Below are 144,179 nucleotides of genomic sequence, written 5' to 3'. Positions count from 1 at the left end.
AGTTAGAACGATGCTGAGGAATATATAAGAAAAGACACTCATACAAGGGAGTGAGGGATGTGTTTTGAGCTGGCAAGTCATCCATTTTGAGCAGATTATATTCTTCCACTTATTTTTTAACAAAAATTTTTGATCACCTGCTATTTTCTGTGATAATATATAAATACTTCTATTATACTGAAAGGGAAGGACAAGATATTCCTTATCCCAACTCCAATAGGCCAGATACTTAACTTTTCTGTGTCTCAGTTTCCTCATCTGCAAAAAAAAAAAAAAAAAAGGGTATAATGTCACTGGATTATTGGTAATAAAGGAATTTGGAAACTGGCTGAGTGGTATGAAAATATGAGCTGTTATGGTGAGATAGCTTTTTTAGCAGCATAGGAGATAATGGAGCTATAGGAAAATCCTTTATGTTTAAGATATTAACAAGGTGCACTTGGTATGTTAAGAACAGGTAAAGGCAATGCAGAAGACATGCTTTGTATACAATACAATATTTTCCTTTTGTAGATATTACAACATAACAAAATCTTAAAGTTCAAATAGGAGTTGGAAACTTGGTGACATAAATTTACTTCATTAATATTCCCTAGGTAGATTTTCAGTTCAATCATCTATTCCTGAAATAAATTATAGGATTCTACTGCAGGCTATGATAAAGTAGTTTTATTCCATGATCATTCCCATGGAACAAAGTAGTTTAACCAGAAGCAGAAATATAATTAGAATAAAATGATCTGGTCTTTGACACAGGACCTCGAAAATTTTAAGGTACTGACTATTCTGGTAAATACAGAAAAATATTTTTAATTAAGTGTTATGTGCCAGGCACTATGATAAATTTTAGAAATACCAAGTAAAAGCAAGAAAGACAATTTCTGTCCTAGAGAAAAATACGTATTTTCTAATGAAGGAAAGGATATATGGGAAGTTTGAGAAGACAGGGAGTGAAGATAAGCAGATGGTCTAATGATGTGGAAATGGCCAAAAAATGTAGATGAAGAAAAGGTGAAAGTTCATCCCACAGAGGCAAGCCAGTGAGTGATTGAATCTAAATTTCTTGCAGAATGGGCAGAAGGATGGTGGAAGAAGTGCAGGGATTGTGGTATAAAGATGGATAGTTATACTCTTTCATCAGATGGAAAGAAATCAAGTAAGCATCTAGTTAACAAGAATTTGGACAGGGATGAAAGAAGGGGTAGAATGGGGAGTTGATCTCACAAGTGTCGGAATACCCCAGTATGGGGTTACTACCAATTCAGATCATCAACTGGTCTTCAATCTATAGTTTTAGAGAGTTGTTTGGGATGCTATTACTCATCCAGAGCCACTCAGCTTGTATGGTTAGAATTGGGACTTATTTTTTTTTTCTGACTCTGCATCTATTAATAGGGCCATACTTCCTCTTTTATCAAGAGAACAAATGTACTCCAGGGTGTAGCTCCATCCTCAGATCTACCTGTAATCCCCTTCTTCCTTATCTCCAGTTTTTTTTTTTTAACTTTCTTCCAGTCTTAGTTAGAAACCCACCTTCTTCAAATTTTGTCTGATTTTACTATTTCTTTCCCCTGAGATTATTTACCTCTTATATATTCTTTGGTATACATAATAGTTCCCATTTTGTTGTTTCCCCCACAAGACTGGGGAAGCCTCTTGAGGGAAGGATCTATTTTTGACTTTCTTTGAATCCCCAGTGCATAGTATAGTTATTTAATAAATACTTGCTGACTTGTATTCTCTGAATCTCTGAAATATCAATTTCATTATTCTATGGGGATTGATAAATATACTAAGACTTTTATCTCCCTTAACTACCCATCTCACCATCTGCACGTTGGTATCCTAAAATTCTTAGTAGAGCCTTGTATCCTCAAGTTCAAAGTCTGCCCTCCCCCATCCCATTTTAAAAATTTCTCTACAATGGACTTATTTCTGCCAGCCCTAGATACAAATTGTAGTACTTTGACCTATCCACTATTATTTCTCGCTCTGGATAAAGAGAATTTCCTTGTTTTCCAGATAAAGAAAGTTTAAATCCAAGATGATTAAGACTCCTCTTTCTCTGAGTCCCTAAGACACAATCAGGACACAAGTTTCCTAAAATGCAATTTGGTGTTCTTCTGAATCTACTATACATTTTCCTTTCACCAAAGCAATAAAGTCAGTAGTTAATATCTAATCCCTACTGAAATCAATTTTAAGTCTGAGAATGAATAAATGCCTATTATACATTCTGGGGTATATGGGGTATTTTCAGAAAGACTGGCACTTCTGGTGTTAGGGTTTACTAAACCCTTTTCAGGATTGTTTATCCACATTTGGTGTCTACCTGACATTGAGCTTTTACCCATGATTCCAAGAAGCTGTACCTTATGTAGCAGCCACACCATTGTACAACTGTCTCCACAGATGGGCTAAACTGAGTTAAGGGTAACCAACAGGGCCCAAACCTGTCAGTGAGATGGAGAGATATCTTTCCTATGCATGGGAAGACTTTCCCCAACATAATGAGTGAATAAGAATAATTTGTTCCAATGGCTATGAAGGTGGTTGAAGCAGGTGCTGTGACGTGCTTTGAGCTTGGTCGGGAATCAAGATGCCAAGCTTATCCAGGCCATCCAGAGTCATTTTCATTTGTTTTAATTTTTATCTCTAGATTCTTTGGCATGGAGCAGGAGAATTCCCTTAGTCTCAGCTTATTTATATTCAAAATGAAGGAAATGGACTAAACAATTTTCATAAATCCTTCTAACTATTTTGTCCTGCCAGGGGACCCCAATGACTAACTCTAGAAGAGAGAGTGAGACTGAAATTTTATGCAACTCACTCAAATCCAACTCATACACACTGGTCCTCTTCAAAAATGAAAGACAAACAACATTCTCAATGTTCTGCTATTGTTAATGCACATCATGAAGCTTATATCCCACAAAGAAGTAATACTTTGGTAAGGAATGTTATAGGGATGGTGGGGATAGATTCACATATGCTTCCTAGGAACAAGAACTTGTTTTGATCATGGTTCCAGCTACAGGTTTATTGGCTCTGCAGTCAGTTGATGGTGTTAAGCAGTTGGACAGGATGATAGAGGGAATTCAAGGATGGTTGGGTCCTGCCTACCATAGAGAACAGTCACAAATTAGCATGGTGATGCCTCATAAAGAAAGGTGGAGTATCAGAATTCCTTATTTGTTTCCTGAGTTATTATAGGTTCTTGAAAAAAAAGGTCAGACATTTGACTTAGTAATATAGATCCAAGGCAGCGGTCTGATATGTATATGTGTGTGTGTGTCGTGTGTGGCTAGAAGCCACAACTAGTGATGATTCTCTAGACTTGTAATCACATGCATAATATCTATGTCTCCTGCTTAGTGTGCCAAGATTCCTCAGGACAAAAAATAATAATGTACTTCAAGGAAAAAAATTACAAAAATGCCAGAAGTCCAGCCCTGATTATTAGCTACAAGGTAGGTAAATGAATATATATATGGATGTAGAGAGTACATTTCCCATTCTGCATGTCAGGGCCAGAAGCAGACATCTTATGGATTATTAGTCTATCATTTAATTCCCTCATAACCTAGGGTTGAGTCTACCTTTTCAGGTTGATTTCATATTTCATGTACTTTGCAGTTTGGTCTGTTTTTCTCCATCCATGGCACTCCATCTCCGGTCTCTATATACAAAAGCATGGATTATCCTCCACTCTTCCACCCCTCCATCCCTCTCTTCCACATACAATATACTCCCTGATCACCTTTGCCTTTGTGAATCCTGACTTTCTTTCATACTTATTTCAAATGCAAGAAGCCTTTCCTGATTCCTGTCCCACAAAAAGATTATCTAGAGCAAAAGTATCAGACAATGCCTTGGCTGAACTAGATTAAAATGAAATTGGGAAATATTTAACAAAATGAATATAGATGCAATAGAATGTAGAAAATGTTTAATATATGGTTTCCTAAGTCAATATCCAGTATTATTTATTGGTCTTGTTTCTATTTAGATTTGATTCCATTGGTCTGTTATGATTATTGAAAGGTTTTAGTGGTGTCTGACTTTTTGTGATCACATTGGTCTAAAGAATTTCTATTGAGAGGTTTTAATGGTATTGTCTGACTTTTTGTGTGTGCTTTGCATATATGTTTGTGTGGATATGGTATACATGCCATAGATTTTTTTTCTCTCCTGTTTTAATTTAAGCTGCTTGAGGGGAGGGTCTGCTCCATTCGGGTTGCTGTGTCTTCCCTCTCCTCCCAGCACAATTCCTCTCATACAATAAGCGCTTAATAAATGCTAAATGTTTGACTATATCACTGTCAATATTGACCATATTGGCAATGTCAATGGAGCATGTTAGTTAGGAATATTACAGGGACTGTGAGAGGTAAATTTAAATGCTCTTTCTGGAGACAAAGACAGAGTTGATTCCATCATGATTCCAGACAGTGAACCATAAGAAGTATTTCAAAGAACAATGTATTATCAGAATCATAGAAGACTTCAAAGATTGTCTAATTTCTAGTTCAAACAATACTTATTCAAAAACACTACTCACAACATACCTTGCAAGTAGAATAAAAGCTCTCCAAGAGCTAGAATTGCTTTTTATTTTTTACTTTATATCCTTAGTGTCTTGTCTATAGTGGGCATTTAGTAAATGTGATTGAGTTGAATTGAAGTTGTTAACCCACCCTTTGCTTGTTGAACTCAAGTGAGAGTGTACCTACCCATAGCTCCTCAAACAGGATGTTTCACTTTGGAACCATTCAATTTCTTATGACTCCTAGGGAGCCCTGAATTTACCTCCTTACAATTTTCTGTCTTTGCTTCTAGCCATATTATCTATAGCTAAGCAGAAGAAATTTAATCTCTCTTCCACATGATTGCCCTTTCTAATATTTGAAGAGAGGATACATGTTCCAAAAGTTTTCTCATTTTCAGATTCAATATTTTAGTTTTACAATATTATGGAAAGAAAAGCAGATTTCAAGTCAAAAGTCCTAAATGCAATTCTAGTCTGTGTATCCTTAAACAAGTATCTGGGTCTCAATTCCTCTTCTATAAAGTTAGGCTGCTGTTTCTCAGTCATGTCTGACTTTTTGTGACCCTGGACAAGACCAAACTGTCCATGAGATTTTCTTGGCAAAAATACTGGAATAGTTTGCAATTTCCTTCTCCAGGAAACCATGTAGGTTTAATATATGGTATGCAACGAGCAAGTGCTTGAGGCTGAATTTGTACTAAGGTCTTCATGATTCCAGGCCCCAGCATTATTCACTGAGTCATCTATTAGGTTATCTAGAGCAAAAGTATCAGACAATACCTTGGCTGAACTAGATTAAAATGAAATTGGGAAATATTTAACAAAATGAATATAGATGCAATAGAACGTAGAAAATGTTTAATATATGGTTTCCTAAGTCAATATCCAGTATTATTTATTGGTCTTGTTTCTATTTAGATTTGATACCATTGGTCTGTTATGATTATTGAGAGGTTTTAGTGGTGTCTGACTTTTTGTGAACACATTGGTCTAAAGAATTTCTATTGAGAGGTTTTAGTGGTGTCTGACTTTTTGTCAACACATTGGTCTGTATCACTCTAATTCTATGATGACATGAATATTCCTCCTATGGCCTGAGATCAAGACTCTTCACCAACCTGAATATTCCTTGGTCTCTATTCTTTTGGTCTTGGACTTCCTGATTTCTAGACATGTTTCCCAGAGGTAAGCATAATACTTCAGATATGGTCTGACAAGAGCATAATAGAACTAAGAGAGTATCACTATTTGGAGCATGCATATGGCTATTCTTAGCTATTTTTAGAACTTTTTATTAGTTTGGTTGACTACTCTGCCACTCTGGATCTTTACAATTCTTCAACTAAGAGTCTATCTTTTAATTCCAAAACCAAAAATGGATTAATGCCAGGCACAGAGATTCTCAAGAAATATTTGATACTACAAAGACCATACCAAAAAATAGCACCATCCATTTACCTATATGTCTGAGACACTGTGGTTATCATCTGATTCTGTAGCAGAATCAAGAAAAACCACATTACTCTTTGTAAAATATTACAGCTATGTGATTATGGACCACATAGCTGGTAAGGAGTGTGTTGTAAAAAAATGGCATAATCTATCTGAGAAATATCAACCACATTTGAAAAACACATAATAAATACTCCAATGGCCATCAATGCTATTTTATTTTTTATGCTGTTTCTTCAGAAAGTACTACTATTTCCACTAAGAGTTAATGTCAGATAAACATTATGTCATGGAAATTAGAGATGCAGAATATTTCTTAAACCATCTTGTCCATTCCATTGCCAATGCAAGATTGCTCCCTCTGGTACATTAAGTGACTGGTCTGGTCTAATTTTAAATGACAAAAGGGAATGGGTTTTGAGCACCTTCCCCCTCTAGGAGACTCCTCTCCATTTCAATGCAACTAATAGACTGTTAGGAGATTTATTCTGATAGCATGAAGTTTCGTTCCAATATTATTGTCTCACCAACTAGACTCATAGAACATCAGCTTATAAGGGACCTCAGAGATCATGTGGCCCATACCCATCATTTGATAGATGAGAAAAGCTATATGCACAGACAGAAATCTATTAGCCCAAGTTCACACATAGAGCTAACAACAGACTTGGGGCTGGAACAGAGGTGTCCTGATTCTCAGATCTGCACTATTTGTTGCTTTTCTCTTGCTTATTTTTGTCTTACTTAAGAGTCACTAGCAAGTGTCTCTCTGACTCTCTCTCTCTCTCTGTCTGTCTGTCTGTCTCTGTCTCTGTCTGTCTCTAGCTCTCTCTCTTTTCTCCCTCCCTCTCTTTTCTCCCTCCCTCCTTCTCTCTCTCTCTCTCTCTCTCTCTCTCTCTCTCTCTCTCTCTCTCTCTCTCTCTCTCTCTCTCTCTCTCTCTCTCTCTCTCCCCCCTCAAAGAAGTCAGTGCTTGTTTCTATGCATTATTTTTGTTTTTCTAAAGAAATCTGTTTTCTTTAATATAGAGAGTACTAACTCTTTTTTTGCAGGAAAGGAGGTAAAATTTTTCTTATCCGATTTACCCTTGTTTTCACATAAGAAAAAAATTTTAAGAAAAAAAAAAAACTGTTCAAAAATCACAAAGACAGTATGCACTAAGCTGCCACAATTTGATTCCCTTATTTCTCAGTCCCAATGAGGGAAGGGAACTAGGGGCAGACTAGAAGTGGTCTCAGGGGTTAATTCAGGGACAAATGTGAGTTCTAATGCACTGGTGAAATTTATCCACCCAGTAGTACTAAGTCTTTATCTTTTCAGCTCTCTGTGGTTCATTCTTCCCTCTTGCCTATCCCCTTCCCCCTGCCTGCCCTGCTCAGGTCAGCCACTCTAAGGAACAATTTATAAACTTACAGCTCATATTGTGGTTGCAGTTCCAGAATTGACATGAAATTAAATCAGTCTTGAGTGCAGTAGGATACAAAAGCTACCTTCCGAGTTTACTGAGCCCTTCAAGACTCCTAATAAATCTTGCAAAGGTAGCATTCCACCATTGGCTGTGTATGTTTCTTCCCTCACAAAAGGACCTTGAAATGGAAACAGTGGGGTGCTCTTTAAAGTCATATTTCATACGGGGGAAAGAAAGACATACGGAAGCAAGTCTCTTAAGTGCCTTCTCAAACTCTGAGGGGAGTATGTGACAGAATAACATTAAATGGCCGTTTCCCTTAATCCTCAGCATTCCTAATTACTGCGGCCTGAAAATCTTGAAAATCTTCTTGAAAAGCTCCCTTCAGATTCAGATAGAAAGGCAAATCTTTCTGAAAACTTGCATTGAAGAATAAGTACCTGTTCTTTAAGGGTAACTCTCTTACTGCTATTGAAATTAAAGTCTAATCAATATTGTTGCTATTAATTAAGAGATTAGGATGAAACAAAGAAATGTAATAGGATGATTTTTTTTCTGATGCATACTCAATAGTCCCTTAGAAAATCTCTTTTTAATGTCATTTTCTTTTTATTAGTGTTATTATTATTTTTGATGAACACAGGAGCCTTCAATCCTCTGCCTTCAATCTTGAGTCAAGGCTCTTCTGTGGTTGGTCTTCAGATTAAGCTCCATAAGAGGAACATGTGAAGATTCTATTGTGTTTTATCCTGCCATCAGTGTTATTGGAAAGCTTTTCAGGGCAGCTCAAGTGAGTGAAAATGATTTGCTTGGGATGAATGTAGCCACCAGTGCATTACTTTGCGTAATCTAAACAGAGTCTCAGGCACACTTCATCTATCATGCCTTGAAGCTGAGAGATTGAGTTAATGCTCCCCAACAAATATTATGTTTCTCAGGCAGCCCTAGTGCTGTCTTCCACATTTCCTGATCTACTCTGATTAGATATATAAACAATTTCAGTAAAACATAGCCTGAAATTTGCTGTTAAAAATATGAGATAAGGCTTCCATAAAGATTCATCAGCACCCCAGTGTTTTCTAAACTTGACCAAGAGCACTCAGGAATTAGAGATTCTTTCTTGATGTAGTTAAGATGAATCAGTGGGCAAATTGCTATAATTTATAATAGGTGAACATTCTCTATTTCAGTCCTCCAAAACTGATCACATTGGAACTGATCACACATAGAAACAGGATAAAATAATTAGATGTGATAGTAAAATGGTCTTGAATTAATGGTCATCTGCAATGTCACATGATCATGATTAGAAAGCTAATTGACAGTTGAGAATCACTCAATCATAGCCAAAACTGAAGAAAGATTAGGCTTAAGTAGGGAAATATAGAATGTCCAAAAGAACTATCCTCTTAGAAAATCAAAATTTAAGCCCCAGGAACTTTATAGTCAGGAGTGAACACCTGCCTCCAGGCTTTGCTCTTCACCCCTTAGATTTCTACAGTCAAATCCATCACATAAAACACCTTGTCTCCTGACTGGCTCTCAGAAGACTTGGTTCAGCTTGTTTCTGACTGCTGTTGGACAGAGGGAGCCCCACAGAAGACCACTCAGACTCACCTGCATCCCTCAATAGACCTCTCTTCAGTCATGGATTATTTACCTGGACTTTCTCTTCAATACATAAATTTCTACCTTCTTACATTCTATTCTTTGCCTTAAAACTCATAACTCTATTTTTACCTTTAATATGATCTCTACTTCTTCCACTCTTTAATTCTCCACCAGGCTATCATCCGTGCCAATGGCATTATTTTCTTTCATTCCTAGTCTCAACCCCTTGGCAAACCATTCAACTCTATACCTTCTCCTATTCTCAAATCTCTTGGCCCATTATTATAGTCTTTCTTGTCTTACAAAACACTAGCACTGAATTACTTCCTTCTCCCTCCTTCAGTCCTATTTACATGCTGATATGATAAGAAAAGTCACAACATTGTTGACTGAGATCACAATTAATCTCTGTTTTCTAATTTCCACTGGGTTCTCACATAAAACCACAGAGGATCTTTGTTTTCTTCTCTCCTAGTTCTCCTCTGCTAGGTTTGTATTAATGTCCTATCCAATAACCATGGATATCCTCCATGGTTTTATCTTGGATATTTTTATCTTTTCACTCTTTGCAATCTCATTTAGTGATCTCATCAGTTTTTAAGAATACCATTACCATGAGAAGATCCCCATATTTAGATATCTGGTCCTCATTTTTCTCCTGAGCTATAGTCTCCAATTTCTGATTATCTTTTGGACAGTGATATAAATTTAATTGATGCTCATACACTTTTTTAAAAATAGCAAATGGAGGTGAATGTCTCTTGAGCCTTGTGATTACAAAACAGGATCATTCAGTGGCTAGAGTCTGATCTGATTGTTACTTTGCTGGAGTTTAACATGATCCTCTCAACACACCTCAATACTGAGTACTATACAGGGAGATCTAATGGTATGTGAATTCAGAAAGAACAAACACAGTCAGAGTTGTGTGTACCGGAGATAACACAATTTTAAAAAATTAAAAATATTTTAAATTTTCCTTTTAAAAATGTTTTATTCATTTTAACTTAAATATAAAAAGAAAAAAAAAGAACATTTCCATGTATACAGCACAACTAAAGAGAGGATTCATAGAAAACCATAAATTTCCATTTTAGATTGTTTGCTTTTAAAATAAAAGCTATATTATAAATGTTACACATAATTTTCAAAGCAATTCTGTTTTTCTGTGCTTCCTTCTAAGTTTTCTTTTGTTCTTTGCTGCACATTTTTCATTTTCTCCCTTTGACCCCATTCTACCCTAGATGAGGACACAATTAAACATACTACACACACATACACACGTGTATGTGTGTGTGTAATATGTTTGATTGTATTAGATAATTGTGTGAGTGAGTGTGTATGCACTATGTTAATGTGGTGTTCTCTTCTTTTTTATAATGTGATGGTTCTCTGGAAGCAGGTTTCTTGGGGAGGTTTTCTGGAGGCAGCCTTAGTTTCTGTTCTTAGTAATAAGCATCCCAAACACAGCCAGGGATTAAAGTACAGTCTTTATTCAAGTTCTGGCTCATAATAAGTTTACTTTTATTTAGAATTCTTTCTCTGGTGGTAGATGGCATCTTTCTTCATAGGTTCTTTGTAATTTATTTCAGTTTTAATGATACTCAAGATTTATTAGTCAAAGTCATTCTTTGGACAATATTTGTGTTTCTAAATACATTTCACTTTTCATTATTTCATTTATTTGAGCTCCTGGAGATGATTCTAACTGGTTCCAGACTCAGTGCTCTATATGCTACAGCACCTAGTTAACCATCAGTAACTTTTAATTCTTATGTCACTTTTTTATTTCTTTAAAATTTTTATCCATATGATCAATACATATGCCAAGATTATCTTTCACAAAAAAAAGACAAGAAATCTTTTATAAAGGATTTTGTATCCCTCCCTCACAAAAAAAAAAAAAAAAGCAAAACTTCAGTAATAATTGATGGAAACATGTATTAGAGGGTTTATGAACCTTTTTTGCATCATGGATTCCTTGGAAATTCAGTGAAATCCAAGAAACCCCTTTTCACATCAATGTTTTTAAGTCCATAAAATTAAATAGTGGAATTGCAAATGAAAACAATTTATCAAAATATGCTTAATGATCTTTTTAAAAAGACATGTTTCAATATCTTAGCTTAGAAACCCCTCTTGCAGAGGATACAAAAATGTTCTATGTTTAATATCTGTTCATAATCTTTAAAGTTTTTGACTGGATAAAGAAAAATACAACTTTCTTCCAAATAGATATTTGCCTTTCTTATGTCAAAATCATACAAAAGTCTTGATAGATATAATCACAGAAATAACTTTTGGTAGCATTGATTATTAGTATCAAGTGAAATATAAAATAGGGAGATGTTTGTTTCCTAAATTTGTCCATTTCTATCTTGAAGGATGCTGTAGAGAATTCAGATGAAAAAGTTATGGTAAATGAAAGGTATTTCTCTTTACAATCAATATTGCATGAATTACCATAAGATCCAGAATACTATTAATTCTCATCAATGAGATCTATGATTATCAAAACAGAAGTTAACCTAACAATTCATAAAGGAAAAACAAAATTCCAACTATCCTCAGCTATTGCATTTATCATTCAAGTTTAAATGTCCTGAGGTATTAAAGGAAATGTTTGTATTTTTTCTTGTTATATCTTTGTAAAAGCTAGTCCTTTTATTAAGTAGTTAATTGGAATCGGTCTTTTCGGAGCCTTAAAACTGGATAAGCAAAATATGTGAAAAGATGAGACAACAGTAGAAAAGAAAGACATCTATCCCATTCGATTCCAGGTACTAGAAAATCCTTGAGGTTGGTTGGAAATGTAACAGATCTAGCCTTAGGATAATGGGGATCAGTATATTCACTGTAATATTATTATCTTTGATCTTAGATTGATGGAATTCAAATAGACATTGTCCATGAACAAGATGTTGTTTCACTATTGTCATTTTCGATGGGAAAGTATTCATCTTCTTATAGCTTCATTGAACTAATGAGCTCTGGTTTGTTAAAATTGTACAGGCTTCATTTAGACAATTTTTAGGTTTGTCAATATCAATTTTATAGTATAAAAGATATGTTAAGAACAGCATTGCATAATTGTTGATAACTTTTAATGTAGTCTTCCTGTTAAATGTAGACTTCAAGATTCCCATCTGTTAACACTCTGTGAAATCTTAAGTTGCATTTGTGTTATAAAATGTTAAGAAATAATATTTTAACAATATCTTAGTCTAAAATCTCTAGTTACTCCTAAATGAAAAATCTTATCAGTCTCCTTTGAATAGAAAGATTAATCCCAGTCTGAATTCCTTGGTTTCATTCTTATTGAAAGATTCTTCTTCTTGTAGAAGAAAATTGATTTATTAAAGGGATCTCCTTTTCATGAAATTAAAAGACTCTTTTTTATTTGAGAGACTGAACTGAGGGGAAAAGTCTTTATTTCTTTGTGAATATTTGACAAAATTGAAAAAGATTTATATAAAGGGAGAATTTACAGAACAAATGTCCTTTATTAAACCAAAGGAAATACTCCTAAAATTATCATGGTCCAAATCAAGAGAAAATTTTTTTTAAACAAGTTACTTAACTAAACCTTTTTAAACTTTATTTTTCTAGGAAGATAAATAATTGCCTAGCCTGTGCCCATGATATTAGCACCTCTATAGAGTTCTGCATGGCAACTCAGAAGCCCTAAATTAAATTTTATTCCCTAATTTATCTTGCTGAAAAAATTATCTCCTGTTTTTGAAAACTAAAAAGAAATGTAAGACAACCTTCTCAGCTTTCTGGAGAATGCCAGGCACTGCAATAAGGAATGGGGATACAAAAAAGACCAAAGATAGTCTTTGTTCTCAAGGAGCTCATTATTTAGAGAAGGAAATAATGTTTAAACAATTATGTACAAATAAGTTATGTAGAGAATAAGTAAGAAATAATCTCAAGGGTAGACACTGGAATTAAGAGAGATTGAAAAAGACTTCTTATAGAAGGTGGATTCTGAGGTGGGATTTGAAAACAAAACAAAACAAAACAAAACAAAACAAAACAAAACAAAACAAACAAATAAACAAACAAAAACAGGGAAGTCATGAGGCCAAGATGAAGAAGGAGAGTGGAAGAAATTTTCTATTTGAATCTGTCCCTATGCAGCAATGCATAAAGTTAATAATATGACTAATATTTGTTCTCTGATAGTCTTATTTCAGAAGAACAAAATATTGTTTGATTTATTTAATTGATTGATTTTATTAAATTTGTTTATTTATTTTTATTTAAGTGTCAGCCTTGTCTTCACTATCACTATGTTCCTACTTGAAGAAAATTGTTTCTTCAATTTTATCTTCCTAGTCAAAATAAAACTTTTTAACCTAAAGAATCCTTTTATTTTTCTCTTCAGTTTTCTTTCTTTTTTGATTAATAAATATTAAGAATCTTTTAGCTATCAAGAAGGCTAAAAGTTTTCATAAAATGTAAGAGCTATTCAGTGTTTTCTCTTTTTTATTTTTTTGTGTTAGTGTTTTTCCAGAAATGAAATTCCTTTTGAAGGAAGGTTAGATTTTGATAAGATCTGGAAGAGGGTAAAAAACCTTTGTGAAAGGTAAATCTTGGACTTTGGTGGGAATAAATGCAGGCTCATTCTAATAGAATGGTTTGTATTGTCAGCACTGAGGGAATATAAAAGTTTAAAAAACTCAGGAAGGGGAAGAATGAGGATAATCTTGAATGCCTGGCTAGAGTTGGATCATTATTTTTTAAACACTAGAAAACTATGGAAGTTTTCAAGATCTAGAAAATCCCATAATGGAAATAGTGTATTAGGAAAGTCAACATGACAGAGAAATCAATGAGGAAATTGTAGTAATAACATGTATCACATAATGAGGATTTGGAAAGGGCCCTGGCAATGAGAATAAAATGATTGGGAAAGCATAAATATTACATAAGAAAAATCATCAGAAGATAGTGACTATGTAGGGGAGGTAAGGAAGAAAACAAGTGATGACTTTTCAGTTTGGATGACTGAATGTTAGAACATTAAAAGAATGTTTAGTCAGGAAACAATTCTATGGGGAAATTGATGAGTTTCCTTTGCATTAGAATGAAGTAATGGTAGTCTTATATACCTCTGTTATTCAGGCACCATATTGTGTCAGTCTCTCTGAGACATTGACGAAGTGTAATTTATCCAAAGGCTTTCTGAAGGATGAAAGAGATTATGATAATCTGAAGTACCTATAGGAAATTTTACAATAAATTTGGCATCTTTAGTCTAGAAAAGCATGAGAGAGACATGATAGCTATTTCAGATATTTAAAGTGTTGCCATAAGGAAAAGGTATCAGATTCATTTATACGCTAAAAGATTTAAAGAAGAGGCAGAACTTACAAATTTTAACTCAACATAAGAAAATGTTTAATAGTAAAATAGACTTGTTGAGGAAATAGTAACTGCCTTATTATTGAAGGAATTCAAGAGGAGATTGAAAGATAGTGTCTCAAAGATATTATATTCTTGTAGGTATCCCTGTGTCTTGTAAAATTTTGAATAAAATTACTTCTAAGGTACCTTCCATATCTAGAGTTCTAATTTATAACAAGGAATACTTTTACTTTACTTTGGGATAGATTTTGCATGCAAATGCAAAACTAAACCACTTATGTGTTAAATGTAACACAAGAAATTTTCCACTCCTAAACATCAATGAAATACTATTTATTAATCCCAATCACAAGCCTGAAGTGAGTTTTCCAGAAGCTTTTTTTCCCCTGAGAAAATGATTTCAGTGCAACCCATGCATCCTAGCACAAAATTTATATTAAAGTCAGAACTGAGATTACATTTTTAAAAGTCCCTTTTAGTAAAAGACCTAAATGCCAACTGGAAAACATAAGAAGATTGACCAATTACACAAATCTTTAAGTTGTCTAAAGTTTGATATAAGCCTTTTGCTAAATCATCAAATCCTATCACACAGGTGGGCCACTTTTACAATTTTCTCTCTTCTCAAATTTGCCATCTCAGAGGGCACTTGCATAGTCTAAAGGCCCACTTTCTCTCCTTTTAGAAGTACAATTGTTTCAGACTGCTAAAACAGTGAGACTTGAGGGTCATGGTCTTTAGAATCTGGTTGAAACTTAAGGATCATTGAAGTGTCTCTTTATTCAAGTTCCATTTCTTAACAGTCAATGAAGCATTTCCAGAAATGGAAAATGAACCATGCTTGAATAAAAATGGAAAATGTATGCCAATTCTGAGGGAAAACATAGTTAGGGCTTTATTAACTAAGTGAATTTTATCAATGAAGTACCCACAAGCATTCCTTCCTATGAAGCTGGAGTCCAATGGTATTGCCATAGAAGTCTGCCCTTTCTACCCTGAGCAAGTTCCCAAAGAATTTTCATATGATTGAGTAATATAAAAAGAACAGGAAAAAAATGATTGAAAATGATTTGGGGGACATACCTACAAAGTATTTCCATTATGTCAGGCTGCCAGAGATTGGGCCAGGAACAATCTGATTTGTTTAAGATGCTCTGGGTGATTTCTCCTAAATACTTTGCCATAATTGATCAACATCTACTTTGCAACCTCTTCCCTACTTTACTAGTCTTTTTATGTAGAACAGATACATTAGACATCACCAGATCTTTTCATTCTCTGACAGAGCCAAGTCCTACTTAGTCCAATGGTTTTGGCTCCTATAGGAAAGCCTTAAGCATGAAAGTGGAGCTCAATGTCTTTTTGATGTTAATGAACCAGGTGTGAGAAAAGTAGCCAACTATGAATGTGGTTTTAAGTGGGGCCAATCAGCTTCCTCATGCTAAAATATTTCTAGTAACAACTACTTTATTCACTCAGGGTTAATTTTGGATTAAATTCACAACCCCCCACTTAAATTCAAATGTAATAATCATAAGTGACCTAACTTGAAATAATACATCAGATTAGCTAGCCAGATACCATAACAGAGCCTTAAAGAAATGAAACATCAAACAATATCACAAAGGCAAGTTCTAATGGAATGTACAAAGAAAGAGATGGTCCAAATAAGTGGGTAACATAGAGAAGGCCTGAGAACCATAGATATCTAGAAATATGAATGAAAAAGAGGACTCAAATGGATAAAAGGAAACAAATATAAATTTAAAGATCTAAGAATGGAAAGAATGAGGCAGACATACATGAACAATCTAGACATCCCATCCTTTAATTGAAATTTAAACTCCCCAAAATTAGGGGAGGATGAGACTGGGTTAGAATGGGCATTGTTTTCATTACATTCTTATTATGTACTTGAAATTTAATGGAACCAAAGGTTCAATAGGTAAAGAATAGTTTTCTTGCCCTTTAATCATATTCTAATTTGGAGAAAGGACAATAAGACTGCCAATGCACCCTTTATTTCACAGATCCCAGAGGGTGACATAAGGCCACCTTATCAGATGATGAACATAAAACAGTGTTGTAATCCCTGCCTACATGAATCTTAAAACTATTTGCAGAAGAACATTATATACAATAAATACCTACATTAATTATAAAGCACATATGAAAAAAAGATGCTCTCTATATCCAGAGAAAGAACTGATAATAAAAGTATGTATAGAATAATTTTCTATTATACATATACATGTTTGTATAAATAAATATAAATATAATTTTGCATTATACCCACATACATACACACATCCCTAATTGTGCCTATTTGTAGCCATCTCTAAAGAAGGAGAAGAAATAAAAGAAATTTACATAATAATTTTGTTGTATATTTGAAAGGAATAGCAAGTTTTGCATGGTATATTTGTGATTTCTTGTACAATCATCTTGGAATCTAAATCAGTAAGACCCAAAATAGAGCAAGAAAAATTTAGATCAATTAATGAATGTTGATGCAAAAATAGTGAATAAAATATTATCAAAGAGATTAAAACAACTTATCACCAGGATGATACGCTTTGATCAGGTGGAATTTTTGCCAGAAATGCAGGGATGGTTTAATATCAGAACAACTATCAGCATAATTGATTTTATAAATAAATAAGTTAACACAAATCATAAGGTTATCTGAATAGATACAGAAAAAATAGATGCACTAAATATAACATTCATCCTATTAAAAAAAAACACTAAAGCATATAAAACAATCAGCAAACATTATATGTAATGGGGATAAGGTAGAATTCCCAGTAAGATTGCCAATTATCACCATTACTATTCAATATTGTACTAAAAGTATTAGCTTTGATAATAAGAGAAGAAAAAGAAACTGAAGAAAAATTGAAAGTAGGTAATGAGGAAACAAAGCTATCACTCTTTGCAGATGATATAATGGTATATTTAAAGAATCATCTACCTGCCAAGACAGACTCAGGAATTATTGGAAAACAATTACAAAGGATTTTTACACTAGTAAATTTAGATTTAAACAATTGGAAGAATATCAAGTACTCATGGGCAGTCTAAATTAATATAATAAAAACTACATTTCTACTTAAATTAATATTCTTATTCACCAATCAAACTGCCAAGAAATTACTTTATAGAGCTAGAAAAAAATAATAGCAGCATTCATCTAGAACAACAAAAGATCAAGAATTTCAAGGAAATAAGTGGGAAAAATGCAAACAAAGCTGGCCTAACTGTACCAGACCTAAAACCAAATTATAGGTGGCAATCAGCAAAACTATTTGATACTGGTTAAGAAATAGAATAGTGCATCAATGAAAAAGATTAGGTTCACAAGACACAATAGTCAATTACTATGATAATATAATATTTGATAAACCCAAAGACTCTAGCTTCTGGGATAAGAATTCACTATTTGACAAAAGTTTCTGGAAAAATTATAAAGTAGTATACCATAATTAGGCATTGACTAACATTTAATACCCTATACCAAGATAAGAGAGGGAATAGAGGAGAGAGAGGGAAAAAAAATGGAATACAAGGTATTGCAAAGGTAAATGTTGAAAACTGTTTTTACTTAGAAAAATAAAATAGTATTTTAAAGCTAAAATAAAAAGATCTGGAAGAAAGCATAATTGACAGAGATAACATTTAATAAATCAAATTGGTGAGTTGTTCTACAGTAACTTTTAGTGAAGAGCATTTTTTTAATACTCCAGTGCCTAATGTTATAGCCTCTAGTTCCTAATGGAAATCCAGATCTCTGAATCTCCTAAATTCACAAATCACCAGGGCATTCTTTTTTTTTTCTTATATTCATTCTCTTAATATTGGGAAAGAACAAATACAAAAAGCATGAGAAGTACCGTGTGTTCATGAAAACACCTTGATCAGATTGGGCAATGTCACCAATTAGTTATTATTCTTTCCACTCAGCATGTCTTATAAGTCCATGGTTGTATACCACTAGAAAGGAAAAGAAACTTAAGACATTATTCAATGATCCTTTTTATTCACATTCATTTCTGGCTTGATATCTCTTAAGCCACACATTGTTTTGGATATGTATCCAATTAACTTTTTTTTTTATTATCATATAACTATTCCCTAATCATGCATAGTTAGAAACAAGCTCTTAAAATTCCATATTTTGAAACAGAACCAGATAGGGAATATCTTGTAAATGACCCTCCAGGAAGAGCAAATCTGAGTCTGCTTTAAAGACTGGGTCTTTGTTGGTTAGTTCATTTTCCATACAAATTAGGAATACAAAAATATGTCAAATATTGTTTCTGTCACCAAGGAAAATACAGTACAATTAAGGAAACAAGAGCTTGACTCAAAAGATAACTAAAAGGGTAGAGCCATGATAATGGAGGAAAAGTCAAGGACTCACCTGAGCATTCCAGAATTTACCTCTAAACAGTTTTAAATAATGCTTCAAAATTAATTTTAGAGCAGCATAACTCACAAAAGGATGGAATGAAATAATTTCTAACTCAACTTTGGAGGCTGACAGGGAAGAGCTGTTGCCTTGAATGAGAATGAAGTTTAGGTTGTGCTAGTATAGGTCATGCCTTTGTAAACTAAGAGTAAGTCTTGGGGACAATTGATAGCAGCTTTCAGAGTTCTCAGCCCACAGATGGTAAGGGGGTTGGACAACTGGTCATAAGAAGATTAAATGGGTCCCTTAATGGCATTAGCTACACAACTCTGATGAATTATCCATACTTAAATCCAGGTCATATCTTGGAGTGCAGTCCTAGGGCTTGGAGAAGCTATAGGACACCAGAGTTTGTAGCAACAAGCAGGTAGGAACCCTGATCACAGTTTCAGGGTGGAAAAGAATGCGTGTGGTCACTCACAGATCAGAGCACAGTCCAGGAGAGTAGTAAATACACATCTCCTTATAGCACAGCTACCTTGGAAGAATTTAAAACTTGCAGACTTTCAAAACATAGCTCTAAAAATAGCTGTACCAAAAAAAACTTTGAATGTTGGGGCAGCGATCCCTTCACCCAAGGAACAGAGCCCAACATTACATATAAGACTGAAAGTAAAAAATAAATAAATAAAAATAGGATGGGAAAAATAAACAAAGAAAAAATAACTTGATTATAAGAAGTTAATATAGTGACAGGGAAGATCAAAACAAAATCTGAAAAGAACAAAGTCAAAATTGCAATACCAGAATCCTAAAGAAGAACAGGAATTGATCTCAGTCTTCCTCCTTAACCCTCTCCCTGCTCCAAAAAAAGAATTTGTGGAAGAGCTCAAAGTGGATTTTTAAAATCAAATAATAAAGTTAGAAGAAAATTAAATTAGGGTGACCCAAGAAAATCATGAAAAAGGAGTCAATAACTTGGAAAGAAGACTCAAAAATCACTGAAGAAAATACTTCTTTAAAAATTAAAATTGGATTAGTGGAAGCTAATTGTAGAGGGCTGAAACTATTGGGTTGGTGCATTGAGGTCGGCACTGCTGAATGCTTGAGGCTAATTTCTGATTGGACGATACTCTATGGGCATGTCCTTGGAAAATGGTCCTTTCCACTATCCATACTGGCTCAATGATTGGTGTATAGAGGATTGTAGGAGGGACTAGGGTGTGGAGGAAGACGAGTGAGGGATACACTCTCGGAGGTAGAGAAGAGGAATGGCAGACACGGAGATTCTGCTTCCATCCTCTTCAACCCTGAGTCTAAGACCAAGAATAAACATGGATTTTTGCTTATCCTGACTGGCTGATTCTGGGGTGTCCTGGGTGCTAGCGTGGTCATTACAGCTAATGACTATATGAGATATAATAAAATAATAAAACAATATCAACAGGAAGAAAAAATAGAAAATGTAAAATATTTCAATGAAAAAACAATTGACTTGGAAAATAGATCAAAGGGATATGATTTAAGAATTATTGAGCTACATAAAAGCCTTAATCAAAAAAAAAAAAAAGAGTTTAGGTATCATCTTTCAAGAAATTATTAAGGAAAACTACCTCAATATTTTATAATCAAAGGGTAAAATAGAAATAGGAAGAATCCAACAAATTTTACCTCAGAAATATATAGTCATCCATTAGTCAGTGCCATTACTGGGTCTGTATATTGAAGAAATCATAAAGAAGGGAAAAGGACCTACAAGTGTAAAAATGTTTGTAGCAGCTCTTTTTGCGGCAGCAAAGAACTAGAAAATGAGTAGATGCCCATGATTGGGGAATGACTGGATAAATTGTGGTATATGAAGGTAATGGAATATTATTCTTCTATAAAAATGATAAACAAACTGTTTTAGAAAGGCCTGATAAGATTTACATGAATTGATGCCTAGAGAAATAAGCAGAAGCAGAAATTCATTGCATATAATAAAAGCAAGAATTGTGCGATGATCAATTATGAAACACTTGGTTCTCAGTGGTTCAATGATCCAAAGCAGTCCCAATAAACTTTGGACAGGATATGCCATCTACATCCAGAAAAAGAACTAAGGAGACAATGCAATTTTTTTTTTTACTTTTTTTTTTTTTAACTCTCTCCCATGATATTTCTCTTTTACTCTGATTTTTCTCTCCCAACATTATTCATAAAGTAATATGTATTAAAAATAAATAAATATACTAGAAAAATATATAACCAAATTTTAGAGCTCACAAATAAAGGAGAAAATACTATATGCAGCAGAAAGAAACAATTTAAATGTCATGGAACCACAGTCAAGATAACACAAAATTTGGTAGTTTCTATCTTAAAGGATCAAAGACCTTAAAATTTTATTTTCTGAGGACAAAGTAGCTACAACCACCAACAATCACCTAGCAAGTAAAATTGAGTTATAATCTTTCAGGGGAGAAAATGGATATTTAATGAAACAGAAGACTTTAAATCATTGCTTATGAAAAGACTAGAGCTGAAAAAAAAAAAGATTTTCAAATACAAAAATCAAGAGAAGCTTAAAATGGTAAGCAGAAAAGAGAAATCATGAGGGAATCAATAAAATTAATCTGTTTACATTTATATGCACACAGATAATGCTTGTAACTCCTAAGAACTCTCTCGTTATTAGGGCAGTAAGAAAATATAAATAGAGGTATGCATGCAAGTTGAATATGATGGGATGATATCTTAAAAATAAAATTAAGTGGTAAGGAAAAGGAATGTACTAAGAGAAGGAGAGAGGTAGAATGGGGCAAATTATTTCATATTAAAAAAAAGTACAAAAGAGCTTTTACATTGGAGGGAAATATGGGAAAGGTAAAGAGAAGCATTTGAACCTTATTCCCATCAGAATTGGCTCTAAGAGAGAGTAACATTCATACTCACTTGAGTATAGAAATCTACCTTACTTGCATGAGAAATAATTAATTTGGTCCCCTACTCTATTACAACCAGTATCAAACAATTTGGAAAAAAAACACAGTAATATTATATATATATTTATCTCCAGAGCTATGAGCTGCGGATTTTAAATTCACTTGCATTATTATAGGAAGTTAACTAAAGGACCCTCCAACCTTCTTTTTCCTTGTCATGGTGACCAAGTCTGGGTGACAGAGGTGACCCAACTACATGAACCTCCCCAATATATTTTTGTATCTCTAGACCAATCTTTTTGTCCAACAGGAGCAGGTGACTATATTTTTACCACCTTCTGATCACTTAGGTCACTGACTGTGATAGCTTCTATCATCTCATCCTGGCTCATGTAAGGAGAAGCCCATTTTTCTTATGACCACCTAGTTGGTAGAGATATTCCCTGCTTCATCCATCCTGTGACCTTGCTGACGTGCTATTTTGCTTATTTTAGCTCATGCATCAGGTGTTAATTGATGGAATTATTTTGTATTTGGTATAGATGTTCTTGAATGTTTAGATATCTAAACCTATAAAAATAAGGTCCTGGAAGAAAGAAGCATCTCAGATTATGAGAAAAATCTGAGCTCTACTTAATTAGACGGGAGCATGGACCCTTTAATGAAGTATTATTGGCTCAAAGTTCTGCCTCATCTCTTTCATTGTAAGTAAGAAGATTTTAATCCCCACATACTACAAGAAAATAGAAGGGGAATGGGGTTAAGAGAAGGAAGGGGATGGTGCTGATAGAAGGAAGTTCAGTGTGAGGGAGGTAATAATCAGAAAAAAAACACTTTTTTTAAAAATAGTTTTTTCTTGACAGAACATATGCACGGGTAATTTTTCAACATTGACCCTTGCAATCATTTCTGCTCCAACTTTTCCCTTTCTTCGCTCCATCCCCTCCCCTAGATGGCAGGCAGTCTTATACATGTTAAACATGTTAAAGTATATCTAAAATACAATATATGTGTACATATTTATATAGTTCTCTTGTTGCATGAGAATAGAATTTAGAAAGGTAAAAATAACCTGGAAAGAAAAACAAAAATGCAAGCAGTCCACACTCATTTCCCAGTGTTCTTTCGCTGGGTGTAGCCGGTTCTGTTCATCACTGATCAATTGGATCTGAATTGGACCCTCTCATTGCCAAAGATAGCCACTTCCATCAGAGTTGATCCTCATATAGTATTGTTGTTGAAGTATATAATGATCTCCTGGTTCTGCTCATTTCACTTAGTATCAGTTAATGTAAGTTTCTCCAAGCCTCTCTATATTCAAACTTGTGGTAATTTCTTACAGAACAATAATATTCCATAACATCCAAATGCCACAATTTACCCAACCATTTTCCAATTGATGGGCATCCATTCATTTTCCACCTTCTAGCCACTACAAAAAGGACTGCCATAAACATTTTTCACACATACAAGTCCTTTCCCTTCTTTAAGATCTCTTTGGGATATAAGCCCAGTAGAAACACTTCTGGATCAAAGAGTATGCACAATCTGATAACTTTTTGAGCATAATTCCAGATTGCTCTCCAGAATGGTTGGATTCGTTCACAACTCCACCAACAATGCATCAGCGTCCCAGTTTTCCCGCATCCCCTCCAACATTCATCATTATTTTTTCCTGTCATCTTAGCCAATCTGACAGGTGTGTAGTGGTATCTCAGAATGATCTTAATTTGCATTTCTCTAATCAATAATGATTTGGAACATTCTTTCATATGAGTAGAAATAGTTTCAATTTCATCATCTGAAAATTGTCTGTTCATATTCTTTGACCATTTATCAATTAGAGAATAGCTTTTTTTTTTTTTTATAAATTAGAGTCAATTCTTTAAATATTTTGGAAATAAAACTTTTATCAGAATCTTTAACTGTATGTAATGGGCTGAGGCTTGAATTGATGCACTGAGGTCCCAAGCACATGAGGCTAAATAGTAATTGGACCATACTCTATATATGCTTAGAGAAAGAATCCTGCCCCCCACTCTTTGTGCAAGTCCTGATGTATTGTATAGGAAATGATGATTTTGATGGGTGGAGGCAGGGGAGTGGAAAGGGAAGCAGAAGGAGAGACTGCTGGCTGGCATCTTGACATAGCTGCTCGCATTGCTATCGCGAAGGCCCTTCATCTCCGATCCCCCTCTGCTAGCTGGCTTCCTGTCACAGCTGCCCATATTCCTATCACAATCCTTCTTGCCCATATTGCTATAGCAATCCCCCCTTCACCTCTACTGAGAATAAAGATAGAAGATTTTTCCCTTAACCTGAATTCCTGACGCCGGCTGATTTTAAATACGCAGTCATCACAACTGTAAAAATGTTTTCCTAGTTTATTGGGAAGCAAAACACTTTTGAGGTTGGACTGTGTGAAAAGAGAGAAAGTATTGGATAAATGGGAGGAAATAGATAGAGGGAGATATACAATTAGTAATCATAACAATTATTTTATATTTCTGAATACACATTGAAGCATACTTCTTAAAAACTGCTTTTATTGTTTTTTTTAATGTTTTCTTTTATATGACTAATATGGAAATATTTTTTCTGTGACTGCATGTATATAACCTATTACAAATTGCTTGGCATCTCAAGAGGGTTGAAGGAAAGGAGGGATGGAAAAAATTTGGAATTCAAAATTATTTTTAAAATAATGTTACATTTGTTTTTGTATGTAATTCAGGGGAAATAAAATATTAAGTATATTTATTTTTAAAACGATAACTACCAGTCTTTGTCATTCTACAAAGCACTAAAGAAAGATTTCTTTCTTTCAAGCTTCAAAAATGTACGACCATAAGAGTTCCTTTATATAAAATTTTGCCTGCATTATTTCATTTTACCCTTACAATAACCCTGAAAGAGAAGGTGCTATTATTATACACTTCTATTTCATAGAAAGGACTTAGAATGTTTAAATGATTTGCCCCAAATCCCATAGCTGGCAAATATCTGATGCAGGATTCAATTCCATTCAGTTTCTTATTTTAATTAATGCCACCAAGAGCTATATATGCTTTAAAAAGCTTTTTAAGAAACATAATCTTAAATACTTTAACAAATAGATTAATTAAGAAAAAAATTGGAATTCTCTTGCCTATTTATAGGAATTTCCAAGAGTACCTTCTATAGGCCATTGATGTTGTGGTGCTGAATCACAGTAAATAAAATAAAATAATTTGGGAATTTTTAGAAGTTTCTAAGAACAGAAGTCAGATGGTCTTTCCTACTGAATAAGTTTCAGAATAGCTATGTCTTTTAGAAAGGTTTTCTATGAAATAAGGGGCAGAGAGATAGAGGACTTTTTGCTTTTAATCTAGATGTCTGAAAATGGAATGAAAGAAGTAATATCTGGTATCTAAGGGACATTTTTTATATTAAAACTGAGAATAGGTCAAAATTGCTTTTTACTTTGAAATTGAATATTTGAATGCCAATGTATTTTCCAAAGAAAGGTTGTCTTTTACTGCCACCTACTGTTATTCAGATAGTGGAACTTTTCAGAATTACAGAATATAAAATCCATATATTGTATTTCTCATTCTCTAGAAACAAAATGTCAAAACTCTTTCCATGGTTTTTATAAATATAGATCGAGGAAAAAGAAAAGTAATTAAGACTAAGCATGTCTTTCGAATATCTTGTCTTTGCCTAAAATTCCTGCATGCCTCAAATCAGGTTACTACCTTTCTATTATTTTCACCCCAAATCCCAAGTCTCCAGGCTTTTCTTCTACCTTTAGTTATCTACTTCTAATCATTGGTCACTTACCCATCAGTATGTAGGGCAAATATCATTTCTCAGACTATTGATTCACACATTGTCTTATTTCTTCCTCATAATGTGATCTTTCAGAGGTTTCAGTTATATTAGATCCTGGGCTGACTAGAAAAAAAGAATAACAGCTGCAAAAGTTATATAGTAGCTAAATAAAAAACATAGTAAAAAATAAGTGAAAAGTAACAATTTGTTCTAAGGGAAAAAATATCTATTGCTTTAAAATAAATCAATCCTGACACAAACATTTTATGATAAAGGTACCCTTACTGACTTCAGTGTCGATCCCCAAATCTTATGACTGACCTCAGTCACTGACCTCTTACCACTACAATGGATTAGGGAGTTTATTTTTTTTAAAAAAAGAGTTAGGGTAGCTAGGTGACACAATGGAAAAGCAATTGCTGTGGATGCAGGAGGACCTGAGTTCAAATCCAACATCATATGTTTGACACTTTTTGTATGCCTTTGGACAAGTCATTTAATACTGATTGCCTCAAAATAAATATATAAACTGAAAAGAATCAAAACTAATACAGAATCCTGCAAAAGTGATGTAAAAAAGCTAACAAATACTTGTTGACATTATTTTCAGTATAAATTGGGAAGGAATATGAGTGGATACACAGTAATTTTCAATGAGTTCTACTCAGTATGGTCTAAGTAACTCATCCCAGAGAACTGTGGAATGGAGTTACTTAGGCCATCCTTTTGATAGTGCAGCAGTATGTGTGATCTTTGAAAAAAAAATGAAGAATCTGTAGAAAGTGAATCCTTCTATTCAGAGACTAGCTGGTGAGTATAAATTCAATTCCCTATAAAAGCTTAGAATGTTATAGTCAGGGACAATTTGGTAACCTTTAGAAGGTAAAGCATGTAATTAGTAGGAATCATCTTGACATAATCAAGAATAGATTATTACAGATGAAATTCATTTCTTTTCTTTTCTTTTTGAGAGCAACATCTGGTAGATCAGAGAAGTACCAAAGCTTGATTATGTCTAGATTCCAACCCAGCATTTGGCAAATCCAGTCATAGTATATTTGTGAATAGTTAAATGTTGAATGAATAGTTCATTGGATTAGTTGTTGTAGTTCTTTCTTTGTTTTCAAAGAAGACCAATAGTATCATGAGGTGATGTCTTGGATTGTGCATGAATTGGATTTAAATGAAGCATAGTTGTACAAAGTCTTCAGTCTCTCTCTTATTTAAGTCATCAAAGACCAATGGCAAGACAAAATTCAGAATGACTTACAGTGACCTGGGATGTAATGTATGACCTTAGCATTTTTGATGTCTAAGCACCAAGCAGTTCACAGCACTTGTTTCAAGCTGCTATCATGGCTGTTGGAACATATTGTTCTCTTCCTTCCATTGTATCAGGGGAAGTCTTCACATGCTTAGGGTAAAGATCCCCTCATGCACTGATAGGTTTGAGAACTGTTGGTTACCCTCAACCTGATTTAACCCATATTTATGTAAGGACAGCAAAATGGACAACAGAAGTAGGGGAGAAATGATTGAGTGATCAGATTCCAAAGAGTATTGTTAATCTAGAGAGCGGTCTCTAAGAATCTCTCCCTTGTTTGATTTAATGTATTTTTATCTATCACTTGGATAAAGTCATTTAAAAATGCTAAACTTTAGAGTTTTACTCAGAAGAAGTAGCTTCTTTACAACTTGTATAAAACATATCTTACTTGGGAAAGTTTGATCAAATCCAGTAAAATAAAGTATAATAAAAAAAATTCCAGAAGACTGCACAATTGCATTTTTAAAAATCAATTGACGAGAGGGAAGTCTGCCTAGTGGACAATTTAGATAAAAATGACCTGGGCTTTTTAGAAAAATTTAAGGTTAGTATGAATCAATAATATTATTTGGTATGATTCTTTCACTACAAAATTTGCATGTCTTTATGTATATACTTTACCTATCCTTAACATACATATGAATGTATAAGTGTATGTATACTTAAGAAGAAACTTTTGTTTTTAATCACAAAAATTTAAAAAATGCAATATTTTTCATGGGCACATTAGTCTTCTCAGATCTTAGTCACAGTGTCTTCTTTGTCAATTGATTAATATTGTTCTTGAGGATATGAATATTTGGAAGACTTACATACATATTTGGAAAACTATCATACATCATATGATTTAAGAAACAGCATGGTGTGGTAGAATAATCAGGGTAATTGGGTTCAAGTACCACCTCTGTATGTTTTCCTATGAGGATTTCTTTCATTTTTGCATTGACTGCATGACTAGTGAGGTCACATCCAACTCTCAAATTCTGTACTTCTTTGAAGTCATAGGTCTCCATATCTTCATTTCTGAAATGTAAAGGTTACTCTAGATATTCTTATAAGATGTGTGCCAAGTCCAAATTTATGGTCCCTTGATTAGACTTGATTTTTTTAGACCTTATAGAAATATTTAGGGATTATAGTTGAAAATTATAGCAAGGTAGATTTGGGGATTGATAGGGAAAATCTTCCTAAAGATTCAAGCAGCAATGAAACAGAATGGGTTGCTTAGGAAAATCATTACTTTCCTAATCACTGGAGGATTTTTAAAAGTTGAGAAAACTTTTATGGGTGGCATTGTAGTAAGAAAGATTTATGATTGACTTTTATGATAGGCTCCTCCAACTCTGCGCTTCTATTATCCTCTTTGTCATTAGGTAAAGAAGAAAGCTATTCCTTTGTCCCTCTTGAGATACATTCACATAAAAAAAATTACTATAGATCATCAGTATGCTATTATCTTGGATATCTCAACTCAACTTAAACCCTGGCTACTCAATCTACTTTTTTACTTATAACTAATTGGCCTTCTTATTCTGGCAATTCATATACTGTCTGTCTTTATATTCTATGTGCCATTTGCCTCTGTACTATCTATACCTTATTAAAGATTGACTGAAGCATTACTTCCAGCTTGCTGTCATTATAGTATTTCCTAAAGATTATCCAAAAATAAAAACAGACATGTTTACCTTGAACCAACAGGACCACTTTGTGTTTCTTTTTCCTTAGCTCATAAACAGGACTCATTGACATTGAAGCTTTTTCTGTTCCCCAGCTATAACTTTCATGGATGAGCATGGCACTATAAATCCACTGGTGGGCAGATGAACCTTGTACTCCTTTTTGGAAGGAACTTTGTTATCATTGTGTCATAACAAAGCAATGAATAACTTATCCCCAGTGTTGAGCACAATAACTGGAACATAACACATTCTTTATAGATGTTTATGGACTTTTTAAAGGCTAGGGCTCCTCCTGTTTTCTTTTCATGATATTTTATAACTAAATTTGTTCTTGTTCACCCTACTATTGAAACACCTCTCTTTTAGCTCAAAGATTCTTTTATATTCAGTTTTGTTGGAATCAAGATGACTTTGAAAGCATTGTTTTTCAATTACAATTTTTAGATTCAAGGTCTGTTTATTCAGCAACTTTTCCTTTCTCATCTGTGGGCTCCTTTATTAACATAATCCAAGTTTCTAGTCAGAATTCCTATTTGGAGGAGAGAGTGATGATTCATATATGACTGTTTGAGGAGAAAAAATGAGTCTTAATTATCCCCAGAAATTAGAAGATTTTAATGTAAAATTCTCCAAGTTTAGCACAGTCAAGATGACAAAGTAAAGGTTAGAACTGGCCCAATCTCTTCGGTTAGCCACTCCAAATTCCTTTAAATAATAACTCTAAATAAATTTTAGAACATCAGAATATTCAAAAAGATGCAGTAAAATATTTTCTAGAAAAAAACAACTTAAAAGGTCATCAGGAAAGGTCTATAGCAACAGGGTGGAAGTCCAACATGCAGTCCCAGTGCAGGCTGTACCAGCCCCAGCCTGAGCCCACTTCTGGTTCCATGCCAGCAAAGCAGGAACTGGCCCAGGGACCTCTAAATCAGCACCAGAACTGGAGGCTTCCAGACTCTCAGCCCAGACACCCAAGAAGGCTTAGAAAGTCAGCAGAAAAGTACTGGGATGACAGAGTGGGAGTTCAGTGCCTAATCCCAGCACAGGCCATGCTAGGGCAGGTCTGGTCTCAACTGCTGTGTCTGTGCTCCTGTCCTCAAAGGATCATCATCATCAAGCTCATTACCCATTGGCTTTCAGACAAAAAAAAATGTAAAGCTTATTTCCCAAGTAAGTTGTGATTTGTGTCAGTGGAGAGAGTACCTATATCAGTAAATTTATATATCTCTGAAGGATTGGTTGTCTAATCTTTGGTGGAAGTGGCACATCTTCTGTACTGTGGCTTTCATTGCTCACCTCAAGTAAATTTGCATAAAATAGAAGCTATAGAAATAGAAATGGGGGAACTGAGAGGTATGGAAAAGTTGGAAGCAACAAATATTAATAACAGTTAATATGAATGAAATGACAAGTAGAAATTAAAAGTAAGATTTCAAAGATTAATTATACAGTAGAAAAAAAGATAAAAGTAGGCAAGTCAGAAGAAGAAAGTAGTGGGAAAGGCGAATCTGTTTTTGAACAAACTCATAAATTGAAGATTGATAGAAGATCCAAGTTTCTGTGTAAATCATGTATTAGGAAACAGTATGTCTAAGAATTTTCCTCTAATTATTTTTTCATTCTCTACAGAGAGAGACTGAGTATCATGGTTACTCGCCTAGAAATTGTTCTTTAGGAAATAGATGTCCTTTTTTCAAGGACTAATTTCTTTCTTTTTTTTCCCCCTACTTTTATCCTTTTTCTTTTCTTTTCTTTTTTTAAAAACAGTAATGAGAGATAGCTGAGACCTATAGTTTTCTTAAAATAGTACTCTGTTGGCAGTTAAATGTACCTTTCTTGATAGCTTTGTTTCATTAACTCCTATAGTTAAGTCAAATCAGTTGTGTTATATCGATTATGTTTCCTATACCTCTACTCCCACTTCATTTCAGTAGTGAATTCTTAAGTCTTTGTCATAGCATAGCTGGTAGAACTGTAAGTAAATAATAATAGGATAACTGATGGGAGGGGAACAGTTGGGGACAAGGACCTTAAATATGTGTATAATTGCTTATCCTGAACATCTCCAGTCCCAAAGGAAAAAAAAAATTGCATTTAAGGAATTAGAGGATGAGGCTAACTGTTTTATCTTGGTTGAAAGCCTAAGGAAAAGATAATAAAGGTCCAAACACATCTATTTTGAACTTAATTGAAAATTTTAATGATTGTTCATTACATTCATTAACATTCATTACATATAAAGAAGACAATATGGATATAAAGATGATATAAGATAGTTTCTGACCTCAAAGATCTTATAGTCTGGGGATGAAATGGATGGAAAGTTGAGGGAGAAAAGAATTTGTATACAAAATATCTAGAACCCGGGTTCTAAAACAGTGCAGATGTTCAGACATTCAAGGATATGTGCTGATTGGTTTAAGTATGTTCCAGACATACAAGGTAATTTGCTGGACACTATATCCTTACAATAGCTCTTTTTGTACATTAGAAAATAATTCAGTTTACTGCATATAAGGCATTTGAAAAGAAAAGAATCCCTTCTAGTTGGAGAAATCCTGGGAAAGCACTATAAGAGAAATGTCATCTATACTGAGACTTGAATAATAGTGATAATCGAAACAAGCAGAGCTATAGAAGATGGAGATATGAGGAGAGTACCTTCACAGTATGGGAGAATGAGCTGAATGGAGACAGGAGACAACGAACCTGTAATCCAGTCTGGCTTCAGCATAGGGTGCTTGGAAGGAATTAGTAGGAAATGAGGCTTGAAAGAAAGACTAGAGATAGGTACCATCTTTATATATACTCTTGGCCCATTTTTTTCAGTCCCATATTTTTTTCCCTTTACTCTTTTATTTTGCTTATTCTTTTTTCTAACCCCCCCCAATATTTTTGTTTTAGAAAATACTTCATTTTCTTCTACACCTAATCCAAGGAGTCCTAGAATGCTAGAATCTTATAGCCAAAATAAATTTGAGGTGATAGAATTCAAATTCTTAGCTAAGGAAGCAATCCCCTATATAATATCTTCTTACTTGGCCATCTAGCTTAAATTTGATACTCAGTGAGAGGGCTCTCATTACTTTTAAAGACAGTGCTAATTACTTGAAAAATCTGTCCTAAATCTGTCTTCTGAGAGCTTTCACTCTTTATTCTTAACTCTATCCTCTCACAAGAAATGTCTTTACAATTTTAAAATTATAGTGTTCTTCTCCAGAATTTTTTTACCTAGATTCAACATCTCCATTTTCTTCAACCACCTCTATGATTTCCAGATCTTTTGGTCACCATTTTCAGCTAGCATTCTTGTTTTTCTCCTAAAATGATGTACCCAAATTGAATATGTAATTCTTCTATTAATTCAGGCCAATGTTTCATTAGCTTTTGTTGATATCATTCTGCATTTACTTGTAATTATTGAAAATCTTAAATAATTGTTGTTTCTTTATAGGGATTATTAAGTCACATCTTCCCATCTTATACTTATTTAACTGACTTTATGAAACTAAATGTAAGATTTTAGATTTATCCCCATTTAATTACATCTCCTTGTAATTATATTTTAACAATTTCAGTTATTCAAATTTTAGAATTGTAATACTGTCAACAGCATTAAATATTAAATATCCTTCCCAGCTCTGTCATTGGCAAGTTTGATAATCAGACATTTTATGCTTTCATTTACAAAAGTATCAAATAGGAAAAGACTAATATCAACATCCTATAATACATGACTAAAGATCTCCTTTTAGGCTGATTAAAACATTGATTTATAGCCTTTGCATTTATTTGATTAAACAACTATGTATCTCTTTAACTATAATCACTCCACATTTCTCTATCTTGGATACAAGGATACAATGAAACTTTCAAATATTTTAGAGGAATCAAGATGGTTTCTGTTCTTGTCATTCCCTTAATTTCTGAGTCTACTTTCTCCTCCCCTTCCTTCTTATCAGTCTACTTTGGTGGAACATTTTTTATAACTAGCGTTTCCTTTCTCATTTCTTAACTATTGAAATTATATCTTCATTTAAAGCTTTTGTTGTGCCTCATTTCCCTCTTAATGTCCTGGCCCAGTTTCTCTAATTATCCTATTCAGTTATTCTACCTCAGGTTATAACCATTCCCTCTTAATGTTTGATAGGATAAAGGTCTTATATCTTAGACGTTAGGCTATACTTATTCTCTCTTAATGTTTGATAGGATAACGGTCGTTATCCATTTTAGACATCATTAGCATATCAGGAGCCTTTCTAGTACCTCCCTCCATTATGTCATCCTAGGTGCTTGCCTCCATTATGTCATCCTCATCCTAGGTTCCTCCCCCCATTAGGTCATCCCCATCCAGGTACCTCCCCCATTAAGTCATCAGTCTTGTAACCCTATAAAAGAATCTTGTATCTGACATTCAGAGCTGGATTCTTGGAGAGGATAGTCTCATTCAGCCCTGAGACCAAACCATGGATCCATTTGGTCCCAGTAAAACTCTCCATTTAATAAATTATTAAATACTATCTGATCTCTATCTTGCTCAGTTTCCCCGGCATTATACTTTCAAGGCTAACTAATATAAAGTTTTAGAAAAAATTTGATTTAGAATAAGATAATATGTTCTTGAATCTCAATCTTGATAATCATTAACTGCATATCCATAGATAAGTTGTTCAATTTCTTACTTCCATTTTCTAATATGTAAAATGAGAGGGTTGGATTTGATAGTCTCTAAGGTATTTTCCAGCTCTAAAAGTTGTCACTTTCAAATACATCCAATCATTCTGGAGAGCAATTTGAAACTATGCTCAAAAAGTTATCAAACTGTGCATACCCTTTGATCCAGCAGTGTTACTACTAGGCTTATATCCCAAAGAGTCATAAAGAAGGGAAAGGGACCTGTATGTGCACGAATGTTTGTGGCAGCTTTCTTTGTAGTGGCCAGAAACTGGAAACTGAGTAGATGCCCATCAATTGGAGAATGGCTGATTAAATTGTGGCATATGAATATTATGGAATATTATTGTTCGGTAAGAAATGACTAACAGGATGATTTCAGAAAGGCCTGGAGAGACTTACACGAACTGATGCTGAGTGAAACGAGCAGGGCCAGGAGAACATTATATACTTCAACAACAATACTATATGATGATCAATTCTGATGGATCTGGCCATCCTCAGCAATGAGATGAACCAAATCAGTTCCAATGGAGCAGTAATGAAGTGAACCAGCTACACCTAGCAAAAGAACTCTGGGAGATGACTAAGAACCATTACATTGAACTGCCAATCCCTATATTTTTGCCTGCCTGCATTTTGGGTTTCCTTCATAGTCTAATTGTACAATATTTCAGAGTTTGATTCTTTTTGTACAGCAAAATAATGGTTTGGTCATGTATACTTATTTTGTATTTAATTTATACTTTAATATATTTAACATCTACTGGTCATCCTGCCATCTAGGGGAGGGAGTGGGGGAAGGAGGGGAAAAATTGGAACAAAAGGTTTGGCAATTGTCAATGCTGTAAAACTACCCATGCATATAACTTGTAAATAAAAAGCTATTTTAAAAAATTAAAAAGTTGTCACTTTCTCCATAAATTCTTCCTGATATCACAATTTAGAAATAGTCCCTCCTTTCCAAATTCTCTCCATCTGAAAACCCAATATTCACTCATCATATTCAAATAGATCTACACAACATATCTGTGATGTTGCCTTAGATGTGTCTACTCTAGATGTGATCAAGGAGACCAGGATACTAGAGAAGTATATGTGCTTATATGCCCTAGCTTCCTCTGTGGCCTTTCTCCTTTAGTGATTTGCCCTGATCTTGGGACTGACAGGAAGTCTGACTTTGGCAAACTTTTCCTTATCTTTATCTTTTAGATTACTGGGTCTATACTGTGGTCACCAGTATGACATTCCAGAATGAAGAATGTTTAGGTGAATCAGGCATGAAGCATGCCTTTTGGCCTGTTGTAGAGTCTGGGAGTTTCCAACCAAGGAACTCTGAGCTTCTCCTACCCCCAACCAAGGAACACCCCTCCAGCAAAGAGGCAAATTGATACTGAAGAGACTGGGAGCTCCAGTTTGATTATAAAGGTGCTTTAATAATCATCTGTGTTACATAGGGGCTGTCTGGGACAGCTGCCAGATGATTCAACGGATCCCTGTCATGCAATGTAGGGCAGCAGCCAGACTATTCAGTGAATTCCCCCAAATCCCCGAAAAAAGTTCATAGTATTTATAGAAATCAGACAAAGGGAGAAGGAGCTAAAGAAAGTCATTGTATACATTAGTTTGGTTAAAGTTTTATTTACTCCTCAGTATTAGGCCTGGTTCCAGAATCCAGATTCTAGGCCAGTGCAGATGTTCAGACACTCAAGATTATGTGCTGGTTGGTTTCAGTAAATTCCAGATACACAAGATAATTTGCTGGACACTGTATCTTTACAATAGCTTTCACTTCTGTAGAGAACCTACAAAACTGTGTAGGCTGCGGGGGCTAGACCCCTTTCCCAAATTAACCAATTAGAGACATCTTCAGGTACAATGAGAAAGCATTTATTTAGTCCCTGCAGGGGAGGCCCAAGCACACCTAGGAGCCATCTCAGCTCCCACCATGTGCTCATGAACCTGGCCAGTTTTCGGCTTGTCCAAGATTTAAAAAGCAAAAGACCTGTGTCTTTTCACTGGATAGACTAAAAGGATGTAACCATCCTTGACCAATGCTGTTCCTTGTGGTTCACTTCACTTCCTATGGATCACTTCACTTCTTTGAGGGTCTGACCTTTAGAGACCATGTGACTCCCTGCAACTCAGGGTTCAAGAGCTCATCTTCCAGTTCTGGGAAGAGGGATCATGTGACTTAGGCCTAGTCTCATAAACTAGGCTCATAAACTTGAGAAAACGTCATCCCATCAGTCCCATTCAGATCTCAAAAAGGACTCTGTGTTCCACCCCTGAAACCTTTGCTATGGTTTTCACCAATCAGGACCCCACATCTGTGGATAGAGATCAACAATCACTTTCATTTTCATTTGCCTTCTTTTTTCCTTTCTTTCTCTAAAGGGCCAGTCCATGCCTCAGAGTCTGCCTCCCTCCTTATCTTTGCTTTTAAAAGTCTGTTTATCTTTATGTGTTTAAACACATTCTGTATTTAAACAGTGTTTATCCTACCTCTCAAGATAATAAATGTGATAAAAGCTATTAAACTGTGTTGCTGCTGCAAAAAAAGACAGAAAACCAGTGGAGAACCTGGGAAGCAGAGAGAGAGATTAAAAGTTGTAGTGTTTTCTCAAAAGATGAACTTTGGCTCAGGGCTTGACTGAGGAAAGTTATTAAGCCTAGTTTATAACTTACTAGGATAGAGTGAATATTTTTACGAAGATCTTAACTCGTTAGGCTGGCACTGAGATGAACAGACATAATTTTTATTCCTATGGCCTAGTTTGAAAGAAAGACATTCTCCTACAGGGGGAAGAATAAAGGGAATGTTTGAAGGTATTTCAAAGAAGGTGGGAGACAGAGTGATGGAATGACAATTCAATAGCACTAGCATAACATCTAACAAACCACTAATTAGATATCTTATTACACAGTGGGTTATTAGCTTTTTGTCACTTTTATATCTCCAGCATCTAGCACAGTGCTTTATATATAGTAAGCAATTAATATTTATTGCTATTATTCGGTCATGTCTGACTCTTTGGGAATTTATTTTTTTTCTTGGCAAAGATATTGGAACAGTTTGCCATTTCCTTACTCAGCTCATTATACAGATAAGGAAAATAAGGGAAACAGGGCTGTGTCTAACACCAGATTTGCGCTCTATCCATTGTATCACTTACTTGCTCTAGTTAATATCTACCCCTTGTTCATTCTTTCAGGTGGTACCATGAAAATAAGAATTGCAGGAAATGCTGTATCTGAGCAGATTTTTTTTTATCAAGTTCCAAATGCTCATGATGTTGAACTTTAATGGACTTCTGCAAACAATGGACTTCGCCTGGGATGGTGAGGCAATGATAAATGGGAGACAGATCCAAGAAAGGATGGGAATCTAGCCAAAGAGGGGATTATAATCCAGACCATTCAAGCAAGGATCTAAATGAATGGTTTGGTAGCCAACTACAAACATTTTTAAATTTTAATTGAAATGTTGAAGAGAGATCCAGGATAAGGACATAGACTGTCTTTGCCTCTTTTTATATCCCAGCACTTAACACAGTGCTTGGCACATAATAGGCATTTCATACATGTTTATTGATTATTAATTGCTGATCAAGAAGTTATGGCTTCCAGTCAGTCAATAAAATTTGTTAAGCATCCACTTTGTGCCAGTGACTGTGCTAAGTACTGTGAATTTCTATTTTGGTACTTGGAAATATGTAATATTCTTCTCTAAAATATAATATTCTCTGTTGAGGTTTTCTTGGGGTCTCTGGAGGCAACCTTTGTTTCAGTTCAGTAATCACCCCAAGTGCAGCCAGGTGTTAAAGTCCAAATCCTTTATTGCCTCCTTCAAAATTTTGTCTCCTTCATATTTGGGGCTCCGCTAGTTTTCTGGAGGCCTTCCCATCTGGCCTTGGTTCAGAGAGCTTGAGCTCCCGCCTACCTTCTCTGGCTTCTGAATCTCCCTGACTTCCAAGGGTTTGTACTTCAGCCTCCAGCCACAACAAAGGTGGCATATGGAATGAAGCTGTCTCACCTCAGAGAACTTTTAGTGGGCTTGTCCTCTCTGGCCCTGAGAGCTTCTTGCTTATATGCTGAACACTGAGTACAAACCAATCATTATATCACTAGGAAACCATTATTTGTTGTAGGATTAAATCAATGCTAACCTAGATTTAACCATTGTCTCCTCAATTCCACTTAGTACCTTGTTTCAAGGCCAGTAACAGAAATAGACCTCATATTCAGAGGATTAGATCCAAAGAGACTTTGAGGATAATACAATGATTATTAACTTTATTTGTGGTTTATCCTCAGAGAATTAATATTTACGTTTGTTGTGCTAAGGCAAAGATACTGAATTGATTTGCCATTTTCTTCTCCAGTTCATTTTATAGATGAAGAAACTGAGGCAAACAGGATTAAGTGACTTTCCCAGGGTCATACAGCTAATAAGTATGTAAGGTCATATTTGAACTTGGGAATATGAGTCTTTTTAACTCTAGATCCGGCACTCTATCCACTCTGCCACCTGGATGCCTACATATATTTACATATTTGTTTCATTTGATTATCATAACAGCCTTATAAGTTAAATATTATTATCATTTCCATTTTCTAGATAAAAATACTGACATTGAGAAATTAAATTATTTGTTCAGAATCACACGAATAAATATCTGAGCAATTTTTTTTTTTTTTTTTTTACAAATCTTAAATTGATTGAATACCAAGGAACACTTGAACACTAGAGATAGTTTATTAGGATGATTTCTAGAACTGGAAATACAGCGCAACATGTAGAGAGGTTATTCTTTTCATGCAGAATAGAGTACTATTATATTGACGTATAAGCTCTGATGACCTCAGATGCATTGGTGGTAGGAAACTAAAATCAGGGATAGTACCTTAAAAAGATACAGTATCTTAAAAAGATACAGAGTAAACAAGAATAGCAAAAAAATCAGGGATCAATATAGTTCTTATGATTATGATCTACGAAGCAACTTATTATTCAGATAAGTATCCCAGAGTTATGCTTTTTGACATTTGAGCTCTAAAATAATATCCTTACATTTATGGCTATCTGTCTGTTTATCTATCTATAACCTTATCATTTGAGGGTTTTTTTTTCCTACAATGTCTAGAAAATTATTTTTTATTCAAATGATAAGAGAGATATTTCAAGTTGAAGATATTAGCAGAGATATATTTTTAAATATATACATATTTTCAATGAATGAAATATCAGGGAGATTAAAGAGAGTTGTTTAATTTTATATAAATTTTAAGGATATTTTATTCTATTTAAATTACTCGTGCCTTTAAAATCACAACTCTCTCTTCCTCTTCCCTCCTCTCCTTCAGAAATGGAAACTAGATATGAGAAAATGAACAAAACTCCAAATGAACCCAGTTAACAAGGGTAGCAAATTTAAGAGAAAGAATAAGGGTGATGCTAAAGACAATTTGTTTTTGCTTTCATTGCTTTTAGTACAGTGTGCCACTTGCTATTTTTCTCTAACTGTTGGTTTCTAAATCTTTGTTGATATGAAAAACTGCTATCTTCATCCTCAGCCTCAGATATAATCTCCATCTTCTGAATGATGAGTTTGATGAGCTCATGTTGCTTGTTTAGGAGAACACCAAGATCCTTCAGCCTACAGGGATACATACAATTTATTAATTCATTTTCTCTTTCATCATAATCACTCAGTTACAGTAAGACTTGGGACTCCTTCTCTCCTCTCAATCTAGCCAAAAGCTCATTTTCAAGTCATTCTTTCTAAGGTGTTTAATTTCAAAAGGCAAGGAATCTGAGAGAAAGGTAACATATATAATAACCTAGGGTGTCTGAGCTTTACTTATAAATTAGGAAAGATACACTAAACAAAAGTGAACTTTTCTTTTCTTTTTTTACTGAGGCAACTGGGGTTAAGTGACTTGCCCAGGGTCACACAACCAGGAAGTATTAAGTGTCTGAGGTCAGATTTGAACTCAGGTCCTTCTGATTTCAGGGCTGGGGCTCTATCCATTGCATCATCTAGCTACCCCCAAAAGCAAACTTTTCAAACAGAATGATTTCTGCCTTAATCTTTATATCCAATAGAGCAAGCTGGAAAGTTTGGTGCTTTCTCTGTGAATGATTCTTTCTCAAGCAGCAATTTTATCATTTGAATGTTGTCAGAAGACAGATTTATTGCACTTTGCCTCTATCTACGTGGTCTTTTACAATGAAGGAATACATAATGTTAATCAAGTCCTTCAAAAGATTTTTTTTTTTTTTTTGAAAATCACATCATTGTGCTATGAGCACCTAAATAAAATGCCTACAAAGACAACAATTTTTCCTAAACATTTCCAGAACTGATTTCTTATATTTAAATGCAGAAAGCTTTTGCATAGATGAGAGTCAAACATTGATGCCAAATACCCAGAAAAGCACTTTTTACTTCCCACTTAACCACTACTAATATCATTCAGTAAAATTCTCCTTGACACAAATCCACAATTATCAATGAAATTATCTGATACATAAGAAGCAAAAATAATACCTGTATTTCTGCTTCAAAACTTCAACTTCTAAAGTGTTATCAGAATAGTGCGTTTCTGGTTTTGTATATCGACCACAAAACCAGTACTGGAACATGTTCTGTGAGATAAAACGTGGCAATTAAACTGTCATATGATTAAAATGTTTATTTTTAAATCTTAGGTAATATAAATTAGTACCATCTTAGACATTAATTCTCTAAAAATTATCTTCCTATTATTCAGTAAAATGATATTAAATGACAAATTAACATGGGTATATGGTAATTTTTTTTAATGAAATTGTACCATAAATGAACAGCCACATTTTCTAGATCAGATTTAAATCACTGTCAGAGTGTTTGTTGCCGAGGAGTTTTCATTATAAAGTAGAGTAACATGAAAGCACACTGAGAATTAAAGGGGCAATAATCAAATAATAGGATGCACTATATATATATGAACAGAGTATGCCTGGTCCATTTTCTTTGAGTCTTCTATAAACTATTACATTAAATGAGATAAATGCATGTCTCTATGGACTGAAATAACAATAGGGAAAACTAAACAAGACCTTCACTAATTAAGGTCCTATCTGTACTTGCTATTTTTGTTGCTGTTTTTTTTTAATTTGTTTTCAAATCTGCTAATTATTGGAACTACATTGTTCTAAAACCATTTTTAGATGCCAATGCCATTTTTACTTTAACAAGGATGTTATATATAATATCTAATATTATACATTTTTGCATTAAGGCAGAGACTAAGCGATCTTTGACTAAACTCATAAGCTTTTAGCAACAAAGCTGGAATTGGAACTCAGATCTTATAGTTTCAGATCACTATTTATTCAGAAACAACACTTTCCTCTATATGATGCTGTACGTGTTATTGTTGATGAATAAATGTATGGAAATTTAACTTAAAAAAGATATTAATTTAAATACTAACATAGTAGGTTCTTTCTAACTATTTATAACAGTTATATCTGAATAAATGGGCTAGCTCAAAAAGTCATTTTGACCATGAATTAAAGCTTTTAATGTCTTCAACTACTCAACAACAATGCTCATTTTTATAGGGATATTGTGAAAATTAATACATTCAATCCTATTTTGTAGAAGAGAGTGAGAACTAAGTTTGGGGAAGACTCCTATAGATTTATTTAAATCACCTCTCCTTATCTACTTCCTATCATTGTCATGACTTGAGTTAAATGCACCACCCACCCAACAAAAATAATAATAATAATAATAAAAGATAATTACTTCCTTCCCACAGACTGGATTAGTCTCAAAGTCCAAAAAAGAAGTCCTGAAAGATAACACTATATAAATGCCAAGCACTATAAATGTATTATGATTGCATGCATTTACCATGAATCCAAAGTTCTTCCTCCTATTAGGATACACAATGATCGATTCGTGGTCCACTTTACTCAGGAACCAAAATGGCAGTTTTTTCTCTAAACTGGTATGAAGTTTCACCTTATATATACAGACACAGAAAAATATAATCATTAGCATAATTATTAATTCTTACACAGTTTAATAAAACTTAACTGGAATTCATTATGTTATCTTGTTACTAAAAAATCACTTAAGAACTTATTTTCCTCTTTTCCTTCACCTTTCCTTTTCTCTTGCTATTCTGTTTGGTATCAGCTCTAGATGCATCATTTACTTCATCCCATAGTACCCATCCATTAATGTAATTTATTGTGAAAGATTGGACAAATAATGGAGAATAAACAAAGGAGGGAAAAGTCAGTCTCCAATAAATTGGAGAATTAATTTATTTTCAGTGTTTTAAATATGACATCAATGTCAATAGGATCTGGCCATTTGTCCAGTTACTTTCCCCTCACCCTTGAATTACTTACTATCTGGCTTTTCCTTTTGCCCTGAATTAAAAGAACACAAGAACTCTCAATTATGAGTTGTCTTTCAATTAAAATATGAACTCCCTAAGAACAGAGAATGTTTTGATATAGCTTCAGCACTTAACAGAGTATTTTGTATATTGTAAGTATTTAAACGATGCTATTCCATTCTATCTAGTTTTGTACTTCCACCTGCTCTCTAGTGCACTCTCTGCAATAATCCACAGGACTTGCTCACTTATATGTTCCATCATCAAAATTCAACAAGACAAATGACTATCTTCCCATCAAGCGATCTGAACAAATTTCTCAATTATGACATCATTCACCCAAGTACACAACATTGGAACTATCCTTGACTACACTTTTTCTTTTTAATTATATAATGAGAAGTAGTTCGGCAGTAAAGAAGACCTGAATTAACCCCCTTTGATATATATTGACTTCATGAACTTGGGCAAGTCACTTAACCAATCAGGTAAGATTGTGCCAGCACATTATTAAGAAACAAAACAAAACAAAAAACAACTTGAGTTTTCTCATCTCAGAGTTTCTAATAACATTCACTGATATTTATACTTTATGGTTCACAAATGTGAGAATTAGATGAGGCTTCCATAGTTATGAAACTTAAATTAGAGAAATGAAACTTAATTCAGACACAAATTAGAAAAATGAAATTGAAACCTAAGAAATGGGATCTGAAGCTTAGGCTAAAAAGGAACAAGGAAATAAAATATATGAAGGGAAGCCATAAATTAGAGTAAGAAAAACATTAAAAGATGTAACCAGGGGTGGGGACTTAGAACAAGAAAGACATTATAAAATGTAATTAGAGGTGGACACTCACTTCCAAGTGGAAGGGAAGATGTAATTAAGGATCCACACTCACTTGAATGGACATTGTTGTCAGAGGTGAAGATGTAATGATGTAATTAGGGATGAAAACTCACTTAGGGAATTAGGAGCTCCAGTGAAGTTATAACCTCTTTAATACCTGGGCAATGGGGAATCAGGCAATGCATTTTGATGTGCTTTTGCACTTCAAGGGTATGCCTATAAGAGATACAGCTCTTGCAAGAATGTAAAAAAAAAAAACAAAACAAAAACCTAAAACTTTTTTTTCTTGAATTTTTCAGACTCAGTGGAGTTCTTAATAAGACATTTTGTTTCTTACATCAGACTACTGCACATAACTGTTTCATCTGATCTTCACAACAATACTGTGAGGTAGTTGCTGTCATTTTTGTTGAGTTGTTTCAGTCATGTCCAACTCTCTGTGAAACCATTTGGAGTTTTCTTGGCAAAGATACTGAAGTGGTTTGACATTTCCTTCTCCAAATAATTTTACAATTGAGAAAATTGAGGCAAATAGGGTTAAATCATTTGCCCAATATCCCATAGTTAATAAGAGCCTGGGACCAGATTTGAACTTATACCTTTTGACTCTGGGTCTAATCTTCTACTCATTGAACCTCATAACTGCCCAGGGTATTGTAATTATTCCCATTTTATAGAGGAGGAAACTAAGCCTAAGAGAAGTTATATGATTTCCTTGGGGTCATACTGCCAATAAGTGTTTCAGGCAGGATTTGAACTCAGAATCTTCCTGATTCTGAGTTGCTTGCTGTCTTTTATTCTCTATTTATTACTAAGTCAAATTTATTTGTTATATAGAACAAAATTCAGAAAGCATCTTCCTCACAATAAGTCTGAGGGGAAGAATATTCCCATTTAATGGGAATTTCCAGAGAACTTATTTGCCCAGTCATACATGATAATTTGCCATTACTAGGGAATAATATTTGTGCCTAGGCCTCTTAACTCTAAGTCTAGTACTCTTTACTATATAACATCTCAAATCAGTCCAAATAATAGCTGTTTTCTAGCAATTATTCCTTTGCAATGTCACACAGATTTAATTTCTATTCCAATTCCACTACCATCTTTGTTCAGTCAGTCAACAAACTATTGTTAAATATTATATGCCAGGCCCTGACTGGACTCATTTTGCCATGAGGCTTCAAAACAACAAGAATGAAACAATGTCTCTGCCATCAAATATGTCAAGTGTTAATGAAATAGATAATGTTGAAAAAATGTATCTATTAGACATAGTATAAGGGGAAAGTAATTGCACAGAGAAAGGCTTCCTGCAGAAGGCAGGACTGGAGCTAGAGAAAGAGAAGAAAGAGATAAAAATCATGCTGATTCTCCACTGTTGCTTTACTTTCCCCATCACTCCCCCCCAAAAAAAAATCTAATCATCTGAAATCTCATCTGCATGAAGAAAGACTCAGTTTTATATATTCTACACCTCTTCAATTAACCCATAGATGTTTCTAACCTTTTAATGGAGGGAACACAACTCTTTCTAAAACTTGCTTTTTAGGAGGCTCAAAAACTTCCCACCTTCAAACTGTCATAACTGTCCATCAGCAGTTCTAGTTGTTGTTCATTCCCATGTACCTTCTTTTTTTTTCCATCCTTTGATTCCCCTTCTTCCCCTCTCTTTTTCAGTTTCCTTTTGTGTGTGGTCTTTTTCCTATTAGACTATAAGCTCCTTGAGGGACTGTTGCTTTGTTTTGTTTTCTTATTTGTATCCCCAGGGCTTAGTACTATGCCTGAAAAGTAATAGATACTTAATAATTGTCTATTGAACGGAAGAGGGAAAGAGAGAACATTCCAAATATGGAAACAACAAAAGGTACTTTGCTGAGAAAAGGTGTATCCTGGGAGAGAAATAGCAAAAAGACCGGTGTTACTAGATGGACAGTATGTGGTGTGCAGTAAAGTGTGAAAAGACCAAAAAAGTACCAAGGGGCCATCATTGCCTAGGATCCCATTTTATTTCTAATTGACATTACTGTAAATATAATATTAGAGATTTCCCTGACTCTTCCCAGCCTCCTCCATATCAGCATGATTTTATAAAACATTATGACATTAACATTTCTTGTATAAAATTTCCATTATATTATTTTCTTTCCCAAGAACTCAAATACTCGCAATATTGTATAGTAAGTGAAATTTTAATCTCGTAATACAAGGCCTCTCATAATCTAGAATCAACTAAATATTCATGAATATGAACTTTTTACTTCAGCCAAGTAGTCTTACTATTCATCAAACATACAATTAACTTCTACTTTTCTGCTTTTGCTCATTTTATTACCCCTAACTATGTTTCTTTCTTTCTACCCTTTAAATTCTATTCAATCTTCAGTGTTCAGTCCAAGTCTCCTTTCATCTAAAAAAAAACCTTCTTTTTTTAAAAAAAAATAGTTATAACTTTTTATTGACAGAACCCATCTCTGGGTAATTTTTTTTACTACATTATCCCTTGCACTCACTTCTGTTCCGACTAAAAAACCTTCTCTTAATTTAGTAGAGTATCTCCCAAATTTGTCATTATTATATATTGTTCATTCACTTATTCTCTGCATTAGTCGTTTCTCTCCAATAAATTTCAAGATAACTGAGGATCCTTAGAGTATAATTTTTTTGTCTCTCTAATGACATCTACTATAATGTGAGACACAAGTACTTTACAGTTAATGAGAGAAGGCATTTAGTGAATTCTTTATTGTTTAACTCTCCCCTCAAATAGATTTTTGCAATTTAATATATAGCTACCTTATACACTCGAGTATAAGCCGAGTTTTTCTACCCAATTTTTGGGCAGAAAATCCCCTCCTCGGCTTATACTCGAGTCACTAGATAAAACATGTGTAAATATCCCTTTGAATGCCCCCTTGCTGTGTAGTATACAGCGTGAGTGGCGACTATGATACTACAGGGCCGGCCGTTGCTATGGTGATGCGGCTGTTCCTGTAGTATCACAGTCGGTAACTGGATTGTAGACTAATGCTGGCAACCGCTCTACATAACTACACCGGCACCTGCTCTCCTTCTCTGCGGGCACCGGTGTGCTACCTAAACTTTCTGATATAATAAATTTTCCCAGATTTTTGGGTTAAAATTAGGGGCTTCAGCTTATATTTGGGTCGGCTTATATGGTATATATATATAATATAGATATGTATATGTGTATGTCTGTTTTTGTATTTTTGCATATATTAATATGTATATATATATATATATGAGAGAAACACATACATACAAAGTATATACATATATACATATATATGTATATGCATCTATATATATTTTATTACATACATGGTTATGGTTTTGTCACATATGTTTTTGTTACATAGAATCTCTCTATCTCTTGCAAGTGGAAGTGGGGAGGCTGCTGACAACCCCAATCCCAATACTGATCAGTACAGAAATTTTAAACTATTCCATTTTCCTAATTTGGATCAGTTCAACCCTCCTTAGACAGCCTGATGGCTTTCCATACTCAGCATCATTAACTAGTTTTTAAACAAGTCAGGATCCTGCAAGGATCAAGTCTTTTATCCCTTTATCTCCTCAGAATATGTAATATATTGTTATATATTCACAGCAGATCTTGGAAGCTATCTTTTGAATAAATTAATGAAGGAAATAAAATTCTGAATGATTAGAGTCAAGAAAGTTAAGTGATCTCTGTTAGGGGCAATAAGATATTCTCTCTGAGATATGCCATGTAGCCTGTATTTATGGACCACGTCTAAGGAGCAGGATGACTCTCCAAAAGCCCCCACAACACTGAATCATTACATACTTGAAGAAGTTGCAAAGTGGCTTTACTGATGCAGATGGTGCTTGTGAATTGGGAATGAAATAAGTTGGAGGCAAGGGAGAAGAGGAGAGAGATCAGAGAACACAACTGCCTCTCAGTTTTCTTGTATCATTATCATTCTTTCACATGAAGGGATCTGTTCTGCTGGTCAGAATTAGATCCCCAGCAGTTACTAGCCAGTTGCTCCCATAACAGATCTCAGAACTTGTCAGACCACAAATATCCCCTCTATTATTTATGGTGTGGAACTCTGTAGATACAAATGATAATTATCCAATTTTCTAACAGATTTAAAACTCATTTTTGAGGGAAAAATTCATTCCATCCACTGCATTCTGAAAACCCAACCTACCTCTTTGTGAGAATGTTATAGCCCTCTGAGTGGGCAAAACCCGAATGCCAGAATATAAAGAATAAAAATCCTTCTTGAATTCACAAATTAGAACTGCAGCATTTTAGGTGACTGGCAAAAAAACTCTTGGATTGATGGAAATTTAATAGCTTTCAAAGGAAGGATGTCTTTTTAGGAGAAGGGGCTATTTTTTTTATATTTTTTGTGTTTCTACATCCTAGCACATGACACATTGTAAGTGCGAGATAGCTGCTTGTTGAAAAGAATTGAATATTTGACATACTAAACTAATTGTCCCACTAGGCTTTCTAAATTCCATCCTATGTGAATTTAGATAATCACAAAACAACATGTGTAGACCATATTATTTTAGCTCATAGGAGAAATGATTACATCAAATTAAACTTTTTGTTAAGCCACCAATTTTTATAAGAAAGGTAAATTTGAAAAAAACATTAGAGTCTTATGCAAAACCATATCCAATTATATTAAACAATGTTATCCATGTAAGAATATATATGAAACATTTTTTTAAATTCATTGCTAGGAGAATGTTCTTATCTCCAAATAAGCTAGGCTAACAAGATTATGAAATTCTGACTCTCTCTCTGTCTCTCTCTGTCTCCCCCCTCTCACTTTCCTCTGTCCTCTTTACCGAGATAACAAGTTAACAAGTTCAAAACCTCAGGACAAAGAGATAAATTTCATATTCACAATACAGCCCAAAACCCCTAGTGTCCACTAGTTAGTTTAGTTTAGTTTTGTTTTGTTTTCCTGCTCCACAATAAATATAATAAACAACTGAGTAGAAAGAAAAGCCACCTACTTAGTATAATACAGACTCCTGGATTCAATCATTGGCCTTGTTTCTTCCTCCATAATTATTATTATGGCCATATATTAAGAAGAGAAAAAATGGTAGGCGATCTCACCAATGAAAACATTCCTCCTAGTTTTATTTTGTCTATAGCAAACAGACTAGACAATATGAAAACATCCATCAAGATGTGATGGAGAAGTTCTTAGGGATAACCAAGTTAATTACTTAGAAAATATTTGTTAAATAACCGCTCAATAATAACTTTCCAGTAAATCATTTACTTCTCATACATAAATAATAATTCTAGGATTAGTCCCCATACTTTTATACACATCTGTTTACCTGCATGGCAATCCTTTTCAAAGAGGCATTCTTCTGTACCTCAGCAATGTCACCAACTGCCAAACCAATCTGCAATATATTACCAAATTATTATTAAATGTATAAGGTTAATTGGTTAACAATATCTCATTACTATTAATATTCTAGAGGTTTAGTTAAAAATGCACATATCTCTTTCTGAGCTAAAATATATAAAATTATAGATTGTGTTTTATTAAGACTATTAGCAACAAACAATATTTAGAATATACTAAATAATAATAATAAATATTGTACATATAATATTATATATAATAATAAATATTATAATAATAAATAATCTGATTCTCTGATTATAGACACAGTCTATTATTTGGGGCTCATATGTCCATTGTTAGGCAAAATCTACACTAAATTGGCATCTTTAAGATGCCAGCATCATTTTTACACTGCAATGGACCATCAATATAGGACTTCATTTCAAAAATAAATGAATGCCACATAGCATCATGAGGAGACCATGATATTTTGTAACACCAAAGAAGTGATGAGGTATTTCAATTCCAAAATAGCTTCAGAATAGTAATTCTCAGACTTAACAATAAAAGTTAGACAGTGTTGAAATGGATAAATGTGTAGAGGATAAAATCATTAAATTGATACTGTAAAGAATCATTGTCATGGGTGAATCAATAAAAAGAAACAGTCTTAGGGAGATGGGTTAGGCACTGGGATAAGTCATTTAAAGCTTATATCTTCAGAAAGAATGGAGTAAGAAGAAGTTGCTAACTTAATTCTTCAAAATTCAAATTTAATACTAAGAAGTTTGTCTACTCAGACTTCAGAATCCAACAAATTTAAGGAGGAAAGCAAACAATTATTTACTATACTTACTGTATTCTAGGCAATGTGCTGAGTACTTTATAAATATTATCTCATTTGATATTCATAATAATCTTGGGATTATTGAAGAAATTCAGGCAGACATGGATTAAATGACATGCTCAGTGTCACATAGCTAGTAAGTACCTGAACCTGTATTTGAACACATCTTTCAGACTCCAAGAATTACATGATATCTATTGCCCCAGCTAGCTGCTTCTGAGGCAAGAAACAAGTATAAAAGTAGCATTTTGGATAAATATTCATAAAATATTTTCATTTTGATATCCAATAGAATATCATTCTTAACTAAGAAAAGATAACAGAACAAAGGCATTGATTAGTCATGATTTTGATTGAAATACTAATAAATACTACAAAATCCTATGTAGATATTTCTCATTAAAACAACCCTTTCACTTTGTGTTTTAGAGTCAGAGGTCAGGGGTTAAAACATATAGTGAAATATTGGGGGAGGGAGATTCTCAACCATGGGACTATTAGAGTGAGTGAATTATGGAGGAAGGAACAAGATCATAAAAAACAATGAATTCAACCTTATTGATCACAAGTCTTCAATAACAAAAGAACTTTGTGAATACATATTGAATGAGTAAATATTACTTACAAGTAAATTCATCAGAACAATTGGAATGTATAGGGTGAAGACGACAAGGAATAAAAATGATAGAAGGGGATATGGCAAACGATCTTCAAGAAATGGCTCAAGGAATGACTCGTGGTAATTAATGTCTCCCAGCATCATGCTAAACGTCTGCATTATAGAGAGCACTGGGGTCTTGAATGTACTCTAGAGATAAAAAAAGAAGAAGAAGAAGAAGAAGGTAATAAAAAAGTTTACAAACAATATGTAAGTTCAACCTGCCCACAAAGCAAATTATGAAGAAAGGATATATATAAAAGAAATGATGGCATTGCAGCAACAGAAATACAACAAAGGAACACAAACAAACCCCACAAACATAAATGGTGAGCTCTTATTTGGAAATCAGAAATTTTGATTAAATTTCTTCAATTTATACATATTTAAATTATAATTCATTGATAAAAAAGAGCTAAAATGAATATCAAAGATGAGTAGATGATTCATGAATAGTTAAATACATACTTATTTTCATTATTTAGAATGTTAGCAATCATGGTGGATATCTTACTTGGAAACCCAGGAGAACATGGAAGCCAAGTCCAAAAGCCAAAATTAGGAAGAAAAATACAAAAGTAGTCTTCAGCAAGGTTTTAGTAATTTCTAACAACATTACAACATAGATCCCATAATTTTCAAATCTAGGAAAAAGCATAAGAAACAAAAAAAGTTTTAAATATTTTATTCATAATAATATATTTTGCTCTATTGGTTACTTTGATCTCTACACAGTACTTGGCATACAATATGCACTACACTTGTGCTCTTTAATTCATCTGTTTTTTTATCCAGAATCAGTTCATTTTTGCAACTTGTCAAACCTCAAGCTGGGTATCAGAGATCAGAAGGATGAAGTGCATTTAAAATGAAGGCAGTACTAGATTACCAGATTGAAAAGTTAAATGAATTACAGGTGGAAATATAGTGCTATGATGGTGGGGGACTTACATCTTCCACTTTCAGAACTAGATCAATCTAATCAAAAATAAATAAGAAAGAAGTCAAAAAAGTAAATAGAATTTTAGATAAATTGAGTAGGTTAGGTAAGAATCTAAAGAGAACTTAATAAAAATAGAAAAGAATACTTTTTCTCAAGCAGTTCATGATATCTTTACTAGTTGTATATCAAGACATAAAAAAATTATTCTTGAAAGCAGAAAAACAGAAATATTAAAGTATCCTTTTCAATTTATAATGCAATAAATGTATATTTAAAAGGGGATCACAAAAACATAAGTTAAATACCAATTGAAGATCAAGCAATCTAATCTTTAAAAATTCATGCTTTAAAGGATAAATCATAGATACAATCAAGTTCATTAAAGAAAATTCCAATAAAAGAACAACATTTTAATAGCTATCAGATTTAACAAAAGTAGAAATCAGAAGGAAATTTATATTTCTAAATGGTTGCATCAATAAAATAAAGAAATAACAGACCAATGAGTTGGATATGCAATTTTTAAAAATTAGAAAAGCAACAAACTAAAAACTCCCTTAAACAGTAAATTGGAAATCCTAAATATTAAAGGTAGGAGTAATAAAACTGAGTATAAAAAACATTGAATTAATAAAGATTTAAGATTTTGAGATAAGATTTCATTATTTGGTGAAATTTATATAGTTAAGAAAACTAGAAAATAGTATGGTAGAAATTGGACATGGAACATCTCTCATCATTTGCCAAATTAAAGTCAAAGTAGATGTGTGATTTAGATATGAAGAGAGAAATTACAAAAAAAAATAAAGAAAATGCAATTATATTGCAGACTTATGGGTAGGAGAATAAACGAGAGATAGAGAACAGAGTGAGGTATAAAACGGGCAATTTAAATTACATTAAATTAAAGAGATTTGGTAAAAACAAATAAAGCCAAGATCAGAATAGAAACAGAAAATTGGGGGAAAGGGATATTCATTGTCAATTTCTCAGATAAAGGGCTCATATGTCAAATGTATAAAGAACTATAAAATCTACAAGAATGGGTCATTTAACATTTTGATAAGTGGCCAAGGAATATGAATTGGCAGTTGTTAGATGATGAGATCAAAACTACAGATAATTATGTAAAAATGCTCTAAATAGCTATTGATTAAAGAAATGCAAATTAAAACAACCTTAAGATATCATTTGATACCTATTAGAACAGCTAAAATGATTAAAGGGAAAAGCAACAAATATTGGAAGGAGTATTAAAAAAAATTCATTATTAATGGAACTGTGAACTGATTCAATTATTTTGGAGAACTATCTATGCCTCCAGACCAAGCAATACCATTATGTTTTCTATTTCCCAAAATAATTAGGAAAAAAAAATCTGTATATCCAAAAATATCTATAGTAACTCTCTTTGTTGTGGCAATGAACTGGAAATTGGGAAAGAGGGAGGATGCCTATCATTTGGGGAATTACTGAACAAATTGTTGTATATGATCATGATGAAATAGAAATGATAAACTCATTAATTTTAGCAAAACAGGGATAGACTTACCTATCTTCCTGTTAAATATTGATTTAGTTTGGTTCTTGAACTGAAAAAATGAGTACTATTATTGCACTATAAAGAAAATAGATTTATATATTTTATTTCCAAAAGTTCTCAAAGAATTGTTAAAGGGAATTAGCTTGTATTCTAACATGAATACAGGAGTTACCTTGGAGAAGCATGTTATTATTTATCAAAAGTGCATGTATGTACACAATTACATACACACAAATATACATGTATCAGATATGTAATAGTATATCTGATGATAAATATTTATAAATAGCATATGTAAAATTTGATGCCTTTAAAATTATATGAAAATTAAATGTCACTAAATTCAAAATTCAATTTTATTTTATTGGGGTTTTTTAAGAGAAGGTAGAAACCAAATACATCAGCTTTACCTCTGCAAATACAACAAAAAATTCATCCAGAAACAGAAAACGGAAATTGCTCCACACTGCCATTGGAGGCAAGCTGGTATGCTGATAAATAAAGGTGACACAAAAATGATGCTAGTTGTGTAAATTGTCCATTCTATGAGATTGGAGTGATCCAAAAAGTAATTTATTTTCTAGGATTTAAAAGAAAGAGAAAATTTCTATTATATATGAACATGAAATAAAATTAATGACCATCTTGGAGAATGACAGTATCTTTCCTCTCCCTGGAGTAATTTATACCAATATTTTTCAGGATTTGTAAGATCATGGAGTTTAAAGCTGATTCATCAGATATTATCCAGTGCAATATTTTCTATTCACCACAAAAGGAAAATTAAGCATACAAAGGCTAACTTCTACAAAGTCCCCCAGTTAGTAATGGTTAGCTAGGTGGATAGGACAAGGGAAGCTATTGAGGAAGTCTCTTCTACAGAACTAGACTACTAGGACTCTTTCTATGGATCCATGTCATCTAGAGCAGACCTTTGTTTTTAGTTCTAGTTGGAAATACTATGAAAGTTCATTAAACATTATCCAGCTCATAATGATTGAAGAATTGTACAAATCTTCCTGAAAGGTATGTTCAGCTCAGAAAGTCCCCAAGAGGGATTATAATGTGAACTAAAATTTCATAGAATGTATGTATTTAATATAAACATGTTCAGGAAAAAAAGTGGATTTCTGAGTGAGCAGATTTTTAAAGCCTCACTTGACCTTCTCCAAGGGACTTACTTAACAGTTAGGATTGGTATCTTATTCTCAAGGTTTAAATGGAGGTTTAGGCCATGGTATCTTAACCAACCATTCTTTGACATGTTTTGAAATTTTCTCTTTTAAAATCTAGACTGCATATCACATTATGCCAGGTTTTCTTCTTTACTAAAGATTCAGGTTTGAATGGTAACTTCCTTTCATGAATACTTCCACTCTTGAAGAATTTAATTATCATTAAGGTAGATCAATAAAGTATAATAAAGTTTTTTTGAGCTCTAGCTGATGTGAAGACAATTGACAGTCCTATGACTACATCATGCCTTTGGGTCAGAATTGTGATCTGTTTCCTGATCTGTCATCTATTTCCCCCTTTGGTCCAAGTGATTATCTGTTCATATGACAATATGACTTCTATCTTACTCTCTGCAGATCTTCACTGAAACATTTTTAACCATGATTATCTCCTCTAATACAAAGATTTTCTCAAATATATCTCCTTAATATACAATGCTACCTACCTCAAATTACCTATTCTGTTCCTTTCAAAAAAATTAGCCCCTTCCAGGGCCTATCATGATCTTTCTTATTTCTTTCAATTGTTAGTGCTTTCCTCTGAATGTACTTTGTATTTCATTATTTGACTTTTTTTTCCCTGAAAGCATTCTGCTCATAATTTCCCAGAGAACAATAATATTCCATTAGAGAAACTTGTTTTGAAAATTGTTTTTTACAATCACTACTGCTAATTATATTTCCCCCTATTCACCCTGCCTCTCTCAAACTCTCAAAAGTGTTTTGCTACTGACCACTCCCTCCCCCATTATGCCCTCTCTTTTATCACCCTCCTCTACTTCCCATATTGCATTCCCCTCCTATTTTCTTACAGGATAAAATAGATTTCTATACCCCTATTGAGCATGTATGTTATTTCCTATTTGAGCCAGTTGTGACAAGAGTAAGGTTCACTCATTCACCCTCTCCATTGTAAAAGCATTTTCTTACTTCTTTTTTATGGCAAATAATTTGCACCATTCCATTTCTCCCTTTCTCTTTCTCCCAAAACATTCCTCTTTCATCCCTTAATTTCATCATTAAAAAAAAAGATATTATCCCTTCATATCTAACTCACACCCATATCTTTTGTCTATTTACGCACTACTAACTGCCATAATAATGAGATAAACTTTATTAAGTCCCTTATGATATTACTTTCCTAATTACCCCCCTTATACTTCTCTAGAGTCCTGTATTTGAAAATCAAATTTTCCATTCAGCTCTGGTCTTTTCATCACAAATGCTTGAAAATCCTCTGTTTCACTGAATGACCATCTTTTCTTCTATAGGATTGTACTGCAGTCCTTTAATGTAGAAGCTGGTAAATCTTGTTTTATCCTGCCTTGTGGCTCCACTATAGTTGAATTGTTTCTTTCTGGATATTTGTAATATTTACTTCTTGACCTAGGATTCTAGAATTTGGCTATAATATTACTGGGAGTTTTTGTTTTGGGATTTTTTTTTTCAGGAGGTGATTGGTGGATTCTTTCCATTTCTATTTTACCTTTTGGTTCTAGAATATCAGGACAATTTTCCTTGATAATTTCTTGAAAGATGACGTCCAGACTCATTTTTTTAAATCATAACTTTCAGGCAGACCAATAATTTTAAAATTATCTCTTCTAGAGCTATTTTCCAGGTAAACTGTTTTGCAATGAAATAGTTCACATTTTTTTCGATTTTAAATTTTTGGGGGGTTTTACTTTATTGTATCTTGATTTCTTATAAAGTCATTAGCTTACATTTGATCAATTCTATTTTTTAATAAATTATTTTCCTTGACAAGCTTTAGTACTTCCTTTTCCAATTGGTCAATTTTGCTTTTTAAGGCATTCATCTCTTCATTAGCTTTTTGTATTTCCTTTTGCATCTCTCTCAATTCTGTCACTAATTTTTCCTCTGTCTCTCTTACTTGATTTTCAAATTTTCTTTTTCGCTGTTCCATGACCTAAGCCCAATTCTTATTTTCCTTGGAGGCTTTGGCTATAGGAACTTTGACTTTGTTATCATCTTCTGAGTGTGTGTTTTCATCTTTCTTATCACCATAAAAACTTTCAATGGCCAGAAATAATTTTTTCCCCTGCTCATATACCTAGCCTATTATTCTGCTTTTAATTCTTTGTTAAAGTAGGGTTCTGTTTCCAGGGTGGAGAGTACACTGTCCCAAATTTCAGGAGTTTTGTGCAGCTGTTTTCAGAAATCCTTTTAGGCATCTGACCACAAGTACTCTTCTGCCCTGGAGCTGTTGGTGTGTTCCCACCCCACTGTAAGCTGTAAGATCTAGTGTGCTGGCCAGGACTGGGGCTCCCTGACCCAGGCTGCCCTGGCACTGCACACCAGACTCCCACCTCATTGCCACAAACCCTTTCTACTGAACTTCCAAGTACTTCCTGTTGTATCCAGGCTGAGAGGTCCAGAAGCCTCCAGCACTGCTACTGATTCAGAAGTCCTGCCTCCCTGATGCTGTGGTGTGGTGGGAACAGGAACTGGACCCAGGCCTGAGCTAGAATTGCCCACTGGGCTCCCACTTTGGTTCCACAGATCTTTTCTGTTGACCTCCCAAGTCCCCTTTGGTGTCTCTGGGATGAGAGATCCAAGTCACAAGTACTGCAGCTGAATCAGGCTGGGCCTGGGTCCAGGGCTATCCTGGATTCCCACCCTGCCATCACAGACCTTTTCTGCTAAGCTTTGAAGTTGCCTTCAGCTGGAAAATGTTCTGCTCTGTTTTTTTTGTTTTTTGTTTTTTTTTGGGGGGGGGTGTTCTGATGCTCTGATATTTTTTTAGAATCATTAATTAAAGAAATTTGGAGCAGTTTGAGGGAGAGGTTAGGCAAGTTCCTGCCTTTACTCCACCATCTTGCCTCTGTCTCTCAACACTCACTTATTTAGCATCTGCTGTGTGTCTAGCATTGTACAAAAGTGCTGAGGATTCAAAGAAAGACAAATATAGTGCCTGTCCTCCAGAAGCTCACAGTCTAAATGTCATTCTCTTACTCACTAACCTGTAGAGTTCTTTTTTTATCCAGAATCAAACACCTATGCCTATCATTCAAAGCTTTTCACAATCCAATTTCTTAACTTTCAAGTATTTTTATTTATACATTATCTTCCTTAAAACTTTATAACCCAGCCATATTGACTTGCTGTTTCTCATTTAGGACATCCCATCTCTTGTCCACATGTTTGTACTGTCTAGCCACTGAGTTTAGAATGCTCCCTCTCCTTAATTCCAAATGTCAGAATCCTTGGTTACCTTCAAATCTCAATTCAATTACAGTTTCCTACATTGTTTTCCCTGGGGCTCTGTCATTTATTAATATCCTCTCTCAGAATACTACATTTTATTAATTTTGTGTATATTTTGCATATATTTTGAAATACTGTTGTCTCTACTATAAGAATGTAAGCTTCTTGAAGCCAGGGATAGTTTCATTTTTGTCCTTTTAACTTCAATCCTTAGTATAGGGTTTGGAGCATAGTAAGTTTTTAATAAATGATCTTGTCAAATTGCCAAATATGACAATTGTTAGCAAGTTACTTTCTCAAAACCTTAGACAACTCTCTAAGACTATAAAATGTTTAGAACAGTTGTCAATCTGTATGAATAATTGATTTTTTTTTTACTGGATGTACACTATGTTATTAAAATTATAGGCTTGTATCACAAAGATGCTTATTGAATTGAATAGAATGTAGCTGAATTAGACTCTTTGTTTTAGGATTATTTCTACCTTTCTTGCAATGGATTCTTCAGGCATTTGTCTATAGATATATAAAGCCAGAGATTTTATAGCTTTCTCCTTTATAGTATATCTCCTTTAAGGCACAACAATTTGCAACTAAATAAGACCTGGAAATGAGTGCAAGATGACTAAATTGGATTACTCATTATAAAGATCTTAACAAAATTATTTTCTCAGTAATGACATATGAGTGTAACTCATGGAACATAACTATTTTGGAAAAATCAAAATAATAACTGGGACATAAAGATGCAGTGACCAGAAATGAAGATGGGAGAAAAAGAAATAATAAGTAGACTAGCTACACATTAAGTAGCCCAGAAATAATAATGATCTGGAGGAAAGCCTCAAATTCATTGGATGTTATCCTCTATTGAGGAAATGGGGGGGAGGAAGGAATGGAGAGATAAGAATGACATGACTCAGAAAGCCTGAAAGCATTTCTGTTTTGGTTTAGCTGCAAGACTGCCTACATACAAAAAAATTTTTTTTTTACTTTATCAAAGTCACCATTCAAAATTGTATCATGACTACTTTCTATCTTTCATGAAATCAGAACCAATTTGACTAGAATATAAGAAAATTAGTTCATAATGAGAAGAATATAGTGACAGAACTTGAGGCAAAAGAATGTTCAATGAAACCTTTTATATAGAGAATATAATCAATTTGTATTTGTTACTTGATAGATTGAATAGGCTTAGAATTCAAGATTCAAAAAAATATTCATAACCAAAAGTATTAATCAAAATAAATCAAAACAGATACAAGAAGAATCACTTAGGACGCATTAATAAGCAAGACAGACTTCTTACACAGGTTTAGATTCATAATGAATCAAAAACCACACAGAATTTCTTATGTCTTACCCAACACAGGAACTACCTGTAACACTCTTTCTGGCAATATTTTGATGTGTAAACTCTACATTCTAATTAAGGGAGTTGTGTCAGTTGTCTCTACTGAAATAAAATTTGCTATAATTCTTTCCATTTGACCAATTAATGTTCTTCATTTTGAAATAGTTGCAAATATGAAGATATGTAAAAAATTGATTACCTGTTGGAAGATTTGGATCATTTCTTTGCAAAATCCCAATATGCTTGACAGAAAAACTAAAATCATACAAACTTTTATGAGATATGAATTCTGAAATAGAAAAGTTTATACAAAATAAGTTAAAATGTCAATGTAAAAAAAACTGATAATTTAATGTATTTACATTTCCCTGATAAATTTTTATTTCTGATTTGGTTCCTTTTTATATTATTAAGTTCTGATTAAAACACATGAGGTCACTCTGAAGACAATATATGAATTTTATAGAAGTGAAAAAATTATATTTCCTTTATTCAGAGAATTATAGAAAAATATAATTAAACCTAAAAATAATACATTTACACATTGTAAGAACCATAACAGACAGGTAAACAAATCAAACAGCTTCAGATCCTATTCTGTTATTGTTCCTCCTGCCAAAGTAGATCACCAGACGCCATGCCTGAGAAGAAAGAGTGCTGGGCTTTCTGGTTTTTATTCTCTGACTAACTTTACTCTGGTTTTCATCCTTGCCCACTGCACTCAACTTTCCTTACATCTTTATTTGTTTGTTTCTGAGAAAGGTAATCAAATCACCACTCCATTGCGTCTGGAAAGGGTCCATTACTGGAATGTTCAATTGTAATGTTCATTATTTTTGGGATTACTCAGACAATGGGCCTTCCCTGGCTACTTTTGTTCTTTAGGTACTGTCTTCCTCCAAAAGCTCCTTTATTTCAGAGACTTTCTTAATTTTATATTTGCTTCTGGAAAGAGAATACTTAGTACTTAATAAATGATTTTTATCCAATCATTCATTCATTCTATAGACTGATGATGTACTTAATGTACTGCAGTGTCAGCTTAACTACTAGTAGTACCAACTCATATTAATATAATATGCTCACATTTATAAAATTCTTTATAAGTTAATAATCCTGTGAAGCAGATTTTTTTAAACTTAATAGTATTTTTTTCCAATTACAAGGTAAAGATAGTTTTCATAAGTATTATTACTTCATTTTGAAGAAAAGGAAACTGAGACTCAGGGAGATTAAGTGATTTGCCTAAGACCAATTAACTATTCTAATATTAAAGCTGGGCTTCAAATCTTTGTTTCTTTTGCTTTTCTTTTGAATGTAGTTCATCTTTCTTATTATTAATAAATGATAAAGTATTTATTAAATATTTACTATGTACCAGACACTGTACTAAATACTGGGGACATAAAAGAAGAAGCATTTTCAATCCTCAAAGGATCTATATTCTAGCAGGGAAACATAACACATATGGGGAAGTAATGACCAGATGTATATCCTTTGCTCAATGATAATATTGATTTGATTGCTATACCCAGAGCAAGATGTAGAAAGTGAGAGTGGAGTGAGAGAGAGCAGATAGATAATGAGATGAATTGGTTAGATGGTGTATACAGATAAACTGCAATCTAGTGTTTAGGATGAAGTTAAGAGAGTGCAATGAGGAGGGTAGTTCTCATTCAATTATCAATCTTCTGTTTAGAGTTTTAGATAAGACTCTTTGCTTAATAAATCAAATGGACCATCTTCTAATCATTCATTTTAAAGATACCATCAAAATTAAGTCAGAATGGAAATAAATTTAAAATAATACCTTAGTGTCTAAAGGTTCTGATCCATTGTCAGTTATATTGATGATACCTGTTGAATTGAAAGCCACACCTGGCTTTACATTAGAAATGAGAATTGTCATAGGAATAAGGCCAAGACAGTAAAATCCTAGGTTCATAATATGAGCTCTAAATCCATAAGCCATCCTAAAAAACAAAATGTATAAAACATAATTTATATAATTTAAATGAAAGTGTTTATTTTTCTTCTTTGTTGTAGAAAATTTTAAGATCTACATAAAAGAAAAGTTCATCTTTTTATCTACTTTATTATTACTAATTTATTATCTACTTATAGGTCCTTAAAATTAGAGAGATTTGTTTTATCTTAGATGATCTATGTGTAGGTTTACTTCAGACAGCCAAAGCAAGACTATCAAAATCTCCTATGAGTGACAAAGTAGTACATAAGAATTTGTCCAGTTTAGATTCCAAAATTTGATAATACAAAGGAATTATTTATTTTGGATGAAGCTTAACTATTTGAAATCAGATTTTAGCAGAGATGTCTAGAAATGTCAATAAGAATTAACTTATGCTTAGAAAATAAAATTCTTACCATTTCATGAGTAAATATTCTCTGCAAACAGGGTGGTTAAGAAGTTCTCTACGATTATGTTTTACCATTGCCTGCATAAAGTATATGGGAAAAGTAAGAAAATTAAAATATACTAAAATTTCAATATAAAAAGCTTAACTTTCTATAACTATGGCATGCAATATATAAAATCCAGCAGTAAAATAGCAATTTCAATAGTTTATAAATATACCACCTTGGAGGCATATTGCTGATTGTTAAATTTTCTCCTTTCTCTGCAGAAATTATAAACTGTGGGAAGGATCTGAGAGTTATATCTCCCAAAATATTACAAGCTTTCTAAGGGGAAGAATCCTTTCATTTTTTTATCTTATCTTCAAGGAGGTCTCTTTAGAGTAAGTACTTAAATCATTTTGTTGAATGGGATGTTGTTGGAACAGTGTGTGTGTCAGTGTGTGTGTGTGTGTGTATGTGTATGTGCGCGCGCACACACACACACACATACACACACATACACTGACACACACACACACACAGAATATCTCCATATCCCCAAAAGCTTAAAGTTCCAAGAAGAATTTTGGGAAACTTTTTACACTCATGTATATGTACACATGTGCATATGTGTGTATATTCCATATATATCATATCACATATATAAACCTATCTATATATATATGTATATCTTAACACTGAAGTTGATTTATACATGTAGGTAAAGCATGCATATTAAATTCAATGTTGAATTTGAGATGCTTCTGGAAAAGTTAGTTTGCAACAGCTAGTAGGAAGTTGAAAAGGTGGGATGGTAAAAAGAGCACTGAGACTGAATCAGGAAGACATAAGTTCAAATCTGTTTTCAGACACTTAGTAGCTGTGTGATCTTAGGCAAGTCACTTGACCCTAATCTGCTTCAGTTTCTTATTTGTAAAATGAGACATATTGGAGAAGGAAATTGTAAACCACTCCAATGTCTTTGCCGAGAAAACCATGGGGTCATGTAGATTTGGACATAACTCAAAGGCTGAAGAACAAGAAAAAAAAGAACTCCTCCTCCCCTAGTGTAGTATTCTATATACTAGCAAGAAGAGTAGTTCTTGTTCTTCTTGTTACTACTAGTATTACTAACTCCCACAACAACTATCACTATTATCACTACTACTACTCTTACAAAAACAATATTGCTGCTGCTGCTACTACTGCTGCTACTACTACTATTATCACTACTACCACATGGTAAGCAGTTTACAATTGTTACCTCATTTTTTCCTTATATAGACACTGGGAGGTAGATGCTATCATTATCCTCATTTTACAGATGAGAAAGGCGAGGCAAACATAGGATAAGTAAGCTTACTAGGGTCACATAGCTAACAAGTATCTGAGACCAGAATTGCCGTTAGGTCTTCCTGACCCCAGATCTAGTGCTTTATGTTCTGTGTCACCTAGCTCCATTATGCCTTCCACATTCTTTCTCAAGTTCTCTTCAACTGGGATTATTATGACCAGCATCACTTAAGCAATAGATCTAAAGCTCACTTTTGTAATGGGCCAGATTATTATATTCAACTTTATTTCAAATCAGATTATCTCATAAACACCTTATATGTGTAGAAAATTGGAAGCTTTGTAAACTATAAAACAGTGTAGTCATATGAGTTCCATTTATTAATATTTTTTCTAGATAGAATGTAATATTCTTCCCTAAAATGTAATGTTCTCTGGGAGCAGGTTTTCTTGGGGTCTCTGGAGGCAGCCTTAGTTTCAGTTCAGTAATCACAAGTATAGTCAGGGGTTAAAGTCCAAATCCTTTATTGTCTCTTTCCAAGTCTTGTCTCCTTGCCTGGGGCCCAGTTAGCTTTCTTAGAGACCTATCTCTCTCCTTGGTTCCGAGAGTTTAAGCTCCTGGTGCCAGTCCTTTGTGTTCTCTGCCTCTGCCAGCTTCTTGAGGTCCTCCTGAATGTGTCTTGGTTTCTGTGGGGGAGGCAGGAGGACTCCCACCACGGTCTCTTTCTTCCAGTTCTGAATCTGGCTGAGTTTGTCCGAACTTATATGCTTTTATCATAGGTGTGAATCTTGTGGAACTATATTAAGTACTAAGTACATGTACTGAACTAGAGCACCATGCTAAATAATCATCATCTCTATCAATTCCAATGACTTAGCACCTTGTTTCAAGTTCTGGCTCATAACAGTAGAGTGCTGTGCTTACGCTTCTAGAGGAGATTTCTGTGCTGTACTCACAAATGTATTTTTTTCCTCTGTCATTGTGCATAAGTTGGAGACCAGATAAATGTGCTGCCCAGTTGTCACTATGGTCCAGATACACTTGACCAAAATCATATATATTTGATGATTGATTACATTAGATTATTTACCATGCCATGTTAAAACAACTTTAACTTCATATTATTTTATGTATATATATACACATATATATACATATAATGTATATATACATATTTTTTCTGATACACATCATCAAATATCATCTGAATAAATCACTGGTTACATAAGGCTGGCTTTCCATTCATTAAGATCAAATATGCATGAGATATATGAAATTATCTTCCATATTATTTATTTAGAATGACAATCTTGGAAAATAAAAAATCAGCCAACAATACGCTGAATTCCTAATATGATTGGGTTTAGTACCACTTGGTACCACTGCATCCTTCTACACTAGACATGCTAGTTTCATTGTTTCCTTGACGCAGAGTAGAAAGGTACTGAATGATAATACTTAAGGCTAAAAAGAAATATAATGTGATGATGATATGTTGTGATATATATATATATATAATTCATATATCATACATACATATGTGTGTATGATATATGAATTTTATATATATATATATATATACATATATATATATATATATATATATATATATATAATATGTATTTATTTATTCAATGACATGCCAAACTACCAAATGATTGTTTTACAAAACTAGAAAAACAATAAAGAAAATTTATATGGATTAAAAAAAAAAGTCAAGAATCTCATGAGAAATAATGAAAAGACCAAATGAAACCTACAATGCCGTATCTCAAATTACAATACAAAGCTATTTAGTACTGGTTAAAATAGGTTAAGCATACAATATAGAGAAGCAAATGTATATAATGCACTGTCATTTTATAAACACAGATCCCAGCTACTGGAATTAGGCTCAATGGTTAAGAAAAACTGCTGAGAAGACTGGAAGTAAGGGAGAAGTTAAATTTAGAGCACCTCACACCTCACACCTTATACTAAGACAAGCTTCAAATAAATATATGACAGGTATAACTGTCACATCATAAACAAACTAGAGACTTGTCAAATCTGTGGATAGGAGAAATTTTCATAACCAAATAAAGATTGCAAAGGATCACAGAAAATAAAATGGATTATGTAAAATTTAAAAGTTTTTATGTAAAAAAACTATTAAAATTACAAGAAAAGAAAAATAAGTATGAAAAATATTTTGAGCAAATTTTTCCAAGAAAGTTCTCATTTTCAATGATCTTATTCAAAATTTTATGAAACAGTCATTTCCCAATGGCAGTTCTTGATGAAAAAACAATTCAAACCATTTATAATGATGTAAAACAATGCTCTACATCACCAGTTAGAAAAATTGACAAATTAAAATAGTTCTGAGATTTCATCCTTTACCTATCAATAAAAATGAAAAAAAAGGAAAATAAGAAATATTGGAAGGGTTGTGGGGAAATAGACACATTGATGCATTGTCAGTGGGCTCATAAAAGCAAAAAAATGCACAGTGGAAACAATTTATAACTATACACAAAAAGCTGTTATATAGTGTGTGTCCTTTGACCTAACTACACCACTATTAAGCTTATACCCGAATGAAGTCAAAAAAGGAGGAAAAGATTATTATATGCAAAAATATTTATAACAACTTTTTTGTAGTAGTCCAAAAATCAAAACTTTAAAGGTATGTCCATCATGTGATATGAATGAATAAATTGTTTATGAATGTGATGGAGTACAATTGCAATACAAAGTGAAGAAACAGAAGATTTCAAAAAGACATGGAAAGATATATGAACTGATCCAGAGTGAATTAAACAGAACCAGAAGTACAATTTATATTAAACATCAACATTATAAAAGCAAAGGATTTTGAGGACTTTTCTATACACATGAAGAGTGAAATGAGCAGAACTAGGGGAATAATTGATATAACAAGATAAAAACACCTTTGAAATTATGATCCATTGCGTAGCTGGGTGCAGTGAGTAGAGCCCTGACTCTCAAGTTGGGAAGACCTCAATTAAAATCCAACCTTAGATACTTACTTGCTGTAGGATCCTGGGCAAATCAATTTACCTGTCTGATGTGTTGTCCTTAACTGGAAAATGGGGATAATAATAACACCTATCTCACAGCATTATTATGAGGCTCAAATGAGACATTTTTAAAGTGCTTAGTCTAATGCTTAGCATTAATGCCAAGCATTAATAAATGCTTGTTTTTTTTCTCCTCCCATACAATATAATGATGATTCATGATTACAGAAGACCAATGATAAAGCATGTTGTTCATATTAGAGAGGTGATAGATCTAGATTCCAGTGCTCTTTCCCTTTGTTTGTAGCACACAAAATGAACATGAACATTTTTTTAAATTTATGACTTATTTTCAGTAAATGTTAGTGGCAGAAAATATGTCAAATTGGACCACATCTTGATAATGCTAAGATACTTTCTGACTCCTTCTAAGTAGTTGAAAGAAATTCTTAAGTGAATTTATCTTCCTTTTTAAACATGTTCCATAGCTGCTGCCTGTTCCAACAGGCTTCAAATTTCTCTCTTTGGCTTTAACAGGACTATCATTTAATTTTTAAAAATCTTGATTATAAATACCACTGATACCTTCTTGCCTTCTTTCTCCCTCTCTCACTTTTTCTTTTTCTCTGTCCATCCCTCCCTTCATTCCTTCAAGATCCCTAGGTTAAGAACCTTTGGTTAAATGGTTTCTAAAGTCCTTGCAATTATGACATAGTAAGATATTTTAAAAGTTGCATGTCCATACCAATGTAGCTAGGATAACAGAAAAATTATACTTACATTGAGTGCAGTCAGTGGACCATAAATTGTACTATTAATGTCTTCTTTCCTTCTGAAATCTAATGGAACTTGAAGATACTTAAATTTGTACTCAACCTATAGAACAAATATTAAAAGCAAAATAAATAAAGTATGACAGTAAAATTTCTTTCAATAATTAAATTTATTTAAACATGAAAATTCCATGTTAGCAATAAAAACTCATTATATTATTATTTTTATTCTTAATAAATAATTATCATGAAAAATGTCATCAGTTGTGGAGTGAAATGAGCAGGACCAGGAGATCATTATATACTTTGATAACAATGCTACATGATGATCAATTTTGATGGATGTAGCCCTCTTCAACAATGAGATGAAACAAATCACCTCCAATAGAACAGTAATGAATTGAACCAGCTACACCCAGCGAAAGAACTCAGAGAAATGAGTGTGAACCACCATTTAGAAAGCCCAATCCCTCTATATTTATCCACCTGCATTTTTTATTGCCTTCACAGGTTAATTATACACTATTTCAAAGTCCGATTCTTGTGTGCAGCAAAATAACTATATGGACATGTATACATATATTGTATTTAACATATACTTTAACATATTTAACATGTATTGGTCTACCTGCCATCTGGGGGAGGGGGTGGAGGGAAGGAGGGGGAAAAATTGGAACAAAAGGTTTTGCAACTGTAAATGCTGAAAAATTACCCATGCATATATCTTGTAAATAAAAAGCTATAATAAAAAAAATGTTATCAGTGTTGCCACCATACTCAGTCATAGAACTAAATAGAATTTCAGAAGGTAGCTAAATGCAATCATGTTTAGATAGAAACATATTTTCCTAAAAATAAATTTAAATACATCTGAGTGATACAAAACATCTAACATTTGAATGTTTGAATTTGAACCTGAAAAACAAATGAAAACTCTTAACAAACTAAAAAGTTAGTGATGTGTCAAAATTTAAAATAAAACATATTAATATTACATAAATGTTTAGATTTTTTTTTATTTAAACAGCATCTCCACCTTTAAATCCACTGGATTAATTATTAGATTAACATTCTTTGTTCCATGAATACAGGAATTTCATTCACAAAGCATATTGCAACCAGTCTAAAATTTAGTAGATAAGGCAGTATCCTATTGAGGCAACTGATTCTGGAGACAAAGAACCTGAGTTCAAATTTCAACCTTGATACATGCTACTCATGAAACCTGAAACCTATCTATTTCAATTTCCTCAGAACTAGGTGTCCTCTTCAGTCTCTCTCAGGTTGACATTTATTACTCTAGGACCAAATATTAGATAGTTTCAAAAGACATAAACAAGTGACTTGTCCCTGATTATTCAGCTACTAAGTATAAGAAGCATGATTTGAAATATGCCTTCTTACTTCAGATCCATTACACTATCTCCTATACCATGCTGTCTCTTTCTTGCACATCAGTTAAAAATAGATTTTTAAAAATGACTTACATGAAAATTTGAGCATGACCTTTCCTCTGAGGACTCCACAATACAGATATCTAAAAGAGTCTTTGACAGAGAAGAATAAGTTACAATTTAGTTTTATGTCCATTAGAATCACAAGGATAAATATGACAAAATGTCAGCATGCTTCTAAAATTATGGCATAAAAGAATACTATTTGTATTGTTTATCTGCTCATTTTAAACAATAATTATAATGAAAGAAATAATATGAAAATCAGGCATAAGATCTTAAACAAAAAATATTACTGCTACTAAAATTCCTACTAAAATTGCTCCTACTAAAAATTCTTCAACAAACTATCTCTTAATTACTCTGCATTCTTTTGGAAGACTTCTCCACTGTACTTTACAACTTTCTTTTGTGCACTGTCTTCAGTTAAGTTGCAAAGTCTCTGAGAGCAGAGTTTCTTTTTTATTTTTATCTCTATTGCTACCATTTAGTAGAATTCCTGGAATATAGTGAATGCTTAATAAATGTTTGTTGACTGAAAATATAACAATAGTATCATTTCTATGATAATGGAAGTTATAACTCTAAATATGTTAGTTGTTTCCTTATTTGATTTCCACAAATTACTATTGACTCATATTGAATTTTTAGATCACTAAAGTCACTACTCCCTCCAGATCTTTTTCAGAGAGATTACTTACTGTCAAATTGCTACTCTTTCATCTGTACTTGTTCATATATGCCATTTCAGTTTAAAGCCCTAACTTAGCATAATCTTTTTGTATGTTGACTAAAATCTACTAGATCTATTCCTTACATTTGTTATTTGCAAATTTCAATTGCTATATTTGCCTTTATTCAAACAAATAAAAGAACTTTAAAAAACATATCACCAAACATAAATCACAGATGCACTCCAGAGGAGACCTCCTTCCAAAGTAACAGTCATATCATTAATGACTGCTCTTTGTGTGCAGCTATTCATGCAATTTATCTATCAAAGTCATTTAACTGTAACTCACATATAGCCCCTTTCCCCCCATTCCTATTTATGGATAAGAATCAGATCTGGAATAACAATTCTTATTGGCTCTTCTATCTTTTCAAAGATGAAATTGTCATGAAAACATTTTTAAAATGATGTGCTACTGTGCTTCTGGTAGAAAGAAAGTTCTAGCCAAAGTCTTCTAGAATAACTACTCTATGCCCAAAGGTGCCACACTTGGGATTTGTGTCCTGAAAAGCATTTATTTCTGTTGAAGAAGTCTGTTATATTTTATATTTTTTGACAGTCACTTCTGTTTCTTCCTTCAATACTTAAGTAAATTCCTCAAGGATGCTTCTTCCCTTTAGTCGCTGAGTAGTCTTATTTGGGTATCTCTTCTTATTACACAATGTTTTATTGTCCAACCCCTTTTATCTCACACCAACAGTGACATTTTTGAGATCCGATTTTTCTCCTTACATTAGGATTTCCAGTTAACTTTACTTGTACCCTTTATCTTCTGTATTTGAATCCAAATGTCTAATTGACAAATAAAGAAATTAAGTCCTTGAGCTGTTGACTTCCTCAATGTCACACAGGTAGTAAAAAGTAAAACTAACACAAATGCCAGTCTATTGATGTGAGAGTCTGAGTTTTTTCTATTTCAATAAGCTGCATTTCAACCTACCCTACTTCTTTATCAATTCTTATTGCATACTATCTTTATATACTGAGAGAAGTGGGGAAGAGAATGAATCCTTTATATTCACTTGAAAGTAAGAATTATGTTTGGATAAAATTGTGTCATTAAGATGAAGCCAACTCTGCAGAACTTACATTCATGCATTCAGGAAGGTATTCTATTATTTCCAATATAGGACATGTATTGGTTAAAGAAATAGCATTGAATACAGCCAGACATTCATCCCATCTGTTGAAAAGGGAAAAGAAAGCAAATTAAATTATTTATCATTCTGCTTTAAAAAAAAAAACAGAAATACGAGAAGAAAACTTGAAATGATATACTTCAGTTCAACATGATTTATATTGCTGATTGCAGGAAAGAAAGGCTGAATAATAAAATTAGTATTTATATATATATTAGTAAATATAAAAATATATATTTATATTCAAGTCATTTAACAAATATTATCTCATTTTATCTCTATGACTTCCCTGAGAAGTAAATAAGTGCTATTATCCTCATTTTATTGATACAGAAACTAAGGAAAATGAAATTAAAGAATTGTCCAGGATCACACAACTACTGTCTGAGGCTCCTTCTCTCTCTCTCTCTCTCTCTCTCTCTCTCTTTTTTTTCTTTGTCTCTGTCTGTCTATCTCTTTTGCTCTCCCTGTTTCTGTTTCTGTCTCTCTTTCTCTAAATTTCAATTGGTATTACCATAATTTTCTGATGCATAATGACCACCCATGCTCCTAATAGCTGCCTGATGGACAAGACAGCAAATAAAGTTTGCTTGTTACTCTAATCCCATAACTTCCAGAGGATCAACGTGGTCCACCCAAATGGCACAGTGAATAAAATACTGAATCAGGTTCAGGACTTCAGCTTCAGCCTCAGACAATAGTTGTGTAATCCTGGACAAGTTCTTTAACTTCATTTTCCTTAGTTTCTGTATCAATAAAATGAGGATAATAATAGCACTTACTTACTTTTATTATCCTTATTGAAAAATACTGTTTCACTTTTGTCTTTGTAACCTCAGCACCCAGCATACTGATCCAATACATAGTAGTTGCTATTTGATTGAATAACATTCTATCCAATTTTTTTTTTTTTGGATTCTATCCAAACTGTCCTAATTTTTTATTCCCTTTCATCTCCATGTCTTTTGCATTGAAATACCATTTCCTCACTTGGAATTTCCATTCTTATTAGCTATAACTTTTAGAATTCTTTCAAGACTCAGCTGAAGATTTATCTCCTAAGTGAAAACTGTTTTGATTTACCCAATTGTTAATGCACTGCTCCCCACTTGGAAACTACTTTGTATATATTTCATATTTATTCATCTAGATACAAATAATTTTCTACCCTTCTCCAAAATAATGACAGCCCCTTAAGGATAAGGATGTTTTAATTTTCTTTGTAATCCAGCTCCTAAATTGTTGCGATATGGGAGCCACCTGCCAGTGGCTGCTGAAGGTCTAACTCAGACCTGTGGATGGATCTCTTCATGTGAGAGGATGATGATGATACAAGGAAACTGAGAGACAGTTGCATTCTCTGACCTCTCCATTGAGAGGCAGTTGTGTTGTCTGACCTCTCCTCCAATTTATTTCATTCCCAATCCACAAGGAACATCTGCAAAGGCTGTTTTGCAATCCCTTCAAATTTATGATTCACAGCTGTGGAAAATTGACCTGCTCCTTTATCTAGGCATGGTTCTTAACACTAAATAACTGTACACACTTAATAAATACTGAATGAATGAGTAGATGGATGAATAAATGGATGGAAACTATACCTTCAAGGAGAAGGCAAATCTAGGAAAGTGTTGGAAGAAAAAGTCCATTTTTTCTTAGAAATTAGGTGCATAATGATAGAAAAAATTTTTTAAAATATTCTTAACTTTTAGTTAAAATAATTAGCAGAAATCTTATACAATGGTAGTATTCTCTCCAAAAAGCACTGAACCACACTGATTAATATAGTAAAATTATCAACCAAATGACTCTTCCAGATATTTTTACATGTTTTGCTGGTCACTAGGATAGTAGTATCCTCAACCTTAATAGGGACATTAAGAAGGGGTAAGCATTTGAGTGGGGAAATTATTTCAGTTTTGGAAAATTTGAGTCTAAGATGTCTATAGGACATACTGCTTGAAATATCTCCCAAAAGAGATTTTTTGTTTTGTTTTGTTTTGTTTTTTGTTTGTAAATAGTGCCTGTGTGTCCCTATTGAATGAGTCTGAAACAGTATGTATCTGACCTTGAATGTACTTCAAAATACACAATTGTATGGTAATAATCGGGCATATAACAGAAGTAAATTCCATATAAATTATTTGGGCTAGCTAAAATGATACTGGGCAAAATCTACCATTATTTACAAACACACTTAAATACCAGTTTCTCCAATAATAGGATATGTTCTATTAAATCAAAATACTTTTAAAGCTAGAATAAACAATATTTATGTTAGGAAAAACCACATAAAAACATAAGTACCACAAAGACTCAAAATCTGTGTTGCATTAGTGTGGATCCTCATAAGACAATACCATTTTTTTTTCATTTTACATATTAGGAAATTGATGCCCAGCATGATTAAATGAATTGCCTAATGTCTCCCATGAAATGTCTTATATGTGAAATTTATATCCAGGTCTTCTGTATCTTTAAATCATGTTCTTTCAACTATACCATTGTATCCCAATTTACTTTATATTCATCAACAACAATCTTGTAACACCATCAGAGATTTTTTTCTGGAGAAGATATAATATATGAAAGGGTAGCTAGATGGCACAGTGGATAGACTACCTGGCCTGGAATCAGGAAGACCTGAGTTCAAATCCAATCTTAGATACTAGCCAGGTAACCCTGGGCAAGTCACTTAACCCTGTTTGCCTCCATTTCTTCAACTGTAAAATTGATGAAGGAAATGGTCAATTATTGTGATATCTTTGCCAAGGAAGCCCCCAATGGGGGTCATGAAGAATCAGACACAACAGAAATGACTGAATAACAAAAACAAAACATGAAAGGAATTTGGGAGAACATTGACAAAGAGTCAAAAACAAGATACATTTAAGCTAATGAATCATTGTTTAGTTTCACAATATGAAGCATATTCTTCTACAATCCAGAATTTTACCTTTTGCTCTTAATGGTAGTAATAACTACGTCCTTTCTCCTATTATGAATGGCTTCATGCAAGAAGGAGGCCGATTGCTTGTTCATGAGAATTTCAGCATCATAATCCAAAAGTAGTGCAACTGCCTTGGCATGTCCTTCTTGTGCAGCATAGTGAAGAGCAGTGTTCTTTAGAGAGAAACCTCATATAAGTGACTGTCAATCAAAGATTATGTCAAATAGTTGTTTGCTCATCTCTATTTATTAAGTTGTTAAACATCACTAAATTAACAAAAAAAATCACCAAATATATCAAAATTTTTAAATCTAAAATTGGCAGAAAAAGTGTAATTGAACGTTCAAGCTCTTTTTCCAACTACAAGGCATTCTGAGTATTTTCTTGTTGGAATTAATGGATTGGAAGGAAAGATTCTATTATAAGGAATGTCATCTGTATAGAACCAGTTTTCTAAGCTTATTCTTTCCTCTCTAGCTATATCATTCAACCTTCCCCTCTTCCCTTCTCAGAGTCTATATTTGACTTTCTTTTTAAAGAGAAGGAACCGTTGAACAACAAAATTTATTACATGATTTTCAACAGGCATTAAATATTATCATATATAAATATACCCCTTCTTCATCTACATGATCTGTACATTTCACATTAGTATCAAGAATTATCTTCATGGTCTGAGTGTATCCTCCCATAGAAGCATGATGAAGAGCGGTCCAACCATTATGATCACTGTTAAGAGAATAAAAAGTATTTAAAAGCAATGGACTGCTTATAAATATGCATTGCACATGTATATACATATATGTGTGTGCTAGTATAAAAGAAATTTTAAAAGTCTTGGAAGAAGTTTTCTCTCAAACATATTAGACACATCTATTATGAAAAATTTATGAAGAAATTTCATCCAAAATTATATCAGATGAGAAAGCTTGGCTAAGTTGTATCCTGTTATCAATGGGAGTACTTAAAACAAATAATCAATTAAAATGTATAAAAATCATGGAGCCTCAGACATTGAGTAGTTATATTTTTATGGGCCAGTCAATCACTTAACCTCACAGTCTCAGTTTCTTTAACTGTAAGATATAGATAATAGTACCTAACTCCTTGTGTTGCAGTGTAAATAAAATGAGGTATCTGATTACAAGGTTTGTTGTTGTGGTTAAATGCTGATGTACACAAATGATTCCTTACAACAAAATTGTCCTTTGTTGCTTCATCATCATCTAAAGATAGCATGGCCAATCATAGTAGAATGGACGAATCCTACTAACCTGAAAAGACTTTGACTTTGGCTTGGGAGAGACCATATATCTGTAATCTAAGCTCCAGCCTAGCAAAAAAAAGTCAATAAGATGATTTTTAAGTAATGAAAAGGTGAATTTAACTGGGTGTAATCTGATAAAACCATAGATTCATTCTGCCAAAGAGAATAATCCACGTAACTGGAAAAAATAGGGAAATTTTTATTAAAGAGGAATTGAAATTAGAGATAAGAAAGGAAGTGGTAAGAAAGCACTCATCTTGGCATCAAAAAAATTCTGTTCCAGTATGTTGGAAAAAATTATGGAGGAGAACATAAAGCCATTGTCAGTGTTCTCATAAAAATAATGAAAAATGAGAAAGTATCTAAAGAAGAGGTAAAGACAAAATGTACCAATTCTCAAAAAAAAAAAGGAATTAGAGCTGAAGATACTAAATGAAAAATAAATGATAATAACTTCAATACATATCAAAATTCTAGAGCATTTAATTAAACATATTTTTTGAACATCTAGAAAAAGAAATTGGGATCACTAAAAAGCCATCATATCTTCCTCAAAGTATGCCCTTGTATATTTGTCATCATTTTTTCTATTGTTTTCTCTTTTGTAGATCAAAAAAATCCAGTAGATGGAATTTATCTGTGTAGATGGTGTTTATCAGTAAAGTATTTGACAAGATCTTTCATGCTACCTTTGCAATAAGATAGAGAATAGATAAATTTAGAAGTATAGTTTAACAGTAGACATTGGTAGTTCAGTGTCAACTCAGAGTAATTCTTACAGTACTACTGTGTCTGTAATTCTAAAAGTTTTGTCAGTGTTTTAAATAGAAAGCCTGATGACATGCTTATCTAACAAGACAAATGTAGAGGAGATAGATAACATATTGGGATATCAAGGGTCTAGATCCAAAAAAATTTCCGATTAGAATGATGAACTCAATTTGAACTCGATAAGATGAAACATTTTTATTTCTATCAAGCTTTTCTGACCAAATAAGTTTCTCAGTGCAGGAAAGGCCTAGAGAGTAACTTTCTCAACCAATACAGATGGATAAATTCTTAGCAACTAGGAAATAAGAACTGGCAAAATAGGGGAAAAGAAAGCCACCTTGTTATTATATAGCTTATTAACTATAGACTGTCTTGACTGAAAATGGCAAAGTAAATACACATAATGTTTTGGGGTTTTTTCCACAATATTGGAGGAAAGTGAGAATCAAAGAAGGGTTAAGACTGCTATTAGAAGTGGATGTGTTGGTAACTGATAACAAAGAGAAAGCAGAGGTACTGCATTATTTTGCTTCTGTTTTCTTCTCCAAGAATGAATTTCGCACTGGAAATGGCAGGATATAGCTTGCTGATGAGAATTAGATATAGAGATAAATAAGGAGTTATTAAGAAAAGTCCTAATTGTATATGATAAACTCAATGTTGATGGGATAACTACATGCTTTGATACTTAAAACAAACAAACAAAATCCAGGCAGTTTTAATTGTCTAGTTATTGTCAATGATCTCTGAAATTCTGAGAGATGTATCTAAAACTGCAAAAGGGCAAATATCCCAATTTTTTAAAAGACCAAAAAAAAAAAAAAAGGAATGAGAAGTTAAATAAATAAATCAGTGACACTGATTTAGATCAATGGAAAAGTTCTGGAAGAGATCATTGAAGAGCTGATTATTGACCATATAGAAAAATTAGTGGTTATCACCAACACATACTTTCTATCGGGAACAAATCATGCCATCTAGAATGGATAGAGTGCCACACCTAGAGTCAGAATGATCTGAGTTCAAATTCAATCTCAAAGAGTTACTAGCTATGTGATCCTGGGCAAGTAATCTATTTTTGGCTTTCTCATCTGCAAATAACACCTAACTCCTAGAATTTTAAGGTTCAAAGGAAGTGATATTCACAAAATGCTTAGCACAGTAACTGGCAAATTATAAACATTATCAAAATTATTAGCTATTATTATGATGGTATACTAATCTTATTTTTGTTGGACAAGGTTATCAATCAATAGATGAAGGAAATGTTTTATCAAATATCTGACAGAGTACCTCAGGTTATTTTAGTGGAAAAGATAAAAGGATAAAGACTAGAATTTAGTGACTCAATAATAATACTCATAGATAGTGTCTCTACTGGTTAGTTGGCTAGACTCAAAGAAGTTGAACTAATACTTCATTGGCATATTGGAATGTATCAAATTTTATGTCCCAAGCATCTGTGGTTGACCTTGTAATAGCTAACATTCAATCATTGCTCTCAATAAAGATGTAATGTTCATCAATTTTGAAAGTGAAGAGAATAGTAGAAAAAATGCAATGAATTATGATTAGGATTTTTAAAAAAGTCAAGCTGTCAATAAATATTTATTGAGCATCTAGTTATTCCAGGACCTTGGCTAGAGATAAATAGAAAGGCAAAAGAATCCATTCTCTCATAGTCTAATGGTAAAAATAAATTGCAACTATTGTGTACAAACAAGTCATATCCAGGATAAACTGGAAACAATCAACAAAGGCAAAGTGTAAGGAAATGGAAAAAAAAAACCCTCTTCTACACAACATTAATAAATAAACTTCATGAGTACAGGATATTTGTACATTAGTTTGAAAAAATAACTGAGTCATCTAATTGACATAATATGAATCAGCAATATGTGTAATGAAAAAAGGTAAATGGAAATATGGGCTAGGTTAAGGGAGGCACAACTTCCCAAAAGAAAGAAGTGATATAGGTCTAAGGAAACCACATCTGGAGCATTGTGTTCAATTCAAGTCCCCACAGTTTAAGAAAGATATTAATAAATTGAATAGAATCCAAAGAAGGGTAGTAATGATGGAAAAAGGCTTTAAATCTATTTTAAATGAAGTTAAGTTAATGGGACTGGGGGCATTTAGCCTAGAGCAGAAAAGACTCAGAAAGGTCATGACATCCATCTTCAAATAGATGAAGAACATTGAGTAATTAACAGTTGCTTTATTTGACCCAATATATTCTACCAGAAGCAATGGGAAAGTTACAAAGTGGTAAATGGAGGTTTGACGTCTGGAATAAACTTTCTACCAATTAGAGCTATCAAAAATTAAAATGGCCTTTGGATGTTCCCCTTCTTTGAAAACATTCTAGCATAGTCTGAATGGCTACTATTCTGCAATGTGTAAAAGACAAACTAGAGTTAAGTTCCCACAGAAGTTAAAATTCAATTCCTCAGAAATCTTGAGCAGATAATGAGAAATATTGAAAAGCTAAGTTTTCACAGAATGTTGTATGCTTCAAGGTAATAAAGATAGTAAGTATCACTGACCAATAAACTTTCAGAAGGAGAAACTGACTTGGCTACAGAATTCTGATAAATGGATCCAGGCAAGAAACTGCCAAGTCAATGACCAGAAGAAGGATTTTCTTTAGATTGCTTAATTAGGCTCACACATAGTATCTTTTCTACCCAGATAGGAACAATAACACAAATCTAGACACAATAGGGTGAGGAAGAGAGCCTAGGGCTCACTAGGAACAGTTCTCTACCCAATTAAAGATTAAATAGAAGGGCATATGGAGGGGAGGAGACTAATTTAGAAAATCTTAAGACTTTTTGGACAAGCAGGGATTCACTCACTACCAGAGAGGAAGGAGATTTGGGGCCAGTGTATGGCTTCCAGTAGAGACATTTTGGGACAGAATCTAAAGAAATGAACACGGATTTTTCCAGGCAAGGGGTAGATCAACTACAAAAAGTAAATGACACAATCAAAACCAACCTTGATGACAGAAGGATTATGTGTGCTTGGAATCTTAAAGATTTTCCTCTGATGGCACTGCCTCTGTCACACACTCTCTGTCAGTTCTATGTATTGAATGGCAAGCTCTCTTGTCAGTTATATCAACGATCTGGAGATAAGGGCTTCAGGGTGCTGTTCAACATTGCCAGTTATTTCCTGCTCATGACATGATTGCTCAAGTCATAGGCCTGAAGCCAGGTGAATTTGTACATACTCTGGGAGATGCTCATATATACCTGAATCATATTAAGCCACTAAAAATTCAGCTTCAGTGAAAACCAAGACCTTTCCCTAAGCTCAAAATTCTTCGAAAAGTTGAAACTATTGCTGATTTCAAGGCTGAGGACTTCCTTATTGAAGACTACAATAATCATCCAGTTATTAAAATGGATATGGCTATCTAAAGCAGCCTGATGTCCAGCTAAAAATATATATTGTTATAAAACATTTTTATTTTGGCTAACAGAATATAGTTTATATTATAAAGACATGAAAATGGGTTAGGAGTGGAGAAAATCTAATTCACCCCTATAACAAACACATAGATCAGATGATTATTATTTATACACACACACACACACACACACACACACATTTATTTATGTGTATATATGTGTAGGTATATAAAATAATCTGATCTGAAATAGTCTACAATTTGCACCTGACAATTTCAACAAAAGTGAATGCCACTATTCCAAATGTATAGAATGGTTATAAACAAAGTTGCAATTTTTGTCTTATATAATTATTAAAACAAAGCAATTTTTACAAAAAAATTCTTCTGTAACACTGCACTCTCAGTAAAGTATGCTCACTTCTCTAAGAAGCAAAGGCTGAATCTTTCAATATCTCTCACTATTTCAATAAAAACATCAAAAAAAAAAAAACAAATAGTTGTTTCTACAACTATTATAGCAGAGATCTCATTTAGATATTAATTGGACTACATGTTCACTGAGATTCTTTCCACTTTTGTGATTCCATGATGTAGTTGTGAATGTAAGTGCATACTTAAATTAAAAGGGAATGCACCTCAGTAGACAAGATCCATGGACTAGAAGTCAAAATACCCGGGTTCCAGTGTTGGTAACAGCAGCTAAGTGGCACAGTGGATACACTGTCAGACCCGGAGTAAGGAAGATGTGAGTTCAAATTCCCCCTTAAGCCCTCATTAGCTGTGTGACCCTGGCTGGGCAAGTCGTGTAACTCTGCTTCAGTTTCCTAATCTGTAAAATGAACTGGAGAAGAAAATGGCAAACTGATCTAGTATTTTTGTCAATAAAATTCCAAATGGGATCACAAAGCATTGGTTATTACTGAAACAACTAAACAACAACAACAAATTTCCCTTCTATCAAACTGAAGATATTAATAAATGACTCAACTCTCTCACAGAACTGTTGTAAGATTAAAATAAAATATACTGCCCTAAAATCATAAATCCCAAAGAAAGAACTTCAAATGGCAGCTATTAGGAAAAAGAACAATTTGGTATCTGGAAAATGCTTTGTTTGCAACTCAAAAATGCTCTATCAACCATATTCTGACCTGAGAAATAAAGCACCTTTCTTCAAGAGAAATTTGACTACTTTATCATGTCCATTTTTTGCTGCCAAATGTAATGGAGTCATTCCATTCTGGTCACCTTCATTCAAAAGTCTTGTATCAGTCATCTCACGAACAAGTCTTTGACAGGTGTTTATTCGGCCAAAACTTAAAGAAAAAAAATGTTATTTAGCATAATTCTTTAGAGGTAAATGGGTTATTTAAAGATAGATACATAGATAAATAATTATAGATATACAGAGATGAGAGAGGGACATTAAAAAATACACATGTGTATGCACACAATACACATATCACTACATGTATATATAAACACATACATGTTTGTATATATGTACATATGTGTATATGCTACAACTTACTTGGCAGCAAAATGTAAAGGTGATTTGTTATCTTTGCTTTTGATACAAATGGAAACATCTAAGCGAAGCAAGTTATTTACAGAAAGAGGTACACCTTGACTACATGCATAATGTAGTGGAGTACAACCATCAATGTCTTCATCCATTACCAGATTTTTAACACATTGCATCTGTTGAAAAAAATATAAATATTACTACAATGTCCTTTTAACATTGTTTACTTCAAAATGAAAACCAAGTCCAATGTTTCTTCCTCGTAATTTTAAATACTTAAAAAACTTTAAATATGAATATGTATTAAAATGTTATAATATACTCTACTCTCATATACATATTTCCTTAGAGAAAAAAGACCATATTTATTTATTTGCTTGCTTGTTTATCTGTTTATTTTTGAGGCTGTGCTGGATCTCTATCTCACTCAGCCTAGAAGTATAGTGGTCACTCACAGGCATGACCCGGTTGCTTATCAACACAAAATCTTGGCCTGACCTATTTCTAATTTTGGTCAGGTCAATCTCTTTAGGTAATTTGGGGCTTTCCCACTCCTACCCCAAGAGATAAATGCACTGATGATTGACTTAATGTGCATGGTTAACCAACTTAACATAGCACAAGTCAAAACATAACAATTTAAAAGATTCATCAACCTCAATCTTCCTCAGTATCAAGGATTACACCACACCCAGTAAAAAGGATATAAAATTTTTAAAATGAATCAAGAAATATATTTTTCACATATAATCCTGGTTAGGCTAGAGACTGACTATTGAAAACTACATATGCTGGATTATTTTTCTAGTCCAATGATAGTTTTGTACTGATCTCCTTGTTAACTTGGCTATGGCAGTGAAAAATACACTTTACAACACTTAGCAACAATGTGACGTGATTTCATACAAAACAAAACAAAACAAAGCTTTTGCTGTGTACCTGTAGAAATTCTGGCTTCAAATTTTTTAGTCCATAAGGCTGGAGGACAGTTAAGTGTAAAAAGTTCCGTCCAAAATAATCTTTTATTTCTACATCAACTCCTGAATAAACATGAACAAAAAATACAAATTATGTTCATCTATTCTAAAATGCAGTAATATCAAGGAAGAACCAAAGCACAGTCTGTGTGATCCATTGGTATTCATATGACAAAAGACTTTACAAAAAATCCCCAAGATGTTTGATGTCTTATTCTAAATTATTCTCCCCAATCTTCAATACCCAATAGGAAATATATGGGATTTTAAAATAATGCAAAATAGAAGACATCACTGGATGGTGATCTGAACTGGTAAAAACCACAGGGTCATTCAAATAACAATAAGGTAGGTTTCAGACTTTTAAGCATTAAAGACCTTTTCTACTAATACCCGATATTTTATCATTTTATCTTTATCTTGTTCAACTAACTAGATATAAATAAGATTTACTTGGCATCACATTTTAAAAAGAATAGCAAAACAACATATTAATTACTATTCAAATTTTATAGCTGTACCTTTAGAAAGTAATAAATTCACTATATTCCATGATGCAGAACTAGTTGCTAGTAGAAGTGGAGAACGCCCTTCATCATCAATACTGTTAATATTTGCTCCCTAAAGTAAAGTGAAAAGATCAACATGGAGTTTACCAATGAAATAATTTGCTCCAAAAATTTAGGAACAACAGAAGGCATAAGATATATTACAAAAGAAAACATACATATAAAAAGACATACCAAAACATACCAAAATAGTTGTCATTTCAAAAATTAGTTTCTGAATATGTCCCTTTGTTTTCATTGTTGAAGACAAAATATAAAACCATTATTTCACAATTTCAGCCAAATAAAATTGCCTATTTTTTTTCCTTGAGAGCTGAACAGACTTTTGTTTGTCACTATCATCCTATAGATATTCCCTATGACTATAATATCAGTTTGTATTTCAGTTTTGTAAGTCAATTATATCTTGACTTATTAATAACAGTAATAACAATAACATTGTATGTGTATGTGTTTAAGGTGAATTTTCTTCACAATAATTCTATGAGGTAGCTAGTACAGAATATTAATTTTCTACTTTAATAGATGAGGAACTCAAAAGTAAGAATTTTTAAAAATAACTCTTACTAATATGCTTGATAAGTAGAATCCAGGATTTAAATGAAATCTAAATTGAATTCCAATGTACTTTATAATGTATTATGTTGTCTCAAATTTAAAAATGATCTTTTTGATAACATCCATCTTTAAAGCCCAAGTTTACACAAATGAATTTTGAACATTCCTGCCCACATTCTCCGGTGGCCTTCCTGCTATTTTTCATACACCATTTGATCTCCCATTTTGATGTTTTTGCCTAACTGACTCTTCCATAGTCTTTTCTCACTTTCATCTCTGAGAAGCTCAAGTTTTCTTCAGAACACCAAATACCACCTCTTTTCCTGATACTCTCAGAAATTAATAACACCCCTCTGAAATTTCTGTTTGTATTTCTTATGTAGTGACTTTTATATATGTTGTATCTCCCGATAGAATGTGGGTTTCTTGATGCCAGGAACTATTTCATTTTCATCTATGGATCTTCCATTCCAAGCACAGTGCCCTACCATAGAGCAAGTGTTTAAAATCAATATTTTCTGTTCTACATTGTGGGTATAACATTTGGTATAATAAGAAACCAATTTCAAGAACAATGTTCTTTTATTAAAAACAAACATTACAATACAATTTATAATTGCATGTCTTATTAAAATATACTTTAAGTTCATAGGACACTTGCAAAAATAACTGTGAAAAGTTTATCTCAGGCATCACCTCTGGAGAACAGCATGAGAACAGATAGGGATAGGATAGGAAGAAGGAATTGTATGCTTAGAGAACAGTGACAAAACTGTTTTTCAAAACAAACAAACAACTACTCAATTAAACCAAGGTTAACTCATGTCATCTGGTTCACAAGATCCCAATGCAATCCATTCAACAAACATTTATTGAATATCTTCTGTGCATTATCTCATATATCTATGGGATGTGGAAGGGAAAAAAAATTAAACAGATTGCGTCCTCATGGAATTTCATTCTCTTAGAGGTATGTGAAATATAATTGTAATTCTGAATCGAAACAAATTAAATTGCATATGTAGCTCAGCTTTATAAAGGCAGCATGGAAGCCAAACTTTTAAGGTTGGAGTAGATCCAAAAAAAAATTCAGTTCCAGAGACATCAGGAAAATTTGGGAAAGTTTCAGAGAATTTTCCCCATAACTTAAGTATGACATTTAAGAACCATAAAAATAGTATCTTCTATAAACAGATCACATTAAATCCATATTATTTATCTTTTCTGTCATAAATAAAAAGTAATAGCCTGCTACCTGAAAATTCTTTAAATTTCTTTCATTTGGTAAATTGGAAATAATGTTAAATTATTGTAATCTTCACATTAGGTTATTTATATAAAAAAATTATGTATTTTCAGCTGTCAATAATAATAATAATATACAAATCCATCAATCACATGCTTACCATTGAAATTAAATATTCAGCCAGTTCATGGTGATCAAATAATGATACTCTACAAAAAATGAAAATAATTATTATATAGATTGTTTTAAAATGCCTAAAATCAATCATTCATAAAATGGAATTTATATATCATCTTAAAATTTAGAACAAAATCTTTCATTTTTGGGAGGGACTGTTTCCTTTCCTTGAGATAGGCAGTCTGCAAATGCAGTTACTACTCAAAGACAAAATGCCAGTATTGATCATAAAAGAATATTTACTTATTCTATTTTACTGACCTGTGCTAGTTTTCACTCCTCCTTAGGTAGCTCAGTAGCCACCAATATCTTAGATGCTCACCATATTAGAAGCATAGTTACTGTAATCAATCAATTGGTTTTAGTTCCACCTATGGCAGCCCATAATTCTCAAAATTATGTGATCTGCCAGCTTCAAGTACCCCTTCAGCAGGTACTAAAAACAAAATTTCATAAAATTACTAAATATTGTATAATGTGTCCTTTAGTTCAAGAGGGATCTTTAGTGAGAGGGATCCCACTGTTTCTATTCTGTTACCAACCTCAAGATACTTTCCAGCTTATCAATGTCCTATCTAAAATGTGATCACTAATCTGAACTTATTACTGAATATGTAATGTGACCAGAGCAAAGTACAGTAGGAATGCCACCTCCTCAGTCTTGTATATTCTGCCTCTTTTTCAGACATATTGGTCTTTAGTCATATATTTCCCATTGTATAACATCGAGTTTATTATTTAAAATTACATTACACCTTCCCTTCATTATCAACTTCCTAGTCACTAATGTGAATTACAGATCCCCTATATCACTCTCCCTTAAAACAGAAATAAAATTAGAGTTTAGTAAATCTACTTTCTCTACATTGATAATTTCATCATACCAAGGCAACTTTCTTATTCCTCATTTCATTGTCTTCTTTATCTTAATATAACCTGTTTTTAAACTCATGAAAACTGACATTTATTGTCTTTTGCTTCCCTCAACATCTTCAACTCATTTTCAGACTTAGCACTCCTGGACATGCCAGCAGGCATTTACATTCTGTACTTTGGTATTGTTTCCTCCTCCTTGCTTTTATGTCTTCCTAATATGTCTTTTTATATTTTAAATAGGTCAGTGAGTTCTCTATCCATATACTTTGGAATCTTATGCTTTTCCTCTGCAAATAAATTATTTTTTGCTTGTGTATGTGTGTCAGAAAATCATTAGAAATAACAAAAGCAGTCTCAGGACTGCTTGGGCAGTCTTGGAGAGTTTGGGTCATTAGAAATTGAATCTGCTGAAGGGACATCTCTTGTCAACACTGAGAATGAACGACTTGGGTCAGACATTATATATCCTTGAGCAAGCTACAGATGTCCCAGGCCAATTTCAGTCTAACTTTGGAGAATGTCCAAAGAATCCAAAGAATCATAGAGGAGCCTATAGCCCATTGTAATCTATCTGTAGATATAATGTATACTTTAAGGCTTCACACACAAAAAAACTAGAATTGTCTAAATAGATTTCATATAAATAACTGACCATGATACTTGATGTAAAGATCACCTGTGAATGATTGCTCAGGAAAAACAAACTACTAATTTCATGAGTTTGAATATATTAAAAAATGAATTTTTACCAAATTCAAAAGATATATATATATCAACCTAAGGGAATTGAGATAACAACTGATGTTTGCAGAGTATTATAAAACTGGCAAAACATCTTACATAGACTATCTTCTTTAAGCCTAATAGTACTACAGGCATTATTACATATACAGGCAGTATATGGATAGATTGATATATATATATATATATAGATAGATAGATAGATAGATAGATAACAACTGATGTTTGCAGAGCGTTATAAAGCTGGCAAAACATCTTACATAGACTATCTTCTTTAAGCCTAATAGTACTACAGGCATTATTGTCCCTCAATATGAAATTCAGAAGGAATCACAAATTCAGAGAGCTTAAGCCTTTAATTAGAGAGTTTTGCCTCTAAGTTGCCTACAATTTGTTGTTCAGTCATTTTTTAGTTGTTTCTGACTCTTCATGACACCATTTAGGGTTTTCTTGGCAAGACACTAGAGTAGTATAACACTTTCTTATCCAGATCATTTTTACATATGAGAAAACAGAGGCAAACAAGGTTAAGTGACTTGTCCAGAGTCACACAGCAAGTAAGTATATATATGCTCATAACAATTCTGTGAGGTAGGTATAATTACATTCATCTTATATTTGAAAAAAACTTAGTGAATTAGAGATTGAGACTCACCTAGGATCAAACAGATGCTAAACATCTGAGACTAGATTTGAATTTCATTACTCCTGACTTCAGGCCAAGCATTGTATCCATTATGTCACCTATGTTCCATTGTTGACTGATTGTACATTGTCTTTCACACTGATTTGAAGGCAGGTACCATTTTTACCTTTCTTTGTAATCACAATGATTAACAAACAGTACACACTTAACAAATGTTTGCTGACTTAAGCATTTTTTTTTTTTTTACCATGGTCAGGCAACTAGACAACAAGATCTGAATCTATGTTCTCTTTTCAGCAGACCCAATTTTCTATTCACTAAGCCATTTAGGTCCTCACTATCTTGTACCATGAAAGTTTTAAATAACACTAACCAAATAAATTCATCTAAAGGAAAGAATAAAATATTTGTTATCCGGAAATGTTGTGTGTGTGTGTGTGTGTGTGTGTGTGTGTGTGTGTGTGTGTGTATTATCAGGTGAAAAGAAAAGAAATATTTCTTCAAAAATGCTTACAAGAAACGATGGTTGCTAAGGACCACACTTAATTGTGAAGGGGCTGGGTTGATTCTCCAAGAGCCCCCACAGCTGTGACTCATAACATACTTGAAGGAATTGCAAGTCAGCCTTTGCTGATGCAGATGTTGCTTGTGAATTGGGAATGAAATAAATTCGAGGCAAAAGGGAAAAGGAGAGAAGTCAGAGAATGCAACTGCCTCTAAGTTTCCTTGTACCTTTATCTTCCTCTCACATCATCTAATTCTGATGAGCAGAATAGATCCCCAGCAGCCACTGATAGATGGCTCCCCTAACACTCAGCAGCTACCATCAGGTGACTCCCATAACATATGGTCACTGTTTTTGCTTTTGAATGTGGAAGGGAAAGTTCCCATGAAAGCACAGAAGAGAATTTTCCCCCTGATTATAAAGGAATAAGGAGTTTGGGGCATCTTTTAAGGATTTATAGGGAAGAATATGGTACACAGGTTAATTGTTGTATGAGCCCTTTTTTGTATTTAAATGATATACATTTTCTCTACTCCCTGGTGTCAAAATCTCCATGACATTTTCCGCTCAATGGCCACTAGATGCTTCTCTCTTAAGAAAATCTATTTATCTTTTTACTTTGATACCAAAGAGCAACAGCAGCACTAATTGGCTAATGAGGATGAGCTTTACTTCTCCAGAAACGTGTTGAATCATATATTTCATTTGTGTATTCTTTATAATGTGAGGTGAAACCAAGAAAGTAAAAGTAAAAAAAAAAAAAAAAAGACTATGGAACAAGAATGACAGAAGAAGAAAAATTCTTCTTACCTGTGAAGCAATGTTTCATTATTTCCATCTACTGTATTAATAATATCCTCACTGCCGGAATAAGAGGAAATCATAAGTTTTACAATCTCAATTGCTCCCTGAGTGGCAGCAAAATGAAGAGCTGTGCATTTCCCATTCTAAAAATAAGAATATAAAAAAGAAAAAAAAAGCTTGGTGTAGAAGGCAAGGCTTAGTGATATTAGACCAGTTCACTTGCTTTTATTTTTAAATAATTATTTAATTTTGTTAAGTAATTAATTTTGGTTTTAATCTTTACTGTGATTTTTGAATCATTTGTCCTTAAAGTTAAAAATATTAGTATGTATGTGAAATGGCTTCATTGTCACAAATTAAGACAGGAAAAATCATAATCTTAGCTTAAAAGGAAATGTATAAATCATCTTTTTTTTTGTTTCCCACACAGTATAATGGTTTTCATTTATATATTTGGCACATAATCATCCAAAATCTACTCAAATGTTGGAAAACTTCCTATTTAATCAGATCATCCATTCCACTACTGGACATTCTTTTGAAAAGCCATTTCTTATACTGGACTGAAGAGTGTCCCTCAGTATCATCTTCCTACTAATCCTACTTCTACCTTCTGAAGTGCTGCAGAAAAAAATCAATAATATTTTTTATATTATGATAATTCAAATATTGGAATATCACTGTTATAGAGAATTAGAATATTATGATTTCCTTAGTCTTCTATTTTCTAAACTAAATTACAATTCCTTTAAAGATTCTTTTTTGTAAATGTTTTCAAAATCATAGCCATCTTAATTCATCCATCTTCTTATCTGCTATTATTTTTTCCATTATTTTATTTTAGTATTGTAGGAAGCTTGTTTGAAGAATATCCTTCCTTCACTCCCTGTCAATCTTTGTTGTACCTTCAATCAGTGCAGATCAATAAGTCCTCTTCCACTTGGTTTTAGAACACTGCCCAGGGCATTAAAATATTAAGTGATGTGTCTCAGATGATTTGATTAGTATATATCATATACAAGACGTAAGTCCAGATAGTTCTAATTCCAAAGTAAACATTTTATCCATTACATGATACTGTCTTTGTTAATAAACTTCTTAAATCATGGTATCTAGGAGTCCATTCAATATTTTAAATATGGTTTGATTTGGACAGAATATTACTTCTCATGGTTTAGACATAATGCTTCAATTAGTACAATCTAAGATTAGTAATGCTTTAATTGCCACAAGTATGTTCATTATTCACAATAAAAACAGAACAGACTGATGAATTTGCTAAACATTCAGCTAATTTTGGAACATATCTCTACTTCTCTTTGCCATGGCAGCAGGATTGGTTATCTATTTCTCCCACTGTACCCATTATTTCTAAACTATTTTGTGTTTCAAGAAATCCTATCATATCCAACTAAAAGTTAGACTTTTGGTTTTATTTTGTTTTGCTTTTTTATTTACTTTGCTATTTTTATTTATGCCTTAGTGATCATGATGCCATAAAAACACTTTGGAAAACAATTTATAAAAATAAAATATATAACTTATTTTTAAACTATGAAAAATTACCTCCTCTAGATTAATCTGTGCTCCATTTGCCAGGCAGATTTTAATCATTTCTAAGTCACCACTTTGAACAGCAAGATGGAGAGGACTTGCATTTCTATTATTGAGAAAATTGATTTGATATTGCCTGGAAAATCCTTGTTCTTCACCTTCATAAGAAAACCAAATTGAATATTACTTAAATGTACAATCTGAAATGTCACAAAACATGAATATCAAGAAAAAAATCTTCCCTAAATCCACACAGTGTTGTCGACAAATAATATGAATTACAATCTCCATTAAAGAAATAGTAGATTTATTATTGTTGTCTACTACATAAATGCCTTTACTTACCAAACTTTAACAACATTTCTATGCATTTCTTAGAACCTGAAAATGCAGCTATGTGCACTGGAAAACATCCAAATTTATTTGTTTTACATATTTTCGCCCCATTTTCCACCTGGAAAAAAAACAAAAACAACCCAGAATGAAATCAAATGATATAATGCCCAAGAGTAAAGTGGGGAGAATGGATGCTGGTTCTCATCTATTCTTACAGACTATTTAGCCAGTACTGAGTCAAATATAATCAAATTAAGTTCAATGCTAAGTTTAAAATGTGTAAGGAAAACTTCAGGAGACCAGATAAAAACCATTAAAGAAAAAATTCTAAGAACAAAAGTGGAATCTGGCAGCATAATAAAAATTATCAAAAGATGAAACAAATGAGATAGAAATAAGAATAACAACTTAGACTTCAATGGAATCCTTTTTCAATACTTTAGCAAAATGAAGTCAGTTTACAATAAGATCATTATTCTGTTTTAAAAATATCACTTTACTACTTCAATTCTAAATCCTTTTTATTATATAAAGGAATGATATCCTCAAGAAAAGCCCCAATGTAATGCAGTTATACAAATTAAAACATAGCAGTCAACACTACTGTTACTGAATTATAGAAATCTTTTCATGGATAAACTTATAGTTAGGCAATCATTTTCATCTACCCATTTCTATAACACATTTGGTATACGCTAATAATAAAACAGAATTGACTGGTTTTTAAACTTTATTTTCTTTCACAATTTCATCCACTAGTAGGGAAAAAAGAATTAATTAAAAAGTGGTCTATGTGACACTGGGCAAGTCACATCCATATTTGCCTATTTCCTCACCTTAAAAATGAGCTGAGAAGGAAATAACATATCTCTTTAATATTTTTTGTCAAGAAAACTCCAAACAGAGTCACAAAGAATAAGACATTACTAAAACCCACCACAATTCCAAAGAACTCATGAAGAAACATTGTTTCCATCTCCAAAAAGACAGTTGATAGAAAGAAAATTGAAGCATTCTTTATTCGTTTTGTTTCTTTCTTCCTTTTATTTTTTCTTTAAATTTTTATTTACTTATTTATTTAAAAAATACAAAATTGAAAAAGAAAAAAGAAAACTTTTCCATGAGCACAGAAAAATATGAGAGGATTCAAAATATAAAGCAATTAATTTCCATTTTAAGAAAGCCTATATAATAAATATTACACATTGTGTTTAGAGTTGTCCATCTTTTTGTTGGTTTTCTTTTGTTTTCTGCTGTGTACTTTTTTACTTCCTTCTTCCTCCCCCCCATTACTTCTATCATTATTGTTATTGTTGTTGTTATTATTATTATTATTTTTGCTGAGGCAATTGGGGTTAAATGACTTGCCTAGGGTCACACAGCTAGGAAGTATTAAGTGTCTGAGGCCAGATTTCCTTACTTCAATTATTACAATTAAGAGCACATATAGTAACAAACATACCATACATACATATATACTATTAGATATCTATAATCATACACATATATACACATATACTTTCACATATATCTATGTAACACTGGACTATGCTTTTTCCTCTTTTTCTCTAAAGATGAAGTCCAAGTTTTTCCATATTTCCTTCTAAATATATGTGTGTGTGTGTGTTCTTCCTTTAACCCTGATCTGACCTGAGTAGTTTCTCTTAAAAATCCCTTTCTTATCTTCCCCCCGTCCCTATACCCTTACCATCTTATTTCTTTGGGAATTTAGAATACTTTTATACATACATGCACACTATATAATTTCCCTCTTTAACTCATTTCCCCTCTGGGTAGGATTCAAGAACTACCAGACTTCTTCCCCCATCTAATTCCTCTTTGTCACTTCCTTTTGTATCTCATTTGTGTAAGATTATTCATTTTTCTACATGGTTTTGCTTTTTAAAATCATAAAGTACCCAGCTCTACCTTAATCTTTCTTTTGAACTATCCAATTAGTAATCTTAAAGATATATTGCATTTTTATGTATAAAAAGTAAACATTCTTATTGAATGCTTTGGAATTAGTGTTTAAATGTTTAAATTTCTCTTGAGTTTTTTATTTCAAATTTTCTATTCAGTTCAGATCTTTTTGTAACAAAATTCTAAAAGTCTAGAAATTCATTGAATATTCATTTTTTTCCATTCAGGAATATGCTTTGCTGGGTAAAATATTTTTGGCTGCAATCCCAATTCTTTATTCTTTGATACAGAGTGTTTTGTGATCTTTTGGTGTGGCCAATATTAGGTCTTATGTGATTATAACTGTGGCTCTGCCACATTTGTATTTCATTTTTCTTGTTGCTCTTAATTTTTTCTCCTTGACATGGGATGTTTGGAATTTGACTATGATATTCCTATAGATTTACCTTGCAGGATCTCTTTCAGGTGAAGATAAGTAGATTTATTTTTCCTATTTCAACTTTCTCTACTTGTTTTAACACTTTAGGGCAACTAAAAATATATTTCTTCTATTACTTTATCAAGATTCTTTTTTAATCATAGCTTTCAGGCAGTTCAATTATTCTTATGTTTTCTCTTCTTGATCTGTTCTCCAGTCTGTTTTTCTTATGTTTTACAGTTTTTTTTCCTATTTTTTCTTGCTTCATATTTTGTTTCTTGTTTCTGGCTCTCTTATAACTTTATTGATTTCCCCTCATAATTCTAGTTGTTCAAAGAGACATTTCATCCTTAAGATTCTGGATCTTAAGGAAGAGCCAAGATGGCAGAGTAAAGGCAAGGACTCAACTAAGCTTTCCCCCAAGCCCCTCCAAATACCTTTAAATTATGATTCTAAACAAATCCTAGAATATCAGAACCCACAAAAAGGCAGGTTGAAACAATTTTTCTAGCCCAAGAAAACCTAAAAAGTCACCAGTAAGGATCTGCTGCACCAGAGTGAGAGTGGAGAAGAGTTCAGAACAAATAGTCCCAGCACAGGCCCAGCTGTGGGAAAACCTGAAGCTTGCTTGGGAGCCACTGAATCAGCAGCAGCAGCAGCTTCCAGAGCTCTCAGCTCACAGATAGTAAGAGAATACAATAATAGTAAGAAGGAGATTATAAGGAATCTCTTTACCATCACTGAGGCAGGACTCCATTGCTTTTCTCATGCTGAGATCTGGGTCACAGTCCTGAATAGCAGTCTCAGGGTGAAGAGGTCTACTAGAACATTAAAGCTTGCAACCATAGTGGAGGAGGGCCCATCTTCACAGTTACAGGGTAGAAAAGGGTGTTTGTGGTCCCTCAGACAAAAGCACAGGCCAGAAAAATAGTAAATTAATTTCTCCTTAGATCATAACACCTTGGAAGAACTGAAAACTCACATCCTCAGAGGTAACTCTGAAAAAAAAACTGCATAAAATCCCTGAAGCTTGGGACAGTGTCCACTAATGTGGAGGGTATAGCCCTATTTTAACAAATAGTGAAAAGTCAAGTAATAGGCTGGAAAAGTAAACCATCAACAGAAAAGATTCTGATTGGAGAAAATTATTATAGTGACAAGGAAGATCAGAATACACTCATTCAGAAAATGACAAATTCAAATCTCCTACATGCAAAGTGTCCAAGAAAAATATGAATTGGCCTTAGGCCATGAAAGAGCTTTAAAAAGATTTTCAAAATCAAGTAAAAGAAGTAGATGAAAAATTGGGAAAAGAAATGAGAGTGATTCAAGAAAACCTAGGAAAAAACAATTCAACAGCTTGGTAAAGAAGAAACAAAAAATACAGAAGAAAATGACATCTTAAAAAACAAACTGAGCCAAATGGTAAAGGAATTACAAAAAACAAATAATGACAAGTGCTTTAGAAAATAGAATTGCTCAAATAGGAAAAGAAGCACAAAAATACATTGAAGAAAAAAATTCCTGAAAGAATAGAATTGGTCAAATGGAAAAAACTACCCACTGAAGAAAACAAGTCTTTTAAACATAGAATTAGAGAACTGGAAAAGGAGATACAAAAACTCACTTAAGAAAATAATAACTTAAAAATTAAAATTGAGCATATGGAAGTTAATGACTTTATGAGAAGTCAAGAAACAATGAAACAAGACCAAAATAATGAAAAAAAAAGCAAAAGACAATGTGAAATATCTGGAAAATAAGTGACCTGGAAATAGATCCAGGAGAAGTAATTTAAAAATTATTGAAGTACTTGAAAGCCATGATCAATAAAAAAATTTACATATCATCTTTCAAGAAATTGTAAGAAAAACTTCTCTGATGTTCTAGAACCAGAGGGTAAAAAGAAATAAAAAGAATCCAACATTCACTTGCTGAAAGTGGTCCAAAACTGAAAACACCCAGAATATTATAGCCAAATTCCAAACCTCCCAGGTCAAGGAGAAAATATTGCAAGCATCCAGAAACAATTCAGGTAGTGTATAGCCAAAGGCAAAGTAGCAAAATATTTAGCAACTTCTACATTAAAGGAATTGAAGAAGCAAAGGATTTAAGATTACAAACAAGAATCACCTACCCATCAAAATTGAGTATAATCTTTCAGGGGGGAATGGATATTAAATGAAATAAAGGACTCTAGAGCATTCTTGATGAAAAGACCAGAGCTAAATAGAAAATTTGACTTTCAAATACAGTACTGAAAAAAAAAAACATAAAAGGTAAACAAGAAAGGAAAATTATAAGGGGCTTAGTAAGGTTAGAGTGTTTGCATCCCTAGATGGGAAGATGATACTTTTAATTCACAATTTTGCATTTTTAGGGAATTAGAGAAGGTATATATAGACAAAAAGAAATCGATGTTAGTTAAATATAAAGGGATGACATCTAAAAAGATGAAATCAGGGGGTAAAAATTAATTTACTGGGAGATAGGGGGAGGGAAGAGGTAGAATGGGGGTAAATTATCATGCATAAAAGAGGCAAGACAAAGTTTTTTGGAGAGGAAGAAGGGGGGAGTAAAGAGTAGTGAATCAATCTTACTCTCCTCAAAACTGGCTAAAAGAGGGAATAACATATACACTCAATTCGGTATAGAAATATGTCTTGCCAAATAGGAAAACAGAAGGGAAAGGGGATGAGAGAAAGTGGTGTGTGTGATAAAAGAGAGGATAGTTTAAGGGAGGAGGTAATCAGAAGCAAAACACTTTTGAGGAAGGACAGGGTAAAAGGAAAGAGTATATAGAATAAACAGGGAGATAAATACAATTATTATAAGTAATTATGGAAAATAAATTGAAGCAATTATCTCTAATAAAGGCCTCATTTCTCAAATACATAGAAAACTGAGTCAAATTTATAAAAATAAATGACATTCTCCAATTGACAAATGATCAAAAGATAAGATCAGTTTTCAGATGAAGAAATCATAACTATCTTTAACCATATGAAAAAGTGTTCTAACTTACTATTGATTAGAGAAATGCAAATTAAACAATTCTGAAGTACTACCATGTACATATTAGATTGACTAATAGGACAGGAAAAGAAAATGACGAATGGAGAGGATGTGGGGAAAATGAGACATTACTGCATTGTTAGTATAGTTAGGTGAACTAATTCAACCATTCTGCATGGCACTTTGGAACTATATACAAAGGGCTTTAAAACCATGAAAAAACAGCAAAACCACTACTAGATCTATATCCACAAAGAAATTTTTTTTAAAGAAAAGAAAAAGGACTTATATGTACAAAAGTATTTATATCAGTTCTTTTCTCGTGGCAAAGAATTGGAAATTGAGGGGAGATCATTAATTAGGGAAATGATTAACCAACTGGTAAAACCAATGCTCTCTGATTATAATGGAATCCTATTATAGCACTATTGTGCTATAAGAAATTATTACCAGGATACTCTAAGAAGAACCTGGAAGAAATTTCATAAGTTAATACAAAGTGAAATGTATTGTGTATGAGAACTTCCAGAGGTGAAGCCAAGATTGTGCACTAAAGTCAGGAAGCTGCTCAAGCTCTCCCACTTTCCCTAGAAAACCACATGAAAACAAGCCTCTGGACAGAATCTGACAAAATGAAACCTCTCTCCAGCTCAAGATAGACTGGAAAAACTTCAAGGAAGGTCAGTCTCACTGAGGTGAAAAGAGTATTCAGTCCAGATTAGATAAGCTTTGGAAAAGCCAGTGAGAGAGTCTTAATCCTAGCAAACCAACAACTAAGACTCTCAGTCCTGGCTCAATAGAGTGGCAAATCAGTGGAGGAGCTTCCAGTTGACTCAGAGGACAAACTCTGAGAAACCAGGCTATTTCCTTTAAAAAGTAGGCAAAGTTGCCCCCTGCAAACACAAACGGCCCTGTTCTCAAAACCAAGGCTTAGAGCTGCACTTAAATCTTGAGGCAGCAATCCCCTTTACTCCAGGAGCAGAACTCAACCATAAAAGTAAAAAAAAGAGGAAATACCAAAAGAAAAGGAAAGAAAATGAGCAAGAAACAGAAAAGAACCTTGACCATAGAAAGCTACTATGGTGACAGGGCAGACCAAAACACCAACTCAGATGACAAAATATCCACAGAGGAAATCTCAAAGAGTGATATGAATTGGTCTCAAGCTCAAAGAGGCTCCTTGGAAGTGCTTATAAAAGAATTTAAAAAGCAAATAAGAGAATTAGAAGAAAAAAATGAGGAAAAAATGCGAGAGATTCAATCATTTCTATTGAAAAAAATAAAACAGAACTAAACAGATAATTTAATCTACAAACATAGGACTCAAGAGAAGCATGGAAAGGTAAACAGGGGAAAATATATACATTTAAAGGTTAAACTATTAACATCCCTAGATGGAAAAAATTATATCTGTAACTCTTGAAAACTTGATCTATCATTGGAGCAGACGGAGGGGTATATCACATGAACTGAGGGCATGGTTGCGAAGAGATTCTGATGTAATGACATCAAAGAAAAAAACATTAAGGGGTAGAAAAATGTCTGTACTGGAAAAAGAGGAAAAGGGAGGTAGAATGAGATAATTAGTTCACATAAAGAGGTGTAAAAAACCTATTACAATCAAGGGAAAGAAAGGAGGGGAATAAGCACTGTGTGAAGCTTGATATTATCAGTTTTGGCTGTAAGAGGGAATAACTTAATCCTCTTTGAGTATAAAAATTTATCTAACTCTATAAAGAAATAGGAGGAGAAAGAAGAAAGGGACAGGATAGAAGGGAGAGCAGAAACACTAGAAAAATGGTAAAAGAAGGGTGCAAGGGGTGAGAAAAGATAAGATAGTAGGTGAAGTTCCTTAAAAAAACTATTAAGAAAAGGGGAGAGGTGATAGGAGATAAGGCAGTGGGTAAGGTGGGTAAAAAAACACTACTAAGGGAGATAAGGTAGTGGGGGAAGGTAAAAAACATGACTAAAGACAGTGTGGAAAGAAAGAAAATTATATACAGGGGATAAAATAGGATGGGGGAATGCAGAACTGGTCATCATAACTGTGAATGTGAATGGAATAAACTCTCCCATAAAATGAAAGGAAATAGCAGAGTGGATTAAAAAACAGAATCTGACAATATATTGTTTATAAGAAATACATTTGATATAAAAGAGTAAAGGAATAAGGCTAGAACACAATTTATGCTTCAGCTGAAGCAAAAAGAAAGAAAAAAAGCAGGGGTAGCAATTCTGATCTCAGATAAATCAAAAGTAAAAATAGATCTTATTAAAAGAGATAAGAAAGGGAAGTACATATTGATAAAGTGTACTAAAACAATGATATAGTTAGGATACTAAATGTGTATGTACCAAGTAGTAGAGTAGGCAAATTTCTAGAGAAAATTTTAAGCCAGTTACAAGAAGAAACAGACAAAATTAGTCTAGTGGAAGACCTCAATCTTCACCTCTCAGAATCAGACAAATCAAACCACAAAATAAACAAGAAACAAACTAGGGAGATTAATAGAATCCTGGAAACCCTAGGTATGATAGAACTCTGGAAAAAATTGAATAGGGATAGAAAGGAATACACTTTTTTTCTCAGCAGCGCACAGCACATAAACAAAAATTGACCACGTATTGGGGCACAAAAACCTCACAATCAAATGCAAAGAGAGAAATAGTAATGCTTCCTTTTCAGACCACAATACAATAAAAATTATATTCAATAAAGGGTCAGGGAAAGATACTAAACACCAATTGGAAATTAAATAATCTAATTCTAAAAATGAGTCAGTCAAACAACAAATAACAGAAACTATCCATAATTTCATCCAAGAGAATGACAATAATAAAAACAACATACCAAAACCTATGGGATGCAGCCAAAGCTGTTTCTAGGGGGAATTTATATCTCTAAATAGCTACATAAAATAATGAGGAGATCAATGAATTAGCCATGCAACTAAAAAAGGTAGAAAAAGAACAAATTTAAACTTCCCAATTAAATAACAAATTAGAAATTCTGAAACTTAAAGGGGAGATTAATAAAATAGAAACTAAGAGTTGGTTTTATGAAAAAAAAGCAAAATAGATAAACTTTTGATTAATTTGATCAGAAAAAAAATAAAGAAAAAGCCAAATCACCAGCATCAAAAATGAACAGAGTGAACTTTTCACCAATGAAAAAGAAATTAAAGCAATTATTAGGAACTATTTTGCCCAAATGTATGGCAGTAAGACTGACAATCTAACCAAAATGTATGAATATTTACAAAAATAAAAATGGTGCAGCTTAACAGAAGAGGAAAAAAATTCCTTAAATAGTCTCATTTTAGAAAAAGAAATTGAACAAGTCATTAATGAGATCCCTAAGAAAAAACCTCCAGGGCCGTATGCATTCACAAGTGAATTCTACCAAACATTTAAAGAACAATTAATTCCAATACTATGCAAAATATTTGGAAAAATAGGTAAAGAAGGAGTACTGCCAAATTACTTCTATGATACAAATATAGCACTGATACCTAAACCAGGAAGAACCAAAACTGAGAAAAAAAATTATATATAAATCTCCCTAATGAATACTGATGCAAAAACTTTAAATAAAATATTAGCAAAGAGATTACAGCAATTTATCCACAGTATAATACACTATAACCAAGTGGGATTTATATCAGAAATGCAGGGCTGCTTCAATATCAGAAAAACTATTACCATAATCAACCATATCAACCATATAACAAAACTAAAAGAAATCATACGATAAACTCAATAGATGCAGAAAAAGCTTTTGACAAAATACAGCACCTGTTCTTATTAAAATACTAGAGGGCAGAGGGATAAAGGGAGCTTTCTTTAAAATAATAAGCAGCCTACAGCAAGCATTATTTATAATGGAGAAAAATTGGACACATTCCCAATAAGATCAGGGGTTAAATAAGGATGCCCACTATTACCATGATTATTCAACATTGTACTAGAAATGTTGGCTTTAGCAATAAGAAAAGAAAAATAAACTAAAGGAATTAGAATACACAATGAAAAAATAAAACTATCACTCTTGGCAGATGATATGATGATATAATTAGACAATGCTAGAAAATTATCCAAAAACCTAGTGGAAACAATTCAGTGCTTTAGCAGAGTTGTTGGATATAAAATAAACCCACACAAATCATCAGCATTACTATATATTACTGACAAAGCCCATCAGCAAGAGATAGAAAACAAAATTTCATTTAAAATTAATGTAGACACAATAAAACACTTGGGGATCTACCTGCTAAGACAAACCCAAGAATATGAACACAATTACACAATACTTCTTACACAAATAGTCAGAGCTAAACAATTAGAAAAATATCAATTGCTCATGGCTAAGCTGAGCTAATATAATAAAAATGACAATTCTGCCTAAATTGGTCTATTTTTTCAGTGGCATACTAAACTGCCAAAATAGTATTTTGTAGAACTAGAAAAAAATAATATCAAAATTCATCTGGAAGAACAGGTCAAAAATATCATTTTTGATTAATCATTAATAATTTTGATTAACCAATAATAATAATACAAAGGAATAGTAGCTAAAACTAGCAGCAGTCATCTAAACCATTTGGTACTGACTAAGAAATAATGGTGGATTGGTAGAATAAGATATACATGACACAATAATCAAGGCCTATAGCAATCTAGTATTTGATAAACCCCCAAACTCCAGCTTTTGGCCCAAGAACTCACTATTTTGGCCCAAAAAAATTTCTGGGAAAACTGGAAAATCACATTCAGAAACTCAGCATAGATCTATATCTCACACCCCATATGAAAATAAGATCAAAATGGGTGCATGATTTGGTCATAAAGGATAATATCATTTAAAAAAATAGGGGAGCAAGGAATAATTTTATCTATCAGATCTTTGGAGAAGGAAAAAATTCATGATCAAAGAAGAACTAGAGAACATTATGAAAGGCAAAATGGACAACTTTGATTACATTAAATTTATACAAACAAAACCAAAAGACACAATATTAAAAAGGAAGTACAAAGCTGGGGAAAGAATCTTTACAGTCAGTATTTCTAATAATGGTCTCATTTCTAAAATATATAAATACATGTGTCAAATTTATAAGAATACAAGTTATTCCCCAAATAATAAATTGGCAAAAGATATGAAGAATTTTCAGATTATGATATTAAAGCCATCTATATTTATATTAAAAAATGCTCTAAATCACTATTGATTAGAGAAAGGCAAATTAAAAGAATTCTGAGATACCACTTCACACCTCTCAGATTGGCTAAGATGATAGGGAAAAGTAATAATAAATGTGGGAAAACTGGGATACTAACACATTATTGGTGGAGTTGTGAAATGATCCAACCATTCTGGAAAGCAATTTGGAACTATGCCCCCAAAGCTACAAAACTGTGCGTACCCTTTGACTCAAAAGTGCCATTCCTAGGTCTGTATCCCAAGAAAATCATAAAGGAAAGAAAAGTATGCAGACACATTTGTAGCAGCTCTTTTTGTGGTAGCAAAAAGTTGGAAAATGATAGATGCCCATCAATTGAATAATGGCTGAATAAGTTGTGGTCTATGAAGGTAATGAAATATTATTGTTTTATAAAAATGATGAACAAACTGATTTTAGAAAGAAAGATTTTAAAAAGATTTACGTGAACGATACTGAGTGAAACAAATAGAACCAGAAATGTATTGTATATAATAATAGCAAGAGTGTGTGATGATTAACTATGAAAGATTTGTTTCTTCTCAGTAGTTCTGTGATCCAAAGTAATTCCAATAGATTTTGGACAGAAAATACTATCTGCATCCAGAAAAAGAACTAAGAAGATTGAATGCAAATCAATACATGCTATGATCACTTCTTTTTTTGATTTTTAAAATTTCTCTCCCATGGTTTTTCCCTTTTGCTCTGATTGTTCTTTCCCAATATGATTCATAAAACAATGTATATTAAAAATAAATAAATTTCAGTAAGCATCATATGTAATGGGGACAAACTGCAACCATTCCCAATAAGATCAGGACTAAAACAAGGTTTTACTGTTACTATTTAATATTGTATTAGAAATGCTAGCTTTGGCAATAAGAGTTGAGAAAGAGATTAAAGGAATAAGAATAGGCAATGAGGAAACCAAATTATCACTCTTTGCTGATGATATGATGGTATACTTAGAGAACCCCAAAGATTCTACCAAAAAGTTATTAGAAACAATCTACACCTTCAGCAAAGTTGCAGGATATAAAATAAACCCATATAAGTCATCAGCATTCTTATATATCACTAACAAAACTCAACAGTTAGAGATACAAAAAGAAATTCCATTTAAAGTAACTACTGATTGTATAAAATATTTAGGAATCTATCTGCCAAGGGAAAATCAGAAACTTTATGAGCAAAACTACAAAACACTTTCCACACAAATTAAGTCTGATCTAACCAACTGGAAAAATATTAAATGCTCTTGGATTGGGTGAGCAAATATAATAAAGATGACAATACTACCTAAATTAATCTACTTATTTAGTGCTATACCAATCAGACTCCCAAAAAACTACTTTGATGAATTAGAAAAAATAACAACAAAGTTCATATGGAAAAACAAAAGGTCAAGAATTTCAAGGGAATTAATGAAAAAAAAAAATCAAATGAAGGTGGCCTAGCTGTACCAGATCTAAAATTATATTATAAAGCAGCAGTTACTAAAACCATCTGGTATTGGTTAAGAAATAGACTAGTTGATCAATGGAATAGGTTAGGTTCAAAGGACAAAACAGCCAATAACTTTAATAATATAATATTTGACAAACCCAAAGACACCAGTTTCTGGGATAAGAATGCATTATTTGACAAAAATTGCTGGGAAAATTGGAAATCAATATGGCAGAAACTAGGCATTGACCCACACTTAACACCGTACACCAAGATTAGGTCAAAATGGGTTCATGACCTAGGCATAAAGAATGAGATTATCAATAAATTGGAAGAGCATAGGATAGTTTACCTTGCAGACCTGTGGAAGAGAGAGGAATTTATGACCAAAGAAGAACTAGAGATCACTATTGACCACAACATAGAAAATTTTGATTATATCAAATTGAAAAGTTTTTGTACAAACAAAACAAATGCAAACAAGATTAGAAGGAAAACAATAAACTGGGAAAACATTTTTACAATCAAAGGTTCTGATAAAGGCCTCATTTCCAAAATATATAGAGAATTGACTCTAATCTATAAGAAATCAAACCATTTTCCAATTGATAAATGGTCAAAGGATATGAACAGACAATTCTCAGATGAAGAAATTGAAACTATTTATAGACATATGAAAATATGCTCCAAATCATTATTAATCAGAGAAATGCAAATTAAGACAACTCTGAGATACCACTACACACCTGTCAGATTGGCTAGAATGACAGGGAAAGATAATGGGGAATGTTGGAGGGGATGTGGGAAAACAGGGACACTGATACATTGTTGGTGGAATTGTGAACACATACAGCCATTCTGGAGAGCAATTTGGAACTATGCTCAAAAAGTTATCAAACTGTGCATACCCTTTGATCCAGCAGTGTTTCTACTGGGCTGATACCCCAAAGAGATACTAAAGAAAGGAAAGGGACCTGTATGTGCCAAAATTTTGTGGAAGCCCTGTTTGTAGTGGCTAGAAGCTGGAAAATGAAAGGATGTCCATCAATTGGAGAATGGTTGAGTAAATTGTGGTATATGAATGTTATGGAATATTATTGTTCTGTAAGGAATGACCAGCAGGATGAATACAGAGAGGACTGGCGAGACTTACATGAACTGATGCTGAGTGAAATGAGCAGAACCAGGAGATCATTATATACCTCAACAACGATACTGTTTGGAGATGTATTCTGATGGAAGTGGATCTCTTCGATAAAGAGAGCCTTAATTGATCAAAGATGGACAGAAGCAGCTACACCCAGAGAAAGAACACTGGAAAATGAATATAAACTGCTTGCATTTTTATTTTTCTTCCTGGGTTATTTATATCTTCTGAATTCAATTCTCCCTGTGCAACAAGAAAACTGTTCGGTTCTGCACACATATATTGTATCTAGGATATACTGTAACCCATTCAACATGTAAAGGACTGCTTGCCATCTGGGGGAAGGGGTGGAGGGAGGAAGGGGAAAAATCGGAACAGAAGTGAATGCAAGGGATAATGCTGTAAAAAATTACCCTGACATGCGTTCTATCAATAAAAAGTTATTTAAAAAAATAAAAATTTAAAAATAAATAAAAATAAATAAATTTACTAGAAAAAAAAAGAAATCTATTGTGTACAAAGCAATAATGATATTGTATGATGATCAGCTGTCAACAACTTGGCCATTCTCAGCAATACAATTATCCAAGACAACTCTGAATGACATATGATGAAAACCATTCTTCTTATCCAGAGAAAGAACTAATGGTAATCTGAATATAGATTGAAGCAAATTTTTCAAATTTATTTTTCTTGAGTTTTTTTGGTCTCTGTTTTCTTTCCCAACATGACTAATATGGAAATACTTTGTATGACCATACACATGTAACATATTAAATTTCCTGCATTCTCAATGGAGGTGGGGGGATGGGAAAGGAGGACAGGAGAGAATCTGGAACTTAAATGTTTTAAAGATTGTTAAAAATTATTTTTACATATAACTGGAGAAAAATAAATACTAAATTTTAAAAATTGAATTAAATTTTTAAAAAGATTCTGGATCTCCTTTTTAATTTGATTGATTTTCTTTTTATAATTTTGTTTTTCTTGGATTGTTCTTATTTTTAAAAATTATCCTTAATCTCTCTCATTTGATTTCTGAAATTTCTTTGTAAATTCCTTTTTGTCAAATGATCAATTTGATGTTACTCTTTGTGGAGGAAAGAATATTTTTGCTTCAGTGTTCTCTTCTGAAGACAAACCTTGGTCTTCTTTATTCCCCTACTAACTTTCTAAAGTTGAGTTCTTTCTCTGTTGCCTGCTTTTTTGTTTGTTTTAGTAGGAACTTCTTATTGTATCAACTCTAGTGTTGGAATATAGGATTTGGTACCTCTGGCCTCAGGTCTCTGTCCTCCTACATGCCCACAAGTAGCAGCATCCCTTCCCCACTGCTTCTGCACTTACTAGGTCTGTGCTTGTTGCTTCTGGCTCAAGACAGCAGCTCAATAGCACAGCTGGGACTGAAATCCTATTAGTAGAGTTTCCCTCAATCTTCATTTCATCCACTTAGATGCCCGATTACCCACATGGTTCAGAAGATGAAAATTCCTAATTGGAGCTAAGGTTACCTTCTAACCTAGTTAGTTTCAGGGTTTGCCACTTGCTGTTTCACTAAGTGGAAGTTTTTACACTTCACAGAAACAAAATTTCTGTTCTGGATCATCTCCACTTGTCCCCAAAAGACTAATGTTCTGCCTCAACTTATGTTTATTTTCACCACTCTACATTTTTGCTAATGCATAATTTGATCTTTTTTTGTGGGAGAAATTTGGAGAGGTTGGAATTTTTTTAACCTATTCTGCCATTTTTCCAGAATCCTCTCCTTTCTTTCTTTTAGACATGACTGCTGTAGCAATTTGTTTTGCCCAAGAAGTCATTTTAGTTATATTTTTTCTTTGCTTTCTCAATGAATGGGAAATTAGAGTAGAAGAGAAAGAAATCAGAACTTATAACAGAAATAAAAATAATATAGAATCTAAAATAAAATGATGCCTATTGGGTCTTGAACAAATAAAAAGGTCCAGATGCATTCTGACTAACATAAAATAGTGCAAGATTAACATCTCACTTGTTTTGGATTATATGTTCCCATAAAGCAGCCGTAGTTTGCATTAGTCTTGGAACCAAATGCATCACCATGCTAACTTTTGCAGGGACCAACTAAAACCCCTCTGTTTTTTCCCTCAATCATTGCCATTAAACTGTGAGTCATGCAGTTGTATTCTGCAACAATTGTAATTATGAATTTAAGATTAACAACTCCAAATGATCTCTTTTAAATTTTCCTTGTTAGTTTTATGTGATTATTTTTTATTTATTAAAAAAAAGAACATTACTATTGGGCTTATATCCCAAAGAGATCTTAAAGAAGGGAAAGGGACCTGTATGTGCAAGAATGTTTGTGGCAGCCCTCTTTGTAGAGGCCAGAAACTGGAAACTGAGTGGATGCCCATCAATTGGAGAATGGCTGAATAAATAAATTGTGGTATATGGATGTTATACAATATTATTGTTCTGTAAGAAATGACCAGCAGGATAATTTCAGAAAGGCTTGGAATGACTTACATAAACTAATGCTGAGTGAAATTAGCAGAACCAGGAGATCATTATACACTTCAACAACAATACTATATGATGATCAATTCTGATGGATGTGGCCCTCTTCAACAATGAGATGAACCAAATCAGTTCCAACAGAGCAGTAATGAATTGAACCAGCTACACCCAGAGAAAGCACTCTAGGAAATGAGTGTGAACCACTACATATAATTCCCAATCCCTCTATTTTTGTCTGCCTGCATTTTTTTTATTTCCTTCACAGGTTAATTGTACATTATTTCAAAGTTTGCTTCTTCTTGTGTGGCAAAATAATTGTATGGACATGTATACATATATTGTATTTAACATATACTTTAATATATTTAACATGTATTGGTCTACCTGCCATCTGGGAGAGGAGGTGAGGGAAGGAGGGGAAAAGTTGTAATAAAAGGTTTTTCAATTATCAGTGCTGAAAAAATTACCCATGCAAATATCTTGTAAATAAAAAGGTATAAAAATAATTTAAAAAAAAACATGTTGATTAGCTTATCTCCCAATATCCTTATAACTCTATGTCTTTTGATCTTATAATCTAGATAGTTAAGATTTTTTGAGCTCTTTATTCTGTCATCTGATATATAAGCTATCTCTTTCTGCAAAATTCATAGGTGTGCCTTCACTCAAGAAGTTTAAAAAATTGAACAGAATAAGATTCAATAAAAAGTCATTCATCAGAAACCCTCTAGTTTGATAACAATTAGTTAGTACTCTTTGGTATTGTTAGTATTCAAGATATAAATGTAGCTAACTGAACAATTATCTGATTATATGTTCTCATTTATTTACTTTGCCCAACAAGATATTAGAGATATCACCAAATATTTTGTTGAAATCCAGACAGACTGTATCTTTGACAGTATCTTAATCATGCAGTCTAAAATAATAAAATACTGGAAAAGTTTTTTTTTTTTTCTGGAGAAGGTACTTGTGTATCTTCTAAAATAAGTTCTAATAATAACTCACAATTGCCCATTACTTTATCTATAACAAGTCTGTGAGATCTGTAACATAAGTACTATTATCTTTAAGTCCAATGATTTGAAGTGATTTGCCTACAATGGCAAAACTTATAAATGATTGAAGCCTGAATTTGAAAATTTTGAAAAAATAAAACTATACAAACCAAAAGTTTTAGTGCTTCACTATTATCTTTGGAGCAGGCCAGCATCAGGGGTGTGTTTCCATTTTCTCCTATTAAATTAACATCAGTAGTATTGTGCTCAATCAAAATCTATGGAGAAAAGGAAATAAAACTGTTAAGAACCAAAATTACAACTTTAACTAATGAAAATAAAATTACTAAAAATAAGCATTCACAAAAACTTTATTTTATATAAAAAGTAAGATTTAGACAGTGATTTTTTATACCTATGAAATGTGAACCCTATCCGTGGATGATGTTACAGAATCAGGGATGTTTAGGGTAAGCAAAGACCTCATAGATCAGAGGGCTAAGCTTTATTTCATTAGGAAATTCTAAAATCAGATATGAGAAACAAGTGGCTATTTAGTCTTCTTTTTCCAAACTTACCATTATTTGATTTATAAACAAGAGTCTAAAGGAGTGAGAGTAAAATGGGACTAAGAACATAAAGCAATTACTTCTAAAAATTTAAATGCTAGAGTTAATGACCCAGCTCTTGAAAATTTCTGCCATTTCTAGATGAAGCATATTCAGAGAAGGGTATACTGAAAGTACCAGTTTGCTCAGAAACTGGGAGTTACATAGTTTTGCAATCATTCTAAAGGACTTCTGTAAAGTTGAAAATGCTGTAAAGGTAATATTTGAATATGGATCCCTTGGATCTACATTGAGGTGGATTTAAGCAGATGATTCCCAGATATTTATTCAGCCTCTACTTCTCCTATCCTTCAATTTTATATTTTCACAGACTTATTAGAACTCTCAACTACAGTCTCAGAATTTTTAAATTTAACTTGTCCAAAATGGAATCCATTATCTTACCTCCAAAACCCTCCCTTCTTCTTAACTTCTCTTTTACTTCATCCCGCCTCCCCCCATGCAGTCACTCAGGCTTTCAACTGGTGACATCTTGGTTTCCTCATTCTTTTACTCCCATGTTCAATCAGTTGCCAAATCCTATCATATTTACTTTTATAACACCATACACCCCCCCACACACACACACCTCTTTCTCTCCTCTGACACTGACAACATCATCACACAAACCCTCATCATGTCATAACTAAACTAATGGTATATCTCCATACCTCAAGTTTTTGCTTTACTCTAGATCACCCTTCACTCAGCTGTCAAAACAATCTTCCATTAATACAGATCTGATCTTGTAACTCCTTCCCACACTTCAGTCAACTCAAGTGACTCCTTATTAACTTCAAGATCATGTGTAAAATCTTCTACTTGGCAATTAAAGCTCACATAACCTGGATCCTTTTTAAACCTCCAGCCTTCTTGCATTTTACCACCCACCACATTCTCTGTAATTCATTAACACTGTCTTTCTTCCTATTTTTTCAACACACTAACATTCCATCTTCAGACTGAGCATTTTCTTTGACTGTCTCCCATGCCTGGAATCTTCTCCCTTTTCATCTCCTTCTTGCGCATTCCCTAGCTTGGGTCAAGGTCCAGCTAAAGTCCCCTTTCTACAGGAAGCCTTTCTTGATGCTTCTTAATGCTAGTGAAAAATCCTAAGCCCATTGATAATCAACTTGAAATTACTCTGCATTCCCTTGTTTGTACATAGTTGATTGCAGTGTTTAGTACACAGTCGGTACTAAATAAATACTCTCACAGTGGAAAGAACACTGGCCCTAGTATCAGAAGAACCTGAGTTCAAACCCATCCTCAGAAAGTTAACATTTCCTACTTGTATGACCCTAGGCAAATCATTTAACCCTAATTGCCTCACCAAAAAAAAAATAAAAGAAATTTATTTAAAAATATATTTGTTGCCTTGACTCTCTAGTTAGTTGTTGTCCTTTGTTCTCAGAGAGGCCCAAAATGACATCGCTATGTAAGAGTCAAGAATCAAGTTAGTGTGCCTGATTGTGACAAATAGGAGCTTGGAATGCTCAACCACAGGTCAGATACAAATAATCCCTGTAAACATTTGGAGTGACTTCCTAGAAGCAACCCAAATCCCTAATATTCTTCAAGACAAATCTCCAGCCTTTTTCTTGTTCAGTTCTACGATCCTAGTGTGAAGAGATGAATAACATCTTCTTCTAGAAGAAAAGATAAAATAGGATAGTGAGATTCATTGGAAAATAAAACACATTGTTAGGAAGTTTTAAAATTCCCCTTTGTCTTCCTTATACAATCATTAAATTGTTAAATATTATTGATCAGTTTTAAAAGAAAAAATGAGTATTATTTTTTATCTAGACATATGATTTCATGAGATAGAAACTCCCGGTACCAGTGCAAATTTACATTCTTAATTTTTACCAGCTCTGTGACTTCACCTGAGTTGGAAGTTCCCTCTACTGAAGCAGAATGATACTTGCTATATCTTACAGTTGTCTAGTGGTAATGAAGAAATCAATAACATGTACAGTGTCACAGACAGAATAAGTCAGAGGTATACCTCAAATCTAGGTCCATCTTGACTTGAAGGCCAATACATTCTCCAAAATGGCAGGTGGCCATTCCATGGCCTATAATTAGAGGTACAAATGGCTACAAAATGAACTAAATAGATCACCATTCATAAGGTGCTTTAAAAAAAAAAAAACAGAAAATGTGTTCCAGATTCCAAAACATGGCCTTTCCTATACTGACAGGATTATCTCTACTTCAGTCCACATGACATTTCAATACTAAAAAATGATGACCCAGTGGTATATATTGTTTATAGAGGTTCACAAAGTACTTCTTTCATGACAATTTCAAGAGATGAGTAATTCAATTATTATTTTCCTCACCCTGGAGGTGAAGGACTAAGGCTGGGAGATAATAAGCAAATTATCCTGTAACAGAGAGTTAGTAAATATAAGATCTATGACTTGAAAGGTTTCTTCTCACTCCACGCATGTCCAAAACTCTTTTGTACATGGGACAATGATATCTCTGATATAATTAATGGAAAATGCCAAAGAATATAACTTTTCTACATCTCTTTTGGAGCAACTTTTGTACAAAATTTTTAAAATCCTATATAGAGGATGCAATATGTTGAAGGTCTTATTCTTGTCTATCTAATGTGTTAAAGTACAAATTCTATTATTCCTCATTTTGACTATATGGCAAGATCATCTCTCTGTTACTTTCAGAATCAAATATAAAATCATCTATTTGGATTCAGAGACATTTATAATTTGACTCTTTCTTACATTTCTCAGTCATGGCACATTTTACTTTTCTTAATATACATGACTTCTAGTGACAATGGCCTCCTTACTGATCCTTGGAAATTGGCACTCCATCTTCCAACTCTGGGCCTTTTCACTAGTTGTTCCTTATCCTGAAATTCTCTTACCCCCATCTCCATTCCCAACTTCTTTCAAGTACCATCTAAAATTCTATCTTCTATAAGAATTCATCCTTCTTCATGCTAAAACCTTCTCCTAAATCATTATGACCAGTTTACCCAGTATTTATTTTATTAATGCAAAGTTGGCTACATTTTGTCTTCCCTAAACTGAAAATTAAGCCTTTTTTGCCTTGCTTTTTATCCTGAAGGTTTACAGAGTAGCTGACACATAACACTTAATGCTTGTTGACTTGATTCTTCTAAGTTCATTGTATTTAATGAAAGGTATTCCTGAAACAGAATACACACACACACACACACACACACACACACACATGCATTATATATATGTATGGGTGTACGTGTAGGCTTCCTGAATTGAGTGATCCAATTCTATAACCTTTTCTATTTTCATGATGATGGTGTGATGCTGTCAACAGTTGAAGAAAATGATGCTATGACTATTTCCAAGACCATTGAAAAAAATATTGCTAATTCCTATGCTATTCAGAGGGTGAGTCATTTAAGTTGTTCAGAAATGGTGCTAATCACACAATTTCTGTTTGTTCTGAGTTTGACGGGTCAACCTGATTCACCTGAAGACAACTGCATTGTGAAAAAGGATTCATGAGTTATACATACCTACTCACATCCTCACATATCTCCCTTTCTTACTCCCTTCCTCTTTCCCTCCTTTCTTTCCTCCCTCCCTCTCTTTTTCCCTCCCTCAACTCTCTCTCTGTCTGTCTCTCTCTGTCTCTGTCTCCATCACTATCTCTCTGTCTCTTTCTGTGTCTTGCTCACACATACACACATACACACACACAAATACATGCATACTTCTCATGGTAGCCTTACCTTCACTATATCATTATGAAAACATTGAATAGCTAGATGAATGGGTGCTAGCAAGTTGTTGTTGCAAATGTTTGGATCAGCTCCTCTGCTAAGAAGACATTTAACATTTTCAACTTGTTTTTTTTCAACAGCCCAATGCAAAGGGGTATTTCCTGAAATATCCAGTATATTCAGTCCTAGGAGGGGAAAAAAAAAGCAGCATAAAATAGAAACAATTTATTTTCTTTTGGCTATACTGTATGATGTATAAAAAGTTCAAGAGATAGTTTCTGGATAATTAATCATTTTATTAATCATGCTAACAGATAATTAATATAAGGTGTCAGTGACACAGTTGAAGGCTAAACACCCTTCATGCAACCCACTGAATGCTTAAATGCCCTTGGAAGAATGGGTGTTCTAATAGTGGCCATCTGTACAACAGTGGGTGGAGGGAGAGAAGGAAAAAAAAAGGCAGGGGGAGAAATTTAAATGATAATTTTGTTGTATATATTTGAAGGAATAGCATTTTGTGCATAGGAAATTTGCAGTTTCATGTTCAATCATCTTTATATTTCAATGTGTTGTGGAAATACTTGTTTTATTGCATAAATTAAGAATAAAATAAATTTAAGAAAACAAGGAGAATAATGAATAGTGTAATGAGAATTGGGCTTATTATAATTACTCTAATCACTTAGTCTCGGAGATAGAGATGTCTCTTATCTAGACTACTTCTGCTTAGATCAATCTAGACAAAAGGCAGGGGGGGATCAACTCTGCTTAGACTTTGCTGAGTGGAAAACAATGTGCCAGAATTTATCTTGGATTGAATTTTATGTAAGGTTTTCTAGTTAAAAGGAGCAATCCTACCCAGAATCAGGTACTTGATGGGATTTGGCCAATTTCAATCATCAACAATGTCATTCAGATGCTAGGATGGCATGAATGAGGATCTAAGAAGGGGGGAAAACACTTGTATCTCCCCCATAATTGGTTATTTAATAACAATTTCTCTCAAAAGATTTAATAATAATGCAATTAGTTTTACTCCTCTATCAACAAATCAAGTATTTCCTGAGTGCCTCCTTAACATAATTTACCAAGCTAGAAACAGTGACAACAGAAGCAAAACAAGATCCAGGCCCTACCAAAAGTAGAGATAATTGAATGTTTCCCAGTGAAGTTTCCTTTGTGTTTAATTTGGAGAAATTCACCCTTAGGAAACAAACAACTTTGCTCAAAAAGAAGATTTCCTAACATATTTCAGAGAGGAATGCATCTACATTTTATTCGATTTTACATATTTTATACATTGTAAATATATGTGATGTCTACATAGACAGATGGAAGTGATTAATTTAACTGCTGAACAGATCTATTATTTCACTGGGATAAGGACTGCTTAAATAGGAGCTGTCTGTATCAATAAAAATTAGCATCTTTTCTGCACCTTATAGCTCATTAGGCAGTTGACCAGAACAGTAATATGTTAAATGCTTTGTCCGTGGTCAGATAGCCTGGGTGTTGCCAGAAGCAACCACGTATCCCAAGTATTCTGATGAAGGCCAGCTTTCAATATACCATACTGTACTACCTCTTAATTAATTATACATATGTATATATGTATTACCACACATATGAATGTATACATATTTAAACACCTCACATCATGAGGTTCCCTATATGTATACATGTATGCATTTATGCATATATACATAATTCCTATAATGCATAAATATACAAGAATAATAATTAATGTAAGGCTCATTCCAATGTGATTATGATGTCATTGGCACTTCAGGAACTAGTAAACTACAAAATCTGGGATTGGATTTGTTTCATAGTCTATATATCCTTCATGAAGAGCTTTGGTCCAGATACATTGGGCTTTTTTTTGTTTGTTTGTTTTTTGTTTTCTCCATTCACTTTCTTCATCTTCCTAAGTTTGTGCTCTATTGAAGGGATATTATTGACATATGGAACAGGAACGTATACTTGTTATAACCTTGAGTTACCTTCAAATGAGGAGTCATTGATAATCATTTCCAGCAGTTCAACTTGATCTTGTGCAGCTGCATGATGCAAGGGCGTGGCATTTAGTTCATCATATCTACATAAACCGTCACGATGTTTCATGATGAAGCTTTGTAACCCCTTTACATTTCCTTTAAAAATAACCTAGTTTTATATAAAAAGAAGATTGGTGATATACTAAAAACATTTATTTAAGCATGGAGTACAAAACAAAAATATTTTTTAACAATCTAACCTCCTATTATATCCCAAAGTATGATTCTGTACATTCTCTATATATTATTCTGTATAGCCTAAAAAGGATTGTCATTATCTCAAATTATTTATTGCATATTTGGAACTGTGGGGGTAACATGGGGCAAGCTATGTGGCATAGTAAAGAGAGTATGAGGTCTGAGTCAGGAAAATTCATATTCATGAGTTCAAATCCAATCTCAGAAATCTAATAGCTATGTGCAAATAGGCAACTCACTTAATCCTGTTTGCCTCGATTTCCTCATCTGTAAAATGAAGTAAAGAAAGAAATAGCAAATGAATTCAATTTCTTTGCCAAGAAAACCTCAAATGGAGTCACACAAGAGTCAGACACAAGTGAACAACAACAACAAATTTGGTAATGTGATAGGCACTGTATAAAATAAGTTTGTAAACACAGGTCTTGTCTTGCAAGAGTAATTTTTTTTTCAATTTTTTTTATTAAAGCTTTTTATTTTCAAAACATACACATGATTTTCAGCATTCACTCTTGCAAAGCTTTGTGTTCCAAATTTTTTCCCTTCCTTCTCCCCGCCCCCTCTACTCTTAGTCCCCCCTGAAAAAGATTTTCAGATGATGAAATGAAAGTTGTCTATAGTCATATGGAACAATCCTCTAAATCACTATTAGAGAAATCATAATTAAGAAAACTCTGAGGTACTGATTCACATTTATCAGGTTGGCTAAGGTAATATGAAAAGATAATGATAAATGTTGGAGGGGATGTGGGAAAACTGTATACTAATACATTGTTGGTATTGTGAAATGATTCAACCATTCTGGAGAGGCTATAACCAAACGGCTATAAAACTGTGCATACCCTTTCACACAACAGTGCTATTACTAGGTCTATATCCCAAAGAAATCATAAAAGAGAGAAAAGGGCTCACATATGCAAAAATATTTGTAGCAGCTCTTTTTTTAGTGGCAAAGAATTGGAAAGTGAATGGATGCCCATCAATTGGTGAATGGTTGAATTTTATGGTATTTGAAAGTAATGGAATATTATTGTTCTGTAAAATTGATGAACAGGTTGATTTTAGAAAGGCTTGTAAAGATTTACATGAAATTATGCTGAGTGAAGCAAGCATAACAGGAAAACATTGTGAGAGCAACAACAGGATTGGATGATGATCTGCTAAGACAAACTTGGTTCTTCTCAGTTGTTCAGTGATCCATGGTAATCTCAATAAATTTTGTGTGAAAAAAATCTAAATAAAAACATACTATGTTCACTTTTTTTTTTCTGTTTTTTTTTCCTTGCAGGTTTTCCCTTTTGTTCTGATTTTTCTCTCCCAACATGATTCATATGGAGATTTGTAAAAAATGAATGTACAAGTATAACCAAAAGAAAATTTGTTTTACTTATAACTGGGGAAAATAAAAATAATAAAGTCCATTGAAATACTGAAACCTGGATTGTTTTATAATTGTCTCATAGTTTCTAAACTAACCTCTAATCAATTTATACATCATTGCAAGATGAATAGGATAATTTTTTTCAATCTTACTATTCACTGGCTCAATAACCTACAATGGCTCCCCAGTTACTGTATTGTGGATTAAATCCAAGGCTTTTAAGGCCTTTAATAATATGGCAAAAAATTACCTCTCCAACCTCATTTCCTCAAATTCACCAACTTGTACAGTTTTCTTTCCCCTGCCCGCCTCAGGCTGTTTTCTTTACTTCCCGCTGAATATAACATGCATTCTTGTTTCTGTATCTGCCTGTGAACATCCTCTGTGCTTCCCTGCTTCTGCCCTAAAGTTAACTATATTTTAAGTGTAAACTTGATTGATTCATCCATGAATTTTCTCTTGACAATCAGAAATGTGTTAACACACATTTAATGCTTCTTATTTTAAAAATTAAACACAAAGCAAAGCAAACTGAGGTATTTCAGTACACAATTCTGTCCTATTGAACCTAGGACTATTGAACCTAGTATTTCTAACTAAAACCTTTAGAGAAGGACACAAAATCAATGAATTCTCAAATACCGTTCCTTTCTATGAAAACAAATAAACAACTGAAATGAAGGATTTAAAGTGCTGAGGACATTGCTGTATACATAAGGGTGTAATAAGGGTGGTTTTTTTTTCCATTTTGAAAAAAAAAAAAAAACAGGCTGAATATGGAAAAAAAAAAAAAAACTTCCTCTCCAAATTTATGTGTTTGCTTATACTAGCATAAAAAAAAAATTCCTCCACCACATTTGACTTTACAAAATGAATTTTATGTAGTTGCTATTAAAATCTATGCTGTAGCAGTACCATAGGGTAAGGGCATCCTCAAAACTTCCATGTATACATTAAGGGATCAGTTATGAAATTTACCCAGTATTAGATTCTCTTCAATATTTCTCATCCCTAACAAAAATGTCCTATCCCCCCCCCTTTTTTTGGCTAAGTCTCATATAGAGGTTTTTTGCCTACAATTTTCAGTTTTGTAGTTAATTTTCCCTCTGGACAACTGGCTTCCATCTAATGGAGCCAGTAAAACCTGTTTATATACTCATTCAATGGCCCAATGTCAACAGAAATTCAATGATACTGTATTAAGTGTATATCAGAATCAAGAGCTCATGGAAATACTGCTGTAATTCATTAAGACAAAAAAAAGTTCAGTATTGGAACTTGTAGAATTAAAATTCTCTATTAGATTGCAAATGAACACTTATTCATATAATTGTTATAACCTTTGAAAAAAATACTTTGAAGTTGCAAAAGAAAATGAAGTATTTTATTTCAGCAAATTAATAAAATATTTTGCATATAATTTTCATCCTCTTTAGGACATTAACAGCCTCTTTTCTTTATATTTACAAACTTCTGCTTTGTGTCTGATGTTAACAAAGGCATAGAGAAAATTAAATTACCCTTAAAGAAATTCATTATTAATCATTTTCAACAGTTTGAATTTAATCTTGCCTCAGATATTTAACTATGTGACTCTGAATAAGGAACTTAACCTCTCAGTCTCAATTTTCCCTTCTGCAAAATGTGAACAATAATAACAACTAACTTACAATGTTGTGAAATAAATATGTAAAGTTCTTTACAAATCTTGATGTGCTACATATAGCTAGCCATCATTGTCATAATCATGATATATCATCAAATATTTTAGCAAGCCTATGCTAATTTTATATGTTTCCAAAGAAAGTTAGTGAAATAAAGAAGGAAACTAGAAGGGAAACTTATAATGAATTATTTAATTAATCAACAAACTTTTATTACATGCCAAATAATTGCCAGGAACTATGCCAAGCAGTAGGAATAAAAGGACAGAAAAATTGATGAAAGAATGAGGAAAAGATAAGAATTCTCTTTTGAAGAAGAAATTTGAAGCAGATGAAGACATCATCCAAGGACAAGATTCAGGTTGATCTGTTTTATAAAATTCAAATTAGCCCAGTCTTTTGTTTTTATTATTATATAATTCTATACTTAGAAAGGACTTCAGGGAGTCCATCTAATTTAATGTATATTGTAAAAAGAATTTATAGCTTTTGCCTGAAGATACCTACTGTAGAGAAGCTTATTTCTTGAAAGAACTTAAATCTACTTTTTGGATAGCTTTAATTTGAAGGAAATTGTCCTTATCCCAAGCTAAATTTGCATTTTAAAAGTTTCTTTCTACTATTCCTAATTTTGGCCTTTGGAGCCAAACAGAACAAATCAATCCCTTTTCTAGATAAACAGCTCTATCTCTATCTCTATCTCTATCTATCTATCTATCTATCTATCTATCTATCTATCTATCTATCTATCTATCTATTTATCTATATTTATAACCCTATTTGAAATTAGATGTCATACTTTTCAAAATGTTTTCTTCCCCAGCTTAAAAAACTCCTTACTTTTTCAATTGATTTTAATAGAGTATGATCTTGTGGTCCCTAAGTTTCCCTTTCAAATTCTTTAAATGTGGCACCTAAAATGGAATGCAATAATCCAATGTAGATCAACCAGTGACAGAGTCTAGTGCTACTCTTTCTTCTTTAGTAATGAATTCTTCTTAATGAATCCTAAAAAATCCTAAAATGAACCTTAAAAGTAAATTTCATTATACTTGTTAACACATCAGTATTGCATTCCACAAAAATCCATTTATCTTTTTCAGTCAAGTGGCTGTTTAGTCAATCTTTTCCAACACATCCTTTGGCATTTGATTTTTTTAATCCCATGTAAGACTTTACATTTATTCCTATTAAATTCCATCTTATTGAAATAGTCCAAATGTCTCTCTTTTGAGAATTTTTTGTGGTCTTATTTTGTATTCAACACCCTTTCAAGTTTTGTATTATTTGCAAATATAATAAGGGTGGCATCTATCCCTTTTATTCAAGTTAATCTCCAGTCATCTTGATCTATATCTTGCCACTGAAACCAGATGGCTCTGGAGGGGAAAATGAGGCAGGTGACCCTGCACAGCCCTTCCTCACTTACATTCAATGAACTTTCATGTCATGGAATCATCTCCCTAATGTCATGATACTCTTCAAGAAAGAAGGACAAATAACAACAATATCTGCAACCTAACCTTAATGACTGAATCAGTGTGGCCTCAGTCAAAATGAGACCTATTGAAGACCTTACCTTAAAAAGGCCAAAGTCTCCCATTTCATTCAAGACTAACTCCAGTTGTCTCAATCTTTGTCTTAATCTATATCTTGCCACTGGACTCAGATGGCTCTGGAGGGAAAAGTACAGCAGGTATCTTGCACATCCCTTCCTCACTTAAATCCAATTCACTTGCACATCATGGCATCACCTCCCTGATGTCAAGGACTTCTTCAAGAATGAAGAACAAACAACAATGATAAAATTGTTAAATGGTATAAGCCAAGAACTGACAGATACCTGGGACTCTCAACTAATGACCTTTTGAAATAGCATCAATGAATATTCTCTGGATACAGTCATTCAACCAATTTCCAAAACACTTGATTATACCACTAAATAGTGGTTCAGACACTAACTAGTTTTGTGGCCTTGTACAAGTCACCTAACATAATTCAGCTCCAGAACCCTCCTCTGGAAAATGGAGATAACAATAAAACCTACCTCACAAGTTAGTAACAACAAAACTAATAATGACATCACTAGTAATAATAACAACTAAGACTGATATTATCCATTTACGATTTCCAAAGTTCATTACAAATATTATCCAGTTTCGTCTTTATAAAATCAGAGAAAGGAAGGAAGACAGAAAGAAGGAAAGGAAGGAAAGAAGAAAGGGATGGAGAGAGGGAGGGAGGAAGCAAAGAAGGAAGGAAGGGAGGGAGGGATAAAGGAAGGAAAGAAGGAAGAAGGAAGAAGGAAGAAGGAAGGAAGGAAGGAAGGAAGGAAGGAAGGAAGGAAGGAAGGAGGAAGGAAGGAAAGAAGGAAAGAAGGAAGGAAGGAACAAAGGAAGAAAGGAAAGAGAAAGGAAGGAAGAAGGAAGGAAGGAAGAAGGAAGGAAGAAAAAAAGGAAGAAAGGGAAGGAGGAAGGAAAGGAGAGAGGAATAAAGGGAGGAAGGAAGGAAGGAGGGAGGAAGGAAGGGAGGAAGGAAGGAAGAAGGAAGGAAGGAAGAAGAAAGGGATGGAGAGAGGGAGGGAGGAAGCAAAGAAGGAAGAAAGGGAGGGAGGGAGAAAGGAAGGAAAGAAGGAAGGAAAGAAGGAAAGAAGGAAGGAAGGAACAAAGGAAGAAAGGAAAGAGAAAGGAAGGAAAGAAGGAAGAAAAGAAGGAAGGAGGGAGGAAGGAAGGAAGGAAGAAAAAAAGGAAGAAAGGGAAGGAGGAAGGAAAGGAGAGAGGAATAAAGGGAGGAAGGAAGGAAGGAAGGAAGGAAGGAAGGGAGGAAGGGAAAGAGGACTGTTAAGTGCTTTACAAATATTATCTCATTTGATCTTCATAACACTCTGGGAATAGAATTCATTATTATTGTCCTTTTACAATTGAGGAAACTGAGATAGACAGTTAAGTAACTTACCTCTGATCTCACAGCTAATAAATGTGTAAAGTTAAATTTGAAACTAGATACACTGTGCCACTTACCCATTTATTATTATCTCCATTTTACATATGAGGAAACTGAGGAAAACAGAGAGTAAGTGATTCATCCAAGAGTCAAAAAGCTAGTAACTCAGTTAATGAATCCAGATCTTTCTGACTCCAGATTTAGTGCTTTATCAACTGTGTCACCTAGCTTCCTGTTGTTATGAACATCAAACAAGATAATATATATCACGCTTCACTGGGATTCTACTCAAAAATGGGAAATGCCTGCTGGTTTTCATTTTTCCTCTTGGCAACATTATTTAACACTCAATTTATAAGTTTTTAGTTTTGAAAAAAAAAAGGTGAGAAAACAAAAGGCTTCAATTAAAATTTAAAGTGTCCACTAGAATGTTACAATAATACTTCACTATTTTTCAAAAAGCATCTGAGAAATAATGACACTAGTCTGTGAACCTTGACTGCAAAAATAAATGTAATATAAAGAGAGATGTAGATTAGTGCTATTGTTAAGCAGATTAAATAAGATTTTATCTGTCAAAATAGACATATTGAAAGCCCCAAACGAAAACTACTTCTTTCAATGGCCCTCCTCCAGTGCCTACATTTTGAAGTTACTCCTTCTCTTAGACTAAAGCAAAAAAAAATTACTTGAAAATATACATTTAAGGGCTACCTCCTGTTTGCCTTTCTAAATTACAAAATATTTACAGCACAGATACTCTGGATAAGGTACCTTCCTAATGGCTAGAAGCTATTCAGTAAATAAAAAAAGGTTCTGCTCTTAAATTTTAAGGGCACTCAAGGTAGGCAGACATATAAATATAAAACAAATCATACCCTGATATCTGACAAAGCTTTGACAGAACAAAATATAAGATTTCTTAAACACAGCAGAAGGGAAGAATGGAACTTCCAAAAACTAAGGTGTGAGCCAATATCAGAAAATTGGGGGGGTGACCTTTCACTGCCCTCAAAATCACATCATCCTGTAATAAATATTATTAATTTAGGAATAATTGAGTACAGAAATTGAGGATAATAGTCTTAACCTTTTTTTTAAAAGCTAGGATCTTTATAAACTTGTTGAACTTACAAAAATACGCATTGATCTAAAGTTTCATATTAAAAAGATGACATGAGTTTGTCTGAAGCAAGGATTTTTAATTAGAAGTCTATGGAGAGATTGCAAGGGGTCCATGAAATTGGGCAGGAAAAAAAGGATCTTAATTTACAATAAAAATTAAATAAAATATGATGTTTCCTTCTATTATGTATTGAAAGAAAACATTACTCTGAGAAGGGTTCACAGACTTCTACAACTAGAAGGTTCATGGACTTCTAAGAGTCTAGGATTCAGAAAAAGTTAAGAATCCCTGGTCTAGATGGCTCTGAAGTTCCTTACAACTCTTAGTTTCTTACTTCTATGATTATATTTGCATGGCAAGGATTAGAAGTTAAATGACATAGGGACAGTAGACTGGTATCATCCAGAAGGGCATCTTCCTAGAAATCCCTTCCAGGGAATCCAAGGATGATGTGATACTATGCTGGGAACTTTGGGGGAGAGGGGATGGTAACCTTCCTGGCAGAAAGAGAAAGGGAGAAGAAGGGAGAGAGAGAGAGACAGAAACACAGGCAGAAACAAACACACAGAGGCAGAGACACAGAGGCTTAGAGACACAGAGAGGGACAGAATTGAGGCTGAGATAGAGGACAGAAACAAAGACATATAAAAACAATAGCAAGACAGACAGAAACAGGCAAAGAGACACACATAGAGAGAGACAGAAAGACAGAGAGAGATGGAGAGACACAGAGGGAGAAACAGAAAGAGACACACAGCAACAGAGACAGATAGACACACACACACACACACACACACACACACACACACACACTCACACAGACTGTATGCCCTGACCACACTAAAGTAGGAAAAGATGGGCTCTTAATCACCTCATTCATAGCATCTAGTGTAGGTAGCTTACTGTAACCAGCTGTCCTTACTGTAAATAGCTGTAACTTATCTTCACATTAGCATTTCAAATATGTTAAATACTTGCAGAAAATTTTGCCTAATCTCCAAAAAAACAAAATCCACTATATTGTGGCATTCTAGAGAGAATGTAGGGGGTTGGAGTCAGGAGGGACAAAGGTTCCAGTGCCTCCTGGCACTTCCTAATTCGAGACCAAAGCAAATCAGTCTTCAGTTCAAGTTCTATCTCTTGACAGAACTTTTTTGATCTTGGGCTGGTCACTTTACCTTTTAGGGCTCTTGGCTACTCTCCAAGTTTACAGAAAAATACCATCCTGTATTAGACCCCAATTTAAATCCTGCCTCAGTCGTTTATTGTGAAAATCTGGGATAGTCACTTACCTTCTCAGTGTTTCAATTCCCTAATCTCTAAAATTATTAGAAGAAGACGTTTCTTCATCTGAGAGTTCATCAAACTGAAAAAGTTAACAATTCCTGACCCCTACTCTATCAATTGGGAAGCATTTATTAGCCTCACTTCCAAAACAAAACCAGCAACAACAAAAACATATTGTTTATATTTTTTAAATGAGATGAGACTTCCTGGAAAAGAGAATTGAGTCGTTTGTTTTTGTTTGTTTTCCCTCTAATAGCATCTTAGATATTCCTTTTTTTCATCAAACCAGTGCCAATTCTCATCAATGCACCCCCCCACACACCATTAAGGGGAAATATTCAAATGATTTACCTCATAGAAAGTTTCTTTATACAAAAAAATAAAAAAAATGAAGTTGATAAAGCAGAGTTTTAGAGCAAGCAGAAATCCTGTGCCACATTCCTGTAAAGATACAGCCAAATTCTGTCAAGTTTTGCTAAAATACTGTTGCTATGTTTGCCACATCCCTCTACTAAGTCATCTAACAAGCATACATTATCTTATGTGTATTCATCATTAGAGGGAAAAGTTCACAGAAACAACCTTACTATTCTCTAAGACAATTAAAAAGGATGATTTTTTTTTAATGTCAGAAGCCTGGAGTAAAATGAAATCATTGAGAGGGAAAGGGATGAGCTTAGAACAGTCTCTACTGGTTGCCTATTTTTATCAATAAAGTAAGGATATCTACTGGGGTAGTCTTTAAGACATTCTGTATAGAAGATAGTTTCTTCCCAATATCTCCCTGGCAAAAACTTCCCATGAGCGTCTTAAATGGATTTTTAATTAAGTTATGTGGGCCAAGAGTTCAATATGGTACTGCCTCCCCTCAATCATACATTTAGAAGTACACATATACATATGCACATGTACAAAACTTTCCTTTTACCCACTTATGCAAGGATGCGCTATGCACTGATGTAAAGCTACAGGAGGACATTGGATTCTCTGTTGTAAACGAACGAGCTTAAGATCTAGCCATACCTTTTCCCCTTCGTGTCAGCTTGAACCTGGGTCCTGTTTGAATCATTCCCATTTCTCCCCCTTCAAATGATAAGGCAGGAGGTGAGGCAAGACGAAGGAGAACGCGAAAAAGGACCAAGATTAAAGTTGCTACTTCCCTCTAAGCATCCTACGCCCGTTTTTCCTAAACTCTACTGCCACGGGCGCACACGCAGCACTCCCCAGATTTCCAAGCCGTGTCTGCAGTTGCCACCTATGAAAACTCCTGAAGAAAGTAGTGGAAATTCAGTGCAAGGGAGGGAGAGGACACACATTTCAGAGCATCTTCCAGTCGCCCCCAAATCCCTTTACCTTAAATACATCTTCCTCTGTGGCATCCATTTGGTTCTCCACCCCCTCGTAGGCAACGCCCTGGGACTCTTTACTCTCCCCGGTGGAGAGCTGTACTTTCTTCGTGTTGCGCTTCATTGACCCCGCCCCGGGCACTGCCAGCTGGCGATTGGGCTCGGGTGGTGCTGTGGGGACCCAAGAGAGGAAAGAAATCAGCTCCAGGGAGGGAATTAGGAACTGAAGAACATGAGAAAGGGCATAGAGCTGGGCTGGAGGGTATGCGGCAGAGCAGCCTCGGAACCTTCACCCGTCTGTGTGGGCTGAGTTCTAGACAAACACACTTTTGCTGCACTTCAGCAGCTCCCGAAATCTTACTTTTGGAGAAAAATCCAAGTCGGCCGTAGAGGTTCATGTGGAGCTTTCTAGTCCAAAAGCATTACTTACCCTTCTCTTCCCTCTCCTCTTTTGGCAAAACGGCAGAGGCGGGGATTAGGGAAGGACAGTGGTCAAGAAATCAGACGCTACTCAGTTTTCAGTAATCACAGGCTCTGGACTGCAAAGGACATACTTCCTGTCCGTGTGTGTGTATAAACAATTGTATAACATTCATTTTGTGTGTGTGTGTGTGTGTGTGTAAACAATTGTATAAAATGAATGTTGTATGTCCTTCAGAGGGATCTTGGGTCATTTCATTGAGTGATTTCTTCTGTTCCTAGGACCTTTGGATGGGCCTCCAGTTTGCTCCCCAGTAGAAGCGGATATGCTTTTGGATAGATTGTGCTTCTAAAATTTTGGAAGAAATCGTATCTTTACCAGTGACGTGAGGGAAAGGTGAGGAGGAAAATTCTCAAAGTAAATCATTTTAGGAGGTCTAGTGAAACAAACACATGATTGTTGAGAGCCAGGAGACATGGCTCCTAAACTAGGACATGAATTATGTGATGCGGGATCACAAATCACTTATTCACTTTGTTCTAAGATCCTTCTAGTTCTATATGTTATATAATTTACTTTCTATTATTTCAATTTCAAGAGGTTGTTTTCCTGAAAATAGTTACATCTTAAAAGATTCTTATGAGATTTACCTAAACAATAGACAATGATTTTGATAAATTAATCATAATGAAAATTCTACAGTAAGTGATTCAATTTGGATACATTTAGCAATTAACTTTGCTTGTACCATTGATTTTTAAAATTTTTATACTGTCAATATCATAGCAGAAAGACTTTCTCCTACAAGCTAAATTCAACAAACATTTGCTAAATGATTACCCCGAACAAAGCAATGTGCTCTTTATTGGTAGTATAAAGTTACAAATGTTCCTTCTCTTACTTACATTTAAGTGGGGACAGAAAAGGTCATAATATTTATAAAAGTAACTAAATACAATATGACATGAGGAGAAGGCAATGCCAATAATATTAACATAATATAACATGAGGAGAGTGGGAAAGATTTCTTCTAAGTTTAGGAAATAGTGACTAAGTGTTATGGAAGCTAAGGCTTCTAAAAGTTTATGAACATTTGCTTAATATAATCTGAGAATGCACCATCATTATTCTTTGTCTCCTTTGTGCGATCCTCCTCCAGAACATGGTTGCTAATTGTAAATATTGGGCAGTGTTCTGTCCTGGACATACTTCTCTTCCTCAATACTCTTTCATTTAGTGATCTCCCCAGCTCATGTGGCTTCAATTGGAATCTATGTTGACTCTTAAATCTTTCTTTAAGCCCCAATCTCTCCAAAGATTTCCAATCTCTCATATCCAACTACCTTCCAGACATTTCAAACTGGATGATCACTAGACATTTTAAACTCAATATGTCCAAAACAGAACTCATTGTCTTTCCTCCTAACTCATTACCTTTCCTTACCTTTCTCATATCTTTCCTATTACTATAGAGTAATCTTCCCAAATCTTAAGGCTTGCAATGTAGGAGTAAGCTGACTATCTCTCACCCACTATAATACAAACTGTCCAAGACCTGTCAATTTTACCTTTGCAGCTTCTCTAATACTGCTAACCATTCTAGTGCAGACCTTTGTCACCTCACATCTTGATTGTTGCAACAGCTTTGCTGATGGGTCTGTCTGCCTTAAATGTCTCCCACTCCAATCCACTCTTCATTCAGCTACTGAAATAATTTTTCTAAAATCTAAGTCTGAGTATGTCATATACACACACACACCCAACAAAATCTACTCCAATGTCTTCTTATTGCCTTCAGGAGCAAATACAAAATGCTCTGTTTGACATTCAAAGTTCTTTATAACATACCCCCTTCCTACTTTCCCAGTCTTTTCACACTTTATTCCCCAACACATACTCTATGTCTTAGTTACATTGGTCTTCTAACTGTTGTACAAACAAGACACTCCATTTTTTAGCTCCACACATTCTCTTTAGCTATCCCTTAGTCCTGAAATACTCTCCCTTCATTACAATTACTAACCTTTCTAGCTACATTTAAATACAAAATAAAATCTCACCTTCTCTTGGGATCCTTTCCCAGCTCCTCTAAACTTCAATGTTGCCTTCTTTTTATTTCTTTCTTAATTATCCTGTATATACTTTGTATATACAGAATTTGTTTGCATTATTGTCTCCCCCATTAGATTACAAGTTTCTTGAAGGAAAAAGTATGTCTTTTGTCTCTTTTAGCTTTTAGCACAGCATTTGGCATATAGTAGGCACTTAATAAATGTGTACTGATTGATTCATTGATTGGTAAAAATCTTTTTTACTTTATGCAAGACTACTCTCAAGACTAGGAATAAGGAGGATCCTGACTTAGACATCATTTCCAAATGTGAGGAATGCCCACTCTGAAATGTCTTCCTCATGAATTCCCCAAAGTTCTTGAAATATCTTCCTTCTATTAAAAAAAAAAGTTTTGTTAATGTGTTTTGTTTTTACACTAATGTATTGGTTGTAGGTTATATATGTATGTATAAAACATGTACTTAATATACTAAGTATGTTATACTATATATATATGTATACTAAGTATATACTAATTGAGGGATGGTTGAATAAGTTGTGGTATAAGAATATAATTGACTACTGTTGTGATGTAGGAAATTAAGGAATAAGTTATTTCGGAAAGATATGAATGAATGAAATAAGCAGAACCATAAGAATAACATATACTTAATATTTATCCTGATTATCAATATTATAAAAGTAAAAAGTTTTTAAGTCTTTTTATAAACTGAGGAAAATGGAAGCAGAAAAATAATTTATACAATCACAACACTAAAAACAAACAACTTCATATGCATAGAATTTGTTTTTCTTTTCTATTCTTTTCTTTTTCTCAATGGGATAGAGGTTGGGAGGGTAAGTAAATCAGTTTCTGTTCATTTAAAAAAATAGAGGTGGGAAAGTTCTACAGATGTAGAATGTTGTAAGCACTTTCAGATGAGGTTGCTATATTATTACTTTGTAAAAAGAAATCTTTCAGAGTCAGAATAATCTATAAACGTTTATTTTTAAAATCAAAATACATCAATAAAACTTATTTTTAAAAATGTTTTCTCAATATTATTATCTAGAATTATTGATTCCAAAACAATATTCATATTTTCCAAATATCCCATTTTTGTCTTATTTTTGTAAAGTCTACATACATTTTTTCCTGCGTAGCATAATTCCCTACATTTCAAAAAGGACTTGGCCATTCAATACCACCAAGGCACAAAAGAAATGTTTACTATGCTATAACTTGCAAATTGTTGTCAAGCTAGAACTTGAAGATCTCCAAATAAGGGAACCTATCATCTTCTGAAGTCTCCCATTTCATTTTTGGGACAGTTGCCACTCCTAAAAGCTTCTGTATCAACTGCCTCATCATTAAGTCTAAATGGTGGCTTTTTCAATTCTATCCTTTTGCCTCTGAGGCCAAATGGAACAATTAAAATGCCTCCTCTAAATAATAGCCTTTCAAAAACTTACAATTTCCATGTCCTTTTTGATTAGTCCTCTCCAGAGTAAACATCCTCTGTTCTTAACTTATCCATAAGTTGTAATTCTTGTAATTCTCCTCCATACCTTACCTTAAGAATAATAGATTCACCTGATCTATTGGAAGGGCCTTCATAAAGTTTATACCTCACATTGTATAAATAATAAGGGGACTGAGGGAATATCCATCTGTTATTCCTTAATCTCCCTAGTTTATCTTTCTAATTTTTCTAATGTATATTTTCTCCTCCATAATTCATTTTAATGTATTAGTCTTTTCTTGACCAATATTCTTTATTTCTTCTTTATTTATATCATTAACTGAGCTGAAAAAGAGTTTGGGAAAATGGATAACTGGAGTTTACAAAATCAAGAAGACCTAGATTCATGTCTTGCCTTTGATATATACAAAGTGACTAAGATGGATAAATTACAATTTCTCAGTGCCTTAAGTAAGTCTCTAATAATATAAATTACAAATAAAGTTGTGGTGATGGCTAGATGGGGGATTGATAGAAAGATAGACAGCAAGGTACGTTTGTACCTTGTTATCCATTTACAATATGAATAATATAATTAAGTTATTAGAATGATAATTGCTAGCCATTGGTTGACCCAATGTCCCTGCTATCTCTTTAAAACCAAAATATACTTTCCAGGGAGGATCATATGAGATAATATTTGTAAAATGTTTAGCATAATGCCTGAGGTGCTTAATAAAAGTTTTTTGCCTCTCCTTTCCCCTTTCAACTACTCCATGGTGTGAGAGTAGAAAGGAGACAGCTCTGTGGAGTATAAACCCCTGGTAGTCAAGAAAACAATCAACTATATAGAAGAATCACCCAGAGGAGAGGATTTATCTCATTCATCCATGAATAAAGGAGTTGTATAGGAAATAGGTGCCTCTTCGTTTTACTGTACTTTTTGTTTGATTATGTTTTCCTGATACTGTATATATTAGTGGAAGAATGTATTGCAGTTTTATAGGAGAAATTCTTTGTAGCTAGTGTTTTTATGAAACTGTTTCACTAAATGGCTTTGTTTTGTATTACTGTGATTAACTCAAAGAAAAAGACACAGATGGAGTTCATGAGCTATCATTCCAAATACGTAGACCCACAGAGTATTTTTCCTAAAAAGAGATTCAAACTTTGAGTGCAGTGGATGTGAAGGAAGCTCAGAGCAGAAAATAGAAAAGCAAATTGTGATCTGCATTGCTAGACAAAGTTTTTATATTTAAAGTTCCTTCTTTCTATGAATTCATAGGTCTAGTGCCCAATAGAATTACTTTTGCTTCCTAAAATGTTTAGTCATTTATCTTTTCCATCTTTTTTTTTAATCTGTCTTTTCTATTTCCCAATATAGAAACTGTGGCTGTAAACTTGCTTTATCTGATATCTAGCATATGACTAATGTTTTGGATCATGAATATCTCTTTTAAGTTCTAGGTTACAAATAGCATTTTGAAAGGAACAAAAGGATAGAGATATTTATATTTTAAGTCCCATATTTTCCTAATTGGTGTATATATAGTAGAGATCTATAGTCTATAACTAAATTTTTTTAAATAAAAAAACTAGTGACCTTTTAAAGGCTTCATCATCATCCTTTTTAAAATGCAAGGAACTCAGTATTCTCCCCATTCATTACTGCAGAAGATCAAATTGAATTATTGAAAGTGATTATTACTGACTCTTCTTACAGTAAATAAATCTCAATCACATGCATGTACACTAATGTATAATGCTTATAATTTGATATAAACTTCCAAAGAAGTTTGCTGGATGCAAAAAGACCTCCATGACATTCCATTATAATTAGTCCTAAAAAAATGATAGCTAGTACAGTATAGAAATTAGTTGTCCCACATGCGTATTCACCAGGAATTGGGTCTTGTACTTTCTTAGTTATTATTATTATCTCTTTTCAGATCATATCAATATGGCTATGTCATTTGTCATTCCTGATAATAATTGATGCTTATTCATAGTTATGGATGATCATAAATTTAGATATAGAATGTATCTTAGAAGTCATTAAGTCTATTTTAAGTTGGGTTTTCTGCAGTAGATGGGAAAGAATACTGGCATAAAATCTAACAATTAATGACCTCACTTGTTATTGTTTGTTGAACTATTTCTGTCATGTTGCACTCTTCATGCCACCACTTGGGGTTTTTCTGGCAAAGGGACTGGAATGGTTTGCCATTTCCATCTTCAACGTATTGTTTAAAGATGAGGAAACTGAAGCAAACAGAGTTAATTGGCTTGCCCAGGGTTACATAACTAGTAAGTGTCTGAGACTGGATTTGAACTCAAGAAGTTGAGGCTTCCTGAAATCAGGCCCAGTATTCTATCTAATGTGTTACCTATATTACTTCAATTATATAATAAATAATCAGCATCACATCTCATCCCATCCTATCCCATCTCTTCTCTTCTCCTCTCTTCTCAAGTTCCCTTCCATTCCCTTCAGTTTCCTTGTTGCCAATTAATTTCCAAGAATTGATGATCACATGTGGTCACTTTTCTGATCAATGGATTCCAGTATTTAGCTTCCTATCTTTATAGGTTTCTCTGTTTAGCCTTTGAAGTACTTTACCTGGTTCCAACCTGCCATTGCAAACCTATTTTCTATAACCTGCATTCCCAATCTCTGTTCCACATCAAAACTTGGCTTCTTGCTATTCTACAAACAGGACAATCCCTTTTCTACTTCCAAGCCTTTAAGTATAGTTATATCATATGCCTGGAATATATCCTTACCTCTTATCTTCAAAATTTTCAACTGACAATACCTATATAAATTCTTTCCTGATCCCTCCAGATTCTACTGCTTTACTCCTCAACCCCACTGCCAAATTATATCTTGTATTTATGCTACATATATTTTGTTTAAGTTATTTCCATACCTTTTGTCTTCCCACTAGATTGTAAACTCTATGAATGCAAGGGATATTTCATTAATGCTTTTGTATCTCCAATATGCACAGTGAATAGAACAGAGTGGTCATTTAATGCATATTTGATGACTGAATGATTGTGGAACCAAGATATTTGAGCTCTTCAAGGCTTCCCTCAGATCAACATCAGATCAAGTCTCTGAACTGGATTTGGAGTGATAGAACACACAAATATTTGGAGTGTAACAAATTTCCAGTAAAAGATATTTTGGAAGAACTTCAGAAAAGGTCTGTTTCAATCAGGCATGGGGGAGGCAGCTGAGCACAGGCACAGTACAGGGACCCAAGGTGGTGCAGTTTCCCCAGGGAAATCTACCAGGAGGCTCTCAGACAAAAGATAGTAACATGGGTTACTCTGTCCTGGTTTAGAAGCCAGTGAGCCAGCCGACCAGTTGTGAAACACCCAAAGCAACTACAAAAGGCAAATAGTGAGAACCCTGAATGCAGGACTTGACCATGCCCATTCAGCATGGGAAGAAAGTCAGCAGCACTAGTACCAGGCAGTGAGAAGCTGCTGTCTCTTGTAGAAGAAGCTTGGAAAAATCTCCCCTTTGCTCTAAGAGAAGACCTCAACCTTTAAAAAAGAGCAAAAAAAAAAGTTCTAACCATAGATAGCCTTTATGGAGGCAGAAAAAAAAAACAACTTGAAACCCTGAAGACACTAAAGGCAAATCATCTCTAGATTAGCCCCAAAGGGTGATATGAGTTGGTTCTATCTTATGAGGCTCTCTTGGAAGTATTCAAAAAAGATCTTAAAAGAGAGTTAGATGGAAAATAGGGAAAGGAAATGAGAACTTTGCAGGAGCATTTGCAATTGGAAACATAGAAATTATTTGAAGAAAACGTCTTTAAAAGTAGATTTAATGAAATGGAAAAAGCATATAATTCCTTAAAAATAAATTTGAAAAATAGAAAATACAACTCCTTACAAAATAGATTTGATGAAAGGGAAAAAGAATCCAACTCATTGAAAAACAGAATTTGTGAAATGGAAAAAAACAGCAACCCAATTAACAAAACAAGTTATTAAAAGTTCAATTGGCCAAATGAAAAAGGTGATAAAAAAAACTAACTGAAGAAAACAATTCACTAAAATTATAATTGAACAAATAGAAATGAATGACTTAAATAGACATCAAGAGTCAATCAAACAAAACCAAAAAATGAAAAAAAATAGAAGAAAATGTAAAATACCTCACTGGAAAAACATCTGACCTGGAAAATAGATCCAGGATAGACAATCTAAGACTTATTGGACTACCTGAAAACCATGATGAAAAAAAGAGGCTAGACAACATCTTTCAGGAAACCATCAAGGAAATCTGTCTTGATGCCCTAGAAGCAAAGATTAAAGTAGCCATTGAAAGAGTTTACTAATCACCTCCTGACTGAAAATGAAAACTCCAAGCAATATCGTAGACAAATTTCAGAATTATAAGATCAATTAGAAAATATTGCAAACAGCTAGAAATAAATAATTCAAATATTGAGGAGCCACTATTAAGATTAGCCAGGACCTAGCAGCTTCCACTTTAAAGGATTCAAAAGCTTTGGATGTGATATTCTAAAGGGCAAAGAAATTTGAATTGTACCCAAGAACCAACTATTCAAAAAAAATTAAGAATTATCTTTCAGAAAAACATGGACATTCAATAAAACAGGTGAATTTCATGTATTTCTGATGAAGAGACCAGAGCTGGACAGAAAACTTGATCTGCAAATACACAACTCAAGAGAAGCATAAAAAGATAAAAAGGAAAGAAAACAAATAACTGGTTTTTTTTAAGTTAAAAAGTTTACATATTTAATATGGGAAAATGACATGTTTAACTCTTGAGAACTGTATCTCTGCTCTGGGTATACTTAGAGGGTGTAGGTATAATTTGATTTTATTATGATGATATAAAAAAGAAACTAAAGGTAGAAAAGGGATTGTACTGGAAGAAGAAAAAATCAGAGGTAAAATGGGATAAATTACATCTTCAGAAAAAGCAAAAAAGATCTATTACAATTGAGGGAAAGAAAGAATGGGGCTGGGCATTGTGTGAACCTTAATCTCATTTAATTTGGTCAAAAAGAGAATAACAGACATATTTAGCTTTGCAGTGAAATTTGTCTGACCCCATATGGAGGTAGGAGAGAAAAAAGGGAAAGGGAAAGGGAAAAAGTAAGCTAATAGAAGGGAGAACATAAGTGTTGGAAGCCGAAGGCCCCCGCCCAGGTGCCTTTCTCATGGCCTTAGCCCAGGTGCCTTTTCCTCACCCCTTGCTGCAACAGAATCGAGCAGGTAATCCTGAGAACTGCAACTGGGCAAAACGGTCTTGCGAATCAATCTTGAGTTGTCACCACACTATGTTCCTGCTCACTGGACCATGCTCCTTTCCCATACCACCCTACTTCTCTTTCCCATGCTTTTTCCTATATAAGTTGTATCCTGAGAGCAATAAACTGAGACCTTGGCAACAATCAGCCTCGTCTCCCTCCTCTTTCTCGCCCGTTTCTCCTCTGGCTGGATCCCCCCTCGAAGCCCACACGAGTAACAAGGTCTCGGTGGACGAGTCAGGTGGCACCCAACTCGAGGCAGGGACCCTTGCCAGACAGACCCCAGAGAAGTTGTCCGGACCCCAGAGAAGTTGTCCGGACCCCTGCTGTTTAAAGTTTCGGCTGCTGAGAGGGACTCAGTAGAGAGCTTGATAAATTGCTGACACTCCCTAACGGTGGGAGTTTGGCTGGCTCTCTGCTGAGCCCCTTTCCCGGCCCCCGAGTTGAGGACTTATGGGCCATAAATTGTGTAATGAACAGGCTTTCATAAAGGATTTCAAAGCCTCCCTCAGGGAAAGAGGAGTTAGGATTAAAAAGAAAGATTTAATTAAATTCTTTTTGTTTGTTGATTTAGTTAAATTCTTTTTGTTTGTTGATTTAGTAAAATTCTTTTTGTTTGTTGACTAAGTCTGCCCTTGGTTTCTTGTGAATGGGCCAGACATCTATCCCGAAAAATGGCAAAAGGTTGGGAAAGATTTAAATGTCCAGCTCTCCACAGAGCTGTCTTCCTTACAAAGTTCTCTCAAACAAACGGTCCTCCCGATTTCAGGCCCAGCGGCTGCCCCTCCCTCGATGCCACATAAAAAGGTCCCTATTAGCAGATCAAAGAACCTGAAATTGGCCTTTCTTGTAATGACTCGCTCTAGCAAGCTCACTGCCCCTCCCACTGATAATGCCCCTTCATCCTCTGCTGAGGTGCCCGCTGCAGGCACAGACACTCAGGATGGGTCAGATAGCGGGGAGGAGAATGATAATGAAGATGAAAATGAAAATGAGGAAAATGATCAGGCTGCACAAGACACCCCTCCAAGGAAGTTCCGTAAGCTTCATTTTAAAACCTTAAAAGACTTAAATGCGGCAGTCAAAGCCTACGGACCTAACGCCCCCTTTACCCTTTCGGCCCTTGAGGCCATGTCCCGCAGTGGCTACCTGCTCCCCTCAGAATGGGTTCGTGTAGTTCAAGCAGTCTTGTCACGGGGCCAGTTTCGGACTTGGAAGGCAGACCTTTTTGATCGCTGCCAGTCCTTGGCCGCTGCTAACTTAAAATCTCCTCAGCTGTTCTTAGGTTTTGAGCTACTTCCCAACAAAGTCCTTTCCCAGAAAAACTTATTGCGAACGGACTGTTTGTATACTCTTAATGATTTTCAGAAACTTCTCGGTGATATCAATTGGCTCAGACCTTACCTAAAACTCACAACGGGAGAATTAAAACCTCTCTTTGACATCTTAAGAGGGGACCCCGATCCCTCCTCCCCACGTTCATTCACCCTTGAGGCACGAAAAACCCTGATGGTTGAACATGCCATCCGCGAACAACACATAGGATATTATGCCCCTAATCAACCCTTCTGGCTTCTCGTATTCCCTACTCCCTTTGCCCCCACAGGCTTGCTCTGGCAACAAAAACCATTGTTTTGGGTCCATTTACCCGCAACTCCCTCCAAAATCCTACCCACATACCCTCACTTGGTTGCTACCCTCCTCCGCCTCAGTAGGGGGGCCGCTTTGAAACTCTTTGGCAGGGACCCTGATCACATTGTTTCCCCCTACACAACCTCCCAAGTGCAATGGCTAGTTCAAAATAATGATGATTGGGCCACCAGCTCCATTTCTTTTCAGGGAACTATTGATAACCACTTCCCCTCTGATAAATTGACTCAATTCTTGCAAAGAACGCCTGTTGTCTTCCCACAGGGGACAAAGTCTGTTCCAATTAAAGGTGCCCGGCTAGTTTTCACTGATGGGTCAGCCTCAGGCATTGCGGCTTTCAGTATTGAAGGTCAAGTCTCCCGCTTCAAAACAAACTTTACCTCCGCACAGCTGGTTGAGCTCGCTGCTATCATTAGAGTTTTTGAATTGTTAACAGAACCCTTCAACTTATACACTGACAGTGCCTATGTGGCACACTCTGTCCCCTTCTTGGAAACAGTACCGTATATTTGCCCTTTGACCAATGCCTCCCCCTTGTTTGCAGAACTTCAGCACCTAATCCTTGCCTGCACTGAACCCTTTTTTGTCGGTCACATTCGTGCCCACTCTAGCCTCCCTGGGCCACTAGCAGAGGGAAATGACAAAGTGGATCAAGCTACCCAACTCATAGCCGCCGCCCTCTCAGTCACCCTGCTTGCTGCCGCACAGCAGGCCCATGCCTTGCATCACCTTAATGCCCATACTCTTAGGCTGAAATATTCTATCACTCGGGAACAAGCGCGCCAGATCGTGCGGCAGTGCAAGGGCTGTCTAACCTTCTTGCCCGAGCCTCATTTGGGAATAAATCCCCGTGGCTTAGTCCCTGGTGACCTATGGCAAATGGATGTCACCCACCACCCACCTTTTGGTAAACTAAAATACATTCATGTTTCTATAGACACCTTTAGGGGCTTCATTTTCACTTCTCTGAAGACAGGAGAAGCTTCCAAACATGTGATCTGTCATGTTCTTGCCTCTCTAGCTGTTGCCCCCAGACCTAAAATTCTTAAAACCGACAACGGCCCAGGATATACTAGTTCCACCTTTAAACAGTTCTGTGCCCAGATGGAAATTAAACACATTACTGGCATACCTTATAACTCCCAGGGTCAAGGAATTGTTGAAAGAGCTCATCAAACTTTAAAAAATATGATCTCAAAATTACAATCAGGGGAAGAAATGTTATACCCTAAAGCAGGTAATTTTAAAACTCTTTTAAATCATGCAATGTTTGTGTTGAATTTTCTTACTTATGATATTGACAGCAAATCTGCCGCTGACCGCCTTTGGCATTCATCCACAGCCAATACTTATGCACAGGCCATGTGGAGAGACCCCTTATCCAACAGGTGGCAGGGTCCTGACCCAGTCCTCATCTGGGTCAAAGGACACGCCTGCATTTATGATTCACAAGCACAAAATGCCAGATGGCTCCCAGAGCGTCTAATCAAACTTCACAACCCACCCAGGGAACCCCCTGAGAAGGCCTTTTCATTGTGCTTATTTTCAGGAACCCACAAGATGAACAAACTCACCTTTGGAATTCTCCTCTGCTGGGGCACTGTCTGGAATCCCTCTGATGCAAGCCAATCCTATCAGGCTTTCAATTACACCTGGATGGTGATGAATATGTGGGGTGACACCATCTGGAGCACATCACGAATCTCAGCCTCGGACTGGTGGCCTACCCTATACCCAGATCTCTGTAAATTAGCTTTGGGGGCCCCATCAAATTGGGACCTGGTAGACTATCTTAATCAACAAAAAGCTCCCTCAGACACTCACGGTCCATATATGGAAGGGGCTGGTGGTTGTAGCACGCGGGACAGAAGGACTGCGCTGCGCACGGTCCCCTTTTATGTTTGTCCCGGCACTCATAGAGACCGTTCCTTAACCCATGAATGTGGAGACCCCGATGACTATTATTGCCGTAGCTAGGGATGTGAGACCACGGGTGATACTTACTGGAATCCCTCCTTCCCCTGGGACTATATTACAGTTACTGCCAACTATACCCACCACTCTTACCACATCTTTAGCTGGGTCGAAATACCCAAGTGCTCCGGGTGGTGTCACCCTTTAAAAATTCAATTTACCGACCCAGGCAAAAAGTACACTTCCTGGACCCAAGATGCTACATGGGGCCTCAGACTCTCCAAGAGTTACTATGATGATGGGCTAATATTTACTATAAAACTCCTTAAAGGTACCCCTGGTCTGTATAAAACTGTGGCCATTGGCCCTAATCCTGAACTCCACCCAGGCTCTGGTCAGGGACAGGCTCATAAGCCCACCCTACTGCCTATTCCCCCTACTCTCCCCTATGGTGGAATGTTTTGCCCAACCCTCCCTAAGGGCCCCCCTTCTTCTGCCGAGCTCATTCTTTCCTTGATTAATAACTCTGTCCAAGCTGTCCGCAAGTTCAACAATACCCTCGTGGAAGATTGCTGGGTTTGTTATTCTTCCTCCCCCCCTTTTTATGAAGGCATTGCCCATTTTGGAAACCCTGTGTTTACCAATGACCCTTCCCCCTTACGTTGGGGGAGTGACAATAAGCATGGCCTCACCCTTAGTAAAATTACTGGCCTAGGACTATGCCTTTTAGGACCCAACATGCTGCCTCCTTTACAGCTAAGGGAGGTATGTGACCAAACCATTACAATTACTCCAGCCTTCACGTCTGTGACTGCCCCTAATGATTCATACCTCGCTTGCTCCTCCAGCCTGACCACATTTATTGTTACAACCCATTTTGTCAACAAAAAGGATTACTGTGTGGTGGTCTCCCTCTTCCCCCACCTTACAATCCATGATCCAGATGACTTTTTAAGATTCTGGGAATGGGGAACCTACCCACGGATCAGGAAGAAAAGGGAACCCTTGACGGCTGTCACCTTGGCCGAACTCATAGGACTAGGATCTGTGGGTGCTGGAACAGGGATTGCCTCTCTGATTACATCCAACAACCAGTATGCCCAGTTAAGTGCAGCCATTGACAAAGATCTCCAAGAGCTACAGTCTGGCCTTGAGTATCTCAAGGACTCTGTTGCCTCTCTGGCTGAAGTAGTCTTGCAGAACAGAAGAGGCCTAGACCTACTCTTTTTACAACAAGGAGGACTTTGTGCTGCCCTAAAAGAAGAATGCTGTTTTTATACTGATAAGCTTGGCCTTGTAGAAAATAGTATACAAAAAATCAAAGAAAGCTTAGAAAAAAGAAAAAACAAGAGGGAACAACAAGAATCTTGGTATCAGAAGTGGTTTTCTACATCCCCCTGGCTTTCCACCCTCCTCCCTAGTCTTCTAGGACCCCTCGTAGGCATAGTGCTATTGCTTTCCTTTGGTCCATGGGCTTTTAACAAACTAACCAGCTTCGTTAAGTCACAGGTCGACTCGGCCCTGCAAAAACCTATTGCAATCCATTATATCGACACTCGTGAGGGTCTCCCATCCCCCACCGTTGCCCCTGAGGGCCTCCGGTTTTCTACCTTGGCCATCGAAATTGAGTCTCCGTGGTATTTAAGGGTGTGGAGGCGCCTCCGAGAGACACAATCTCATCCATAATTTTCAGGCTATTGCTGTGGAAGAGCCAATGACGGGAATATTGTGGCCCCATGATCCAGGAACATCATACCTTATGGCTGCAGGGATACCCAATGACGGGATTAATGTGGGTCCGTTCTCCAGATGCACACCCCGGCAGGTTTTTGCTGGGGTGCTGGGATGGATGCCGCTCACATAGCCTAAGACAGGGGCCCTGCCTTTTCCTGGCCCTGAGGGCCTGGTTATTTAGGTACTGGATATGGATACAGGCCACATAGCCTAAGACAGGCCTTCCACCAGCCCTTGACAAAAGTTTTTCTTCTCTTTCTTTCTTTTCTCCTTTTGCCTTTGAGAGAAAAAAGGGGGACATGTTGGAATCCGAAGGCCCCCGCCCAGGTGCCTTTCTCATGGTCCTAGCCCAGGTGCCTTTTCCCCACCCCCTGCTGCAACAGAATCGAGCAGGTAATCCTGAGAACTGCAACCGGGCAAAACGGTCTTGAGAATCAATCTTGAGTTGTCAACACACTATGTTCCTGCTCACTGGACCAGCTATAGCCCATGCTCCTTTCCCAGACCACCCTACTTCTCTTTCCCATGCTTTTTCCTATATAAGTTGTATCCTGAGAGCAATAAACTGAGACCTTGGCAACAATCATCTCCCTCCTCTTTCTCGCCCATTTCTCCTCAGGCTGGATCCCCCTCGAAGCCCACTCGAGTAACGAGGTCTCGGTGGATGAGACACATAAGTAGAAGGGAAAAGGAATATGAAAAGGAAGAAACTGTAAAAGGGGAGGGCTCTTTGAAGAAGGTGGTGGTCAGAAGCAAAACACTGGGGAGGAGAGAAAGAGGGAAAGGAAAGAGAAAAGATGACTTGGGAAAAATAAGATGGTGGAAAATACAGAGTTAGTGATTTTAACTCTGATTGTGAAGAGAATGAATTCTCCCATAAAACAGGAAGTGGATAGCAGACTACAGAATCCTACAATATGTTGTTTACAAGAAACATATTTAAAGCAAGGTGATACATACAGAGTAAAGGTAAAAGGCTGGAGCAGAATTTATTATGCTTCAAGTGAAGTAAAAAAAAAAATTCAGGGATAGGGATCCTGATTTCAGATCAAGAAAAAGCAAAAATAGACCAAAAAATAAACCAAGTAAGGTCAAAACAGAAAGAAAATTATACAATTTCTCTAATTACAATACAACCACGACCAAGTAGAATTTATGTAAGGAATGTAAGGTGGTTCAGTATTAGAAAAATTGTTAGCATAATTAACTATATCAAAAATCAAACTAATTAAATTCATGGGATTATCTCAATAGAGGCAGAAAAAACATTTGACAAAATCCAACATCCATTTGTAATGGGCCAGAACTCTGGAGAAATATTCTTGAGGAAAGGATTCTTACAACAAGGTAGTAACTCAGTGGAATGAATTGATTTAATTGTAATAGAGTATATGAACTGGGGACAAACTCAGCCAGAGACAGAGAAGACTTGAAGACTTGATCAGCCGCTGGTGGCTCTCCTGCCTCCTGCATTCCTCTACCTAGACCAAGGCCCATCTGAAGGTCCCCTAGAAAGCTAGCCCGGCTAGACAGACTGTGAAGGAGATAATAAATACTTTGCATTTTATTCCTGACTATTCATGTGGTGATTATTCTGCTGAAACCAAGGCCCATTTGGAAGACCTCCAGAAAGCTAGCCAGAACATTATACCCATTCATATTAAAAACAATGGAAAATATGAGAATAAGTGGAATTTTTCTTAAAATGATCAGTAATATTTATTTAAAACCCTCAGCAAGCATCATATGTAATGGGGACAAACTAGAACCATTCCCAATAAGATCAGGAGTGAAATAAGGTTGCCCAATATAACCATTCCTATTCAACATTGTATTAGAAGTGTTAGCTTTAGTAATAAGAGAAGAAAACAAAATTAAGTAAAACAAATAAGAAGAAAAAGAAAAGGAATTAGAGTAGGTAATGAAGAAACCAAATTATCATTCTTTGCAGATGATATAATGATATACTTAGGGAATGCTAAAGAATCAACTAAAAAACTACTAGAAACAATTCACAACTTTCAGTTTCAGTCTACAAAATAAATCCACATAAATAATCAGTGATTTTATACATTACCAACAAAGTTGAGCAGCAAGAAATACAAAGAGAAATTCCATTTAAAATTTCTGCAGATAATATAAGATATTTGGGAGTCTTCCTGCCAAGGCAAAGTCAGGAACTATATGAACACAATTAAAAAACATTTTCCATGCAGATAAAGTCAAATCTAATCAATTGAAAAATATGAAATGCTCATGTATAGGTAAATTAATATAATGAAAATGACAATACTACCTAAATTAATCCACCTATTCAGTACCATACCAATTAAATTCCCAAGAAATTATACATAGAACTAGAAAAAATAATAACAAAGTTCATCTGGAAGAACAAAAGGTCAATAATTTCAAGGGAATTAATGGAAAAAATTCAAATGATGGTAGCCTAGTTATTCCAGACATAAAACTTTATTATAAAGCAGCAGTCATCAAAACCATTTGGTAGCGGCTAAAAAATAGTGTAGTCTATCCGTAGAATAGGTTAGATTTACAAAATACAATAGGCAATGACTGCAGTAATCTAGTGTTTGATAAACCCAAAGACCCTAGCTTCTGCGATAAGAATTCAGTATTTGACAAAAATTGCTGGGAAAATTATAAATTAGTATGGCAGAAACTAGACATTGACCCATACTCAACACCCTATACCAAGATAAGGTCAAAATGGGTTCATAATTTAGACATAGTGATACTATAAGCAAATTAGAACAATGAATAAGGTACCTCTGAGATCTGTGAAGAAGAAATTTGTGAGCAAAGATTAACTAGAATATATTATGGAATGCAAAATGAGTAATTTTGATTATATTAAGTTAAAATTTTTGTACAAACAAAACCAAAGCAGATAATATTAGAAGGGAAGCATTAAACTAGGAAAAAAATTTACATCCAAGGGCTCTGATAAAGGCATCATTTCAAAAATATAGAGAGAATTGACTCAAATTTATAAGAATTTAAGTTATTGTCCAAATGATAAATGGTCAAAAGATATGAACAGACAATTTTCAGATGAAGAAATTAAAACCATTTATGGTCATATGAAATCACTCCAAATCACTATTGATCAGAAAAATGCAAATTAAGACAACTCTGAGCTACCACTAAACACCTTTCAGATTGGCTAAAATGACAGGAAAAGATAATGATGAATGTTGGAGAGGATGTGGGAAAATTGGGATCCTAATGCATTGTTGATGGAGTTGTGAACTGATCCAACCATTCTGGAGAGAAATTTGGAACTATGCCCAAAGACCTATCAAACTATACATATCCTTTGATTCAGCAGTATTTCTACTGGGCCTGTATCAAACAGATCATACAAGAACAAAGAAACACACATGCGCAAAAATGTTTGTGGCAGCTCTTTTTTGTAGTGGCAAGAAACTGGGAACTAAGTGAATGCCCATTAGTTAGAGAGTGGCTGAATAAGTTATGGTATATGAATGTTATGGAATATTATTGTAAATAAGAAATGATCAGCAGGATGATTTCAGAGAAGCCTGGAGAGACTTACATGAACTGATGCTAAGTGAAATGAGCAGAACCAGTAGATCATTGTACATAGCAACATCAAGATTATAAGGTAATCAATTCTGATGGACATGGCTCTTTTCAACAGTGAGGTAATTTAAATCAGTTCCAATGGTCTTGTGATGAAGAGACATCTGTACCCAGAGAGAGGATTGTGGAGACTGAGTATGGATCATACATAACATTTTCATTTTTTTTTTTGTTTGCTTGTTTTTTGCTTTCTTTCTCATTTTTTTCCTTTTTGATCTGATTTTTGTTATGCAGCATGATAATTGTGGAAATATGTACAGAAGAATTGAATTGATTGCACATGTTTAACATATATTGGATTGCTTGCCATCTAGGGGAGAGTGTGGGAGGGAAGGGAGGAATTTTGGAATCCAACATTTTCCAAGGGTGAATGTTGAAAATTATTTATGTATATGTTTTGAAAATAAAAAGATTTAATAAGAAAAAAAAAGTCAAAAATATATAAATATTGGACAAACAAATCTAGTAAAAATTAAAGGATGAAATAAAAGGCAACTTAAGATAACTATTTAAAAATAGAAGAGTTCAATTAATTATCTTAGATCTTCAATATGATTGACTCTGTGAACTTATTTTTGAGGACCTGCTTTCAACAATGCATGCCATACTTATTCATTCCCACCTATCTATTCATTTTTAAGTCATATAGTCTCAAAAGGTCACACAGAGATTCTACTGCAACATTATAGAAGCCTTCTTTGCATTCTTTCAATATCATAAGGACACCAGGACTGTAATCTAACTATTCAATTTTCATCCTTTGATTTTGTCCTATGGTGATTGATCACATTCTGTCATATATTTCCTTGATGACATCATTTATTCTTGTTGTTTTTCAACTTTTTTGGAGTTACATATTGTAAGTCTATTCACAACTACATGTCCTTTTCCATCACCATGATGTTGGTCTTTCATTCTTCATTGGTGTTTTAGGTCTCATTGCCATAAAAACAACATTGCTAAAATGCTTGTATTGAAAAATAGGAATTGGGTCAGCGAGATGGCACAGTGGATAGAACACCAGCCCTGAAATCAAGAGGACCTAAGTTCAAATGTGGTCTCCTACACTTAACACTTCCTAATTATGTGACTTTGGGCAAGTTACAACCCCAATTGCCTCAGAAAAAAAGAAAGAAAGAAAAAAGAAAAAGAAAGAAAATAGGAACCTTTGATGTTATAGGAAACTTGAGATCAGTAAAAGTACTTTGTAATTTTCTGAAAGGGATTTTCCTGTTCTCCTCATTTGCAACAGTGAGGCTAGAAAATGTCTATCTGTATTGTCTGTTCCAGAAATACAAAATATTGAAGAAACCCTGCATGCCAATATCTAGACGCTATACTCTGCTGCTTTCATACTACTTCCTGCTTCTGCCTCATTATTACCTCAAATGAGATCTCAGCTCCCATATGTGTTAGTCCCCTGAGCCTTAGATCTATTGCTGGGTGATAAGCTGGATAAAGATTTCTAATAGCCAGGCTGGATATTTTCCATCAATCCAAATGATTCACTTTCAATCTATGCTAGATCAAGGCATCTGCCATCTTTTGCTGCTGAGCCAGTTTCCCACTTGGGAGAAAAGAGACTCCAATGAAAAGAAGAAAAACCCTCCTTTTAACTTTAGGCCTTCTATCTCCTATTGCAACTATCCTTTTAGGGCACAAGTGAAATATATTCCTTTTAATTATATATATTCTCACATATGGTTATATTCTTCATATCCTATTCATATCCTGTGATCCCATAGATCATTATCCAAATTCCATCCCTTACTTCCTGTCACTTGATTCTTCATTCCCATCCCTCTCAATCCTTCCATCCCAAAGTTTCTTTCCTAATTTTACCTCAACTGGGAGCTCAGGAATTCTTTTTTCCCATATGCAGCAAATTTCTCTTCATCTTAAGTTTATCTCTCTCTCAATTCTCCCATCTAATGATTCCTATTGAAACTTGTCATCCCCCTGATAAAAAAACTCATTGGCTACCCTTTCCAGATCTGGCTTCTCTTTCACTCATTCTCCTCAGTTCACTGGTTGAGACAAGAAAATTGGTGTCCTTATTCACCATTGCTATTTCCAGGTTCTTTCTCTTTCTCTACCAATCATTAATTACCTTAAATCCTAGATCTGATCATATCATGCACACACACACACACACACACACACATACACACACACACCCCTAATCAGTAAACTTCAGTTGTTTTCTATTACTTCCATGAGAATATAGAAATTGTTCTGTTTGGCATTTGAAGTTTTTCATAATCTAGCCCTCTCCTACATTTCCAATCTTCTCTCACTTTTTACCTGACACATACTCTTCAATCCAGTGCCTCTGGCTTTCTAGCTATCCAATAAAGAAAACATTCTAGACTGTGGGAAGTCAATGTGGAATTATAATATAACATTCTCATTTTTTGATGTGTTTACATTTTGTTTTCTTACTCATTTTCTTTTCTTTTTGATCTGATTTTTCTTGTACAACAAGAGAATTGTATAAATATGTTTACACATATTGGATTTAACATGTATTTTAACATGTATAACATATATTGGATTATTTGTCATCTGGGGGGAAGTGAGAAGAAGGAGGGAATATCTGAAACACAAGGATATGGAAGAGTGAATGTTGAAAAATTATTCATGAATATGTTTTGAAAATAAAAAGCTTTTTAAAAAGAAGAAAATACTCTATCTCTCAATTCTAGGCATTCTGTCTGGAAGCTAACCAGCCTGGAATGCTCTCTTTTTTCCAATCCAACTTCCTTTAAGTCCCCACTAAAATACCATTTTCTATAAGAAAACTTCCCAAACCCTTTTAATGCCAGTACCTTTTTAAATGATTTATTTGCTATTTTTTGTATGTATATCTATATCTATATATATCTATATCTACATCTCTCTCTCTCTCTCTCTCTCTCTATATATATATATATATATATATATATATATATCTTGCCTTGTACAGGCATTTTTCATGTTGCTTCCCTCTTAAAGAAGAGATTATTTATTATGTTTAAAATTTATTTTTTAATATCTTCATTGATTAACAGTACTTGGCATATAATAAGCTCTTCATAAATATTTCTGATTGATTGAATCAAGTCCCTAAAATTGCTATCTCCTGGAAGACATTTGCAATACTTCATTTGGTCTCTCCATCCGTATAGGAAAGACCAAATGGATTAAAGGTAAAGTTTCTCAAATCTCAGATATGGCAACAATAAATTTAAAAAGTAAAAAAAAAATATAAGCATGGAAATATATAAGACTCAAATCTACTATGCATAATGAGTAAAAATGAAACACAGTATATTAAATATATATATATATATATATGTGTGTGTGTGTGTGTGTGTGTGTGTGTGTGTGTGTGTGTATGTATGTGCACGAATATTCAATATTGGATCAAAGTAAAGTATTTTCACCTTTTTTGGTTGTTGCTGTTATTTTGCTTGTGTTTTTTCTTTGTAATGTTTTTCCCTTTTGACCCTTTTTTTAGGATTATTGTACATATTTAATCTATATCAGATTGCTTGTTGTGTTAGGGAAGGGGGAGCAGGAGGTAAGGAAAAATTTAGGACATAAGGTTTTGTTTGCAAAGGTGAATGTTGAAAATGGAAAAATAAAATGACTAAAAAACAATTAATTTCAATACTATATAAACTATTTGTGGTATCAATCAAATAGCCAAAAATATTTTATAGAGCTAGAAAAAATAATCAAAACATTCATCAGGAAAAAAAGAAAAGGTTAAGAATATCAAGGGGATAAATTAAAGAAAATGCAAAGAATGCTGGCCTAGCAGTATCTAAAACACTATAAAAAAAGCAGCAGTTATTAAAACCATCTGATACTGCCTAAGAAACCAAGTGGTCGATCAGTTTAATAAGTTAGACACACAAGATGCAATAATTAATTACTACAGCAATCAACTACTTGATAAATCTAAAGTCTCCAGCTCTGGGATAAGAATTCATTATTTAACAACAATTCCTGGAACAATATGAAAGAAACTCAGCATAAATCAACATCTCATATCCTTTGCCATTAAAAGGTCAAAATGAGTACATGATTTATCTATAAAGAATGATAATATAAGCAAATTAGAAAAGCAAGGGAAGTTTTGTCTATCAGATGTTGAAAGGAAGAATTTTGTTGAAGGGAAGAATTTGTGTTCAGAAAAGAACTAGAGAACACATGAAATGCAAAATGGATAACTGATTACTTTGTATTAAAAAAAAGTTTTTTTTTTCAGAAACAAAACCAATAAAGTCAAGATTACAAGGGAAGTAGAAAGCTAGAAAATGATTTTTATAGCCAGTGTTTTTTTTATCAAGGCCTCATTTCTAAAATATATAGAGAAGTGAGTCAAATTTATAAGAATACAAGTCATTCCTCAATTGATAAGTGTTCAAAGGGTATGAACAGGCAATTTTCAGATGAAGAAATAAGTCATTTACAATCATATGAAAAAATTCTCAGTGTTTCATCAGTACTTCAGAAAAAGAATGAGAAAATATTTGTGGTGACATGCACCAAATAAATTATAAAACTAAAAACCATAATAGATTCTATTTTTAAATATTAAAAATTGATTGTTGATCTTATGATAGTGATTCCTAAATTAGCTATTTTTGTATATAGGTAAATGATTTATTGAAACAAAAATCATCATCATCATACAATAAAATAATAATACATAAGAAAATGATTAAAAGTAAAAGTAAAAATGAGAAAAATTATTGAAAAATTCTAATTTCATCTATCTAAAGAAATTATTGGTTTTTTTAAAGGTGAAAATTGGTAGTAGAAAATTTTCAGGTTCAAATCACCAAAATTCCATATAGAAGTTTAAGAGATATTATTCAAATGGCATAAGGCAAAGACCAAGGGACACTATATAATTCAGAAAACACTTCATTTTCTTGCTGAGAAAGGACTTTATTAAGGATCTATTCTGTGCCAGACATTGTGCAAAATAAAGGTATAAGTATTTCACTTGATCCTCTCAAAAATCCTGGAAAATAGATGCTATTGCTGTTATTACTTTTGCCTTCATTTGCAATTGAAGAAACTGAGAAAGACAGAAGGTAAACATTTGCCAAGTCATTCACACATTTAAGCCAGACCAAAAACTTTTGAGAGAACTTCCCACATAACTATGATTATGTATTTTGAATTTTCCATCTCATTCTCAGTTGAGGCTATAAGCACATTGGGTGGAATGATTGTCTGATAGATAACTATTTAAGATGTCATTTTTCTCTTTTAAAAAAATGCTGCATTCTCTAGTTAATGTTTGAAGTTAATATGTGTTATGTCACTTCACTGTATATGTGGTAGAGAGGATACAAGACATGAAATCAGGAAGACCTGAGTTTAAATTTTCCCCTTCTGATATGATGTGACACTAAAAAATCACTAAATTCTCTGTGCCTTAGTTCTCTTACCCTAAAAATAGGGTGGTTATATTCTCTGAGATTCCTTGTAGTTATTGTACAATATTTTATTCATGGATGTCATCATAGAAATACATAACCAGAAAAATGATGGAGGGGTCACAGACAAGTGATTACATATGGATGGACATTTTATGTGCTACATTTGTATACAAACAATGTGAAGAGATAAAAATGACAC

The 144,179-nt window shown here is 34.0% G+C and overlaps 1 protein-coding gene and 1 pseudogene across 1 annotated transcript; one reads left to right on the top strand and one right to left on the bottom strand.

Moving 5' to 3' along the window:
- Positions 1-37,962: 37,962 nt before the first annotated feature.
- On the bottom strand, positions 37,963-120,707 carry TRPA1 (transient receptor potential cation channel subfamily A member 1). Its single transcript, XM_051970052.1, has 27 exons — positions 120,389-120,707; positions 110,383-110,545; positions 108,386-108,561; positions 104,194-104,301; positions 87,371-87,479; positions 87,038-87,183; positions 85,478-85,614; positions 81,883-81,931; positions 79,871-79,970; positions 79,312-79,412; positions 78,379-78,548; positions 77,999-78,163; positions 72,006-72,120; positions 71,398-71,564; positions 68,392-68,485; positions 66,603-66,662; positions 65,123-65,218; positions 60,053-60,123; positions 59,478-59,640; positions 57,867-57,956; positions 52,258-52,427; positions 49,876-50,005; positions 49,329-49,511; positions 47,840-47,908; positions 41,130-41,240; positions 39,777-39,874; positions 37,963-38,882 (listed from the first exon to the last, which is right to left on the bottom strand). The coding sequence occupies exons 1-27, from the start codon at positions 120,503-120,505 to the stop codon at positions 38,681-38,683; spliced, it is 3,360 nt and encodes a 1,119-aa protein (XP_051826012.1). The 5' UTR covers positions 120,506-120,707; the 3' UTR covers positions 37,963-38,680.
- Positions 75,206-76,854, top strand: LOC127543774 (thymidylate synthase-like; annotated as a pseudogene).
- Positions 120,708-144,179: the final 23,472 nt, after the last annotated feature.

Source organism: Antechinus flavipes, chromosome 1, assembly GCF_016432865.1.
Source record: "Antechinus flavipes isolate AdamAnt ecotype Samford, QLD, Australia chromosome 1, AdamAnt_v2, whole genome shotgun sequence".
Classification (NCBI taxonomy): domain Eukaryota; kingdom Metazoa; phylum Chordata; class Mammalia; order Dasyuromorphia; family Dasyuridae; genus Antechinus; species Antechinus flavipes.
Note: the sequence above shows the minus strand (reverse complement) of the source record. Positions and strands in the feature narration are given on the sequence as shown.

What these genes read in the sequence shown, in the direction of transcription:
- TRPA1 (XM_051970052.1), bottom strand. Translation starts at nt 120,505, where the DNA reads ATGAAGCGCAACACGAAGAAAGTACAGCTCTCCACCGGGGAGAGTAAA. An exon ending in TTGTTCTGATGAATTTACTT is followed by an intron (nt 47,909 to 49,328) that starts GTAAGTAATATT and finishes AATATATTGCAG; the next exon opens with ATTGGTTTGGCAGTTGGTGA. An exon ending in TGAAAAGGATTGCCATGCAG is followed by an intron (nt 41,241 to 47,839) that starts GTAAACAGATGT and finishes TGTATATATAAG; the next exon opens with GTGAAACTTCATACCAGTTT.